A 144,179-nucleotide genomic window follows, 5' to 3' on the forward strand; every position below is an offset into this window, starting at 1 on the left:
TTACATTTTGTACTGATTGAATGAGATATAACTAGCTTAATGAGTGATCTTGCAAGTGCTGGCAGGCAGATTTTGTTACCTTTGAACAGAGCCTGGCAAGCTGTTTCACCCTGTTTCCTGTCTTTATGCTAAGCTAAGCTAACAGTCTGGCTGTAGCTACATATTTAGCATACAGTCCTTTTTATATACTTTCTATGATACAGACAAGAGAGTGGTATCAATCTTCTCATCTAACTCTCAGAAAGAAAGCAAATTGTTGAATTTCAGATTATAGATTGATTATCGTAATTGTTGTTAATTACTTTTCTGGCAACCAAGTAACTAATTAACCGACTATCCAACACTCGATTAAACAACACTGAAACTTTATCATCAGGTTAGTATGTATTAAAAGCGCTGTCCTCCCACTCGCTCCACATCTTAATTGTCGTCCTTCTCGGTCTGCCACAGTTTTCCCCCCTCCTTCCTGTTTTTTGGGGTACCATTGTGCACCAAACTCTCCTGGAGCCCTGTAAGAGCACAAAAGCACAACAAAGACTCAGGAAGTGATTAGTAGCTTAACGAGGAGGAGGCTTTGCTGGGAGTTAGGGGGGCTGGACGGCCTCTTCCATGAGACAGGGTGAGGGGGTTAAAGTTTCAAGGCTTAAGAGGTCAGTGTTAAGTTGTGGAGGTCAGTGGAGAGGTTAATTAGGAGCCGGGCTTTTGTTTACAGGGGATAAGGAGACGCAGAGGCGATTCACTTCGTATCCTCGAGCCTCCTCCTCCCTTCGAATTGTCCTGTCGCTGAAAGGAGATGTAGCTAAATTAACTTAATTGTCACCATCACAACATACTCGTCACACCCTCATCACCACAACACGAGTATGTTTCCCTCGAGTATGTTTAGTGTGTCCTTCCTGCTTCAATTGGTACAATGTCTTTTCAACTTGGAGGAGCCCTAGCCATGACTGTGGCTCAGAGACTGTTGTGGGTGTTTGTCCAATGTTTCTGAGAGAAATATGCTGCGATTGTCTGTAGACTAAAACATCTCAAGAAGAGCCCGTTGATCTACTCGGTGTGAATGTGTGTTTGTGGGAAGAAGAACTTAACTGAGAGTGACACAGCTTTCTTGGCTGTTGCGAAATGCGTCTGCAAAAACCTTGTTGTAGATCACCTTTATTCAACTTTGTTTGTGAGTATGTCAGTAGGGTTGTGAGCTACTGTTGGTCTGGGGTGTTTGTTTTCTTCTGATTGTTCTTGAAAGAGTAGGCCATTCCACCAATTTGGCATTGCACTCCTGCAACATTATCGGACTCACAATGGACAGTAAAGATAAGGATCAAAATCGATGCAGCAGAACTAGAGACCACCAAAAACCTGGTGCCTGCATTACCCACACTGCAACTCGACCGTTTGGCTCCTTTAGTGTCCTTACACTGTGGCTGCCCGTGTTATAGCCTAGAAGTGATTTTAAGATCCTACTTATTAACTTTTCAAACACTTCATGGCCTGGCCTCAGATTGTATTTTTGAATTACCCTCTCTTTATCAATCTGCCCACAAACCTGTTAGCTGTTACTATTATAGTCTTAATAAACAGAAAGAGCGTTTTGTTATTTGGGCACCTCAACCTGCCTTACAAACTTACAAAATCAGTATTAAAATCTACTTAAAATGCTTTCTTACTATTTAATATTAAGAAATGTGTACATGTACAGTATATTTATATATGTATTGATGTGTATATACATCAATACGTGTGTATGTATAGTGTATATGCATAAATTGGTTTATTTGTCTTTTTTCCTGATTTTGTTGTAATTATTTTTGTTCTTAGCTTATTTGATTTGATCAAATAAAGGAAGGAGAGATTACCATGACAAGCTTGAACCCTGTGCATCATCTGGGGTGAAAAACTGGCACACAACTCATCACACCACCATGCAGGGACATCTGTCTATTGAGGTAATTGGCATTAACTTTTTCAGCGGGGTGACCCCCTTTTTCACGCCCAACACATCTCACACATCACATCTGCACAGGAGCTCACATTGGTAAGAGTGTTTGTGACAAAATAGAATGAGATGGTGCACAATAAAGTGCGTGTTTTGGAGGATGCTTTTTTGTTTGCTGAGCCCCAAAATCTCCACTTTATATTCATATTTCACACACACACACACACACACACACACACACACACACACACACACACACACACACACACCCTAAGTCTGCATGAAGGGTGCCACGCGTTGAAGCATATGGCTCAGGGCAACCAAAATGTGTTAATACTGATTGAAAATGCTGCTCTATTAGACTAATGTTAGCAGGCTGTATAGGACCAATGCTAATCCAAGGTAACAGAATGGAGCTGGAGCGCAGTTTATCTCTGAACTTATGGATATTAGAGAATAGAAAAGTGATTAGAAAGTGATTAGAGTGGCGGGAGACCACTTAGAGAAACATACGCTTTCAGGTCTGGGTGAGATTTCCAATCACACCGTCCACATTACTGCAATTAATGCGAACAGCTTACCGGCAGGAGGACCAGAGAGGTTGTGAGATTTAGTTAATAGCAGACAGTGATGTCAGTTCAGTTTTGTTTCAGTGGTTTTCCTCTTGTATCTCTTTTTTTTTCAATGAAACATCTTTAGAATCAATCTGTTTCCTCTGCTTAAGGGGTCTTCTGGTCTTCTTGTCACTTTGGTTATTATTATTTTTTATTAGCAGTTATTCTGTTAGCTTTTATATGTCAAAAGTCATAATTACCTTGGGAAAACAGGAGATGAAACTGACACCAGTGTAGGCCTACATAATAATGATAATAACAATAATGATGATAAATTATCATAAACTTTATTTATACAGCTCAAAGTTACAAAGCGCTTTATATGCTTGAACAAGGATTACAACATTTCAAGACTGCAATGAGGCAAATAAAATCAGACAATTAAAAATAATTCTGAAATAAAACGGAATAAAATAACCAACAATAAAAAAGCTTTTGTCTGCATCAAACATCTTACAAAAAGTAATTTACATCACATTGATGTAAAAGAAATAAGGTTTTTATTTAAAATGATGATGATGAAATGATTTTTTTTAAAGTTTGGACCCACTTTTTCCTTTATGATTCAGCAGAGGCTCCGTTTAATGTTTCTCTATCTATCTGGAGTCGTCTTGATCACACAAAACTATACAGATCTAAAATAAAACTGTAATGCAATTTGTTTGTTTCTTTATGATTCCATCTCTGGTCAGCTTGTACTGATTTGAATTTACTGCCTGTTTTGTCTTCATCAGTTCCACTCATGTGAATCTGCTTCAGAGCTGAGTAAGTTTATTTCTTTTTCGAACTGTATTTCCTGTTTTATGAAATTGTTCACAGAAGAAAGGCAGTTCAGAAGGGACTTTATGTGTCCTGCTTGTGCTTAAAAGGAGAGTCCTCTAAATCCTCTGTGTTTGATTGACAGCGCTGCTATGACAACCACCATCAGCTCCCGGGTGTCCAATGAGGAGTCATATTTAGGGTCCCTCCCTGACTCCCAGGTGAGCTAAAGAGTCAGACTTCAACAGATTTCTGTCAGACTGTTTCCGAGAGACGCTGTCTATTCTTTGGCTTCACTCTGTCATCCAGATGGTGTTCAGATCGCCGCTCGAGTTTTTCTCAGCCTCCCGTATCCTCCTGCCCAACTTCGCAGATGGGCCCCCTGTTCTGGCCCGCTCCCGGTCCCCGGAGGAACCTCCCTCCGCCTGTCCTCCTCTGGCTCTCCCGGGATTGTGTTTCTCTGCGGCGCAGATCGCCAGCGTCTGCGAAACTCTGGAGGAGACCGGAGACATCGAGCGGCTGGCCCGTTTCCTCTGGTCCCTCCCGGTGACCGCAGACGGCCGCGACTCCATCTCTGAGCATGAGTCTGTGCAGCGGGCTCGCGCCGTTGTGGCATACCACACAGGGAGTTTCCGCGAGCTTTATCAAATCCTGGAGACTCACCGCTTTACGCGGACCTCGCACGGTAAACTGCAAGCGATGTGGCTGGAAGCTCACTACCGGGAGGCAGAGAAGCTCCGGGGTCGACCGCTCGGACCGGTTGACAAGTACCGCGTGAGGAAGAAGTTCCCGTTACCAAGGACTATCTGGGATGGAGAGCAGAAGACGCACTGCTTCAAAGAGCGCACAAGGGGACTCCTAAGAGAATGGTACCTGCAGGACCCATACCCGAATCCCGGGAAGAAGCGGGAGCTGGCGCACGCAACCGGACTCACACCGACTCAAGTTGGGAACTGGTTCAAAAACCGGAGACAGAGAGACCGGGCGGCAGCAGCCAAAAACAGGTCAGTGACTTTGACTTTAAATAAATGGGAACTTATAGCAGCAGAAAGAAACATGCACATAAATACTATTAAAGTCTCCTTATTGTCACCCACTTAAACTTTCAGTGACTCGTTGAGGTAATTTCGTCTCCACAGGCGGCCAAGGTTGTGCGTAAAACGGCCATTCATGCGTAGAAGCGCGCGGCCATTCAGCGTGTAGGTTTTTTTGTTTTCCTTCTGTCAGTCTTAGGTGCTCGATTTTCCTTCCCCTCTATCTCACACTATAATTTGCTTCAGGGTCAGTGTGCAGGTCAGCCATTCTGTTTACTGAGGCAAAACGTGCATGAATTGGTGCAAATTGCTTGCCGCTCACGCACTGGAAATGATTGGTTGTTATGCTTTGACAATGGTTTTACTTCGAAGATTTAGACCAATTTGAAGCATTTATGTTCATTTTTTTTTTTTTACAGGAACAAAACAAATATAACAAGGTTTTGTTTTTAAACTTGTATTTTATATCCAAATTTGGATTCAAACTGTCGGACGTTTAACGTCTCTTCGTTTTCTCTCTTCATTTTCAGGTTGCAGCACCACCGGATGTGTCCAGGCGGTGTGCGTTCACTTAGTGGAGGAGAGTGCAGTCCAGACGAAAGCGGAGAGCGCGCAGATGGAGAAACTCTTCTCTCAGTAACGGACAGTGACTCTGACCTGGATGTCTGAGACTTTTTAAATTAATGAAATGAACCTTCGGGGGCCTGTGATGCTCCGTCGTGGATTTACCGCAGAGAGGAGGATGATAAAGGATGGCAAAAGGCTGGTCAGCGTTTGGGTTGCAATGAAGTTCACGGCATAAAACAACTTAATCCTAAATATAACCCCAGCCTCCAAACAGATGATTTGGTCTTTTTCTTTTGTTTCCTGAGAATATGAATGATTTTTTGTCTTTGCTGCTGGTTCACTGATCAGATCAGATATTTTTATTTTTAACAACATCACTGGATGGTGACGGTGCACATCTGATCACCCAGCTTGCACCATCAGCCTCATTAAACGTGTAGGCCTACTCCTTGTTGTACTCCTTTTGTACCCAGGGACCCCCACATGGGAGAACCTTTACAGACTGAAACCTGTCAGTGAGATAATCTTTCTTATTTTCTCTAATTATGTGTCATTATTTTTTTTTTTTAAATGAAACTAGTTGTTTCTTTAGACCCCTGGATGTCCAATGCTGTAGACAATCAACACGCACTGAAGCCTACCTCCCTGTCTGTTTGTATGTTTATGAACCTTTTTTTGTTTCTTTACCTTCACTTCTACTTTATTTAAAGTTGCAGTCTATGTGTGATGAGACGTTGTCATTTATGTTCAGTTTGATGCTGAATAAATGTTTTGATATTTTATATAAATAAAATTATTTAATATAAGACTGTTGTTCCAACTCTTCACTCATGACACCACATTAAGGACAGGTCTGTGTGTGTTTGTGTGTGTGTTTGGTGTCAGTATTGAGCTTATAATGACATTATTGTTCATAGTGTTTATTCATCACTTGTTGTATTGGCAGTAGTGAAAAGAACATTTACACTTAAGTACAATTCTGAGGTATTTTACTTTGCTTAAGTGTTTCCATTTTCTGCAATTTTGTACTTTCTCCACCACAATTCAGATGCAAATATGAATACTTTTTACTTCACCACATAAATTTTATAATTGAAGTTACTCATTACTTTCCAGATTCAGATGAATTAGCCTAGGCTTATATAAAATATAATATACAAATTATTAGCTGCAAATTTAAAGTGATAAACACATTAATGAATCGCTAATTATTAATATAATAATTTATAATACATTATTCTGAAATGGGCCATTCTGCACGATGAGTACTTTTGGTACTTTAAGTACATTTAGTCTCTCCATTTCTGTCAGCTGCTGACCTGCAGCGGGTGACAGAGGTTTCTGCAGGGCTACAGCACAACTCAACCGTGTGGCGTCATCCAGTGGTCAAAGGAGACAGCGCGCCCTTGTTATTCGAATAACTCAACAAATTCATTGCGCATTTCGGTTTATAGTATGTCAGTTGTGTAATTTCACTTAAGTAACATTTTAAGCAAAGCTGGTAATGGAGTGTACATTATAGTATTTATACTTTTACTTAGGCCTAAGTGAAGGAGTGCTTTTTCCCACCACTGATATTTAAAAGACATTTTATTTGTTGATTTATATTTTGTATTATTTATCTGAATCTATTAGTAAGTAAAGCTTTAAAATCAATGTGGTGGAGTAAAAAGTACAATATTTGTCTCCAAAATGTAGTGCAGTGGAAGTAGCCTAAAAGTTAGAAATACTCAAATAAAATACAAGCACTTCAAAGTTGTATTTAAATAGCCTACTGTTCTTTTACTAAATTTACTAATAATCCAATAATATAATGCCACACTAACAGCGATAATTCTGCTACAAAATGAGTAGGCTTAGTACTTTTACTTTTGATACTTAATACTTAACACTTTACTTGCAGCGGAGGTAGCCTGTTTCTACATTTACTTATTTCAAAAAATCTAAAGACTTCTTCCACTAGTGCAGAAATGCGTTGATCACCTTCGAAACATTAATAAACGAGGAGCACTTGAACACAGTCTCTTACAACGTCACGTCCTGGAAGCGTCACCATCCCAGTGATACGTCCCTCAAGCCAGCAGGTGGCGCAGCTGACCAGGATTGACTCTCAGGTTGGCGCTGTGATTTACAATTATGATGCACAAATGGATTATATCTCTTCTTCTGTTTGTCAATTCAAGTAAGTGTCCTTAAAAACAAATTAATTAAGTGAGAACAAAACAAATCTGAGTTGTAATCAATCTTCAAGTCAATTTTTGAGAGGGCACATGGACATATTTTTGTGTGTAATCATGTGTGTCATAGATGTTTTAAACCTGCATGAAGAGTTGTTCTTATCACTAGATTTACTGTAAGTTAGAGCTGGGCGATATGGCCAAAAATGTTATCACAATCAAAAAATTCTCATCATTTGATATTGATAATTAGCACGATAAATGTCCAATAAATCCCGGACATCCTCAGCACCAAACTCACCCATCTCACTGTGCCAGCCTCCACCTGCCAGTGGATCACAAACTTCCTGGCTGACAGGAGTCAGCAGGTGAGACTGGGGAACATCACATCCAGCACTCGGACTATTAGCACTGGCGCCCCCCAGGGGTGTGTGCTCTCCCCACTGCTCTTCTCCCTCTACACCAACGACTGCACCTCAGGGGACCCATCTGTCAAACTCCTGAAGTTCGCTGATGACACAACGGTCATCGGCCTCATCCGGGGCGGTGATGAGTTGGCCTACAGACGGGAGGTTGATCAGCTGGCTCTCTGGTGCGGTCAGAACAACCTGGAGCTTAACACGCTCAAAACTGTGGAGATGACCGTGGACTTCAGGAGGAGCCCCCCCACTCTGCCCCCATCACCGTACTCAACAGCCCTGTGTCTGCTGTGGAATCCTTCAGGTTTCTGGGATCCACTATTTCCCAGGACCTGAAGTGGGAGCCCAACACTGACACGATCATCAAGAAGGCCCAGCAGAGGACAGACTTCCTGCGCCAGCTCAGGAAGCTCAACCTTTACACAGCCATCATCCTGTCTGTTCTCTGCACCTCCATCACTTTCTGGTTTGGATCTGCCACCAAAAAGGACAGACTAAAACGGACAGTCAGGAGTGCAGAAAAGATCATCGGTGCAAACCTGCCCTCCATTCAGGACTTATACATTTCCAGAGTCATGAAACGGGCAGGAAACATCACTGCAGATCCATCTCAACCCGGACACAATCTGTTCCAGCTTCTCCCCTCTGGTAGGCGCTGCAGAGCACTGTACGCCAAAACCAACAGACTTAGGAACAGTTTCTTCCCACAAGCCATCACTCTGATGAACAGCTGATTTCTGACTCAGGTGTCAGGAACAATTCTTGTGCAATAACCCAGTAACTCTGGCTCTAATCAGCCACCTGTTTACTGGTTACCACTTATTCACCATTCTCTATTACTGATCTATTCTACTATATCAGTGCTGTTCTGTTATATTGTCATATAGTAGATACTGTATACCAAATCCTCAAGTCATTACTCCTGCACAAAATACTTATACTTATTTATTCCAGCATCCTTTGCACTATGCTTCATTGCACTGTGTACATGTGTACCTGCATGCATGTATGTGTACCTGTATATCACATCCACCTCTGACATGTACATACTCCTGCATCCTTTGCACTCTGCTCACTGTCAATATGTCTATATTGTTTTTGTTCATAGTGTGTATATTTGTGTTATCTACACTGAAGTCTGTGTCTGATTTTATTTTATTTTTAGTGTTGTGATTTTGTATTTTTGCATGAGCACATCGTGAGCAATGTACAATCCAGAGTCAAATTCCTCGTATGTGTAAACATACCTGGCAATAAAGCTGATTCTGATTCTAAATATTTCTTTTAAGTTTAAAGGCAGATTTTTGCTCTTGAGTGAAAGTTGAAGAAACCAGTTTAACTGTAGTTTTAAACTGTCCTTTATGGTAAGAACATGACAAAATACTTGATGCCAAACAGTGGATCACTTAACAAATCTGAGGTAGAACATTCAAAACAACTATTATAAAATCGTTATTCAACAAATATGCATGAGTAAAATAAAGTAATATCTTGTTTCAGTCCCCTTTCCTCCACAAAATAAAATTCTTGAAAGAAAAATTAGATGCTATAACATTTATTATATTGTTAATGAGGAAAGTAATATTGTGCTATTGATCATTTTTGTTTTATGGCCTAGCCCTACTGTAAGTGAGCAGGAAGTTTTCCCCCCCTTAAAGCTGAATGCTTCTAGTTTTGGCTGTGTGTATCCATCGCATGCATTATTCCTTACTAAGAACTTGCAGTTGAACTAACAGTGACATGACCCTAACAGCCAGGTGTGGGCATATCCTATTCAAAATCTGCAGGCCAAAATGTGTTAATGGGAACACACAGTAAATGTAATTTAACAGTAATTTTAGGTTAACACAGTTAACAGTGTAAGGCTTGAGTATAATGCTCTGTTAATACCTGTTGTTGTCATGCCTTCTCTTTGTAAAAAATTTTCTTCTTCTTTTTATATTGAACATTTTGTTTTTGTTGTTTCTTTGAATACTTGAAATAAACTACTCCTGCTATCAAACTTGAATGTATTAAGATAAAAGAAGGTAAAAGAAAATCTAGTAAATTAACAAAAGATATGAAAAGAAAGAACAAATCACAAGCACAATCAGGGTAAATACATAATAAATGTATGTTTTAAGAGGAGTTTTTCAAGATGCTGTGTATTAGTAATTGGAGATACTGTATATTGAATATTAGTCATGCAGGTTTATTTATTTCAATTTGCATTAGATGTCAAAAGCGCAACAGCTACTCCTCCTGGAGTTGGCAAAAAATAACAACAACAAAACAGCAGTTACATGCAAATATATGCAAACACATGGACTACAGCAATACACATACAGTACACAGATGAAATAAAACAGAGTACAGTACTAGTTGGAACATTTTAGTTACATAATCAAGATTACTGCAGCATACACATTACAATAAATTGGCAAGATGCTGCTTAGATTAGTATAGAAATGTACTTGACAATAAATATCGAAATCAGAATCAGCTTTATTGCCAGGTATGTGTACACATTCGAGGAATTTGACTTAGGATTGTACATTGCTCATGATGTGTTTACTCATACAAAAATACCATAACACAATAATAAAATAATAATAAAATAAAATCAGACACAAACTACAGTATAGACAACACTAATATACACACTATGAACAAAACAATATAGACATATTGACAAATAGTGCAGTGATCAGAGTGCAAAGGATGCAAGAGTAAGAGTAAACTATATATATATACAGTACAAACAGGTTTTTCTAGAGATGTAATAATATAGGGATGCAAGGTATCTTATTACTACAAAGATTAACACAGAGATAAAGAACCTTGTAAATATAGGCTATAGACAGATGACGTACACAGGTGAAATATTTTCCCCTCAAACTCACACAGTATGGGCTTCTTAATGTTACAGTAAAACTCACTGATGAGCAAAACAACCATAACACCTCTGTTTTATTCTTATAGGAGCTGGTGATGTAAATGTAGCCTACTCAGGAGAAATATATAGAGACCCTAATATTTTAAGATAAGATACCAGCAACTGGTAATGTCTTTATAACATTTGTTCTGTACCTGCAGATTCTCTTCTTCTGTATTTGTGTAGGCCTATGTGTGTGTGTGTAGACAGTCTGTGACCATGCATAAGGATTGACTGGCTGTATTGGCTTTCTGAGCCATGGCGCACACACACAAACAGGCATGCACACCCACGAACGCACTCTCTGTGCCTGCGGGTGAATTCCACCCCCTCTTCGTCTCTTGCGACCAAAAAACACCTCTTACACACACACACACACACACACACACACACACTCTCTCTCTCTCTCTCTCTCTCTCTCTCTCTCAGTTTTCTCTCATCCGGCGCAAGAGCCCGGCAGCCCGGGTGACGCGTTTTGCGCATTTCCTGCAGCTCGCGCTCACTCGCGGATTCAGGAGAGAGGGGACGGGAAACGGGGGTCGCGCGCAAGCACCGAAAGAGAAAAAACACCAACGGAGCGGAGCACCGTGATGTATTTGGGGAGCTCGTGAGAAAAAAGACTGCACTGAGGGGTGCAAAACAGGCATTTGCTTTCCGAGAATACGCGCAAATATCGCGGTACCGTGAGGTCGAAGCAAGGAGATTATCCCAGAGAAGAGCGAGCGAGCGGCTGGAAACGGAGCACCAATCCCGGATGGCTAGGCGCGGCTGCTCGCGCTCTCTCCCACCCTGAGCCGGGAGAGACACACAAGGACCGTGGGGAAGCTCTGGGGCTTAACGTGAACCTAACCGGAGCCTGTTAACCCGTCATCCTCCTCACGGCCGTTATATCGCCTGTTTCCGCCGAAACGGGAATCTTGTCTGGCGCACGGGACCGATCATAAACAAACAAGGCAGCCGCTCGGGAAGGGAGAGTGTTCAGTCAGCGACCTCTGAAGGGTGTGAGTCTGCGTTGTTACTGCGTTTTTCAGCCCATTAGGGATTCATCAGCAGTACTATTAGCGTGTGTGTCTGTGTGTGCGTGGATAATACAGTGTTGAGATATGGCTGTATTAGACTGAGAGTCCTAAGGAGCCAGCGGCATTATGGGATGTAGCAGGACTGTGCAGTGACCCCGCTCATTGAAAGGAAACAGTCTGTGTACAGGAGCAGGAACAGGCAGACTAGCCTAAACACACACTCATCCTTGTATCCACACAAAACACATCCCAGGAGCCATGCCTGTGTTCAGTGGCCTGTTGAAGGTGCGAGTGTGTGAGGCAGTGGACCTGAAGCCCACCCCATGGGCCCTGCGTCACGCTGTGGGGAAGAGTGGCTCCTTCCTGCTGGACCCTTATCTGGCCCTAAATCTGGACCAGACCCGGCTTGGCCAGACGGCCACCAGGACCAAGACGAACAGCCCCGCCTGGCACCAGGAGTTCTGCACGGAGGTCCGTGAGGGACGGAGCCTGGAGCTGTCCGTTTTCCACGATGCGCCCATCGGATATGATGACTTTGTGGCCAACTGCACCATCCAGCTGGAGGACCTACTGCAGAACGGAACCAGGCACTATGAAGACTGGGTATGTGTTTGATGTGTGACTGTTTCAGTCAATTACCCACAGAGCATTGGGGCAGAAGTCCTCAGTCCTGAAAGCCACAGGTTTCTTACATGTGCTCGTGCAGGTGAGCTTAATTTTGAAAACTAACCCCAGGCACTAAGACAAATAACCCCCCCCCCCCCATAGTTTCAGAAACACAGCCTCTGCAACAACTCTACTGTGGAATTGTATGCACATTATATTTAAATTTAACTGTACTTGTGCTTTCTTAAAGGCGTTGGGCTGAAAATGCCCAGTGTACATGGGTGGAATGGGTCAATTGTGTGTTTCTAGCCACAATATACATCATCAAAATGTATGCATAGCTCAGTCCGTAGGGACTTGGCTTGGGAACCGGAGGGTGGTAGCTGTAGAGGGGCCTGTTCACTTCCTAGGCACTGCTGATGTTGCCCCTACAGCAATGTGTGTAAAATAACAACAGAGTGAAAAAATTAAATTTTTCCAGGAGGGATTAATAAAGTATGCATCAATCAAAAAGACAAATTTGTTAATTTGCTTCCTCAGGAAAGTCATACATTTACACACATTCCTTCCTGAGTGCTTCCCAGCACATCTACCTGCATGGCACCTTTGGGGAGCTCAGGGCCTTACTCAAGAGAGGGAGTGCTCTGATCTGACTTCTTCTCTTCTGGTACAGATTCTCATCCCTCAACTCAGGGCACTTACTGATACTTAGTCTGATATTATTGCTCACCTTTCCCCTAATTTAAAATCTGTGCAACAGCACCTTCTTCACTACAATGAGTGCAACTTGAAACAGAAAATGAACAGAAAGCGAATTGTATAATGGCATTAATGAATGAAGAAACTGTAAACTTCTGGCTGATACCCAGTCCACTTAATAAGGTCAGTATCGGGGCAGATAACAATCTGGTGTATCCCTCCTCATTGGCACCTGTGTAGTTGTTTATAGCGTTCAGCCGTCCATTCACAAACATGCTCACCTTATCTTTAATCTAAAAGATATTCTCTTCAGACGTCAAACCTTTGCACAAACCCATGCATCTTGTATGCGTCAGATGTCTCTTCACTACTGATGAATCTAGGAGTAACAAAAGTGTAGGCTGCTTTAAGTCCCTACTGTCATCATCATCATCATCATCACCACCACCACCACTTTCTTTCACTTTCTTTGGCAGTGCAGCAGCATGTTAGTGAACTTTGAATTTAATTGCACACATCTGTTGTCAAGCTGTATGTGTATCTCCGCGCTGAGACGTCATGTAGTGCTTTTTTTTGCAGATTTCTCTCCTTTATCTCTGACAAGGGAGCTGTTTAGACTTGCATTAAATCTGGTTTGGGCATCTTAGGTCCAGCCTGTATTCATCCTTTCTCAATTCCTTGCATTCCTGCTGTCTCTTTGGACCGGAAGAAATTTGAGGTGCCCTTGTCTTTTCCCCTGTTGACTTATGTTTATAAAGCAAACACAACAATGCAGTGTTTCAGTGTCTTACAACACGTTTCTTCTCAGTGTATGTTGAGAGATACACATACTGTAACATGCTGTAAGACTCAAGTTCCTTTCATTTGTTACGGTTTCTTGTCATGTAATCTCTTTTGAGTTGGGCATGTGATGTTGGATGACCACATGTGGATCTGTACGTAAGGGCATAAAGACACATTTGTTCTAGGTCTGCAAGTTTTGTCTCCAGTTTTAACACGTGATCTCGTTCCACATTTACGCTTTGTTTTATGTCGTCTCACTTTATGTTTCATGAAAGGCTGATGAAGGTGATGTCAGGATAGGCATTCTAGGACCTGAGGACACACAGTTTAAATAACAGCATGTGCCATTTTGCTTTTAGCCAATTACTTACAAATTACACATACTTTACATTACTGCAGACCATTTTCCAAAGCATATTGTGAGTTATTACAATAATTGTGTGCCTTTCTACCTCCGGCAGCCATTGATTCCAGTTTATGCAACAAAATTAACATCAGTTGTCAACATCACTGTCAGAGACTTGAAACATTGTTTGAATTGTGACTTTAAACCATTACAGTGGATGTTTAGTTGTGACTATTATAGTAATATTACTGTTTATTAAATGGCATTTTTTTGGAGACTCTTTAATGCCATGAGTTTGTAATACAGACCCTGCTCTCAGCTGGATTAACATATGACCATGACGTAATGTAAAAAAGAGAGGCAACAAAATGTTCATTGTGGTGAATTACCAATCTCAAATTTGAAGAGGATGCTTGTTTTCATTCTGCAATACTAATAACAAAAATGTTATTGAAGCCATGTTAATGTAGAAAAGTATAGATGATTTGTAGTTGATTGACTAAAACCACTTCAAACCAAACAATACTGTTCATTAGGAGGGGTTAATTGATGTATAGTTCTAGTTCTTGTATATACTGTATATACTATATATAAATGTATACTATATCAGGACACACTGGCATATAAATAGGCACACACACACACCTCGTCCCTCAGCCATCCAGAGTAAGGTCAGAGTATATGGATCAGTCTGTTGATTGACCACATCCCATTGATCAGCCAGCTGGCTTGTCAATACATCTGCCTCACAGCGACACAGTGGCTCCCACCTCCGCTCTGTCCTCCTCCCTTCATCACTCCATTACTCACGACTTCTGCCTCCCGTGTCTCCCACATCCACCCCTCTCCAATAGCGTTTCCCCTCTCATCTTCCTCACATCCACCCCCCCCTCCTCCATTCATTTACCCATCATCTCCCTCTTCCTGCCTTGCTTGTGTACAGTTCACTCCACTTTCATCTACTGATACATTTACTTTCGCTCACTATTCAGTCTCCAGTAGGGAGGGAAGGATGTGAAGGTCAGACTCAACAGGGAGACTGTGTGAAGTATAATGTAGTAGTTAATTGGTTGTTCTCTTAAACGTTTTACTCATTTGTGTCATATACTAGTTTCCCACAGCACACTGTTTGTTTCAAAATAAAATCATTTGAGGATAAAAAGTGACCATTGCCCCTAAGAAATTATTGCTGGCATCAAACACTTTCAACTTTTTACCAACCAGTGTCCCCTTTGCAGGATGGTAGCACTATGTGGAACATTCACATACTGCTAATACTGTAACAGGTTGCATTAATATTAACATGTTACATATGTATTGACCAATCAGACCCTTGTATTTTCAACCATTGTGCTATGTTGTAGAAATGATCATCAATATAATAACTGTATAATAGTCATTTAACCGTTTAGTAGGGCTGGGCGGTATGGCCAAAAATGTTATCACAATAAAAACATTTCATACCATTCGATGTCGATAATTATCACGATAAATGTCATATCGTTATTTCTTTCAAACTTCAAGGCTGATTTTTGCTCCTGAGTGAACTTTGCAAAAACCAGATGATTAATTGTGGTTTTAAACTTTTCTTCATGGTCAAAACGTGACAAACAGTGGATCACTTCACAAATCTGAGGTAGAACATTCAAAACAATTATTAAAAAAATCTTTTCTAGTTTTTTCAGTCCCTTTGCCTCAACAAAATAAATATCGTAACAGAAAAATTAAGTGCTAATTGATTTGTGATTCAAATGAATTAAATCATAAACATTTATTGATATATATTGAACATTTGTTATATTGTTATTGAGGAAAATATATTGCGATAATTATCTTTTCTTTTATTGCCCATCCCTACTGTTAAGTCCACAAAATGTTACAAAGTAGAGGAAAATTCATCACTATCACGTTTTGGTTGCTTGTGTCCAATCAACTGTCCAAAACCCAAAGATATTGAATAAAAAGTGATATAAAACAGAGCAAAGCAGCAAATTCTCACATTTGAGAAGCTGGAAAAAGAGAATGTTTTGGTATTTTTGCCTGATAAATGAGGTTTATTGGACAAAACTTTTTTTGTCAATGAATTCTCTGTGGGTTGAATAACTGATGAATTATCTACTTGTTTCAGCTCTGATAATACACTTTATATATGTTTTAGCCATGCTAGCTCTGCCTATTGGTTGATCCATCACCGGCACGGATTATAATAATATTGATGATCCCCTAACTTTTCCTCTAGTGCCATTATCAGGACAAATTTTCTATTTGTCCAATTCGTTGGTTTATGTCGAAACAGCATTCCCATCAGTCTCAGCAGTACTCTGTGTTTAGTGCTAATGAAAAATGTTAGCATGATAAACTAAGATGGTGAAAAAGGTAAAAAAAAAAAAAAAAATACTAAACACCAGCATGTTAGCATTGTCATTGTGAGCAGGCTAGCATTTAGCTCAGTACAGCCTCACAGAGTCACTACTGGCATGGCTTTAGGCTCTTAGTCACACAGAGTTTACAAAGTGCTTTCCAAAAACCACAAGAATAAAAATAAAACCCTGCTGAACAGCATGACTGAAAGCAGATCAACAATAATAACAGAATCAAAACAACATTCCTCAATATGCCATAGCCTCGTACCTAATGGTAAACGTCCTGTCGTTCTGATGAACACTGAAGATTGTGTACCTCAACTCTGTCTTTCACACTTCCTCCGCCCTTCTGCTGCATCTCATCATCCCTTTCGTCTCAGCTCTGTTATCCCCATCCTCTCTGCTTCCTGTTCTCTTTTGTCTTCCACCACCTCTCCATGATACATCTCCTGTGGATCCGAGCGCTGTGGGCCAGGTTTCTGCTCTGTGCCGCCGGTGAAATATTAACCAAGCTTTGATGCTTATTAATTGTCCCACTCAGTAATTGAGATGCTCTGTGGAGCCCATCCCCATGGTGACAGCCTCTCACCCACAGAAACACCAGAGAGAGTGAGATGGGTAGGTGATAGTTGGGGGAGATGGGGAGGAGGGAGGAAGGGTGGAACGGGGGAAGAAGAAAGAAAAACAAAGTAGAACAGTGCCATGGTGCATTTTGAGAAGTCGAAATAATTTAAATTCAAGGCCTTTGAAGGTAGACAGACTTAAAAGGGTTCTTTGTGCTGCATGTACATTCTTTAAGGAAAATTCCAGTTTACTCACCAGCATAATTGTAGAGATTGCGTACACAGATACTCAGTGAGACACAGTACAATAGTGTTTCCTGGGCCCACTATACTCAAGCGTCAGACACGTTTAAACAAATTTTACTTATTAACACAACTTATTTGGAGATAAAAAGTAAAAATGTCAAGGTCAACGATACACCATGTCAGCTTTAACCCCAAATGTCCATATACAAGGAGACAAAAGGTCAGTTTATTTGTCACAATACAAAAGGTTATAAAGTGAAATTTAGTTCTGCTACGTAGAAGACAATATACAGTAATATAAAAGCAATCATAAATCATAAAAATGTTAGACAGAAATAAACTATATTCAATGGCACAGTGCTGAGGATGAATGTGAGTTTTAAAAGTCTGATAGCTTGGGGGAAAAGCTGCTCCATTGCAGTGTACTGCTACTTCTTAGGTCAACGTTGACACAACATACCTTTTTTTGGTGAACACAGCAATATTTCCCTTTAGCTGCCATATGCTGTAGTTTATGTACACCTTTTCTGTGCAGGTTACCTATGCATTGTAACGTAAAGCACATTGAGTTTACTTGGAGTGAAATTTGTTACATAAGTGAAATTGCCTTGCGCCAACCTTAATATAGAGGCTCATACCACTGTAAATAAAACCGTGTCTGTGAATTCCTGTGGTAACTATGATATGTGAGTAGCTGAGCAATGCAAAGGATTATTGCAATATCTTTTACTATTCACTTTTAAATAAGCTGTTTAAATAAATATATATTTGGCTGCTGTCATGTTATGGTAAAGCTATATGTATTCCATGTGGTCACAATGCAGCCAATGAGCTAAATGTGGTATTATGACCAAACCTATTAAAAAAGCAAGAAGCAAGAAGGAAATACAATATTGTAATCTTTCTTCAATCATAATTACCAAACATTACAACATTTACAACATTAAAATATAACATGGCATCATTGGGACAGATCTGTTGTGTTACTGTCTTTGGCTGCACAAAACCAGTTTGTTAGCTTGTTATCAATGGTATCTGATTTTGTGGTAGCTAACAAGATAAAATCAGTTTGTTAGATTGTTAGCAATGGAATCAGATCATTAACATATTTGTCCGATAACAAATCTGACATGCATTAGCTACTAAGTAAATCAGAACACTAGTGATAGTTCTGACCAGTAGCCACATTTTAACACACATTAGTTGTTTTACTGCATAAGTTTCAGTGTTTTGGAAGAAAGGGCTTAAGATGAGGCACTCTGTCACATTAATCAGTCTGGAAATACATGACTTTTAGGCTAACTTAAAATGTTACCAAACAGACAATACACATCTTTTATTATATGCATCTTTTTTCCTTGCTGTATTGTTTTAGATTTTGTAAGAGCTAAAAAACAGGATTGTGGCAGACTCTGCTAGATTTTAAGACACAACTGCAACGTGCATGCTGAATGCTTTAACAAAATATAGTGTTATACAAAATATGTTTGTTAAATTAATGCAGTTATTATCTGTATTTGTAACTTCCATTAGTAACTTTAGAAATAGGCTGGTTTCGTCCACTATGTTTCTGGTTCTAAAATTAGTTAAAAGGGTGTAAAAAGTCTTCAATTAAGGGTTTTGAAAGTGGCATGCCTTGGAGACAGAGAGACAGGGAGAGAAAGCAGAGGAGGTAGAAATTAAGAAAAGGGAGGGAGGTAAAAGAGAAATGAAAATACATAGACAGGAAAGATGAGAATGGTGGAGAGGAGAGAAAGAGAGTGATGTAGGAGAGAGAGCAGGAGATGAGGTGTAGAAATAAGCTGTGCGTACATGTAAACATATCAGGCTGGAGGTTGAGAGCAGTGAGTCTCAGTCTGAGACACGATGACCACAGAGTGTAACGTTTCCTCACAAGGACAGGGGCCACGTCAGATGTCAGCCAGCCACTGTTTTACACTTCACATAAACACACTCACAGTCACGCACACTCACATTCTCATACTTAGAGCAGCCAGGATTAATGACTGAAGGACTGAAGTCAGAGGCCAATCATCGTCCCTTAACAAAATGATTAAAACAGTATAATTAATTTTTATTTCACACTTTTATAAACAAAACATTTAGCCTTTGTGAGGCAAACATTTGAGCCAAGGGTAAAACATTATTTTTTTTAGATGGTTAACCAACTTTCTAGCCTTTTGATGGTCACTTTTTTATTGTGTTGCATATTTTTAGTGATTTGTTAACAAGTGACCGGTACTAACAGTGTAATGTTTCTATATATTTAGCACAATCTGGTGTATGATATTGGATTTTGTAACCATCACGCTTGCATAGTTCTTTTTACCAAGTATTGGATATTGTAAAGCGGTGAGAAATTCCCAGCTCTGAATTACAGCTAGGAAGTTGATGTTGACAGTCCGAAAGTTTTTTCCAAATTTGCCTGCTCATAATTATGGGGTGTAGGAGATGCCCATTTCTGCAATTAAATACCGTGACCGGTATTATGGTCACTAACAGTTACGTTAAGGCCTGGTCACACCAGCATTTAAGATGGCTAAATATTTTTGTTAAATCAAGTAATTGTGATGTTATCACCATGATCAGTGGATTTAGGCGAAGTGAAAAGGTCGACTTGGTGAACTTTGACATGCATATTTGTGCATGACCTATATCAGACTCTCTTAACTGTGCAGACCTCTGAGGGAACAGAAAGCCGGACAGTCCGAATGGAGGCAACTAGCATATATTATTAGCTGTTTTGCAACATCCACTTTTATTGAACCCTCCTCTGTCAGAGTATAAATTTCTCCACAAAAGAAGCACGGTTTGCAGACAGTAGACTGTTCCGCTAAAGAGCTTGCTAACTGACAGTCTTTCCCTCTGTAATAACTCTTTATTGAATGAAATGATGCGCCATCTTGAGAACAAAAAGCTTGGGGGTGGGGGAAACGGTACAGTACAGTTAATGCTTGGAGAGTTAATGTAACTGACTTGTATGTACCTGGCTAACTAGTGTGTTAGCTGTTAGCTCACCAGCTACAGTAGTTTACGAACTAGCTCTGTGAGTAGTCCCTACGTCACCAAGCTTTTAGCACTGACTATTTTGCAAGGACGAGCGGGTGAACTTTTCTGTGTCACTTTCGTACGTGACTGGGCCTTAACAGTGTTTTTAGCCTTGAAAAGTACCAAGGTAAAGTTTAAGATATCATCCATTACCACAATAACACCATTGAACGTTTGTGTAAGGGGCAGCCCTGTATCGCCATCCTCGGCCAAGACATGACTCTGATCATCATTGAGGTCACAGCCATATTGTCAATGGCACTTTCTTTTTCCTAATCTCAAGACTCCATCCCACACCATGGCAATTTGCATGAGGCTCCATCCCTTGGTGACCTGCTGGTTAAGTAGGACAGAGTGGATTTAAGATGCGCTATTGCCACCATGACAATACACACACACAAAGATAAGCATGGTTCTCTGCCCACTGATGCCAAATCAGGTCAACCTTTGGTTTGTGAGTGTATGCTGGAGGGTGTTTAATGCATGTTCTCAGTGAAAGGGAAGAAATGGGAGGATATTAAAGCGCTCTGGGACTGCAGGTGAAATGTACACTGTTTGTCCCCTTTGTCTTTGTGTGACCCCAGGAGTGTGTCTAGTTTTGCATATCCACAAAGAACAAATTAAGATGTTCTCTGTCTTTTATTTTTGCCCTGGACAAAGTAGGGTTAGTTGCATTATTGCATTTACATTTATCTGACGCTTTTATCCAAAGCGAATTACAACTGGATACACTGGACACAATTTCAAACTTTTGTCATACTCTTGTAAACCTCTTTAAAGATTAAAAAAATGTTTTTTATTTTTAATTATTTTCTTTAATTTAATTAATTTTATTCTATTTTGTAGCTGTACAGCTTTCAAGTCTGCAAAGAACTTTGTAAACTAGTTTTTGAAAAACAATTACATTACATTTATCTGATGCTTTTATCCAAAGCAACTTACAACTGCTATACATGTCAGAGGTTGCATGCCTCTGGAACAATGAGGGGTTAAGTGTCTTGCTCAGGGACACAATGGTGGGTGGGTCACAGTGGAGAATTGAACCCTGGGTCTCTCACACCAAAGGCAGGCGTCTTATCCATTGCGCCATCACCACCCCACCCCATAGTTGTAGACCCACAATTTAAATTTTAAAGACTAATAACATTTTCTTAACAAAGCTGTGAGAGGTAAAATAATTATTGGCGGCCATTGATTTTACTGGCTATAAGGGCACTTATTTTGGTACCAAACAACATGTATTTGTAGCACAAAGCAACGTAAACTCTCTTGTATCAAAAGCTGCCATCACTTTTTGGTGGAGAGTTAGATGAGAGGATTGATAACACTCTCATATCTGTTCATAAAGTGTTAGAACATCTGCCATGGTACCACCAGACTTAAGAGCATCTTTTTTCTTCAGACTGTGAGATTCCTAAATTAATTCTCAGCACTAAACAATGTAAAATGTTTTTTTTTCTCTTTTTATCCACCCATGTAGTGTATATCAGTTGTGTATGTAACATTTGATTTTTGTGAGTTGCATAAAGGGAACTACAACTTCATCTCGTTATACAACCCTGTGTTGAAAAATGATAAATAAATCTACCTTGTAATTAAATAAATAAATGTACAGCCAGCAGCCAGTTAGCTTGGTTTAGCACACATTTGTTTAATCCGTACAAAAACGCAGAAAGTGCAAAAAAGACAATTCACTGTTATACACTGGGTAATGTGCTAGAATATTTTTGTCTAGGACAAGTAACTTTATGGAGACTCAGCTGGTTGTCTGGCAATGGCTCAGAGCCACGAAAAAATCCAGGCGATAACCTTAACTGTCAGTTTTATTCTTTGTTTATTATATGAAGTAAACAAACAAGAAAAAGTGTGTTGATTAAAGAGCATTAGAGATGGTGGATTTTGTTACCTGTGGACAGAGCCAGGCTAGCGGTTGCCCTGGTTTCCAGTGTTTGTGCTAAGCTAAACTAACCAGCTGTTGGTGGTACCATCTTATTTATCGGACAGATATGAAAGCGATATTGATTTTGTCACCTAACTCTATGCAATGAATAAGCAAGACATTTGGGGGTAGTGAAGCAGCTCATCCTGTCAGTGTGTGAAGCTAACGTTAGCTGAAGCAGTTAGACCTCTTTACAGTTTATAAAGGGTTTGTAAGTCAGATATCAAAACTGTTAGCTGACTAACCAACAGTTTGTCATTATTACAATAATTGAATACCCATATGTAGTTGTTATCAGTAAATATAAACACCTAAATGTCTTTGTTATATTTGAAAATTGACTAATGTTGAGTAACATTTTAATAATGTATCATAATATTGTAAATTGTCTTTTTATGGAAAGCTAGCTATGTTTACCGAATCTTTCTCTTTTCACAAAACAAGCTAAGTTTGTGCTTATATTTTATACAAATGTGTTGAATACTATGTATATTGAAATCACAGTATGTGTTCACAATTTCACAAATACATAATTTTCAAGCCCTAGGAAAGGGCTTCCTTCTGCAGCTCGAGTCTTTATGAAGTGTGGTTTCATTTAGACAGGTCCAACAGCGACGACTATGGAGACTGCTCATCAGGCCGTCTGCCAGTCCATCTGGATATCACACACTCCTCTTGAATGTTTGCGAGCTCTAAGATGACTGAACAGACGGGATGATTTGATCGGGAATGTCCATTTTTCTTAATCTAATTTTCTTCCTGTTTAGTTGATGCTACAGGACCGTTGGACCGCCAATTAGGGCCACGAGTGACAATCTTTGTTGAATCTCCCCCATTCTCCCCCGTCACCACCACCACCACCACACAGCTCAGCTCCTCTTACATTATTAGCCGTCTGTGATGTTACATTAAAGATGCATGACTCTCATGCTGTCTCACTCAGCATGGGCCTCTTGTGTGTGTGTGTGTGTGTGTGTGCAAGCGGACACGCTTGAGTTGCTGTGTGATAGAAAGACACACACACACACATACACACATGCAAACACACACGCATGTTATTGTGTGAATGTGGTCGAGCTCTCTCAAAGCCAAAATTTGTTATTTGACAGATGGATGTGGGAAGCTGTCACTGAGACTAAATGCTCCTGAGAGAGACAGAGAGAGCTGTCTGGTTGGACAGAGATAGCGAGCTAGATGGACGGAGAGTGGGAGGGGGTTAGCTCCACAGTATTGATATAATGCAAGCTTTGAGTGCCCTGTCTGCTTGGTTGAGTGCTTCTCTGTGCTGCTGCATATGGTGTGTGTTTTTGTTCTCTCAGAAGTGTGTGTGTGTTTGTGTGTGTCATGATGGAACGAACGCTAGAGAGTTAAGCTTGTATGTGTGTTTAATGCTAACCTCCATCTGAAGTCCATTTTAAAATCCCTAGACATTTACCGAACTCAGACACACACACACTTAGTTTCCTGTATGTGTGTGTGTACGAGAGAGAGGGTTTGTGAAGTTATCCGCCTCCCTGGCTGTATCAGTGTCCTAATTGGACTAACAGGATTAATGAGGCGAACTAGATTCTCCTGCTCTCTCTCCTCCCTTGTTGTTGTCGGGGCGGGGAACCTTCATGCATGTGTGTGTCTGCACACAGCAGGTTAAATCTAAGTCACGTTACAATCCATTTAACAGAGGGTGGTGTTGCGGATAAAATCTTCTATCGTGGTATATATAGTTTTATTAGCGCTTAAACAATTAGGGCCTAGTCGATAAATCCATTTCTAAGTTGATAGAACATAAATTTACAACAATTCTGAGGACCAATTAATGGTTTAAGCCACTTGGTAGGCAAACACTTTCTGGTCTAGTTTGGTCATTGTAAATTGAATAGCTTTTGGTTCATGAAGTGTGTCCATCTGGATATCACACACTCCTCTTGAATGTTTGCGAGCTCTGAGATAACTGAACAGACAGGATGATTTGATTGGGAATGTCCATTCTTCTAAATCTAATTTTCCTCCTGTTTAGTTGATGCTACAGGACCGTTGGACTGTCAGAAAAAAAGAAACATTTGAAGACATTACCTTTTATCAACAAAATAGTGAAAATAATCATTTGTTGTACCGCTATTATATTTCATGGTTTCGTAAATCCATTCATCCATCGTCAACTGCTTATCCTGCGTACAGGGTCGCGGGGGTTGGAGCCAATCCCAGCTGACATCGGACGAAAGGCGGGGTACATCCTGGACAGGTTGCCAGTCCATCGCAGGGCCACACATAGAAAAACAACCACTCAAACCTAAGGACAATTTTAGAGACACCAATAAACCTAGCCTGCATGTATTTGGATGGTGGGAGGAAGCCGGAGCACCTGGAGAGAACCCACGGGGAGAACATGCAAACGCCACACAGAAAGGCCGGGGCAACCGGGGTTTGAACCCACAACCTTCTTGCTGAGGCGACAGTGCTAACCACTGCACCACCGCACCGTCCTGATTTTTAAAATGACCTAATAACATTTTTTTGAGCTCATCAGGGGCATGGGAAAAAAAAATACATATAGCGTAAGTTGGTATAGCGAAACGTGTTAGCCAACAGTTGCTTATTTACTCATCATGCAGTTACAGAGCAACATTATCAGTTATTTGGAGTCCCTGTCCACCTGATGGACATAACTAACTGTGCATTCAGACCAAACGCAAATTTAATCCTTGCAACGCTTTCCTTGCTGGGGTTTACAACTGCCAAGTATCCACACACACTGTGATTATGTGAATAAACACAACCCACGATTACTACAGCTGTATGAACCCAAAGCAAAAAATAACTACAACATGATGCTGAATTGTTAAACATATGAACTCATGCTCAGGTCTGTCAGCAAGACAGCAGAACAACAACAACTTGTTTGCGTGTCTCTCCTTGTCTTTGCATTGACTTTGTATGTAATTGCGCCGCCCCAAACCCTCGCTTCGCTTCTGGTCTTAATGCACAGTAATATTCACTCTCTGTTTAGCTCAGTTTTGGTCTCCACCAACTCCTGAGGGAGATATCAGGCTTTTTATCCACTAAATTCTCTATTAAGTTAAAATGCTTGAGGGATGTTCATATTTATGCCTAAATACCATTTGCACCAGGTTTGCCTCTAGCTGATCAGTTGTGAGCTGCTACTGTGTCCATTAATCACTTGAATTGAATTAGTTTTGCCTAAACTATAGTGTGAATGTAGACACATTTTCCTTGGTGGAGAAAAGTATTTAGTGCTTTCAAATGGTAAGTAGAGCCTGACCGATATGGAATTTTTAAGTCCAATACCAATTTCGATATTTGAGGAGTTTAAAATCCAATAGCCGATATATCGGCTGATATTCTTTTCCCCCCCTTTTTAAGTAACGCATAACATAAAAAAAGATTATCCCTAATATTTGTTGTGTTGAAACCATAGCAAGATACCATGACATAATGCAGAATAAAAAGAAACTTTGTTATTGTTAGAAAATAGTACTTTATTTACTTTATAGAGTACTACTAAAAATAATAATACAATACACCATGTCTCATGTCATTGCTATCATAATAATAATAAACAGGGCTCTCCTAAATAGGCAAATTTTTTGGTATGCAGTAGTTACCTTACATATAATCTGCCATGATGATTACTTTCTACATCTAGTTTATCACCTGACTCTCTTAAAAAGCAGCTCGCAGATATATTTAGAATACGTCAAACACTATAGTTTAATCGCTCATTAACGTTAGCCTCCTCCACTGATAAACATGGCATTAGCTTTGTGGCTAATTTAGCAACGGGCAGCATTAGCTGCTGTTGGCGATGTTAGAAAATATTTAGAAGTAATAAATTAGAAAGAAATGAGAGGACCTGTCGCTAGAACTGCCACACATAGAAATGAATAAATCTACAATCACATCTGTGTCAGCAATGTAGCTTCCACCACTACTGTAACATTAAACACATTGCTGAGCCTGGAGAGGGCAGTGAAAAACAGGAGAGTTAGCAAGTCTGATCTCCGAAGAGGAAAAGTGATGAGGGCTATCTTTATTATTATCTAAGTCATGTAATTGACGTGACAAAGACCAACTCACGGGTAACGCTGAGTGTGAGAGCTACCAGGAGCTACCTATGGGAGCTCTTCACTGTTGCTCTGGTAGACTCTGATAAGCTGATGTTTTGTTCTGTGGTGCTGCAGTGTTTTGAACAGAGGAGCTGCAGAGCGCACTCTGGTGGGCAAACTATGCAACACTCATGACATGAGGGAAGGATCCGACTCTGTTTTTTTTAAATAGTCATATCTCGGGTGTTAAAAACGCAGATGCAGATATATCTGCAAGTGGCTTATATCGGCTGGTAATATCTGCAAAACGATAAATTTATCGGGCTCTACTGCTAGGTAATGTAATCCACCTTCTTGTGGACAAAGACTTACAGTATCTCAACAGAAATCTCTGGGTGAAAGTTAAAGTGCCACTTTACCCAAATTACAAAAAACTTCAATCATCTTTTTGTTTAGATGAAATAAGGATTTCTCTCTGACAGCATTTCTGAATGGGCTTGCACATTTGAATTCTCAAGTAACTTAACACCCAGCTGTTCAATAAATTTCTGTGATTACACCAAAGTTTATGAATATTTTACTGTACTATAGTCCATCAGCTCAGCCTATTCTCAATGCTATACTGGCTATGGGAAGCCTTTTAGATGACTTTAATCTAATGTGGCACTTTGGTACTAAGGGTGCTCCGATCAGATGACGCAATACTCCAATTTGTCTGCCGTATATAAAGCATATACGGCAGACAAATTTTCAAGGGCAGCTAAAATGGTTTCACGCGGTCTGAGCAGTTTTCAAAGCTAGCTAGCACCAAAGTCAGACAGGAAATGATTGGTGCGCCCAGTCAATCATTTACAATGAAAGTTGAGCAGCAATCAGACAAGTGGAGCAACAAGCAGGAGCCATCATGTGAAACTGTCACGGTCGTGCTTATCTCACACACACTCCGCCCGCAACCGGAATTTAATAGACACTCATTGGCTTTGGCTTTTGATTCGGTCTTATCAGTCATGCAAAGCAAAACACGATGCTACTGACAGAGTTTTAGTTTCGGTATTTTTATTAAAATATATGTACTGTGTAAATAACAGTTTACAGTTAGCCTACTGTGCATGTCGATGTATTTACTTTGCAACGACTCACAGTCTGTTCACAGTCTCTGTACTCCCGTGTTGCTCTCAGTAACAGTTCCACTTTGTTGTCGGTCAATGCAAAACAAATACCTGGTGTGGTTCTTCGTCTGTATTACTTTCTTCTTTCTACAAATGTTCTGCAACTGCTGAGTAGACCATCTGCTTCATGTTTACACCGGCTCTCGCATGCCCAGTGTACCTGAACGGCCACTAGATGTGTGTTTTCAGTTAAAACGCTGCTGTGGATGGAGAAGATAGTATTCGTTATAAAACTGTTTGAAAACCGTAGTGTGGATGTAGCCTGACATTACCCCACTCCTCTCTCTACTCCTCTCATGTCAACCCTCCCGTTTTCCATTTTTCCGTTCTCACTCGGTATCCTCCTGTTTAAATGTTTCCCTGTAAATCTCCCATATCTTTAACATTTATAAAATCAAATAAAAACCTGCTGATCGTATTTAAAGTGTTTACTACTCTCTCCTCTGGTAAAGCTGGTGGCAATAGACCTATGTAAAAGATGTAGACTGTGCTTCTTGCACAAGGATGAAATAAAAAACATCCCGCTGAAATGATATAAGGCCTATAGCCTGTAAACCATATGAAATTATAATGAATATAGTAAGTATAAGTAATAATAACAATATAATAACAGTATAATATGGAATTAACATTGTACTTTTATTTATTTACATGTCCCGTATTTTTAAATCTCTTTGATGACAGTTATGACTCCTCTCTGTAGCCCACTCTCCCTCTCTGCTCCTCTCTCTACCCCCTAAAGCCCACAGAACCTGCCTGAGCTTTCCAGAACAAAAAGCCGCTATTTCAGAGTTTATCATCGACTCAGGATGCCTGTGCTCCTTTATCTCCTAAATATTTTGGCTACAGCCTTTTTTGTTGCAGTTTTTATAGTTGAGAAGTAAATTTATAAAGATGCTGTTTGCTTGTGTTTGTAGTTTATTCCATAGGAAAGCTATATTTGTTAAGCTATAAGATGTTCACAGTAACCAGGCAAAGGCTGCTATACAAATAAAATAAACATTTGTCATTTCATGATACTTTATCATCTGTTAATTTTAATACGTCATACATTGTTTTTAGGACTAATTAAATAAATATACAGTATACTGTATAATACTACATGATGAATAACAGGCTTCAAATAGACCCAGTATTTGGTGATCGGTATCGGCTGATACTGCTTTCAGCAATCGTGAGATCAGTGATTGGCCCCAAAAATACTCTATTTAGTACGACTCTGAACAAATTTTCTGAAGTAAGCAAATCATATCAGTATGAATCAAACTGATTATTCTAGGTTTCGTTACGTATGTAATCTATGGAAAATAATGTACTAAGTCATGTTTTTCATGGTTTGTTTTAATATTAAATTTTAGTGTAAATGCAGTAAAATGATTTTAGTCCTGCTAAAAATAAAATTCGGAAGAAACATTGAAAGCCGGTGTTTATTTTAGGCATTGTCTAATTCATCTCCAAAAACCCATACATGTGTAGTAGTAGTTCTTATTGATTTACATAGGAATAACAAGCTTGAAGCCCCTCACAGCCCAAGTGGCCAGTAACTGCTAATGTGAGAACAGTGCTGTTTTTTGGCTGGCATGCCACCTCAGGACTCGAGCTTTAAATCAATGATGGTGCTGTCCATTTGTATCCACTCTGTTCCAAATCACTCTCCATCTTTCAGCTGAAATCCCCGCCGAGATGCGCTGTTATGCAAGAGGTTACATTTGGGGATTAGCACGTCATTTTCAAGGGTAGACATCAAGAATCCAATGGCGTTTATAGGTCACAATGCAGTTGTTATGTTTTAAATGCAACAAAAGGATGCACACTCATATGTATCACACTTTCTGTATATTTTATTGTATTTAGCTTCAGATAGATTCCAGGACCCTAGGGCTGCAACTAATGATTATTTTCATTATCAATTAATCTGCCGATTATTTTTTCAATTAATAATTTAGTATAAAAACCCCTAATAATGGCCATCACAACTTCCCAGAGTCCATTTGTTCATCCCAACCAAAAGATTTTCAGTTTACAATATGACAAAGGCAGGTAGCAAATCCTCTTGTTTGAGAGGTGGGACCAGAGAACGTTTGGCATTTTCTCACTGTTATTGCTTGAAAACTTTATTTATTATTATACAAATAGTTGCATAGTAGTTGATTATTTTTCTTTCAGTCAATTAATTGACTGATCATTTCACATCCACTTAAACAAATTTATTTTCAGGATAAAACCCCTTGAGATATACCATCTCGTTTACGAGGGGGTCCTGACAAAAGACATACAATAACATAAGACACAAAACAATATGCATGAAATAACAGACATAGTTACACTTATAATTGTATATAAATATAAAAATACAAAAACTTGACATTAATTAACATTAAAAAAATTCAAAGCTGATGCAATAATAATGGTAAAAATTACTATATTTGTAAGGCATCTTTTCAACAACACATAAATGCATATATATGTATATACGCATAAATACATACATATATATGTATATACACATAAATACATACATGTGTATATATATGTATATTCTCTTATATATAACAAATAAGAGATTATTTGGAATTGCATGCTGGTTTTTCTTTTGACAGTTTTTCGATCAGTCATTGATATTTTTAAGGGACCTTCAGCATAACAAATGCCTAAACACCAACAAAACATCTTTTTCTGTAAATTCGTGTAATTTCTTAATGCAATGTAGTTTTTCTTCACCTGCAGGTTTTTACCAATGGTGTACTCATCTGATTAACATCGGTAATTTTAGAGGTTCCATATGATCCGACTGAGATCTTTGCTGCTGTTTCTACATGAGATATATGCAGTGTGTGTTTCTTTGTGCCTCATGTGCAGCGATGGACATGTATGTGTGTGTTGCTGCCTGCATGTGTGTCTGATTGTTGCATAAGAGGATCTGCTGCTGTCCCAGAGCTTAACTAAGGATTTAAACCTCTCTTTCTCACTCTCTCTTGCACTGTCTCTTCCTGTGTTGTCTGTCTCTCTAGCGCTCTCTGTGCACGTTCTCTAATCTCTGTAACTGCGTGTATAGTGTAGGGGGATGATGTCATTATTGAATAAGTCAGTGCGTATGCAGATCGTATGTTTGCTTATCTAGACTCATTTGAGCAGGAACATTTCTTTCTGTTCTATGTGAATATGAAGTTCCCATAAATAACTAGCTCAATTTTAATGACACCTGCTCACACACACAGAGCCCATTATAACTTGTAATTGAAGCTGTAATTACAGTATAGTGATTAAGAAAACTAAATAACCTCTATGGGAAATTATAGTAGTAAGATGCAGTGCAGTAATGCACTTGCCTCACAAAAGTCAGAACTAACTTAGGCCTTGTAGATCTGGATAGGTTCGGATGAGACTCCACGAGCAGAACAAGAATATTTTGTCAAAGAAGCTGATATTACTGTTGATGAAGGATTTGAATGAACATGCCAATAGAATATTTTATATATTTAGTATATGTAGTGTGCAGCCTTAAACGTTTATTACTACTGTGGTTAATAATAAAAAAAATAGGATAATAATATAATATACAGCAAGTTAATGTTACACCATATTAATCTCTGTATGAAAATGATCTTCTCCTGCCCACACTGGGTGGTCAATGTTCTCTACCCGGGAGCAGCACTTAACTTACCTGTTACCTAATTGCAACATACACTAGATACGTGGATGAATACATTATTGCTCACCTGTGGCTTCATCAGTTATATTGACTTAATCCTATTCCACTTTTAAAATTGGACATCTGGAAGCCGTAAAGGTCAGTGCTTTTACTTAAGTTAATGCCTTCAACCTCAGTTTGTCCTTTTTGGTGTCACAGGGCCAATGTGTTTTTTTATTTTCCAAAGGATTGAAATGGTATGGCTGCAACTACGATCATTTTATTTATTGATTCATCTGCCAGTTATTTTCTCTATTAGTCGATTAATTGTTTGGTCTATAAAACATCAGAAAACAGTTAAAAATGCACATGTACAGGTCAGTGAAAAATTGTCTATAGGTCAGGGTCATCAAATGTCTTGATTTCTCAAACCCAAAGTCCAAAATTTGTTATTTTACTACTAATGGAAGACGATGACAAACAACCAATTTTCAAATTTGGAAAGTCACTTAACCTTTTTGGCAGTCCAAACCCTTTTTGAGGGTGAAAATATTTTGCGACCCCCCCTTCCACCTCCATCCTACTCAGTGGAATCAACGTTAGGTAGCTAGCTTAACGTTGCCTTTTTTTGTTATCTCTTCTTTGGCGTTTTATAGCGGTTGGCATTAGTGCCACATACTGGATTAAACAGTGCAAAATATTTACAGTGTCCACCCAAAGTGATTTAATTCACAATTATAGTCCATTTAGTTATTTTTAAAAACTTTTTGTGTCTATAGTAGCATTCTTGCGACCCCCATGGGAGCAGGTCCCGACCCCCTGACTTAAATGATTAAAGTATTATCAAAATAGTTACTGATTAATTTCTGTCGAGCTGTTTTTTCAGTACTGCCACTCACTGGTGGTGCTGGTGCCCACATGTTGGAAAAAAATGCAGCAAAAGTGCCCTCTTTGATGCCTACGTGGTAGATAAAATATGATAAAGTTCCATCGAAGGTGCTTTTTCCAGCAGAGAAACAGGATGCAGTGTCCTCCAGTGGAGAAAACATGGTGTGGTACTATATACACTGCCCGACATGCTAGAAAAGGGTTTGGAAGTGTTTGACCATAATTGCATCACGAATGTGTGCTGGTGGCCCACTGCATGCAACTGGTGCCCTTTGTAGTTTGATTGCTCCTGCTTCTCAGACAGCCTAGAGTCTAATGAATATAGGTGTACATGACGTAGTTATTATGGGTATCAACTGGCCTTTTTTTCTGCTAAAAAAAATATATCACTGCTGGATGACAGCTTTTTTTCTGGTTGCACCTCCAACATACTCTATCCCTAAATGGTGTTTACAGAGCCTGGCACATATCAGGAGTACATTTTCATGAACTCATATTTTGTGTTCCATACTGTTATCTTGTACCCTTATAACTTATAATAAGTGTGACTTCCAAACCATGAATGTGAATGCTATACTGGTTTTGAGTACTTTTACTTACTTTTTTGGTCCAATTCAAACATTGCTATGCAGTCTTTGTATCCAATTTAATATGGTTTTGCCACATAGAAGTGAACAAAAACAGGTAACAGGTGAAATTGAACAAGTGGTGATTCTGTGCAGCAATGATGCAGTCAAGTTAAAACTAACAATAAAGCAAATATCAGTTATAATCAAGCCATGATATAACAGCATAATGATGATGATGATGATGATGGATTTGATTACACTGATGTCTGTGATGATGATGTTGAGGACAATGATGATGATAATGACAATACACTGATGCTGATGAAAGTGATGACTGGCAAAAAAGGCAACAAAGAATGGCATAAATGGTTTTAAAAATGATCATTATCAATTAATAGATTAATCCTTTGGTCAGTAAAGTGTGAGAAAATAGCAAAACATTTCTTAAAGGTGACGACCATCAGTCCAAGACCCGAAGACATTCAGTTTACTAACATATAACATAAATAAACACACACTATTGACAAGCTGAAATTAAACTGAAAAGTAACTTAACAATTCTTCGGTAACTAAAGTCTGTCGATTGAATAATTGATTAACTGACTAATCATTTCAGCTCTAAGGATGGCGATGATAGTGATATTAGCAGTGGCGGTAGTGGTGGTTATTATACTGGTGTCTGTGACCCCATTTATATCGGCTATTAACATTCAATGTGTATCTCTGTACTTTACCCTGATAAGAGAAAACATGTTCATTCAGATGTAAATGCACGCAAAAAGAATTACAATCAAAATGTGATCTGATCAGCCAGACCATATTCTAGGGTTGGGTGATATGACCAAAATCTTCTATAATATGTAATTTTATATCACGGTAATGGTGTGTGTATATATATATATATATATATATATATATATATATATATATATATATATAACAATACAGTAATTGTTCTGTAAATTCAATTAAGAAATGGTTTAAAATAATCATACTGTACCATGCTTCATTGCATTTGATTATTTTCTTCTTTGATTAGGAACTTCCATACAAACAAAAACAACTTCTCCTGCTCTGTATTTACAATTTAACTCTCCTCCTCCATGTTTTCTTGTCACTCTCTTGATCTGCGGCGGTTGGTAAACCAGCTTCCAGGTGCATTACTGCCACCAACTGTAGCCTTACGTCACATGAGAATGTGGTAAGCAGCAGCCTGCTGCCCCAGTCATGTTACCTTGCCTTAATCCAGCCCTGATTTGCTACCTGGCCTGCCCAGAATATATAGCAGAGACACTAAGGGATAGCTCCTGGGGTGGAAATGGTATTGCCAAATCTCTACCAGTGGACACATTTCTACCTTCGCACGGTATATACTGTCATTCTTACAAAAAAGATGCGCCCTGCAAGTTGAATCTTTGTCCAGATAACTTATCAGATACAGATAGTATGTTAATTTCAGTAGTAAACGGGGTCTACGGTGATGATGTGGAGGATAGAATGAAAATATTGTTAAAGATAGTGATATTAATGCTGATAATGATGTGAGTAATGGGGAGGAGTGTAATGGTTATAAAGATAATGACCTCTTCCATGTGCACTGGTGTGTTTGTTTGTGCTGGAGGAAAGCCCCCCTGCTGTGCTCACTGTTCAGCTGTGTTATTTCTCACTGATTTACTCTCTGTTTCTCTCTTCTTTGTCTGTGCAGATTGACTTGGAGCCAGAGGGCAAGGTATACGTGGTCATTGATCTGTCCGGATCTTCCACTGAGGGTAAAACCACCACAACACACTGTTTTACTAGTGAAAGGAAATAATTCACACATCAAAACACACATGCATACACACAGGCCTCTAGCTTCAGGACGGTGGTATGTTCTGGTGGAAAGTTCAGCAACGGCATGTGCAAAGCCTGCAGTAATGAGTCTGGAAAGGTGCAACTATTTAAAGCTAATAAGCCGTGTGGGTTGTCCTTCTTCTAGCATATCAGCTACTGATATCATGAACTTCATTACAATTTCATATAACTTTATTTCAGGTTTGGAAAATGCTCAGTTCACCATTAAGATCCATCAGATTCCAGACAAACTAATCATATTTACCGGGAGCTTCTGTCAGAAATTTGAGGAGAAACGGTTTAAAAAAAGGAAATAGCGGTATATCTCACAAAACTGGTGATGATTAATCAGTTATTTATTATACACATTATTTTTCTCTGTCATGAAAGTAGCAGGAGATGCGTTATATTATTTGACAGGACTGCATGACAAATGGAAGCATTATGCAGGTGGGAAAGGCTATCAACAAGTACTGAATAATATCAAAAAAAAAAATCTGATACATTTTGTTTTTTACAGCAGAAAGACGCAGTCAGCAACTAGCTGGTGAACATAGTGGAGCATTTAGCAGCTTAATAGGTAGACATTTCCTTCAGGAGTTGGTGGAGACCAAAAACAGAGCAAAAAGAGACTGGCTATTTGACTTTATGTATATATGGATATTTGCCAGGTGGACTGAAATACCATCATGATATTATTCTGTAACTGTTGGTATGTAAATTATAGAAGATTAATATTGTCTTCACATCTTGTTCTACGGCCCCGAAGTGGTCAAAACATCAGTTATTGCAGGTTTAATATTATACACTGTAGATTCGTCTTCACTGCCAGGTTACTGCATTGAAGAGAGTGCAATAGAAAGATTACTGTAAAAAGAAAAAAGGCCAAGCATGAAGCTTACCCCTTTTCTCTCTTGGGGCCTTTCCAAAACTAGACTCTCGCCACTTCCACTCCGTCACGGAGTGAACTCTGGTCTGAGTCACACTCACAGCCAAATTGAGCCCTCTAACCCGCGTAGGGTATACATACAGCGGCCAACCATTTTTTTATGAAAAGATTGATATTCATTGTAAAAGAAAAGCCTATATATTTGAACCTCTTTAGACCTTATCTTATATGAAAAATATTACATTCACAAATACAACATTTCAAAATAAATCAAACATATTGAAGCATTATATAGTCTGAAGAATTAAAATCTGTTAAAATGTATAAAAACTTAACTATTTTTCTTATCTATTTTTCTTTAATGCCTTTGTTGCTTGTTACGTGATCCTCCTGTGTATCTAGTTGTGTCATGGTCTATTATTCTCGTTTAATGTAGGCTATTTTGTTTTGGCTGAAGATTTTCGCATGAGATGAATATGATTCACTGAAAACAACAGTGTTATTGTCTATCAGACAAGAACTTTTTTTTTTATTAAACACAGTATAACCTTTGGGCTACGTTGTTAACCTGTGAATGGTGATATGAAATGTTAATGTCGTTTCTGAATTTAAAAATCCTACATGTTAACCAGCGAAGTCACATGGAACTCACATTTGAAAGAAAGGTCCCCCATCGTCCAGCAAAGGGTGTTACACACCTTCAACAAGCCTCGGCGTTGGAGGATTTAACAAACCCACTACCACGCCGCCCTTGTTGGTTTCGGATGGCACTCAATGTAGCGGACCCTCCACATTAACGCGGAAACGGAGTGGAAGTAGAAGTAGATAGGGAGAGCGAGGAGCAAGCAGTTTTGGAAAGGCCCCAGTTCTCTATTTCCTTCCTCCTGTATTTGTTAGTATTGATTAAAAATGAATACATCCAGGATATTGCTCTCAATTAGCCTCTCCACACACATAAACTCACTGACATTGCTGCCTGATAAGAGCAATTTTCACCTGCACCTGTGTATCTTCACACCTGGTTATAAATAGAAACAGTTATCTGCCTTCCAGTGAAAGTGTGCACACACACACACACACACATACATATATATATATATACCATAGACTGTAGATATATACATATATTTATATATATATGTATAATTATTTATATATTTATTTATGTGTGTGTGTGAGTATAGTTTCTCTATGTTAAGACTGATAAAGAGAGCAGGAGAGAGTGAAGAGAGAGGGAGTAGATTCTTAAAATAGCAGGTAAGATTGAGCCACAGATTACTATACATACACACATATGCAGACTCAGGCGTTTGTGTCTTGCCTTCTTCATCGATGATTGGACACTCTGTTGTGACCCCACGACCCACTCTCTGCCCACTCCTGAACTTATTCCCTGAGTTCAGCTGGCTTGAGTGCTTGTCATGTTAATGTATGATGATAAAAACAAATGGTGTGTGTGTGTGCCGATAGGAAGGCTGGAGAGCAGTAAGGGATGGAGAGATGGAGGGTGAGAACTAGAGGAAGAGGTGGTATTTTTAGCAGATTTATTTTTTTTCCCCTAGTGCAATCTGTTCTCTGCAGCTTCAGAGGAAGGACTGGCTTCTCTTTCCTCTTTCTCCTCTCCTCTCCTTATGCATCTGTTGGTCTCAGGAAGCAAATAACAATAATCTGACCTAATCCATCTGCAGTCTCTCCCTCTCTGTGTCTGGATTCCCTGCTCTCTCTTTCTTTATCCTTTTCTGTTTCTTTTAAATACATATATTTCTACATTCCTAAAGCTAAAAATCTAACCTTTCACGATTGCGTGCTTAAAATGACCAGAGCAACATTTTTGGAAAAGCTTTTTTTTATATAATAATAATAATAACAACAGCAATTCTAGTATGTTTAATTTATTTAATTATTTAATGTCAGGGGGTGGTGATGGCACAATGGATAACCCAGGTTCAATCCCCCACTGTGACCCATCCACCATTGTTTCTCTGAGCAAGACACTAAACCCTTAGTTGCTCCAGAGGCGTGTGACCTCTGACATGTATAGCAGTTGCTTTGGATAAAAGCGTCAGATAAATGTGATGTAATTGATTTTCAAAAACTAGTTTACAAATTTCTTTGCAGACTTGAAAGCAGTACAGCTACAAAATAGAATAAAATAAATTAAATTAAAGAAAATAATTAAAAATAAGAAACATTTTTTTAATCTTTAAAGAAGTTTACAAGTGTATGACAAAAGTTTGAAATTGTGTCCAGTTTCTCTATAGTATTGAGTTTGGCATGCTATTTCATAAGCTTACAAGAAAGCCACCTTTATACCACAGGCCCCTTCTGCTTCAGATTTATAAATACCATCTAATGTCATTTTGCATTTCTGTCAGTTTAATTCTGTTGTCTTCAAGAAGACTGCCTGGGTGGGACTGATAGATGGATGTCATTTCTAAAACCACTCTTTCTTCCACATGCTTTTAGATTTAGCAAGCATTGCTGCTAGATTCTATCATGTATTTAGCTACGTGAGGCTTGTACAATCCCTGCTAATTACCACATGAATACTCCTTTATAGCTTTATTCACATAATGTGACACGAGTCTGTCTTGTCTAACACATTTATGTAAGAGAAATGAGCTGCCAGTATTCAGTATTCATCCTCCCGTGATGGAGGATGAATAACTCAATGATTGTGTCTTAATGAGTGACAGCAAAAGCAAAAGCACAGTTTGTCAAAGTGACTTTGTGATAAGTAAGTAGCAAGGATGTTGGAGAAAATATCATCCGTGTTAATGCAGTCACAAACAAACCAAAAATCAACAGAACAATCTTCAATAATTGATGTATCTGCGTGCTAGAAATGAACTTGCCAAACATCAGTTATGAAAAGTTTAACCATGAAACGTTTTATTTTTAGTTGTTTTTTCTTGTGGGTTAGATGGTGGTGCAGTGGTTAGCACTGTCACCTCACAGTAAGTAAGTTCACCCCATGTCAGCATGGGTTCTCTCGGGGTGCTCCGACTTCCTTCCACTGTCCAAAGACATGCAGGCTAGGTTAATTGGTTACTCTAGATTGTCCTTAGGTGTCAGTGTGACTGGTTGTTCGTATATATGTGGCCCTACGTTGGACTGGCGACCTGTCCAGCATGTACCCCGCCTTTCGCCTGATGTCAGCTGGGATTGCCCCTTCTCGACCCTGCACACAGGATAAATGGTTGACGATGGATGGATGTTTTAGTTGTGTTTTTAGTGTAATTTGTTGATTTCATTCATTAATGTTGTACTTCTACAACAACATTTAAATCTAGACACCAATAGTGCACAAGGTTCAATGTTGTTACTGTAACTCAAAACAAGACACAAGTATTTAAATCTTAGTGGAACCTTCTCACAGCAATTTTTCAGTGAAAGCATACACCTGACAAATTTACTTGAGAGAGTTTTTGTCTTTTCTAGCTTCTACTTTTTTTAATTCCGTCCTAATATATAATTGTGAAAATGTATCTACTGTATTTAACATTTTCAGCATTCTTTCAGTGGTTTACCTTCAGCTATAAGCTATAAGTGTTTCTAGTTTTTTAGTTTTATTTTATTCAATCTTAATAAATTGTTGCACACATGTTTCTACAGCTTATTTAACATTGGAGGATCCACTTCAACTTCTTTCAGTGGTTTGACTAGCTACAACTTCAATTCCCCTAAGTGCTTCAATATCAGTGATTGTTGCCATTTCAAAAGCTCCAAAGAATGTGCACACTTTCACACTTTCATACGTAAATGCAGCCATTGTATTCAATCTTGAAAGTTTAATTCACAAATGTATCTACAGTCTTACTCAACATTTAAGGAGATACTTCAACTGTCACGTCAGCTTCAACTTCATTTCCTCTAAGTGTTGTAATTGAGTATTGCACAAACAGATCAACTGCCACATTATCTTCCTTCAGCAATGTCTTTCTTTCTTTTTACTGATTGTGTTTCATCAGAAAAATGTAGTAATCATTATATGAGAAGCAGATGGATTGTTGCCATGGTTGTATTGTTAGTAATTTTTTATGTCATGTTTGTTTATATCACCATCTGTAGTACAGCTTTTCACTGCTGGTCTCCTACATGTTTGTGTCAAAACTGAATCTTCCATCTGTCTAGTATGTGTGTGTTTATTGGACGTCCATCTCCTAGTTGGTCATTCGGCACAACGCACGTCTGTCTCCACGACTATCACTCTTAACTGTTATCATGCCTCATCACTCCTCCTTGTCAGCATGCCTGTGTGTATGTGTGTCCTGGACAGATGGATGATGTATTATGTAAAACAAAGTGATCCCAATAATGGCCTGTTAAGCTGACACCCCCCTCCCCCCCCACCTCTCACACACACACCAACACCACCATCACACACAAATAGACAGAAACACAAAACACACACTTTCGCTCACATACACTCCTACTTTCACACACACACACACACACGCACAGAGTCCCTAGACAACCTGTCTGTAATCGAACTCTGAAGAGGCTCAGCAGTAACCACATCTATAACGCACCCAGGAGAGGGATGGAGGGAGAGAGAAAGAAAGGCAAACTAGGACAGGAGCACAGAGAGAAGGAGTGTGTGTGGGAGTGAGAGTGGAGGTGGTTCTCTTGTCTTAAGGTTACCCTCGGAAAGCATTTATGTTTCCGGGGAGATGCAGAGAGGAAGGGAACGGCTGGTTGGATGGTGTTCGCTGAGGAGGAGTACTTTAATATGCTGTCCTTCGTTTTAGTGCCCACACATGAAAGTATAAATAGCATGCACACGTACGTATGCATAGGCCTCTGGTAGGTGTGGGGTGTTTGTGAGAAAAAGGCAGGGGGGGATGAGAGGCCGTTGAATGATTAAACATCTCAAGCAACATGATGCAAATGATCCTTATTTGTTCAAACCGTCTCAGGAAGTAAAATCGATGGGTGTAAGAAAACATCCGGAGCACTGTGATTGTTAATACTCTTCTAAACTGGCTCAGAAACACACAAAAGTTCTGTAATTTCCTCTTTGCAGATTTATTTTTGTTGATGAAGTTGTGTCTGTTCACTCAACAGCCTCGGGAACCAATGAGAATGAAGAGCGAGTGTTTCGAGAGAGGATTGGTCCTCGCCGGCGACAGGGCGCCGTCCGAAGACGCGTCCATCAAGTCAATGGACACAAATTCATGGCCACCTACTTGAGACAACCAACCTACTGCTCACATTGCAGAGATTTTATCTGGTAGGCAACACACACAGATCTGTCTGACCTAACTTACCTGTTGTTAACATTTCGTTAAACCAAGCTGGCTGAAATGCTGACTCCTCTGTGTGTGATCTGATAGGGGCGTGCTGGGGAAGCAGGGATACCAGTGTCAGGGTGAGTACTTTTTTCTGGCGGATTCCAATTTCTCAAATAACATTGCACATCATGTATTATTTAAGCATGAGAACACAGGAGGGATTACATGGTGCTGAATGACAGCAGTGATTTGGTCTCAAGCCACCTTCACCCAGAGCCATAGATGAAGTGCATTACATCAACACGAGAATACAAAGTAGTATTAAAAAAATCTTTGTTGCTATTTCTTCTGTGGAAGTAAACATCCTAAAAATCCATCTGGACTGACCTGTTGAGGTACTTTATTGTTGCCCAGACTCGCAGGGAGTTACAGTCATATTGGTTGACTGTTTACCTTGTGATTGTTTTGATGGAAGATAAAATAGGTGCCAACTCAAGAACTTTAGATTGTATTTCACCAAACCCTGCCCCTCCTTTGTAGACATTGAGTTATCTTAATCCCATTTTAACCACATGGTAGTTGTCCCTGCTAGATATGTTAGAAATAATTAATTTGAAAACAGTGGCATTGAAAGTAATCCAGGTTTTACTAAAGCTTCCAATATTAATGTGGGCTGTGCTTCCTTAGTTATGGCTATTATTAATGCAATGATATAAAAATATTAATAATTCAGTTCACTTTAACCTCTATATACCTCACTGTGTAGTACTAATTCTTTCTATATGTATGTGAGGATGTGAATACACAACACTTAAGTGGAAATGTCAACACTCTTTGTAGGCTTTTGTAGATTTTAATTATACTGTTTCAGAAGTTTTAGAAAATTGCTTTCTTACATTTTTATATTGACTTTTTAATGTGGATCACATTCAGCCGATACCCCCTTTAATAAGACAAGTCCTGGCATAGATATTTAATCAGTGTATCGAATTGATGCATTACTTTCAGAATCACTGGAGAACTGGGATAACGTTGGTAATTAACATCACATATTTGATGTCCCTCTGCTAATCAAATTGAAACTAATTGTCATGTAAACTTTGTTTGATGTTGCTGTGCTTCCAGTGTGTACGTGTGTCGTCCACAAGCGCTGCCATGAGCTCATCATCACCAAGTGTGCCGGGATGAAGAAGCAGGAGGACACGCCTGATGAGGTACACTCAGTGACATGCAAACACCCAAGAACACATAGAGTATGGTGGTAGAACATTTATTATTTATTAATAAACTGTTACATATCTTACTCACATAAAGACGTGAAAACACACTGAATCGTGCAGAAAACACTGAATATAACTCACCATTCAGGATTTTAGTGAAAAAAATCTGTGTTAACATGTGTACACTGTGTACTAGCACTTGAGCCACATGCATTATTCCTCCAATAATGCGACGGTGACCTCTTTGTAAAACTGTGTGTGTGTTTGTTTCTGTGTGTGTCTCCCTCTGTAGGTGGGTTCACAGCGGTTCAGTGTTAACATGCCCCATAAGTTCAGCATCCACAACTACAAGGTCCCCACCTTCTGTGACCACTGTGGCTCCCTGCTGTGGGGCCTCATGAGGCAGGGCCTGCAGTGCAAAGGTGAGTTCATGTGCACTGGGGATTTTTACACTGGGAGTGCACATCGATGCATTTGAAGGTGCTCACGTTTTGCAACTTTGTTGAAGCCTAAACAATACATGCATATATTTATTTAAGTCAAAGGCTGTAAATATAAAAATTAAAGATGACATTTTCAATACTGCTGTTAGACGTAAATCTCAAAAAACAAGGTAATTTGAAAAAAATCTGCCACGTGTGTACATGAATATCTGTAGGTATATTAACATTTTATATAATTTTGATAATTATTTGAATATAATAGTTTATGAATCAAGCAAAATGTGAAATATTTGCTGATTCCAGGAACCTGCAACTTCTTAAATTTGATGCTTTTCTCAGTAAAAAAAAAAAAAAAAAAGAGATATTTTTGAATAGTTGTGGACTGAGATACGACAGAAAATATTCATTAATAACGGTAGTTCTATAAAATGTTGTTGTCGCATCCCAAGATGATGTCTGCCGTATTAGCCCAGTTATTTCTTATCTTTAGTAAGTGGCACCATGGTGCCTAAAATACTACCTGTGTATTGATGGACACCTGTTTGCTATTGATCACACCTGTGACCTTCCAGCGTAACATTAAATAAAATTCCCATGTTTGAGTCAGAACGCCTTTCTGTGTTTAACCTTCCGTGTGTTTCTTTGTTTGTTATGTAGTGTGCAAGATGAATGTGCACAGACGCTGTGAGACCAATGTAGCTCCTAACTGTGGTGTGGACGCCCGAGGGATTGCTAAGGTCCTGTCTGACCTGGGAGTCACACCCGACAAGATCTCCAACACCGCGCAGCGCAGGAGGAAGGTAATGAGTCACTCTGACTGTGGCACCGCACATTTATTCCCTCATAAAGACTGGAAACAGGGGGAAAACAGCTAACCTGGCTCTGTTTAAAGGTAACAAAATCACCTACCAGAACCTCTAAAACTCACTAATTAACATGTTATATAGTGTTTGTTTAATCTGGACAAAAGCCAAAGTGTTCCTTCCTAGAGTCTTGTCAACACTGTGAGGTTGCCAGGCGGTTGATGGTCAGCGGATTTTGTTACCTTAGAAGAGAGCCAGGCTAGCTGCTACGCTAAGCTAACTGGCTGCTGGTGGTAGATTACATACATTAGATTGATACATTTACTGTATAGACAAGTGATTTTATCATCTTCTCTTCTAACTTTTTAGGATGCTCAAAGTACTTTAAACCTTTTTTGAGAAATTATTCAGACAACGCAAGATATTTGTCTTGCCCGGGATTTCATTCTGTGTATTTCTGCAGACATTAATGGACAGGAAATAATAAAGTCACATGCTTCAGCTGAGAAACTGAGATTCAACTCCCTGACTTATGATTCCACAATTTTCAGAGGGCAGCCCAAAGGAACGGTCATGTTGTCTCTCTCTGTCTCCAGTTGACTCCAGGGCAGGACCCTCCCCAGTCTCCTCCTGAGCTCTCTCAGGCTGAAGACAACAGCTTCAGCCAGCCAGCTGTCCCCACCTCCCCCTCACAGCAGGGTAACACTGAACACATCACACACACAAACACACCATCAGAAAAATCAGATTTGACACAAACAGGCGGATATTTCAAAGCCCTTTGAGATGTGTTCTTAGCGGCATGTGGTTTTAACGTGTTAATTTTACCAGTAAGAGGTAGCATTTCCATTTCAGTAATAATATTATTGCTCCTTTTAAAAAATAAGTTGTTAAATGTGTTATTGTTGCTGTATATATAAGATTAATCTTGAGTTATCTAAGAATTATCCCTCACCGCCCACCTCCATTTGGTTGTCACAGTTAGTCATCATCCTCTCACACTTTGCAAGCTGAGAAATAAAAGTTAACTTTCTCATTGTGGAAAGATTCCCATTTTTGTTTTATTGAGCCAAACGATAACAACAACACCGGTCACTGCTGTTATTTTATCACCCCTGGTCAGTGAGACTGTAACTGAGTCATCCCAGGTTTTAACAGAGGATGTGATCATCATTTTTAAAGGTTTATTGAAAAGTAATCAGCAGCAAATGATGAGCAATATTTCTAAAAACTAGCATAACAAGCTGAACGCTGACAGGAAAAAGGACATTCAGCCTGTTTTCACTGATGTCTGATCTGCTTTTCCGTTGACACCCACAGACTTGGCAGGGTTAGAACGCCTGCAGGACGCACTGTCACTCGACCAACAGGGACCCCAACACACCTCCTCCTCCTCGTCAGCCTCCTCCACCACCTCCTCTTCCTCCTCGTCTTCCTCAGCAGGCAGGGAGAACGGACAGATCCAAAGGAGGACCCTCAAGGACTTCAACTTCATCAAGGTTCTCGGCAAAGGGAGCTTCGGCAAGGTGCGACGACACAGAGGAGGCGTTTGTGGGGGATGTTTATTTATTTACCGCTCATTATTTTCCTAAGAACAGTTATTTTATTTTAACACGCCGTTAGCCAGAGTTCACATTATTCATAACTGCTGAATTATCAGGAGATGTTGGGGAATTTCAGGGACCAGAACAGGTGGCAGCAGCTGTGTGCAGTTTCCCTCTCAGCCCTACAGTGTTTTAGCGTCTTTCAGCTCATTGTTTTGATTTTATGGTCGCAACTTTATTTTTTTAGTTCACTCTCACCACTCTTATTAGTATTCTTTTCAGCCAAAACGCTTTAAAAAACTGACACTATCTGAACAGCATCAGACAGCTGACAGAGTTAGCCAGGAGCTGGTGAACATCCATCTGTCCGTCCATCATCCACCGCTTATCCTCCGTACAGGGTCGTGGGGGCTGGTGAACATTTAGCTGCTAAATAGGAGAATAAAGTGGAGACTGAAACAGAGCATAAAATATTGAATATTGAATTTACTTCGGCCAAATAGCTAAAAAAGGAATTAAATGTTTTGTTGTGTCTGCTGGATGTGTATATAGGGAACAATTGGCCCAATAAACTCTATGTTTGTTGTAATTACAGCTCATAAAAAAATAAGTAATTGATGCTTTAAAGAGCGTCTATTTTAAACTAAAAGTTTTTCAAACATTTGCACAATTGACACGATTTGTCGACTGTTTATCAACCTGTAGTTCAAGAATCATGTTCGACAAACAATCCGTGCTGATTGAACGTAGATATCCTCTTCACAACATACATTATTTTCAGTGTATGAATATATTCGACACCTGAAGTTGAAGTCTATTAACCAACATTATCTAACCGTTAGAAAGTTTGCTTACTGATCTTCTGCTTTTGTTCTTTCTGCTCGCTTCCTTTCTTCTGTTTTTTTCACCCATCTTTCACGGCATCATCTAAACCCCTTTACTCTCCCTCCTATCTCCCCTGTCTTTTATCTCCTATGCAGGTGATGCTAGCGGAGCTGAAGGGGACAGAGGAGGTTTACGCAGTCAAAGTTTTGAAAAAGGATGTGATTCTGCAGGACGACGACGTGGACTGCACCATGACCGAGAAGCGCATCCTCGCCCTTGCCCGCCGACATCCCTACCTCACCCAGCTCTACTGCTGCTTCCAGACACGGGTAGGACCAAGGGACAGCACGTGCACATGCAGATTTGATAGTTCATCTTTGTTTTCTCTGTCTCATACCTCTCTCTCTTTGCAGGACCGTTTGTTTTTTGTAATGGAATATGTGAATGGAGGAGACCTAATGTTCCAGATTCAGCGGTCCAGAAAGTTTGATGAACCTCGCTCTCGTTTCTACGCCGCAGAAGTCACCTCAGCCCTCATGTTTCTGCACCGTAACGGGGTCATCTACAGGTAAAAGTCCCAAATTGTTTTATGAAATCTCTCAAATCACTTTGAGCAAGAAATATCTAATAGATTCTTTATGCTATTTCATTTTCTGTCTTATTTTAGAGGTGAATCCTGATAGGAAAGTTATTATTATTTGAAGAACTACTGTAAGGTTTATTAGAGAATTTTGCAAATCGTTATCTTACCAGGAACATACCAGAAGGTGTATGACATGTTTTACACTTTTATTGCTTTACGGGGTGATTCTCAAGTTTTGTTTTTTGTGTTTTTTTACTTTGCCTGCTCACTTCTCCCAACAAGACCAACTGTTATGGAAACCAGATGGTGCTAATTCTCTAGCTCTCTCTTTTTCTTTCTCAGGGATCTGAAGCTGGATAACATCCTGTTGGATGCAGAGGGACACTGTAAGCTGGCAGACTTTGGCATGTGCAAAGAGGGCATCATGAACGGAGTCACCACCACCACCTTCTGTGGCACGCCCGACTACATCGCCCCTGAGGTGAGCTGAGCTGTTGTATTGTCTCCCTTTGTTTTTCTGTTGATTAGATATGCAATGTAACTAAGTATATTTACTCAAGTGCTATACTAAAATGCAGTTTTATGTTACTGGTAGGGCTGCAACAGTTTAAAACCAAAAGATATTCAGTTTAATATCATAGAACACTAGGAAAACAAGTATGACAAGTATGGTACTTACTTAAATCTGGTTGTTGTCAGGTAAAAATCTTGTCTTCTCCAAAATGCGAACCATTGATTAAGTCTGAAAACTAGCCTGGTTTCAGCACGACTTTTATCATTTAATCTAAAATGTTTTAGAGAATATTTTCAGCATGTCTCCGTCCTATTTTCTTTTTTACTTTGTTCCCTTCTTTCCTTTCCTTCATTTCATCTTTTTTCTTTTTTCTTTTCTCTTTTTTTCAACGGATCCCAAAAGATAAAATATCCCTCAGACGGCTGTAAATTATCTCTAATTTTGCCCTTAAAGGAAACTATGAATTACCTTTTGTGTTAAGCTCTCTTGACCTACTACCAGAACATGGCAAACATCAGAGTGCTTGATTGTAGTTAACAGGTGTGAGTGAGACATGATATATTTTATATTACTTTATACTCGAGTACTTTGCACTCGTGGACCTGTGTTGCAGTACAGGTGGAGGTTGATGTCACAGCAGCATCTGTTCGTGTGTCATGTTGTTGAATCCAGATCCTGCAGGAGCTGGAGTATGGTGCCTCTGTGGACTGGTGGGCCCTGGGTGTGCTGATGTATGAGATGATGGCCGGACAGCCTCCGTTCGAAGCCGATAATGAAGACGACTTGTTTGAGTCGATTCTCCATGACGACGTCCTCTACCCTGTGTGGCTCAGCAAAGAAGCTGTTTCAATCCTCAGAGCGGTACGGGTCGTCTCGTCACCTTCACATACTTCTTTCAACATTTTCTTTATTTGATTATAAGAGTTTGAAAAGCTCGCATCTCATCTTCTTCAGCAGTGATTTAAATTGTCCAATAGTTTAAATTTAGATTTTGTCACAATCAGATACTGTAATGGACACAAATGCCCTGTTTTGCTTTTTGTGTCATCATTGCACATTTGAGACTTTTTATTACGAAATCAACAGAATAAAATAGAGAAATATTATGTTATGTTGATTCCACAAAGAGATTTTTACACAAAATCTTTCCAGTAATTATTTATGTGATAATTTTGGGGCCATAACAAGTTAACTCTGGTCTGAATTTGGTTGAGAAGGGAAGTTTTTTGGATGTCTTGGTTACACAGAGCCCCACTTTGTGACATGTATTACCATTAGATTTGAGCCAAAGAGCTAAGCATCCAATTTTCTGATGATTGTTTAACAACATTTGCTGTGCTGAAGGTATTTCCAGAATCATCAGACTTTTCTGAAGATCTGGATGGAAGATTATTCCGCCTGTCGTGTGATGAAAAAGGATTTTCAACCTCTTTGTCAAATTGTGAAAAGTTTTTGCTCTTTTTTTATGACATAAGAAGTATATGAATATCATTATTTTATTTAAAAATATGACATAACAGAAAGCAACATCAATATGAACAAATATAAAAGACAGTAAAATGACTTCATGTTGTACAAGTTGAGCAAGGAGGTGTATGTCATTCCCAGCTATTGTCTTTATTCAGGTTAAAAATCTTTTTTATGATGCAGTACATTCAACACACAAATTCATCCAGATGGTTACAAGAGTTTTGTAATTTTGATTCTGGAAGCGCCTTCAGATCAGCAGTACATTTTGTTCATCACAAATCACCACAAATGTTTTTTTGGGAAAATCAGATGCTCAGCCCTGCTGTGACTTTAATTTGTAGTGGTAATACATGAGAAGAAAAAGTGGGGCTAGGTTACAAATAACAGTTGTTACAACTTATTTAACTGGCTACATTTTAATGTTGAAATGCAGGCACTCTGAAATGACAGTTGTATGAAATCTAGATGTCTGAAAAGCTTCCTTTTTTGCCAGATGTAGCCAGGTTTTAACCTAGATGTCCAGGTCTCTTTTCACCTTTAAATCACCATGCTGCATTATGAAATGGATGTCTGTGACCTCCAGAAATTTACTTTGAAAGGATTTCATGCAAAAAGGTTTCACTTGAGATCTTTTAGCTGTTTGTCATTGTCCAATGTTTTTGTGGGCGTTGTTGTCATGCTATCATTCATGTTTCTATCCTCAGAGCTAACCACACGAACAAATGAAACACATTCAAAATGCACTTAACACAGAGGTGTTACAATTCAATTTGCTGTCATTCTAAGAAGAATAAAAAAGTCAGTCACAGAGGTCAAAGTAATAACGATGCGATCATAAAACCACAGTAGATCACGAAGTGCTCTTAAAATACTGAACAAACAACAGAAGAGATGAGGCGCAGCTTTCAGTGACAGTAAATAACACCAGCACTCTGCTGACCTGTTTCATCACTCTGCCACTACGCCTCTTTGTTTGTACCATCCGCAGAGCCATTAATACCTCAGCTCTATTATTAGCACTCAAATGCTTTCTGCTTGTCCTCGTCATTTTATGGATGAAACCACAGCAAAGTGTCTTAAACAGGGGGTGGGTTTTCAGACAATATAATTTCAAATTAAAAGTGCTTATTGTGTGTGTTTTTATGTGTAGTTCATGACCAAGAACCCGGCCAAACGCCTGGGCTGCGTGGTGAGCCAGGGCTGTGAGGAGGCCATCAAGACTCATGCCTTCTTCAGGGAGATTGACTGGGTCCTGCTGGAGCAGAGAAAAGTCAAACCACCCTTTAAACCCCGGATTGTAAGAAACACACAAAGACAAACACAAGCACACACAATGTTTTTTTTTTTTACATCTTTACACAACTGTAAGTCCAACAAAAATGTGAACTATGATGTTCCAATGTGACATTTTAACGTACTTGGTTTAAATGCACTTATATATATATGTATTGTATTATGTATCCTACATTTAAAAAAGTAAAACTGTAGGACACTGGTTAATCTTTTTGGCTTGTTACTCCTTAAAATTAGGCAGTGTGTATTTGTGACCCCATGTTACAGGTTGCACATCTCTATGAGTTGTGAGCAGTTGAGTCTTTTTGCTTCTCAGATTGATTTATTTGAAGAATGTGTAGTGGCCTGAGTAGGACTGGGTTGTGAATATCAACCACTGTTGTGTACCGACCAAAAAGTGTCCATAGCACTGAGCATCAAATAGTCGAGTACTAAAAATTTGGTTTCAAATGCTTGATCAGATTCTACTGTGAGTCTTGTTTATCTATTATTCTTGTTTATCTATTCCTGATTTAAAGCAAGGAAACTTTTGCTGAACAGCAGCCACTGCAGTTTCTAGAGACATATGTGGGATTATACTAAATGTTAGCATAATAGTAGTTTACTGGAACAGAAGTATTTAAATTTGAAAGTGTCATAAAGTCAATGAACTGCATGTCCATTATGCAGATATATTTACCCAAAGTTTGCTAAAATTAGCTAGCATTAGCTAAGCTACTTATTTAGCAAGACCAAATGAGGCGACAGCAGCAAAACCTGAGTGTGCTTGTTATTGCTTGTTAATTTATCTTTTCATTTTTAAGAGGAACACTGTTATTTCTCTGAAATGTTATATGGCATTTAGGCTGTATTTGATTTTAAGAAAGGTTCTTCCATGGGTGCTTTGTGTAAGTTAAACACAAATGCATTCAAGAAGTTTACATGCATGTTTACATTTCTCAAAATAAGGTATAATTGAAAGCATTTTTGTTTTGGCATGCTATTTGCACTGGCACATTTTCAAACAATACAAAGCTTTATATCTGAGGAAGTAAAAATTTCCAGAATTAGAATCAGAATCAGATTTATTGCCAGGTACATTTTCACACACAAAAAAATTGCCTTGGTATATTGGTGCTTAAAAGTACACATAAACATAAATATAGAAATATAGATAAAGAAAAGTAAAGAGATCAAAAATGTTCAAGTACAAAATATATAGTATACAAAATATTCAAAAACATGCAATCCATGTTTCACAATAAAATGCAAAAGCAAAGATTAGAAGAAATTCTCAAAAAGAAATGTTCTTGACATTAATAAAGACTTATTATGAAATACATGTATGCAATAATTAAATATTTTTGTCAGTCATATACAGAAAAGGCAGTAAGTCCTAGCAGTCAGAAGGTGTCGCTCTAATATCACTTTTACAGCACTTGATTGTCGTGAAGTTTCTTCCTCTGACGTCCTTCCCCTCTGTATGTGTGTGTGTGTGTGTGTGTGCGTGCCTCTGCAGAAGACCAAGCGAGATGTGAATAACTTTGATCAGGACTTCACCAAGGAGGACCCTGTGTTGACGCCTACAGACGAGGCCATCATCCGACAGATCAACCAGGAGGAGTTCAAAGACTTCTCCTACTGCGCCCCCGAGGAGACGCAGACCTAACACACACACACACACACACACACACACACACACACACACACACACATTGATCCAACAACACTAAACCTGGCACGTACGCACACATTGCTGACACTCATACATGTGTAGAACCATAAATCCCTTTACAAAACACACACACATACACACACACTTTGAAGCTATTGGTTGTTGTTACTTTTGGAATATTCTTTACTTGCATTGTGTTGTTCTTGTTGCCTGGGTTTATTATGAATATAAATATGAATATGACTATGAATATGAATATACACACCTGCACATGCTCTCTCACACACATTCCCATGTGCACACTTTCAGTGCAGATTTACACACACACTACAATCCCAAGTTTTACTCACACAGACACACTTTCATACACCTACACAAGCTCACTGCACATGCTCAGACAACCGACACACACACACACACACACACACACACACACACACACACACACACACACACACTCTCACACAATCACACTCTCACACTGCTTCTCTCCCCAGCACCATTATACATGTGGACTGTACAGTAGGTGCTGGGTGCAGAGGCCTGTATATAGCCTGTGTTGAGTGGCTGTATTGTGTTGGTATCGTCTGCTAGTAAAGGAGAGTCGTGGCGCATGGACAAGCACCCTACCTGTGTTATTACTGTCCTTATTGTGGACCAGTTAGGGCCAAAATACCCTTTGTGCAATACCCTGTACTATCTATATATTTTATGGTTTTGTTTGTTAATGTGTTATATTTGTCTTTTTTTTTCTCCTCAAGTGTGTGTTTTTTTGTTGTTGTTGTTAGATTGTGGTTTGATTGAAATCTTTGCTGTCGTTTGACACACTCACTCCATATCTTCCTGTTTTGTGTGCATAAAGTGAATGTCGAGCTTACAAGTTACAGGCTATTGAACTAATTATGTGGAGCGGAGTGTTACAGGCGGCCTGTGTAGCAGTTAAAAGCCCGATTTCCAGCTATTTCATCCCATCTGCTAGTTTCAGAGTCCGTGTCTGTTCTACTGGCGTGAATGTGCTGGCCTGTGGGCGTTTTTTTTTTTTTTTTGTTGTGAATGTACGTTTTCATATGTGTGAATGCATGACTTTTTTTCTCTCCCGTCAGTGTGGGACTTTTTGTCTTCAGCATTTCTGTTTCTATAGTTACCATCAGTGTTTTCAGCCCCCCCCTCCTTCCTTCCCCTCTACTCCAAAGCACCAATTCCCCTTTCCTGCCTCCAGCAGCCGTCTCACTCAGCCAAAACCACTTGCTCTTCTGACTTTTGCTTTTTTTTCATGGCTTTTCTTTCTTATTGCTCTGTTTCTTTTTTATTATTATAATTATTATTATTATTATTATTATTGTAAAGTGTATCTGGAGGAAACCTTTATGTAAAATACTATAACTATGCTATCATAGGTCTGTTAAAGCCAGGGGCGAAAAGAAATGTGGAAAACCAGCAGCTGAATACCTCTTATTTCAAACACACACACACACACACACGCACAAAACACCACATACAGACTCTCTCCTTTGCCTCCTCCCTCTTCTTCTCTCTCTCTTTCTTACAGACCCACACACACATGCACACACAGAGAAGGACTGTTGTCGCGTGTACTGTACAGTGATCTGAAGGCGAGCTGGTTGCTCTGTGTGCAGTAGAGTCGGTGTGTAGTGAAGCTTTGTGCACCCAGGGGTAGGGCTGTTCCTGGTCACACTATCTTACTCTGTGCCAAAATGTAGTGCAACAGCCAGGCTAGTCCTGTCTGGTCTGATTCCAATAAAACACTGAGCTGTCTACATCACTCCCAGACTCCTCTGTGTCATCTTTCCTTCCTGTTTTTTATCGATTCTCGCCCGCTGCTGTTCAGAGGCAGTTCTGTTCTGTGGATGCTTTAAAGTTTGTGTGAGAGAAGAAGAGAGAAGAGGGTGGAGTGGAGAGAGGTAACAAGGGGAGGGGAGGGTGATGCTTTTCCAGCTGACCTATCAGTGTGCTACAATTTTGGAGGCCTGTAGGTGATGCACATGCAAATAGGGGAGAGAAGACACGTTGGAGTCAAGTCATCTGTGCTGCAGGGGGACAACTTGCCTTGTGACAGTTGGCACCACTAATTGCCTCCCGTATTAATTAGACTACCTGTGATGGTGCAAATTGTAGCGGGGAGATTCCCTGCTGTGCTATGAACTCCTGCTTCCGCCATCTCTTAACGTTCACCATGACACAAGATAGAGACGCCTGCGGGACACGATGACAGCCGACAAGGAGAAGAGAAGGTAAAGCTCTATGTTGCTTTGTGCACAGAGACCCTTTGATAACCGTCTTCACAGTATATATGATGTTTTTGAACATACTGAATATTCAAACTGTTCTAATTTAATTTAAGTGTTTCTGTGTGAGTTTGGTCAGTAACTGAGGTGATGTGGTAAGCCCAGCGATGGTATGGTGGTTCTTATGCTCATGCATGAATAATGAGTTGAGATGTTGAGAAATTCTCTACAAGCTATCAGATAAAGAGTGTCGTCAAGCTGAAACATGACTGTTTGGATAGATTTTTTTTTTAATCAGTTTTATTACTTGCTGAAGGTAGAGTCTGAACCTGCAAAGATTCAGCTGTAGTGAGCAAAATGTACAGTAAAAAGTACAGCATTACTTAACAGTATAAGTATAGTAAGACTTATAGAGTCCTTGAGTAAAATACACTTGCTGTCTTTCATCTCTGCAAGTGACTTTAACTCGCTTGAATTTCTGGATAAATATAATTGAATATTAATAACTAACAAAAAACAAATACAATAATGTGTAAGTATGTTTAGTACTTATTACTCAGTAACTACAACAAAAAGTAAAATTTCTATGCTATCATAATATTTCTCTTATTCTCATCCAGTATGGAGTTACAGTGTGTGTGTATCCCTTCTATATTCACAAAGCGATGTGTAGTGTCTGTGTTAATGCTTTGTGAGTTTATAGTGACTCTATTGTACTTAAAGTCATTAAAATCCATGTACATTTTATTAAGATGACATGAATATTACGTGTTTCTTCCCTGACCTCTGTCCTCTGTAGGGCGATCAGCCGTGAGGCAGCCAGAAGGAGACGACGGGTTGAGTCTGACGTGTTTGGAGATTTGTCTCGTCTCCTGCCTCTCCAACCCTCTGTCCGAACTCACCTGGACAAGCCCTCAGTCATTCGCCTCGCCCTCAGCTACATACGCATCCACAAAGTGCTCAAAGGTCAGTCATCACACACACATTAAGGGGGGCTTGCATCTACATAGGCAAACATCTAACACAATCCCTGGTCAAAAGATGTCTTTCAAAAACAGGCAAAAATGATATCAATATATTTATTTAGATGACATTCATTGATATTGGTATGTATTTTTTTATATATTGCTGTATATTTTTGCAACATTTAGATAAAAGGTTATGTTGAACAGTTAAGTGCATGTCTCTGTAAAATCTAAATGTCAATAATCTTTGCTGCGCCATTGGCCACATTTATTGTAAATTATAAACAAAAATATTTAAAATAATAATAATAATGATGATAATAATAAAAAATAAAATAAACAAAAATATTAATTAATATTAATATGCAACAAATAATAATAAAAAATTGCAATCATAAAATAAGTTAATGTCCTGAAACTAAATAACATCTTCACTTAAGAGGGATTCAACCATGAAACCATGAATGAACCATGAATGAATAATTGAAATGTACTTTTTTGCAAAACGTGTGGTCTTTCTTGAGTGAATTTGATCGGTTTGTTGTGGTAAATTGTTGTCACAAGACTGGTGGGTTTTGAGACAGATGTTAGACAGAGGAAGTCTCTTAACACCTGGAACACACAACAGACACACGTAGCAATACGGCAAGTAATTACAAGAACACCACATCCTTTTTTCAAAGTTCCCATATATACTGAACCCAAAGAAAAGAAGAGTAGATAAAATAGAGTAGTTTCCCATGAAACTATTTTTCATATCAATTTTATAAAAAACCAAACAGCAACACAATCAATAAAATCACTTCCTTTTTTGCAATGGATCAGGGAACGCTGGGACAAAAGCAGAGGCCAGTCACACAGTAAAACATGGACAAGGAATGGAAAGTGGAGAGGAGCGGCGAGAGTATGGCGGAGGACGTGGTGAGAAGGAGAAAGAAACAGAGGATCTCGAAGCCTCAGAGGAGACAGACATGTACCTAAGGACCCTGGAGGGATTTCTGATGGTCCTGTCCACCGAGGGAGACATGATCTTCCTGTCTGACAATGTCTGCAAGTACATGGGATTGACACAGGTACATACACACACACACACACACACACACACACACACACACACACATTTCTAAATGAATGAATGATGTAATGGTATACATCTAGGATTCAAGATTTGAAGATAAACACGTGCTTTATGTCCTCTGACAGACTGAGCTGATGGGACACAATATTTTTGAGTTTACTCACCCTTGTGACCACGAAGAAATCAGAAATAATCTACGTCTGTCAGCAGGTGTGTTTGTGATTGTGTGTGAGGGGTGTGTATTATTGTGGGGACATGGTGGGGACTTGCCTTCTCTTTGGGGACAAAATGCCAGTCCCCATAATGTAAATAATTAAATTTCAGGATGAAGACTCAGTTTAACGTTAGGCTAAGGATTAGGGTTAGGCAAGTAGTGTTTGTATTTAGAATTAGGGTAAGTCTCCAGGAATGTAAGACAGTATACTGTTGGCAGCAAGAGTCTATGTTCAGCCTGGATTGTATATCTTGTGGTTGTGTTTTGTTTTTGAGAGATCATACAAGTTTGAACAGGTTTATCTATATATTAAATTACCTGTTTTTTAGGGGAAGTTTGGTGCGGTGGAAAGAGGGACTTTGTCATGAGGATAAAAAGTGCTCTGACGCACAGAGGAAGGAGCGCCAACCTCAAGTCAGCTACGTGGAAGGTTGGTGAAAAACAATACCTCTTGAAACAAAACTTGACAATTTTTTGCTATTTCTGAAATCTCACAACATTGTGAATCAGCAAAAAGTTTTTGATCATATTTATTTGTTAAACTTTAATCCCAATCTCTCTGGGGTTTTAGGTCCTCCACTGTCAGGGCCGAGCGAAGGTGTGTGTCGCCTCGTCTTCAGTGTCCTGCCTGCTGTTAACATGCCAGACTCTGCCCCTCTCACACACACTCCTCAGCACACATACCTTCACCAGCCAGCACAGCATGGACATGAGGTTCACATACTGTGAGCAGAGGTGATTTACACACACTTGAAAGCAGATACCCATGTATAAGTGAGTTAGTATTTATTTAAATGGGCCATTGTGCTGTTACCAACCAACTTGTATGCTCTATCACAACTTGTGAATCAGCTAAAATTTGATAATAAAATGAAACTGAAAATAAAAACCCACATAGAAGTAGTGTTGCCCTGTTCATGTTTTAATTCAGCACAGTGGTGTAAGAATGTGTATGTCCATGTTATGTAATACATGAGTCATAATTTAATTTTGCAATGTTGTAAAAAAAAAAAAAGGACGGAAATTGATCAAACTTAACGCGTGTCCACTTTTGTTCAGCAACTGCACTGATATTTATTCTACTGGTTCATTGAATGAGTTTATCCAGTGTGCTAACTACGCTATTAAGATTAACACAGTCAGTTTAATTACTTCCACGTGTTTAAAATAGATACTCAAAATTCCTCTGTTTTTGGTGTGGTGCTTATCAAAAAACTCTAATGCATCATAGATTTGATTTGTATCTGTTACAGTTATGTTGTAATGAGGTTGAGACATTTCCTGACTAAAAGAACAAAGAAGCATCTTCTGTCTTAAATAGGGATATTTTTTATTTTTTAAACCTCACTGACACATTATAAATTCAAACCCACAGAATTTTATTTTAAATTCTAGTGAAAATCTCAAAGTTCCCAAAGACAGCAAATATGAGTCTTGATGGTGAATATTTCTCTCAGTGCAAACATCATATTGCTTCCTTGAACAGCTGAAGCAAGCTGAATCAGAATATTTGATCCTGTGAGAATGTGAAATTGGATGATTTAACTTCCTTCAAGCTACATAATGGGAAACCAAAAGAGAAAACTGGATTTTAAGGGGTTAATTTAGCGTGACAAACGTAATCAGAACTTTAACTGCTGCTTTGTTCCTGTTTTACCTTCCCTTTTTTATTTTAGACCCTAAGTGAACCTTGAACTTGTGTGTGGCTTATGCTGAATAAGTAAAATTAAGTAAATTGGTAGTTCATTGTGCTCATTTTATGTCATTGTAAAGAGCTTACACTGTAATCAGGCAGTATTTTGTGAAATAACTTCATATTAATTCTGTTTGTGTGTTTGCAGAGTGACTCTACTTTTAGGTTACAGCCCTGAGGAGCTGCTTGGCCGTTCCATCTATGGCCTCTGCCACACACTGGACACAAGCTGTTTGACTAAAAATCATCTGAACTGTAAGTAGTGATGCACACACACACGCACATTACACACCTGTAAATATCTAAGTTCACCTCTCTCTCTCTCTCTCTCTCTCTCTCTCTCTCTCTCTCTGCAGTGTGCTTTAAGAGCCAGTCTGTCAGTGGTCAGTACAGGATGCTGGTGAAAGGTGGAGGTTACGTCTGGGTGGAGAGTCACAGTGCTGTCATCCCCAGCGGCCGACCCTCCAAGTCCATGCCCGGCGCCCACCAGCCACTCTGCATCCTCTGTGTTACCTATGTCCTCAGGTGTGTGTGTGTGTGTGTGTGTGTTATTTGATTTAAATCTTCTTGCAGAGAACTGAAACTACACTGATGAAGCCTAATCTTCCACAATGACCTTTATGTTATGTAACACTAGCTGAAACTTTGTGCAGACATTCATGTTCCCAGTAGGATGAATCCTACAGACCCTACTGATTTTGATGATCCCCTGACTTTTCCTCTTTCTGACATTTGTAGTTTTTAGTGAATTTTCTCATCAACTACAGGATTAATGTTCCCCTTAAAATTAATTATAATCAGTTTGACAATCTCCTGACCATTTACTTTGGTTTATGACCAAAATAATCCCATTCCCATCAGCCTCAGCTGTGCTTTGTTTTTAGTGCTAAGTAGCAAAGGTTATCTTATTAGCTAACATGCTAAACTAAGATGGTGAACATGGTAAACATTATACCTGCTGGATACGTTAGCATTTTGCATTGTAAGCGTGTTAACATGCAGATGTTAGTATTTAGCTCAAATCACTGCTGAGCAGCCTGAGTACAGTGTCACGGACCACTAGCATGGCTATAGAGTTTTGTTACAAGCATGGACTGTTTGAAAAGCTCTCTTTGTTGGTGTGTTTAACGTTACGCTGACGACCAAGATTTTAAATTTTAGTTGCAAACAACAATCTGCTCAACATAAGAAAAGTGCCACTTTTATCCGGTCCTTTTGAAAGACTTGTTTTGTCTGACCAACAGTTCCAAACCCAAAGACATTCAAATTACAATGTTATAAAGCAGAGAAAAGCAATTCTGCTTGATAAATTGACATAAATGTTTAAATGATTGACTTAAATGATTTTCAAAATTAGTTGTGGTGGTGTTGAATGACTCATTGATTATTATAAACATTGTATCCTTTGTTAAATGGTTTAAAGTAAAAACAGAAGTGTTACAGTCAAAGGGCTAAAACATGTAAAACTAATTAAATTAAGTCCTATTAACTAATAGCTTATTATTATTATTATTATTATTTATAAATGGTTTAATACTGTATGCATGTGTGTCTCACAGTGGAGTGGAGGAGCCGTTCCTGCAGCTCTCCTTGGACCAGACTGCCCACAGATATTGGAGCTGAAACTGTTTGAAAAACAATCTGCAAAACCAACACTCTTCTCTACCTCTGTCTATGAATTCTTATCAGTTATTTTCATTGATATAACTTTTATTAAATAAAAAAACTTTCTAAATCAAAAAGACTTTCTGTGTGTTTTCGTCAACCTGCTTCTACTTAGACTATTTGAAGTATAGTACTTAATAGCATATATATTATGTAACTTCAAATATTTGGTGAGAATGGTTGATTAACAACCAAAGTTCAGGCAGATAACTTTAGGTGTAGACTGTGGTTGACAGACAGTTGACGGGGCGTAGTGAGAGTTGAAATTTGTTGACGAAAGCTGGCAGTTTGACTTTTTCCTGACCTCTCAGAGCCTGACCTTACTTCCTTTGGGGTTTCCTTCTGAGCCACCTGACACATGGGGTGACATCTGACTGTGAAGCATAGACATAATGTACAGTACACACACACAGACACACACACATGCACGCACGCACACACACACACACACACAGAGTATATATAGAGAGATACGTATAGTGCTGATGAGGAGATGTGAGCAGACGCAAGTCAAAGCCACAGCTTCCTGAATAGAAACACTCGATAGGAAAGTTCTCGTGGGAACTTTTTCAACTTTTTACCTCTTGGCCTCTAAATTCACACTCTGTCACACACACACACACACACACACACACACACACATACACAAACAATGTACTATTTCAAGTTTCGGTTCAACTGGCTTTTGTAGTGAATAAAATGCATGACGACAATAAATAAGTTAGGAAATAACAGCATACAATAATAAGTTACTCTATAGTCATCACACTAAAACTAAAATATTTTTGTGTGTTTGTGTTGTGTGTGTTGAAACAAGCAGTCTTCTCAGTTTTTGTTTTTTAGTTATTAGGAAGTGTTTGTATTTCAAAGAGTAACTAAGTATATTTACTCCGTTTAATGCTAGTTTAAATTTCCACTCCACTACGTTTCAGAGAGAAATATTGCACTTTTTGCTGAACTACATTTATTGGTAGCTACAGTTACAAGTTAAGATATGATGATGTTAAAAATCATAGCATTGTTACAGCTAGCAAACAGTATATAAAATTGAATTATACAAGAAATCTGAGGTACTCAAGGGGTAGTGATTTAAAAAAGCCCTTCATTTCTCATGGCTGTTTAGTCATAATAAGAGTTTAAAAAATGCCCACGCGTTTCAGCCGTTAAGGCCTACGTCAGGTCTAATACAAAATGGTCACCTTTGGGCTGTTTCTTCTAGGCAAGTACACCATGATCAGATTAGACAAGTAAGTAGTCACATAATTAGTGTAGACTGTAGATTAGAGTAGTGCACTTGTCCATACTGATCAAATAACTTTATACGTGAAACTTGGCAAATAAATCCAATTAGATCTGTCACCCTTTAATTATACCCTTTAATTTTCAGTGTCTTTGTTTAATAAAGATGCCAACTAGAATAAATAGAAACACAATGTTTAAATGATGTTGTGATTTAAATGTGAATATTATTTGAAAGCTAATGTGTGATTACGTCCAGTACAACATACTTCAATGTGACTTCTGTATCTCACACTTAAACACATACATGTGTTTTAATGATATTTTGTATATAAGGATGTTTTGCTTCAACCAGGAAGCTCAGTTTGGCATGAAATCTGTGGACCTCAGTGGGTTTGTATTTTCACCCTCACTCTACAGCATGAAACAAATGACTCTAGCTCCATCTAGTGTTTAATTTTAGTCAGTGAAACAAAACAGACTGCATCTTCAGCCAGGTGGCCATATTGCTTATTTGGGCCATGCTAAAAGAGTGTCAGAATTTAACAATTCCTTCATGATTATGTAAATGTATGTAATGTAATGTATATATGTAAAAGTAAGTGAAAGTAATATTCCATACATGCACGTAATACATGTGTTTACATATAAAACAGGTAATAAATCAAATAAAATGCAGCACTAGTTTGTAGTGAAACAATCATCTTGCATATAAACCTAACAACCTGAAATGAAACTTTTGAAAGATGAAGAAATGCATCTGTGAAATCAACATAATGTAAATAAATTTTAAAAAAGCCATTTTTTTCTGAGTTACTGGAGGTATTTCCCCAATTTTCTTGGCCAGATTTGAGACAAAAATGATTATCAAGATTCAGTTTGAAAAGTTAGATGTGTCTTACTAGATGATGAAGATCATACAGAAACTCGCACAAAATATGTACATTTGTGTATGAAAATCAAAAGTTACCTCTTTCGAGATATAAATTGGCCAAATACATAGCATGAATTAGTTTATTGAGGAGTTATCTGTTAAAGAAGTTTGTATTCTTTTTCCTGGAATAAGTCAGTTTTTTGATCCTCATGTTCTTTTGATCGTTTACAATAAAAAATGAGTCCATGCTTGATGTTAACTCCCTGTTCTGTCTCTCTTTGCTTGAAAAGAATAAAAGATGTTTAGTATGAATAATCTTTTATCCAACCGCATGATCATCTAAATGGTGATTCATTTATTAAGTCACAGTTGAATATGAGCTTTTGCGTCACTGAGGAAAATGACACGAGGTCTGTGATCAAAGAGCTTATTCATTAACTTGGCTCTAGGAAATATTTTTTAACATGTTGGGGTAGTTTGCTGAACCCTCATGTCGTGGTTGGTTGTGAACCTGCTGGTTTTCAAGGTGACCCTGGCAGTTGTTGGGGGAATCTGTGTTCCTGCATGTTGTCTCAGAAGCCTGACCAGTCCAGTATTACCGTGTCTGAGGCCCAGAAGGGTGAGATAAGAGGTGGAAGAGGTCATGGTGGTGGGTGGATGGTTTCATTTCACACTACCATGAGTTTTATGTTTAAAGGAGGCGTGAACATTGGCAGTCTCAGACATAAAACTTTCACATCCTTCCCACCCAAACTCTCATGCATTTCCACTGAAAGTGCAATGTGACCTGACCAAACAGGCCCTTGTTTAAGTCCACCCCCCACCCTTATTCTCTCTTTTTACTCACTCTCCTCTCCTCCCCCAGCCACACCCCTATGGTTTGGTGGGTGTTGTCAGGCTGTCAGCCAATGACATGACAGTGGTCACCCTTTGAAACACAACCATGATAAATCAGTGTGTGTCAGTGCAGGCAAGAAACCACAGAGAGAGGCAGAAACAGGGGGAATGATATCATTAAAGATAAACTAGCAGGGAAATACTGGTGCGTGATGTAGGAGAGCTTGTGCACTAATAATAAAGGCATTAAAGACCTAGTTTTTCATGCAGTTATTTTTATTTAATCATTACTTGTCTTTTATTGATTGTTGTTTTTATTGTGGATGTAATACATGAGTACAGATAAAGAGTATCTAGATAAATAAAAATTAGATGAATGGAACTGTTGCCTTGTGCAAAGCTCAAAGCTCAAAGATCTTCAATTGAATCTAGTGTGTGCCTGCTTGAGATCCAGTTTAGGAACTTACATAAAGGATTTTTAAACGGGTCTAGGAGGTGAACAAACATAAGAATATTATTGCATATACATGTTCACATATTGGGCAAATTCCTCCTCTCGCTCTCTGTCTGTTCTAAGGAAGTAAAGTTGTGCAGTTTCATCTCAGAAAACAATCAGGACATCAGCTTTTATAAGACAATAAATCTATATGGCCCTCCAGTACAAAGACAGAACAGTGAGGAGATAAGCACTGCCATTATTGCAGCAGTGAAATAGTGACTTAGTGCCAGTTGCAACGGGCAACATTGATTACTTCCAAATTACATCAAAGTGACAATATAGATTTACAGCACAAACAACCAAATCAATCAATGTATCTGTATTTATGAAACATAATTCAGTTTGCTTTTCATATTGCGTAATCATGTGTTTGTCCCACTGTTGAAGCATATGTGTGTTTTTGTACCTGCACCCTGGGAGCATGATCTAATCTTATCTTCTGTGCAGAGTCCACAGGTGTAAGCTCAGGTCAGGGCCTTCATTCAGACGAGCTCAGCACTAAGATTCTCTCTTCGGGCCACGTACAGCCGTAGACAGTGTTCGCACAGATACACATTTGTGTGTATGTGTGAAAAAATATAAACATGCATTGAAGGCAGTATTGCATAAGAGCCATGTTGTCTTACCTGCTCTCAGACAATAAAAGCAGATGCACTGCCTTGAACACACTGTACATCAGGAACAAAAATGGTCACATGAGTGTTGTGCATGCTCATCCCAAAGACTGGAAGCTCACAATGACAATGCTAACATGCTGATGTTTAGCAGGTATACTGTTTACCATCTTAGTTTAGCGTGTTAGTGAGGTAACAATTGCTAATTAGTACTAAACACAACGAGCAGCTGCGGTTGATGGGAATTTCATTAGTTTTGCAGGTGTTTCATCATAAACCCAAGTAGCCTTATGGACAAATTAATATTGTAACCTAATGGTTGAGCTAGACAAAACGTCAGGTGATCACCAAAGTCATGAGGACACATTCTGTCAGATTTTTTTTAAATTCAGCTAAGAGATGTTGAGACATTTCACAAGAACCTTGAACCGCTTGTAGCACTAGAGGAAATGTCAGAGGATCACCAGAGTCATTAGGTTTCATCCTCTGGACACCATAAATGCCCATACATAGTTTCATGACAATCCAACAGTTGTTGAGATATTTCAGTCTTGACCACAGTGGTAGACCACTGTGCCTGCCTTGCCATCTGTAGAGCCACGCAACTATGGTGGCTGAAAAGCTATGCTGATTGGCTGATCCATAGGTTGCACCCATGATACCTTTCCCTTACACTGAGTCAAGAGGCCTCTGATTAAAATTATCTTGAGGAACCTGGTGGTGACATTGCAGGTTGGTAGATTCTATGATTAAGCTCAGCAAGATAAGTCAATAATTAGTTATTAATTTGTTTTGCAAACACAATGGACCTTTTCATTATCTCTCACTCTTTCTCTCTCACTTTCCTCATCGCTGCGCCTCTCACTCATCAGTCATCAGATCAGGGAACTGCTGATGACAGCAAGCATTGCAGAAATCCTTTGAACAAACCACAAAGTACAAAACTGTAACACTGTAGTCACTGTACCAAAGCTAATGAATGACAAAGCTGATGCACTTCATATCTGACAGCTTATGTTCCTACATACTAAATATTGATGTAATATAGCATTTATTTTTTTGATAATTCACATTCACCTCAACATAGTTTTAATATAATCAGTTTCAAATATTTAATATAATTTTTATGTCCTTCAGGTGGTTGTTTGGTCTGAAAGTGTTTCCTTTATTTCCTCCTGGGAAGTTACTAAAATGTCTTGTTTATTCATATGGTGTTAGTGAGAAAGATAGTTTTTTCATAACTACTTTAAGAATGCAGTCCAGAAAGTATGCCATGGTTGTGTTAAAGGAATAGTCTTTTTGCTGATAAATACCACTCCCATGTCTGTAGGGTAAACATCAAGCTACAGCAGAAAGATTTGAACTCCAGCTCTTGCGGTTCCCAACGGAGCTTTATTTAGTACAACTTCTGCTTCTACCTAAGTTAGACTTGAAAGAAGAGATGCAGTTAAACACAATTTATTGTGACACAGTGTTGAAATGAATTCACTTGATGAGCAGAGTTGAATAGTGGAGAGCAAGGCAGGCAGTGTGAGTTGATCCAGGTGCTGGTAGTTGGTAAGAAAAGCCTGACGTGGCAGTAAGCAAAGCCGGTATCAGACACAGCAGTAGTGTAACACACTGATGAACAGAATGATCTGGCGAAGACTGGTGTGAAGCGCTGGAGTTAGAATATACTGCAGAGTCTTGATTAGAGGGATGAGTCTCAGGTGTGCAGGAAGTGGGTAACCACAGAGCAGCTGAGGAGCGCCATGCCCAGACAGATATTTACACAGGCACAGACAGAGAGAGAGACAAACAGGGAAAACAAAACAAGATAACACAGGGAAGGGAGAAATGGAAGGAAGTTACTGGCTCAGAATGCTCGACTGTGGTGCAAACGAGTCGGCATTGTCATTGCTACCGACACAACACTAGTGCAGTAACTTCCTGCCTTTGGACAGAGTCAGGCTAGCTTCCACCCTCTTTTCCAGTCTTAATGCTAAACTAAGCAAATTACGTGCTGTCTATAACTTCATATTTACTATACCGATGCGACATTGGTATTGATGAAAATCCACACCTGATAAGCCTGGCACAATTCTGACTGGGCATGTAAGCATGGCAAAGTCTGAAAATTGAACTACAGCTGACACATCTGTCATGGAGCTAACAGGGCTGTTGCTAGTTATCCTCTCTATTATGTAGTGTGAGCATTATTATCCACTCTGGGTCTTTTTACATTTTGCGAAGGAAGACTGGTTCCAAGATCCTGAAAAAAGATTTTTGCCTGCTAAAAGAGAAAGTGAGCAACTGTCAGTCAAAACATGTATTCATATCAGAGCCCATTCCAACTTTGAGGAAAGGAATCAAATCTTTTAGCAGACTTGGCCTCCTGACTTTGGCAAGCCTCAACCATGATATAAAGTTTATTGACAATTTCAATATATTTTTAACTGTAAAGACCGCTTTAAACCTGATGGTGATCATCCAAACTTTACTGGATCCAGACTACTTGGTACCAACCTATATCATGCTCTTGGGATGCCATACCAAAATAAGACTGTATGGATAAGCGCAAAAGACAAGGACAGCGGACTGACAGCCTGTGTTTCTCATCTAACCATAGGCTCCACATCACACAAGGCATTTAGAGGATGTCTCTGTCCCAATCAGGGATCCCCTCCATCACACTTACCACTCAAGGAGTAGTTGAAGCCACAACCAGTTTCCTTTACTGTCACAGAATCCCTACAGCTGAAATGAGCTCTTTTTATGTCAGATTATTGGCTAACAAACCTTTTTTGGTTAATTAAAAAGAAATTGCATTTTATGTTTGAGAACTTTTAAACCGCACTGCTGGTGCAGCACCACTGATAGAGGTTTCCTCCAAATTTTAATTTTTATCAGTCAGTCAGACATAACAGGAAAGGTGGAGGGATTCCAGCAGTTTTCTCTACACAGTTGTGTGTAATGACATTGACCTGAGTGAATTTCCAGCATTTGAATAACTTGCTCTGGAGCTCAGAGCAGCAGAACTAGTGATCATCACATAATTTTTTTGGTTTGAAAGAGATTCCTAGATGGCAAGGCTGAAGCACATGACATACAGTCAAACAGATGTGACTGATATTTAAATGTCATGGTTAAATATATCAGCAATACTGAAGAAACATAACTAAAATATGACCATGCTGAAAGCTGAAAAACTGATTCATGCCTTTATTTCAAGCCGACCCTGATATTGTAATGCAAAGAGACTTATTCAAAACTCTGCAGCTCTGCTATTAACCCAAACCAAGAAGAGAGAGCACATTAGTCCTGTTATAGCTGCTCTGTTCCTGTAACATTTAGAATAGTTAATGGTGTTAAGGGACTTCCTAAAGGCCTTTTCACAAATAATAGCCGTGAAAGTTGTGGGAGGATGTCCAAGACCCATGAAAGGTGATTTGATGTCAGTATATTCATAAATGAGCAAGCTATTGAAATTACAACCTTGAAAAGTACATTTTCTATTCCAGGAAATAGGTCACTGATAATGGTGGCATTTTCTAAAGGACTTTTCAAGTTCAAGTTCAAATTGATTTATATACCCTATTTAAAAACAAACCTTGTTGAACAAAGTGCTTTCCAAATTCAGGATATACAACAAATATACACGACAAAGGACAGTCATCCAGTCCTTTTCGCTCACAACTGCATCGTTATTTTAAATTAGCTCCCCAACATACCCCAAAACTGGGAGAAATCGGGGCTTGACCCAGTGCTATTACAGCTTGAAAACTGACCGACGTCAAATATTAAACTAACTTCACCCCGGTGTTGGTTTATTGGAGGTTTCCAGAAACAGACAAAAGAAAGCTGGGGATGAAGCATTTCTCAGTTAACACTCCATGGAACACATAAAATAAAGGCCAAGATAATAAAAAAATATTTTTAAAGCCCAAAACTTAGTTTTCACTTTAGCCTTTAAATCTATAACTTTCCTGATAGAGCCCAGAAACGCTTTCTGCACGCTGTTTCGCACTTATGCACTGCTGCACTTTTATTTTGATCATATTTCACTATTATTATCAAATGGGGTTTATTTTCCATATTATTATCCATAATTATGGCATTCTATCCCTGTTTTTATGTTCATTATGTCTTTTCTCATGTTTTGTCATAAAGCACTTCTTGTATGAAAGCTATAAATAAAGTTTATTATTATTTTTACTATTATTATTACTTGCCTAATTGTTCATCAAATCAATTTAAATCAGTGGTTCTCAAACTTTTTCACATCAAGGACCCATAAACTCTGTCCCAGAGTTCCCTATCTGAGAGGACTTTTCCTTTTAGATGTTTTATTACAGAAAGTATCTAACCAGTGAGCAAAATAGTCATACAGTTTGTCATTGTATTACTTATGAATAGAATTATAGTGAAAATAATTTTTGCGAGGGACCCCTTAGAACCACCTCAACGACCCCTGATATCCCCGGACCCCACTTTGAGAACCACTGCCTTAAATCATAGCCATTGTGTGGTATATAATGATGATTTGACCAAGAGTTGATGTTTTCTCTAAAGCACATATCTATATTTTTGTTTTGTATATTGTCTATTAGGCTAATAATATACCTTAAACCGTTTCGATTGAACTATGACCATCAGATCATCACATCAAATGATCCACAATTATCCTTTCAACATGAAAATAAATTAATCTATATAATGTGACTTTCCCTTAGTGTCATTTTTTTGTCATTATCTTTCAAAATAAAAAGCGCAAAATCGGGAGCGCGCGCTGTCAAGTGCTTGGCACGGGCGCTCGGATCCGTTGGTCCTCCTCTTCCTTGGCTCGTGCTGCCTTTTAAAGCAAACGAACACAGCATGCCATTCTCCACTCGGCCAGAGGACAGGACACGGTGAGGAGTCGCTGTGTCGCTCATTCTTCCTCCCTTCTCCTGTCGTCACCCCCATCGTCCGTGTTGTTTAGTTGCCTATTTGTTATTTAGCCATTTTAAGTCATGTATCGGTATTTCGGGGAGCTGCTAAGCCGCTCTGCGGGTAGCGCCCTGGCCTCGGGGTGCGTGGACTCCGCTCTCCCGGTGTCCTCGTCCCTGATGCGGGTCCGTCGCTACGCCGATGCGGCGGAAAAGCCCGACGACCCCAACTTCTTCAGGATGGTCGAGGGCTTCTTCGACCGCGGCGCGTCCATCGTCGAGGACAAGCTGGTGGAGGATCTGAAGACCAGGGAGAGCCCCGAGCAGAAGAGGAACCGTGTGAGGGGCATCCTGCGCATCATCAAGCCCTGTAATCACGTCCTGAGCGTGTCTTTCCCCATCAAGAGGGATAACGGAGAGTGGGAGGTGGTGGAGGGGTACCGCGCCCAGCACAGCCAGCACAGGACACCCTGCAAAGGGGGTAAGATGAGCCAAACATCCCCGACTGGCCCCAGTGACAGCTAGCTTTAGCCAGCAGTTTAGCATTAGTTAGCAGTAAAATTAGCCACTTTAACACACGGCAGCTGCTGTGAAAAACTGCTAACATCGCTGTTGTTTACCGTCACGCTCCACCCTTTGTAATAGCTGCTTAACTTACTTGTTCTTGTTTGTTTATTGCATCTCACCACTGCGCATTGCTCACACGAGACTTTCTGTGCAGGTTAAGTTACAGAGGCCTTCCTGTTCACGTGTGGCTGTAACGTTACTGTACTCTGTTACCGTGCAGCAAGCTAGCCGTCAAACTGCTGCAACCCCATACTTTGCGAACAGTGTTGATCTCTAGCCACCTTAAATCTTGTCTTTCATGTAAAGCAGCCCATAATGCCGTTTATAACAATCCATTGCAGTTTACTTCTTGTTATCACATATCTGGTCAACTGTCAATTCTAATTTGTGTGTCAGATGTATGGTGTGATGGAGAGGGCAGACCCTGAAGACTTCAGGTGTTATGTTATTAAGCATTTCAGGCCTTGGCTGCATAAACACACTTTCACTGGTGAAGATCTGTTCTGTCAGGTGATTCATACACAAACATAGAAGTGTCAACAGCAGATCTATACAATGTGAGCTTATCTCATTCTGCAGACAAATACAAAAAAATCACTATTTAAAAAAGCTTGATGGGCAACGTGTAGGTATGATATATGACAGTGCAACATATGTTCTTTGGTTCAAGGTTCAAAGCAGTGGCTTTATGGGCTGCTACAACAGTGCACCCTGGGTAATTATGAACAGAGGGATGTGATGTATAGGAAGACAGGAGGTGTGTAAGAGCTGGCGAGGGGGTGGCTGTTTTTCCTGGCACTCCTATTTGTCAGTAGCGTGACAGGTTGGGGGAGGGTGCTGTGGTGTGGAAGGATTCTCAGTAGAAACAGACATGCCATTCAGTCAGCCGTCAGTCAAAGGGCATGTGTAAATGGTGTGGAGCAGAAATTGGCCTGGTATGACCTTTCCATGGTATCTGCTTGACTTAGCGAATGTGGACCTATTCTAGGGAGGCATATTTTATGTACACTGTGCATGGGCACTGTGCTGTACAGTTTTTTTTTTTTAAGCAGAGTGTATCATTTTTGGTACCTAGATAAAATATCCACTGATTTCTCCCCCAAGCCGTAATGCATCATTGCACCAATTTATGAATGTCCGGCGCCACAGGCTGTCCAGGCAGTTATCAGTGGGAAATCACTCAGAGAAGCCATGTAGGTAAAATCATTAACATTAAAAGAGCATCATTGCCTCAATCCATCTCATAAAAACTGGAGGAGAGCCAAGCATTAGCCTACATCGATCCAAAGCTAAATCAAAACCCAGTTTGGCATCAACAGTCCTCCACAGTGATAGCATTTCTAAATATCTTCCTCTCGTGTTGCCTTATCCAGATCCAAGGTGCAGCTAACCAATGGTCACAATGGTATGTTAACGTTTCATTCAGATTTAGTGGCAAAGAAAGAGCAGACATATGAAAGTACAATGAAACTCATAATTTGGACTTGTTGCTTAGCCTGCCAAATTACAAGATCTTGTCCATAATAATAATTATCATAGGAATCACTGTTACAGCAACTACTAGAACTAATCCTACAATTAACTCAGGAGTCTCTTGTTTCAGATCTTAAGTCGGTCTACACATAAAAATAAAAATGCACTTTACACAATTTAATTTAATTAATAGATTATTAATTGTAGTGGCTCATTAAACAAGTCTGATAGGTCCCTTATGCCAAAGTCATGGATACTAGAGTTGGGACAAGTGTAAGAGTAGGTATTTTTTTCAGTGGGTTTAATCATTAATACAGTGCATAGACCCTCGGCTGTGTTCAAAATGCAAAGTGCAAAGGCTTTTTTTGTGTGTGCATATGGTGCTACACAAAGCAACTGGACCACACTGCTCTCTACTGCCTACTAAGCGAGAGTTTTAATGTGTGTGTGTGTCTTGTTGTTTGCACACCCCAGAAAAGAATATGTGGGAAGTTGTCCCACTGTTAGATTACAACCCTATCAAGTTTTGTTTTGTCTGCTAAATTGTCAACATCCTTCTCCTTTCTGTGCAGAAGTGGAATAAATCTGCGGGATATTTCACGTGACAACCATAAGTGCAGCAGTATGTCAGTGTTGCTTAGATACGGAGGGACACACCATATTGTATAAACGTTAATAGCTGTTCAGTAGAGTCTTTGCCACTGAGACAAAATCTCTCCTAGACAAGTTTACACCACACACACCATTTATAAATCAATTGTGGATTATTACACCCAGATAACAATATCGTGCTTATAATTATGTCATTTACATCAGCTTTAATGGATATATTCAGAGTCCTGTTATTTGAGAGGCCTTACCACCACCAGAAGTGAATCCGTCTTTCTCTTTTTATACTTCTGGGGGGAAAATGTTAATAGTACAGCTTCTAATAGCATGAATAATTATGTGTCTAATTAAAGTATCACAATTTTACAAGACTTGGGTGCATAATCTGTGCATTTAAGGAAAAAAGGCACTTAATAAGATGAAACAGTTATTAAGGAAAATATCAGGATAGGGCAAATACACTGAATAGTTGAACCAGTAATTTTAGATCAAATGCACCATTATGTGTTGCTTTAGACCAGAGAAGCACTGAAGCAGACAGTCCAATCATGTCGGGTCTTCAGGCCTGACTGTATAAACTAAACTGCTCTGACTCAGGAACTCTGTATTTAAGCGTGGGCTCAGTTTATTCCCAAAAAAAAAAAAAAATCTGTTTTTCTTTTCAAAGGAATGTGTTTACGGATATGTTTTGGATCTGGTTGCTGTGGTGAGCTGTTGGTTGGGTGGATACATGGATGGGGGATGGGTAGGCAGCCAGGCTTTTTTCCCTCCCTTTTTAATTTGATCAGTGAGCTAAAGATTGTCCTCCGTCAGCTCGGGGTAACTCAGCTGATCTTTGGCTAAAAGGAAATAAAGACGGAGGGAGAACCACAGCAGCGCTTTTAAAGATGGAGCTTTGTTTGGGAGGTTTGAGCTTTTCCTCTGACTGCAGTAACATAAAAAAGTAGGTGGCCAAAAAATTTGTAATTTAGGCACTTAAAGATGACATCAGAGTGGGTGGGCTTTTACTTGCGCATCCTGTGTTTTATGTGCTTCCAGTCGAATACATGAAAATAAACACACTTTTGCTTTTGCCCCCATAAAGCGTGCAGTTTGCCCTTTCCCTGCATAAGCTAACTCTGGATGAGCTATATTTGGTTCTGCCGGATGGTATGACTTGGGCAGCCTGGCTGTATGATCTCATGTAACGCCGCACACTGGCTGGCCCACACATGTTACTGTGGCAACGGTAGTAAACCCCAGACAACAGGAAGGAATGACTGCAGCTCGATGGGCTGGGTTCAGAATGGAGGGCTGGGATTGGTTAATTTGGTACACCCCCCCCCCCCCCCTTTTTTTTTTTTTTGCTGCTAACGTGACTGCTAGCCACAATTGGTGATCTCTGACCTGTTGGTATGGACTTGTGTGGTTGTGGAGAACATACTTTGATCACTAGTCCAGTCTTCTGTCAGTCTTGCTCTATCTCTGCTTTTCATTTCCCTTTTCTGTTGTTGAGCTGCACGTGTATACTGTAGTGGAGACTATTTCGGTGTAGGGTAATGATTTCCCCATGTTGCAGTCTGAACACTTAATACTACTGCAAATATACAAGGCAGTTGAACTCATTGCCTAACATATAAAAATGTCAAAATGCAGTGCACATGAATTATGGTTAGAAATTATTTGTTTTATCATACAAAAAAAACAAAACATTTCTGTACATTTTGCTTGCTTGCATTTTCTTTTTTGTGTGGTGGCTGTGTTGTAACAGTTCTCTGTATGTGTGTCTTCTCTCAGGAATCCGTTACAGTACAGATGTGTCTGTGGATGAGGTCAAAGCCCTAGCCTCTCTGATGACCTACAAGTGCGCCGTTGTTGGTAAGTATTAAAGTCTTAGCCTTCCACAAAGCCTCCTGCTTGTTATCCCCTGATCTCCACACACATATTAATACCATTTGATTGGACAAATTCACAATACAAAAAGCGAATATATGTTTGTATCTTAAAGTCATGTGTGTTTGACACAAGAATGCAATTGTTACTGTCGTTTTTTTAACTGTATTATTCTCCCCCAGATGTGCCATTTGGAGGAGCCAAAGCTGGAGTCAAGATCAACCCCAGGAATTACTCTGTAAGCCTTCTAATGTTAATCATCCCCCTCCCACACACACTTGCATGCACACGTAGAGATGCATGTCATGTTTAACTATGTGCTATAATACTTGAAGGAAAGCAACAAAGCGTAAGATGAGAATTAACATGCACATGGCTGGCTGTCCAGGGAGGGATATCAGTTTTCCTGTTTTTTTTGTTTTTTTTCTGTCTTTTTCTCACATCCAAAGAGAGGATGATGTTTTGTATGGTTGTGACACTGTGGATTGCTTTTAATAGTGCACTGTGTCTTTGTCCTTTTATGTAGCCCATTTTTGTTTTAATAAATTCCTTTCCTTAAGTGTTTTATTATACTGTAACCAAGCAACATGTTTTTAAACTATACTGTGTCTGTCTGTCGTAGGATAATGAGCTGGAGAAGATTACCAGGAGATTCACCATTGAGCTGGCCAAGAAGGGTTTTATTGGTGAGTTTTTGCACGGCTTGGTATTTGTTGCGTGACAGTATTCATATTGTTATTTGACTCAGATACCATGGCTGTGGTAGCAAGGGTGAATGTTTCCACCCTGAGAAGTAAACATTTCCTGTCATCTAGCGCTGTTTATTCAGGTTGGAGTAGCTCTGGGTGTGCCAAAAACTCAATTGAAAAGAGAGACAATTAATTATGGTGAAAAAGAAGTGTGGGGCTGATATAGAAGTTCAACTTAAACCAGAGTTTAAGTGGAGAAAGCAGAAATAACAACCAATCTCCTAATGTATATATTTGTTTGTCGGTCATAAAGTCGTTCAGCCATAGCTGATGGATGTCTCCCACCACTTGGTTTTATTTACTAGTGAATTTATGTCCACCCAGGAGGCAAAGTAGTACCCACTGTACACATCACATCACTTCCCTGTTGAGTGTAACATGGTCAAATTGCCCCTGTTGAGAAAGTCGTCCTTTTCTTTCTCTCACTGTAGCCCCATCCCCCACCTCTCTGCGTGACTTCTGTTTTTGGACGTTGTGCGAGCATTCAAGGCCCTCAAGGGCACATGTGTATATAAATGACACAAGGACACAAAGCCTGACACTCATATTCCCTATCATTCAGATTCATATTTCCAGTGACTTGGTGGAAGTACCAAGACTGAAACCTGGTTTGTGATGTTGAAGTCTATGAGCACAGACAATGGCGTGCTTTATTAACTCTCTCTCTCGTACTCGGCTTTCTTCACCAGGACCTGGCATCGATGTCCCGGCTCCAGACATGAGCACAGGAGAGAGGGAAATGTCCTGGATTGCTGACACATACGCCAACACCATTGCACACACTGTGAGTTCTCAGACATACACGACCAAGCTGGATGTCTTTGCTGTTTTTTTTGTACAAATGGTCAAAATGGCCAAATTATAAGGAAGGAATTAGTCATTCAGTTGTTTCCTGGCGCTCCCTTCCCAGCCGACCACTGAAACATTCCTGTGTGTGTGTGTGTTGTGTGTGTTGTGTGTGTGTGTGTGTGTGTGATATCATTCTCATATCAAAACCTCAAACAGGGATTATTTGAATAAAGATGTGTGAAAATATTTACTAATTTGTGTGTTTAAACATGTTCACACAGCTATTCCAGCAGATGGGTACTTAAATTTTATACAACCATATTGATTTTCTGTGTTATTTCCTATGTGAAATCAGATATTTTATTGACAGATTCTTACTATACTTAGTCATGTTTGGCCCTTGGTTTTTTTTTTCAGTACACTAGTGTAATCAGTGTCTGTTTTTAAACAGGTGTGATTGTGAGCGGATAAAATTACAGCAAAACAAAGGATATTTTGATACATGTAGAATCAATATCACAGTCTGTATAAAACATGGATTTAGTGTCTGAGATGTCATCTATAGGCTTCTGAAGAGCAGGGGCGGCCCTAGCAGTTACCATCTTGGTATGGCCTCTTGCATAACGTCAAGCCTTAATATAAATAATGCATAACTTTAAGCCTTAATATTATTTAAACGGGTGAGTGAGACCAAACCTGTTTTTTTTTGTTTTGTTTTTTTTTGTACTAGCCTGTTTAGTACTGCTGTAAAGTTTGGCATTTTAACCTCAGGGGTCTATGGGGATTGACTTGTTTTAGGCCAACATCAAGTAGCCATTTGAGGAACTGCAGTTCCGCTTTGGCTTTCTTTTTTCAGCCCCAGAGGTTGCCGATTAATCAATATACATCAAGCTGTCTAAATACCTGCGTAAAATCTTAATGACAACAATCATTGCAATGCATTGTGGTGGATTAATCTTAATTTTTCTACTTCAAAGAAATATAAATTGCATTTAGTGTTAATTAATTTAGATTTTCATATGTTATTACACATCTCAACCCCTCCTTTCCCCATGATTCTTAGTTTCCCTTTCCTCTGTAACCTCGTCTCACCTTACCTAGTCATGTGTCTGTTCCAGATACTCCAGGCAGGGCTTTGGAGTGGGTGATACATTCCTCCTCTGGGTATCTGAGGGCTGAGGATTATGGGTAGTGAGTATGTGTAGTCAGCTGTCTCACTGCCTCGTAGGGTGGCACTACACAACCTCTTGGTGTGTATGTTAAGCAGTTAAAACCAGATATCGCATGGCCGAAAGCTGAAGCAGAAAAGAAAGGGGCAGTAACACTAAATAGTCACTAGATGCAGGTTCCCAAAAATCTCCAACTGTATTGAATTAAATTCATAAAGTAGCAGATTTCTTAATGAAATATCATTTATTTTTCCTGCAAGAAGTTTTGGTCATTGGAGACAAAATCCTCCAATCATTACCAATGCTGTGTACATCATTTTCTTAAGTCTATATGGACTATGTGGTCTGACCTTCTCAGTATGTGTGTGCAGGACATCAACGCCCATGCATGTGTGACAGGAAAGCCCATCAGCCAGGGAGGAATCCACGGACGTATCTCAGCCACCGGTCGTGGAGTTTTCCACGGCATCGAGAACTTCATTAATGAAGCGTCCTACATGAGCATGCTGGGCCTGACACCAGGCTTCCATGACAAGACCTTCGTCATCCAGGTACAAACACACTCTGGCATGGTTTGATCACAGTAGAAACATTGTACTCAAGAGGAAAGATGAGACCCCAAATGTACTGCAGATACTCACAGGATTTAAAGTTTTCATTTGAACTCATGATGAGGGGTTTTAGAGCTACGTCTCAATCAGAGCAGTGCCATCTGTTTTAGCTTGGCCCTGATCTCGTCGTCTCTTCGAGCAGACTGTGGGGAACTGAAGGAGAACCTCTTTGTTCATGAGAAATGATGATTCTGTGAGAGAGTGGGCGCAATTAACAGTCTTTTAGTTGTAGAAACTGCTCAACTGCAATAAACAGAAAAACAATAGAAAGAAACAGAGCAAAGCAACAGGATACTCATGGAAAGACTGTTCTTTCTATAAGGATACCTCTGATTTAAACTGTATCTGGAAGAAGTGTGTCTGTGGGGATGAAAGATCTCAGAGTAGTTAGCAGTTTCACTTCCATTTGTCACATGACAGCTCCTCACGTGTCATGGACACAAGCACACACTGACACATTCACAGGGAACCCCTTGGCAATGGCCTCCGCTGTTTTCCTGGAGTGTTTTCTATAATCACCAGACACATAAAAGAGGATCTGATCATGCTTGTTTCCTTCCTTTTATAGAGATTTGTAAAGAAGCTGATGTTTTTCAGCAACAATAAACAAACAATAAGAGATGTTGAAAAGGGATGATGTTTGTGGAGAGGGTATTGGGGTGAGGGATGAGAAGGGCGTCACTGAGGAAGAGAAGAAGCGGTAACAACCGCTGAATCATGACGTGGATGTTCAAAAAGCTGATCCCTATGTGTCTGTGTTTGAGGATTATTTTGTGCTGAGATTAGATTTTCTTAGAGATGTATTAGTGATTGAGGAGAGAGCAGATCTCTAGAATGGCCACGTTAGAGATTTTACTCTACTATTAACACAGACATTCCTATCCTTTAATCTCTGGTAGTCTTCTGCTTGTGCCACACTGCCTAACTTACCTATGTATGACGGGTACCTTGCTGATATGCTGCGGCTCACACACGTGTGGTGTCCACACAGACAACAGTTTCTATGTCTATATCTGTAGAATATGTGAGACATATAATTTCATTTTATTTTTTAATATTATTCAACCTCTTCTGTCTATTTCAGATTAAAATCCCTCTAGCTTTTCTGTTGCAGTAGCAGCAACATAGGTAAAGGTGTACTTTTTGCTGATATGATGTTGATATGACTATAAACCGTCTTTTTATGGTACTATTGTTGCTGAGCACTGCAGCCATGTCGCGAAAAATGGATTCAGACTGTCTTGATGAAACGTCGCTGCAGCCACGCGTGAAAAATGCTGCTCTAACCTGTTAACATGGGCGCCGAAATGAATGCCGAAATGAATCCATGACGCACATGCGCTGCTTTGATGGACAGTGTGGCCGTTAGATCATTGTGGGCGAGGTTGCAATCAGTGATTGGACTTAATGGGAATATTGTATTTACAGGAGTTTGGCATCAGTAATGAAGTATCTTTTTTTATGTATTTTTTTCATGTATTTATATACACTTTAGATTGCAGCAGAAGATTTGCCACAGATAGCATCACTTCTGTCCACCTTTACCTGTTTTGATAATTTGTCCTGTTTCCAGTTTTCACACACATTTACACAGAATAGTTTTCAGGTCCTTACAGTGGATGATAATGATGTTAGAACTTAAAGTGGCCACACGGTGGCACCAGAGTATGTAGTCGCATGGAGCTTATCCTAGTTTATGGTTGAGTAAAACGGGGTGTAACAATTAAATTTATACTATTGATATTATGTAATGATTTAAAATTGAATATCATGGTGATGTTGGACCATGGTGATGATGACCTTGCTGTGATTTTTCACAGGGCTTTGGTAATGTGGGTCTCCACTCCATGAGGTACCTGCACAGGTTTGGGGCTAAGTGTGTTGGCATCGGTGAGATTGATGGAGCCATCTACAACCCAGAGGGCATCGACCCCAAGCAGCTGGAGGACTACAAACTGGTACCAGCACAACTGCCTTCTTCTCAATTATGTCTCACCTCTTTATCCCTTTTATCCTTTCTTTCTTTTATTATGTAGTCAAAGTTGTTCTCTATTTTACTCTGTTTTCCCTTCCCAAAATCATCAGTTCTTCCTTTCTGTCCACTGATTCATTCTCACTTAACAGTATCGCTGTCAGAAGATCTTTTTGGGAACAAGTTAATATTTTTCTCTTGTGTGTCTGTGCGTTCTGCAGCAACATGGCACCATTGTGGGCTTCCCAGGAGCCAAACCCTACGAAGGGAACATTTTGGAAGCCGACTGCCACATCCTGATCCCTGCAGCCGGAGAAAAGCAGCTCACACGTAACAATGCCCCCAGGATCAAGGCCAAGGTAAACACTCACTTTGATTTACCTTCATGATTAAGGACAGGGCAACTTGGTCACACTCATATTAAGTGTGTGTTGTCTGTTCCAGATCATTGCTGAGGGTGCCAATGGTCCCACCACCCCAGATGCTGATAAGATCTTTCTGGAGAACAACGTCATGGTTATTCCTGTAAGCGCACACTTTACACAAGATTTGAGTATTTGTGTTTTTATCTGAGCTCTTCTTACTGGTTTGAAGTGGGTGAAAATGTGATGTCACATACTTCTGAGCACCAATCAGGATTTAGCAACATTTCAGTCAAAACCTGATGATACTTTTGGGGATGTTTGCTTTGTTTTCCAGCACTGTCAATCAAATCTGATCAAACCACACACATCCAGTCCTGATGAAGCAGATTAACTGTGTGTTGTTGAGTGCTAAAAATAAAACATGAGGATGTTTTTTCCTATTTTATTTATTTTTATTTTTACTTATTTAATCATGAATATTTAATGTTACAGAAAAATTGTTTAAATATAATATATTTGAACCATGAAGGTGAAACCCAAACAGTAAGCAGAATAAAAGATTCTGAACAACAGATTTATTTATTTTTTGTCAAAATAAGTATTTCAGCATTTTATAGTTTATTCCAATGGTTTTATTTAACAGGAAAATCAAAACATACAGTGTGAACAGAGTGAAGAAAAAGGCCTATGTCTGATGAGTATGTGATGTTTCATCCTGCAGGACATGTACCTGAATGCTGGCGGTGTGACAGTGTCTTATTTCGAGTGGCTGAAAAATCTCAACCATGTCAGCTATGGAAGACTGACCTTCAAATATGAGAGAGACTCAAACTACCACCTGCTCAGTGAGTACAAGAATGCTCTTTACTTCCTCCATAACATGCAGACACACTAGAATGTGCTAGGGTCATGAGACACAATCAGAAGATACTTTATTCATTAGATGTTCCTTTTACACATGGTAGTAGATTTTTAACTCTTGAAACACAAATCTAAAACAACATATAAACACCCGAACTAGAGATTGTACAGATGTGTAGTACATGACAAATGTACTTAAAATCTGAAGTAAAAATAGAATGTAATAGATTTTAAAACCCAGTTACCTTTTTAATACAATAAAATGGTAGGGAAAAAATTAATATCACTTATAATGATCAGTTATTAATGAATTTATTGTTGTTTCCGTCCGTTCTTACATCAGACAATCTATTTCTCATCAGTTGGGGTTGGATTGGCTGGTGCGTGGGTTAGATGGTGTGTCCTCACCCTCTGGCTGATCAGGGGATCCTTCCTCATTATTTATTTCCAAGTTCTCCATTATTGCTGTCATGCATGACTCAACCATTTCTTCAAAATCTTGCTCAAACTGTTCTCTCAGTTTCTGTCCATGCACTACAATCTTTCCACCCCGGCTATATATAGATATGGTACCGTCGACCGACTTGAGTCTGACCACAGTCTCTTGACTTTCCTCAAGATTTGGATATTTTATCTTAATGACATTCTGCCAGTCGCTTAGAGGATACTGGCTTTTGAAAATCAGGTTATATTTTTCACATTTTCTTTTATCATAATAGAGAGTGTCTGGATTTGCACTCAGTGTTTGCTCTCTAATGTCAACTTCGTTACATTCTTCAGGGTATTCAAAAGGACGAGCTGCCATCTATATTAAAACAAAAAACAATTAAGTTTTGTAAATTAACATGCTACTGATTAATGGTACAACACATTCAGTACTTAGAATTGCTGTGGTGTTATACCTTGTATTTCTCTTTGCGTTGTGATGCTCTGGATTGCTCAGCGGGTTGGCAGATACTCTGGTTCTACAGCTGCTTCCTGAAGGCACAAGACAAACCTCAGATCAGGATTCACATCAGATGTGGATGTTCTAAAGTCGAACCTGCCCATAATCTATCTCCTCTACCTCCCCCGCCTTCATTCTGCACTGTGAAACTGTACTGTAACTCTTCTTTTACTGCAAGTGTTTCATGTTGTTTAGTAGTAGTCTAAAGCAATAATTCACAACTTCTCCTTCAAACCTCGCCTAGCTGTACAGGTTACCTGGCTGCTGTACGTCACGGCTGCTGATGTATTAAATGCAAGATTACTTTTAATTTAACTACAAGGAAAAAAGATTCTAAATTAAAAACAAATCTGTTAACAAGATTTTTTAGATTCTTACTTACTTATTTTTGCTGAATTTTTGACAAGTCAGCCAGAAGCGGTGATGTTGCTGTGTCAGCAGGTATCAGCTGATGTGGTGTCTCTGTCTAAGAGAAATGATTTCTCTCAACTTATTTTCCTTCTGTATTTATACTCTGTCTTGTTCACATACAGCCAATCAAAATAGCTGGATTATTTTTCACAAATGAAGAATGTAGAGTTGTAAAACCAGAAAAATTTGCAGGGTGTGTCATAACTGGTGTTTATTGTTGATACAGAAACAAAAGAAGCCTCTGATGTGTCTTGAATTGTAATTTTCCTCTGTTTTCCCTTTTAGTGTCTGTGCAGGAAAGTTTAGAGAGGAAGTTTGGCAAGCAGGGAGGACCCATCCCTGTAGTACCTACTGCTGACTTCCAGGCCAGAGTTGCTGTGAGTAATATCTGCTGACACACACTTCCATGAACGGACAAGTGATTATCAAAAATGAGCGAACGATTATTTTCTACTGACACTTTTGCAAGTTCGATAAGTATCAGGTCTGCACTGACACATACTGCCTCCAGGAAATAGCCACATGCTATCACTCCAAGTCTGACACTGACAAAGGCATTACAACTAGTATTGTGGTCAAGACCAGTGGCCTGTACTACGAAGGGAGTTCAGCCTACTCAGGTTTATCAGGTTAACTCAGGGTTATCAACTCTGACCGCCTGCACAGGAGTTAAACGGTACTACGATGGTGAATAAGATGTTGGTTAGTTTGAGATGGTGTGCATTTGCATGAAAGGGGTGTATTTCGCAACGGCGCATGTTCTGAAATTTTCCCAGAAGAATGCATTTGGATTTAGCAGTGAGGAAATACTTGTGAGTTTAGCCCACAATCACTGTTGAGACCAAGTCAAGACCAAGACCCGTGCTCCGCACTACATAACACATAAGATGTGGAACATAAAATGGGCACTCAGATCTGAAATATCAATTTCCCATAAAAACACCTACATCCAAACAGTAAGAGCAGAAATCAACTTCAGCATCTTTATTCAACTCTCCTTTTCCATGGTTAGATGCAATCTGCATTTCCTTGTTTTGTACCTAGTGACATGAGCAAGTTGAATGTAATCTGATCAAATTAGGTAGCGGTACCGTGCCGCATATCTTTAATGTCGGGAGCTGTATGCAGCTGACATTAACTAAGGTTAATGTAACTTAACATTAGCAACTTCATGTGGCCTGTCTCATCATTGGTTATCACAAGCAAAAAGGTACCTTAGGGACAAGTTCTCACCACATTCGCTATCAACTCAATATTTCACAAGGTTAACACTGTTTTAGCTACTTCCCTCAATTTGGTAACACAATTAGGTAGCTTGTGGACCTAGATATGTGGCAAATAGCTGGCAATCAACTGAAACTAGTGCCCTGAAACATACATTATGTAGATTGGTAGCTAACGTCACTAACATATAGTTTACCTTTCTTTACGCTTTCTAAGTGCCAATAAAAGTTCCATAAGCGTTGCACTGCAAAATTTACAGATTGCTTTGTGGTTTCTTCTAGATACAGATTCTTTATGGTTTAGGTAGCTAAATTATATTACAAAGATTTGGCGGATAAATCCTCCTGCTCCCAGACGACGACAGGACATGTGAAGGAGGCAGGGAGGGGTGACAGCCGTTAACAGCAACAACATTTTGAGATCAGCAATAAGTCACGTTATTGGCTACATTTGAAGCAGTAAGATTTACATTCAATCAAAGTTAAGATGTTAGCAAATAAATCACACAATCCACAGGTGATTTTGCGATATTCCCACAGTTGTGGTCTTGAAATAAAATCTGGAGTCCTTTTTATGTTTATCACAGATTTAATTTTAAGAGGATATTGAAGCATATTGCTTTACTTCCACTTTATACTCACATGTCATGTCAGTGTGCTTTGCAAAATACTTGATACACAGGTCCATATCCGGGGCAACATAACACTCACACCTCCTGACACTCGCAAAGAAAAGCATCTTAATTCTCCTTGATTGACAGTTGCCCTTATGTAGTGAACCCTGCCCTTTGGAATAACAAAGACTACGTTTAAGAAAGACATGCAACAAAGGTCTTCTTCATATTTGTACATATCTTTTGTTACTTTCTGAGCAAAACTGCCAAACCACGGGCCGTATGCCAAAGAATACCAAAGAGTCCACTTGGGAGCTTCTTATTGCCTGTTAGTATTAATAATTGTTTTACATTTTGATTCAGATATTTTTCTCGTCTCCCAGTAATTTCTTACTTCTGCTACTATCATGATAAAACATACATAGAAGTTAGTAGATTTGTTTGCTGTGAAACAACACATACAATCGAAATACATATATAGGATCAACACAGGTATCACAGGTTTAATTTTAAGAGGATAATGAAGCATATTGTTTTACTTCCACTTTGTATTGGCATGTCATGTCAGTGTACTCTGCACTCTATGACCTGAAAGGTGCGTAACACCTTATACTTGAAAAATTAAAATACTTGATACACAGGTCCACAACCAAGGCAACGTAACACTCAAACCTCCTGGCACTCGCGAATAAAAGCATCTTCATCCCCGTGATTGACAGTCGGCCAGAAGGAGTGAACCCTGCCCACTTTGAATAACAAAGACTACGTTTAAGAAATACATGCTTACAATGGCCTTATACATATTTGTACATATTATCATTTGTTACCTTCTGAGTAGAAATATCAACTAATATTTCCATTAAAGATGCCTGTGCACTGTAAAATAAAATTACAAATGCCCATCACAAGTTACCAAAGTAGTGTCTAAAATAAATACCGAACGGTGAATATATGCAACCAAGCTAATGTTTGTTGTTAATGACACATTTTCTGTTGATGCGCTAACTGATCATGTCAGGACGTCTTTGCATGCACACTTTTCTCAAGAAGTCTCCTTCTTGAGATTGAATGTGTGGTTAACATTCATCTTCCTTTGCAGGGTGCCTCTGAGAAGGACATTGTTCACTCTGGGTTGGCCTACACGATGGAGAGATCTGCCCGGGTAAGTGATCCTACATAACACACACAGTACGAATGTGTTTTAGTGAACAGGCACTGTATTGTGTTGTACAGTAAACTAAGATGAAACATATGATTTACACTTCAGAAATGGAACTGGAAATGTTAGATTAGTGCTGTCTCTCTCAGAAATCTTCTGTCACACCCTCCATCTTACTGTAAACCAATTCAATGATCTAGTACCAGTTCTGTCTTTCTCCCAACTTTAAAATCAGTATACATCACTGCATATAGCTCCATTAGGATTATTTTTATGTAAGGTAACATTAGTCCAGAGATTGCTGTGGCTGTAAAAACAGTTAAATGGACAAAGAATTTTTATTAAGTGTGTATGATCACATCTGGCCACTACCAAATCCGCTTAGATCAAAATTACGTCCACAAAAAGTGCTTCTTTTTGTACCTACTAGTCATTTCGACATCAAAATATGTGAATAAACTGAAACGATCTTTAATAATGTCAGTATTTTCTGCCGATCTGACGGGATACAGTGCATCTCCAATAAAGTCAAAGTTCCTTTGTTGTCCTTTATGTAAAGATAGCTCAGATACAGGAGTCTAGGAAGACAACATCATGCTACCAACAACCCGACACAATAAATACCGTATCATCACTAAAATTAAAGATCAAGGTCAAATGTTGCAAAAATAAATTGTAAAAAACATAAAAGGATGATCAGCTGTCACTTCCAACAGGTTATCTACAGATCTGAAAAGTTTTAAAAAAGCATTGAATTCACCTGCCTCAAAAGTCTAAAAAAGTCTTAATTTCATTTACAAAGGTCTTAAATAGTTATTGTTGCCTGCTGCAGGCAGTAACATAACTGGTGTAACAGGTCCTGCTAATTCCTTTTTGGTGGAGTTTGAGTCAATTTTGCTACTGTTAGCTGCAGTAACTAGGATGCTCATCTTGTTATAATGGGTAAATGTTAATTTTGGCAAATCCTGAAATTAACTTAAGTTTTTTCAACTTGTTAGTTTACCTATTTTTTTCCCCCAATTAATCTGTGTCCAGTGCATGTAATTCAGTGATTATATTAATTGGAATTATTGTTATATGATGAGACGTTATGAAAAAAATGTGATATACATGTTGATAAATTCATGTACTTGATAAATAAGTGTAACTTTATGTTTTCTACTGATTTCTTGTAATTCTTTGACCAGTATGACAATGAAAGAAATATTAAATGAATGTACATTCTATGTTGTATTAAAATGGTTACTTATTAATTATTAAGTCTTAACCGCACAGAACCTAAAGGAACAGTTACCCGTGCTGGTACTAAACCTTAGCGAGCACAAGTCTTCCTTCTTTTGTCTGCTTGGGATGAGCTCAGTCCTTCAAAGGTGGTCTGGGCTCTGTTGTTAAATGTAGTTAAACTGCTCAGTCCTATAACATGTGTACTCTTCTGCCTTTATAGCAAATCATGCGCACAGCAAGCAAGTACAACCTGGGTCTGGACCTTCGGACGGCCGCCTACGTCAATGCCATCGAGAAGGTCTTCAAAGTCTACAATGAGGCGGGGCTTACCTTCACATAAATGGCCAATCATGACCCACACTTCCTCTCCCTCCCTTCCTCTCCTTCCTTTTTCCACCTTCTAAACAGCCTTCAGAACATATCACTGTTTACCGCTGCTCTTTGGCTCTTCTACACACAAACACGCACACGTACAGCGAGACACTGGCTATCCTGGTATTTATCCTGTGATCTTTGTGCTGTCATTATACCATATATGCATCTCTGTTTAAACATTGCCCTGTTCTTGTTTTTGAGGTTATAGTGAGAAAAAGCAGATAGAAAGTAACATCCTGGCAGAAGAAAAGATGTAGCCCGCATTGAAAGGTTGATGATATTGTTGTGCGCCAGCAATGTTAAAAGCGCCCTTTTTGTGATCGCTGAATGCACGTGTGACCCTCCTGTTGATATTACAGTTGACAGCACTACAGGTGCCTTATTTCAGAAAGTTGTCCGCTCTAAAAGGGAGATGGCCACTTCAGTTTAACTTTAATTGAAAGGGATTTGTATTTAGATATAGAATTAACTTCACGTGAATAAAAGAGAATAGTAACTTTATTACACTTGAGTTTGTCCTCACGCTTCAGATGTGAAGGTTAGTAGTGAAGTTGCCATGGTTAAGGATTCCCAAAGAAGGTTTTTTTTTCATAGTTCGTATTTTTATTGTAAGAGATTCGATTGAAGCTCTCTGATTCCTTGTCCCCTCCTTTTTTCCTCTATTCCCGTCGCTCTGTCTCGTATTTTAAAAGCAGCTCCTCCGCTGGCCATGAAAGGGGAGCAGGGAGGGGGCTAGGTGTCACTGTGACCGCCCGTCCCCCTGAATTTTCCCTCAGTTTTAATCGTCCAGTTCTTTGACATTAAAATTGTTATGGGGGAAATTACTTTTTGTTTTTATTTTATTCATTTTTTTGGAAACCAATAAAATGTTCAGAAAAATATCCAACAGTATCGCATCAGTTTATTTTCATACTATTCTGTCACGAACTGGGTGGACTATTATTCCTGTATTATGAATAAAAGTGTGTGTATGTGTGTGATAGACACAGTCATATCAAAAAGTATCCTGCAACATATCTTGTTAACCAGGAATTCTGTGACGTCTTCCACAACCTTACCAATCTTGTCCATGATGCCTGGAAGAGGGAATTACAGAAACGCACAATAGCATGGGGGTAATGGGAAAACAGGCTGCACTCACAGTGACCAACACAAGATTAAAGGCAAATTTTGACATTTTGGGAAATAAGCGTTTGTAAAAGAAGATCGATAGTATTCTCATGTAAGTTCAATATGAAGCTAAGGCCAGCAGGCGTTAGCTTAGCTTAGCGTGATAGCTGGAATCTGGAAAACAGCCTGACTTTGTCTAAAGCTAGCAAAATCTGCTTCCAGATTTTATTTTGTTTGTTTAAGCCACTGTACTGACTGATCTTACTGTGTAATGTTAAAAAACTTTGCATTTTCAGTCAGGCTGTGTTCCCCCAACACCCAGTGTTCCTCTTCAAATAAATTCTTGACACAGTAGCTGGATTTCAACAAAACCTTTTTAATTTCACTGCTACTGTTTATAAAATCAGCGAGTCTGCTTTGATGCCAACTTAAACATGGTGTGCGATATTTGTGTTTGTGTATTTGAGGTGGGATTTGTGATTTGTCTTGTTTAGTGTGCTGTATGTGTGTGTGTTGATACAAGTGTGGTGTAGTGTGTAGTCTTATGTGTATGGGTGTGTGTGAATGTCAGATTGCTTGATAAGGCAACATGCAGTCATCAGTTTCCATTGGCCTCAAAGTAAAAACACACAAACCTGATCCAGACACAAACACACACTCACACACTTTGCTGGCTGAACCGGTTCTATGTTAACACACACGTGTAGATACACACACACACACACATACAGTGCATTCAGACACACACACTATTGCCGGGCAGACGAGCAGTGAAAGGTGGTCGCACTGAGAGGGTTCAGACCAGTTAGTGTGAAATAAAAACTACCCTAAAAAACAACTACATATCCCAGAATTCAAGCTGTTCACAGAGCTACACATAAAGCTGATTAAACTCAAACTTTCATTCTCCTCTCTTAGCGGACTGATTCCCTCACTGAATGATGTTTTTCATCACTGTAACTGTAATAAGACTGCTTGTTTCGTCCGATGGCATGCAGACCACTTTAACAAAGACTTAAAAGCAACTACACAATAACAAGAAGCAATCAATATCAGCTGCTTATATTTCCTCCTTGAATTTTTTTTTTGTAAACCCAGCTTTTGCCAGAAGTAGCTTTTAATGTGAAAAGTCTTATTGCCTTGTGTCTGACATATATTCTGTATCAGCTTGTTTGAGCTCTTCATGAAAAGCTATTTGATGTTTCCTGTGAGGGGAATATTCAAACCCAGGACTGAAGTTCTGCATGACATATTCTACTAGGATTTAACAGACAATCCCGTGAGGGTTTTAACATTAAGTTTGTAATGACTGGGTTGAAGAAGTTAATCAGCTTCTTAAGTACTATAAGTGATGGGGTCCTGCATACATGATCACATTATATTTATACAATTAGAGCGAAACTGGTGCTCTTAGTGCTAGTTTGAAGTGGGCTGGGATGTGTTGGAAAGAAGGATAATTCCATGAACCAATTACAATTTAAATATCAGACTCTGGTTGTTTGCAGGGAGATGACCCTGACAAATCTAATTAAACCAACACTTATTAACTGTTAAACTCTTCGACTCTTAAAAGCTGATAAGAAAGGACTTTGTGTATTGCTTACTGGTTAATGACACTGTGATAACCCTGTTTCTAAATGTTGAGGCGCGACACACACTAATCCATACAAAGCTACACATAACAGCCGCTACTCTATAGTTACAGCACAAGACAAGTCATTCTACACATCTGTTCATGCAGCCTATTGTAGCTAGCTAACTACTGCACACATAACAGAATGATATCTGTCCTCAATGCACGAATTCCTTGCTCAAGCCTCTGGAGATTTATTTTATATGCCAGCAGCTACATATGTGCGCGCACAGACACACACACACACACACACATATATATATAAGCTATTGTGGACACACAGGCGCACAAACAGCAGATCACACACCCTCTCACACCCTGCCTCGGTCTCGCAGTGAGTTATTGTTATTGTGGTGGACTGCAGAGGCTTAGCTGTATTTACACACCTAAAATCCTACAGTTAATTAACACATGTTTGCCCAGTGTGTGCGTCTGTGCTGGCTCTGACTGTATGTACTGTATGTGTGTGTTTCATGCATGTGTCAAATGAAGGTGTATCTCTTTTTGTTTGTGTGTACCTGTGTGTTTGTGTGTGAGATTTCCCTATGGGTGGGTAGGCGTGGGGGCGGTAACAACACCGGGGTTCATATCAGGATGACACTAACACACGGGTGAGGTGAGGGTAAGACGGGCAGTGGAGGTTACGCTACAGGCTGCAGAAAGTCAGAGGGGAGGAGAAGGGATGAGGACAGGTGGGAGCATCACTGAGTGACGAGGCAAACGGGGAGTTGGGGGTTGAGGGGCGGCATCCGGAAGAGTCTGTTTTAGTTGATTTTGGTTCTGTAAAGTCACAAAAAAATATGTTGGACATCTGGAGTCTGGTACAGCGAGGCGAGGGGAGCGAGGGGCCGCCAGAGAACACGGGAGGCGAGGTCCTGAAGAAGACTAATACCCCTGGAATTAGGGAAAGAAGGAAACAAAGATAGAAACATGTCAGTGGTGGAAGAAGTATTTCCTTGAGTAAAAGTGGCAATATCACAATGTAATAAAAATAGTCCATTACAAGTTAAAGAGGCACTCCACAGAAATTATAACATCAGTTTAGATATGACATCAGTTTAGTAGCCTAGTTATGAGTAGGGGTGGAAAGCAATTTAGTACATTTACTCAAGGACTGTGCTTAAGTACAATTTTGGGGTGCTTGTGCTTTAATTGAGTATTTCCATTTAATGCTACTTAAGACTTCTACTCCAGTACAATTCAGAGGGAAATACTGTAGTTTCTTACTCCACTACATTTATCTGACAGCTGTACTGACTTGTTAGTTTTCCAATTAAGATTTTACATAAAAAGAATATATGATACGCTTGTATAGTGTACAGATACCGGCTGTTACAGGTGCTGGTCATATAATTAGAATATCATCAAAAAGTAGATTTATTTCAGTAATTCCATTCAAAAAGTGAAACTTGTATAATGTATACATTCATTCCACACAGACTGATATATTTCAAGTGTTCATTCCTTTTAATTTTTATGATTATAACTGACAACCAATGAATACCCCAAAATCACTATCTCAGAAAATTTGAATATTGTGAAAAGGTTCAATATTGAAGACACCTGGTGCCACACTCTAATCAGCTAATTAACTCAAAACACCTGCAAAGGCCTTTAAATGGTCTCTCAGTCTAGTTCTGTAGGCTACACAATCATGGGGAAGACTGCTGACTTGACAGCTGTCCAAAAGACAACCATTGACACCTTGCACAAGGAGGGCAAGACACAAAAGGTCATTGCTAAAGAGGCTGTCTGTTCACAGAGCTCTGTGTCCAAGCACATTAATAGAGAGGCAAAGGGAAGGAAAAGATGTGATAGAAAAAAGTGTACAAGCCATAGGGATAACTGCACCCTGGAGAGGATTGTGAAACAAAACCCATTCAAAAATGTGGGGGAGATTCACAAAGAGTGGACTGCAGCTGGAGTCAGTGCACCACGCACAGACGTATGCAAGACATGGGTTTCAGCTGTCGCATTCCTTGTGTCAAGACACAGCGTCAGAAGCGTCTTCCCCGGGCTAAAGACAAAAAGTACTGGACTGCTGCTGAGTGGTCCAAAGTTATGTTCTCTGATGAAAGTAAATTTTGCATTTCCTTTGGAAATCAAGGTCCCAGAGTCTGGAGGAAGAGAGGAGAGGCACAGAATCCACGTTGCTTGAAGTCCAGTGTAAAGTTTCCACAGTGAGTGATGGTTTGGGGTGCCATGTCATCTGCTGGTGTTGGTCCACTGTGTTTTCAGAGGTCCAAGGTCAACGCAGCCGTCTACCAGGACATTTTAGAGCACTTCATGCTTCCTGCTGCTGACCAACTTTATGGAGATGCAGATTTAATTTTCAAACAGGACTTGGCACCTGCACACAGTGCCAAAGCTACCAGTACCTGGTTTAAGGACCATGGTATCCCTGTTCTTAATTGGCCAGCAAACTCGCCTGACCTTAACTCTATAGAAAATCTATGGGGTATTGTGAAGAGGAAGATGCGATACGCCAGACCCAACAATGCAGAATAGCTGAAGGCCACTATCAGAGCAACCTGGGCTCTCATAACACCTGAGCAGTGCCACAGACTGATCGACTCCATGCCACGCCGCATTGCTGCATTAATTCAGGCAAAAGGAGACCCGACTAAGTATTGAGTGCTGTACATGCTCATACTTTTCATGTTCATACTTTTCAGTTGGCCAACATTTCTAAAAATCCTTTTTTTTGTATTGGTCTTAAGTAATATTCTAATTTTTGGAGATACTGAATTTGGGATTTTCATTAGTTGTCAGTTTTAATCATCACAATTAAATGAAATAAACATTTGAAATGTATCAGTCTGTGTGGAATGAATGAATATAATATCCAAGTTTCACTTTTTGAATGGAATTACTGAAATAAATCAACTTTTTGATGATATTCTAATTATATGACCAGCACCTGTATGTGTGACCAAAAGTGTCACACATAATTTAATTTGACTAAGCAGCTGCTTTTAAATTCTCTACTCTGCAGCTCTCTAACCTGTTTTCTTACCTCTCCTCCTTCCCCACCCTGCTCCATTCCTCCATATTCTCCCTGCAGGTGGAGATACAAAGAGTTAGAATAAATAAGATTAAAAATAGAGGTGGGGGGGGCTAGGATGATAGGTTGAGGTAATGGCAGGGACGAGGGCCTCAAGCACCAATGACCACCTAGCTTTGGTTTTCCTCCAGCTGTGAAATTACAAAGCACTACAAAGACCATGCTGTAGGGTCTACTCCACTCTTATGATCATGCTTAAGACTTCCCAGGGAGGTCAGTTAGTTGATTAGAGCTTTACAGCATGTAAGACCTTCGTCTGAAAGCCTCCAGGTACACAGGCCTTGTTCAGCCTGAGCAGTGCATGAAGCTATTTTGATGCATGCTATGAATATATTCGCTGGCTTATCTGACGTGCTGGAGATGTTGCTGAGAGCCTGTATGTCACTTAATGCTACACAGAGGAGCTACATGGTTAGAGATGGGGATTTTAGTATCATTGTTGCTTAAACCACACAAACTAGTGAGCGTCTGAGAGGTCAGAGGAAAGTGTTACTATCATATTCAGAGTAGGAAATTGTGAATTACTCACAGACACTGCTGTTATACAGTCCATTTAATATAATGGAAGCTTTTATCCGTACTGCGGGAATTTGTCCATTTTAATTTGGGAAGCATCACAGCAGCTTCAGTTTCTTCTTTTACCTCTTGACGCTCACTTAGCCTGCTGTAAGCTATTAGCTAATATACACTTACCATTTTATTTAGTGCACTTTAGTGCCTTTTTATATAATCTAACAGTCCTGCAATAATTCCTACCATAAAACATTCACTGCAGGTTTATTGGATTAGATTGTACAGGTGTCCCTAATAAACTTGGTGCATGTAGCATGCAGAGTATCCCCTCACTGTCTCTCCTTCACCCTACCCCCCCACCCTCCACCCAGGATGACCTATAATCCCACACTGCTCTGTCCAATAGGCACCTCGTATACCGGCTCCTCCTATCAGGGAAACACAGATGAGACACAAACACACAAACAACATAAACAACAAAAGGTGAGAACAACAGCAACACAGAACACACAAGGCAGAAGCATCGCCACAGTATACTAAAAGAGGTAACACACAAGACACAGAAAAATTATTGCCTACATGCAAGATGCAAAAGTTAGATGTAAGGCCATCTAACATCTGAAGGTTTGACCACAGAGTTCAAAACATAAGAGCAGAACAACGGCCATCACTGTTACCTGTCACAAATTAAATGAATGTTTCAGGAAAAATGTTTTAAAAACAGCACAATGTAACTGGATTTGAAATTTAATGGATATAACATATTTTGAGATCTGGTTAAAAACAGTAATGCTGAGCAAATACATACTGGTTTACATCTTCACATTGGTCATTTTAGTGTGGAAATGATTAACCGATAAATCAATGTAAGCAATAATAATACATTTAGTAAAAGCTAGACTGATAAAATTAAAATCTACATTATGTAACTATTTTCTAGATAAAATTATCTATTCATTTAACTGATAATAAATATTGTCATTGCTTTCAGCTCTAATTCATTTATAAATAAATGGATGAAGTGCATCATAATGAATGAGAGCACAGCCATCGAGGGATTGTTTGTTTGTTTCAGTTTTAGCATTGCTTTGATTTATCATTTTGTTAAAAATGGGGAAAGAGCTCTGTCTAGTGGCAGACCTTAAAGCTGTCTCCAAAACATCATTCAGTATCAGTTTCAGGCTGAATTTAAGTCTGGACTTGTCAGTCTGAGCTTGTTGAAGCAAGACATCAGTCCTAGTTGAGATCTTTGTGCTGTTGTCCCTATTCTGAGCTGCGTGTTCTGATCCAGAGGTTCTACTGGTGTCAAATGACTCAAACCTCTGAAGGCTGTTGGTGTAACCCAATGTTAACATAGTAGCTGACCTGGTTGATCACCCCGGTCGATGCGGCAACATTCTCGAGACCCTCCACGGTTGCCTGTGACACTTCGTTGGCCCCAGCAACCGCTGTGTCCCCAACGATGTTGGCCTGATCCACGGTCCTGTTGGTCACTGAGACGCAGAGTGTTGGACAGTTAGACATAACAGGAGAGGGGAAAACATATAACTAATAGATATTACCATGAAACTTCCCCAGTTGGTTACTTATATTAAGACACTGACTTTTTGTATTAAGTTTTCTGAAATGTTATGCAAATTAGGCACAATATAATTAAAATTGTGCTAATTTGCATCCATCTGAACAGTGGATGAAGCCAGGTTAAAAATTCTTTGACACATTACAGTCAAAGTATTTACAGAGGTATATATTTTTTTATCACTCCATAAATCAGAAAATACTGTCAAAAATCGTAAAAGAAATTGCCATATTTTTAGGAATAAAATGTATAAATCAGTCTATGGATAATATGGACAAACCCCTCTGTAAAAAGCTTCAGAATAAAAGGTAGGAATACACACTAGTAAGTTTGGTGTATGTGTACGTAAGTGCAACTGAAGTGGATATTTCTGGCTCCGGAAAAAACTCAATTTGAGAAAATGGCCTTTAAATATATTTATTGTAACATTCTCTATATTTTGCAGGTCAATAGGGTAAAACATGTAACTAATAGATATTACAATGAAACCTCCCCAGTTGATTGCTTACATCAAGACAATTTTTTTTTACTTCATGTTTTACGAGACGTTATGTTTAAATAATGCAAATGTTGCATTCTAATGCTAATGCTAACGTATTTTGGGAGTTTTCCTTCCACTTAGTCTGAAAGAATACATGTTATGGAAGTCTCAAAACTGACCAGTGCATAAACAATTATCTCCCCTTAAACTGAAACACACTCACATTCTGTACACTGACAAAACACACGTATATTATCCTATTTGAAACCTCAGTGCTACATTATGTTATGTTTCTCTGCGCGGTTTGCATTTTCAGATATCAGTCTGACCATTGTGGGAGACATTCCCTGATGATACGATAGAAAAGCTCAGGGAAGCGGTTGTGCATTGCAATTCAATAGAGGTGGGGCTGTAAGCAAGACAGACATTTGCCAAACCAACCAGTTAACCTTCACCCTTCAGTCTTTTCTATAGTATAATCAAAAATACAGTTTGAAACCCCCCGCACCCGAGGCCAGAAAACACCCACTGGTACTTGATGGTTGGTGAGAACCGCAGCTATAGTGGCCACACGGGGCAGCAATGAAACAATTCTACTCTCGGAAGAAAACGAAAAACGAAAAGAAAGGTGAGATTGTTGCTTTAAAATGTGTTTTTTAGTTTTACAAGAGAAAAGGACTAACTGTTTGCTTTGGCAAAAGTACAGCTAGTTAACTGCCCCAGGTCAAATAGCAGCCTTCTAATCCATGGTTATAGAACTTAACCAAATATCATCCTGGGCTAACAGACAACACCTGTGAGATCATGAAAATACATCTGAAGATCCAAACCACTACCAGATAAAACTTTATGTGACTGAAGCACCAAAGTCACAAATGGGGCTTGGATATTTTACCTGTAAGTTTTTCTTACCTGTGTTTACTGATGACACAACTCCCTCCTTTGTCTTACTGCCTGAGGATCAAAGAGAGATTAAAATCAAGATCATATGTAACTCATGTTTCTTACTTTAGTAGAAAAATATCACATTTTCAAATTACAAATAGACACATTTGGGGGTTTGATTTACATTTTTCTTGATTTATTTTATATTTTGAGAGTATTTATTTTTTGTCTTTTAATCAGTGCGGGGTGATTAGGATGTGAGCTTGAATTTCATCAATAAGTCAAACCATGGCCCTTACACCCAACTGATGATGAAATAAATGTATTATTTCCTGATGTAGTAATGCGAAGAGAATAAACTTGTTATAATAGTAATGCTGAACATCATTAGATCATTAGATCAGTTATTGCATCAGTCTAATAATGTAATGTTGCTTATGGTTTTGGTTTTGTTTAAGTTTTTTTTACGTACTTTGATAAACACATTTTCAGATTTACATGTTTCACATTTTAATTGCCACAAAATCAGAGAAACATCATAGAGGTTTGAATAATAGAACATATTCATCCGTCCTTTTGGAAACATTTCTTAGCTTCTGTATCCCACCATGACTCTAACATATCCTTCATGAGAGTGTCAGGTCAGCAGTATCGATTCCCCTTTCTAAAAATACAGACCTTCTTCTACCTTGTCCTTACGGTGTGACTGATGTGTTTACCTTCTTTTTTAAAGGTGACTATGTCCTTTTTTTGTCTGCTTGGATTGTTTAATTTTTCTGCTTTTTTTTCTTTTCAACCTTGAGAACTCTGTGTTCAAGAGCTCTATAAAGCTCAGTTGTGTTTTATGGAAGCGCATTTATTGAAAACATCGTGTGAACAGCAGCACCTCTCTGTATTTCCCTCCCTGCTTACCAGCACTGTGCTCATTACTGAGTGATCCCAAGCAGATTAAATTGTGGTTATATAATCTGCCAGATTGAGGGATACAAGAAGAGAAATATCTGCTCTAAGAGATGGAAGGGAATAATGGGAGGAAGGTAACTAAAGAAGGAAAGGGAGGAAACATTTGCAGAATAACACCAGTTTGTGCAAAATGACTGTTCCCTCTTTGTACATTTACATAGATGCTACTATCTTGCATCCAACAGTCCTCTCTCCGGCTCCTGCTTTTCTCTATCTTCCTGCACGCTGCCTGTGCTACATGAGCCACGTGCCTGAGTACTGAGCAGTACTGCAGTACAGTTCAACACTCACACAAACACACACACACACACACTGCAATGACACAGCTTCTTTCTCCCAGTCAACAGAGGGAGCCCTCCGAGTGTCATTGTAAATATCTTTGGTAATCTATCATACAGAACAAACTGTTCCTGTAACTGTATGTGTTAACTTCTGAAGGAACATTTGATTTCCTTTTAGATGTAAATTATTGAGCATATGACACCCCTGAGCATACAACTAGAACAAGAAAGCCATTTTTTAGATAATCCTGATAATAAATGATAATCCCGATCAAAAGCTTGCCTCAATAAATGAAGATTGCACGGATTAGAGTGTGTGAATGCTTTTTGCTATTGCGAATTAATATCTTAAATGTGCACAAATGTGGCTTCAGTCGGTTTTTCCAAAGGAAGGTTTGTGCTATAGCAGTACTGAGATAAAAACTCAGATATGTCCTGTATTTAATGAAAAATCCTATCAATGGTGGTATTATTTATGTGCTTGCTGCATCATTAAAGATATAACATATGCAGTGAGACATTCACAAGCTTATACACTTATACAAAGCTACATAAATTAGTAAGATCTTTTGAAGCAGCAGGACTGCTAAAGCACAAATACTAGTTCTGGAAAAACTACCTAAAGCCATATTTTTTATATCAATGCAGAAAATCAGCACCTAGAACCATAGGTATTATTCATTCATAAAAACATGGAAATTAAACTGCTCCCATCTCAATCAACCAACACTGATTACAAGAATGTAGTAAATAAAAACCGTTAATATAAAAAGACATAAAAACAACATCAAACTAAATTCCTTAATAAAAGAGAACATAAAACAAGAGCATAAAAACTAACTGTTGTTGTAATTTTGTGGCAGCTTGTGTTCAGTGACTCGTGGGATTTTCTATTTTAATCACAGAGCATGTCACACTGTCTATCCAGGTTTGGCCTGTTTGTGAAAGCAGGCGTGTAGACCTCGATACTGTGTACCCACATTCACATGCAGACATATGCACTCTGCTGCAGGCAGATACAGTGGTTTATCTGAGCCATCGACCCTTTTTGCTTCAGCGATCACTCTTCTGTTCCACCTCCCGTGATTTGCATGTCCATTTTCTTTTTCCCCTCTTACCTTCCTCTCTGTCTCTCTGTCACTTTTACCTCCCCCCCTCACCTGAGTCTCATCCCTCTCTTTCTTTCTGTCCCTCCATCTGTTCATACAGGAGCAATGGGACTAGGAGCTCAAAGCTTTTTTTGACACACCCCTCCCCTCTCTCTCCCTCTTTTCTCTCTCTGTCTCTCCCTGTGCATCTCTCCATCTTTCCCTGGTATGGGTGATGTTTTTTTTAAGAGCTGTGGGGGAGGAAGGTGGTTAGTCATCAAAGCAGAACACACTGGCAGTCAAATCCTGCTGCTACGCCACAAACGCACACACATTGTTGCATCAACACAAGGTTGGGGTGAGGGTGGGTGGGGGTTGATGGGAGAGCCAATTGCTGCAGTGCTCAAGAGATCCTAGCCCCATCTGTCTCACCTCCCTCCCCACTCTTTCAGCTTGTGACATTGACTTTTGCACACATATCGTTACATTTGTCTTTTCATTTTTAACATCATGATTAAGATTTTGAAGCAGCTGTGTGACAGTCAGTCAGACTGAAGAGATGGACCGCAGACAACGACTAAGACTTCCACTCCGCTAACTCCTCACCCACCCTCCTTCTTTTACACTCCGCCCCTCTCAGGCGGCCTAAAAGCCTGGTACTCGGGGTAACCTTGAGATGTGACGCATTAGCTGCTTGAGCTAATATAAAACCGTAAAGCATCTGAAGCATTTTTTTTGCTATTTAAAATGGTCTGTCCCTGAATACTCACAGCTTCATTGTAAATGTATGCATTTATCTTAAAATGCCTGTGAATTTACCTCAAAAAATGTAAGGCAGCCTATTCAATGTAGGTCAGCTCTCTTCTGTAAATTAATAATGGCAGCTAAACAGAATCTCTGGGGACTTAATCTCTGCAAACACTTCCACACACCACTGAATGTGAATAAAATAGGACAGATGATGAAAAGGAAGATCCTCCAGAACCCTTCTTTCCGCCTCTCTTCTCCTCTTTGTCTTTTATTCTTTTTTTCCCAACCAGTCCTCTATCTGTTACTGCCCTGCTACCCAAATGCAACTTTTTTCATCTCTTTCTTCATCTAACCCGCCCTCCTCACTCTGTCTATCCTTCATTCATTCAGACCCCCACCCTCTGCCCTGCACCATTCCTGCAGCAGTATCTTGCCTCTTTAATTTCTTCTTCCTCTTCCTTCTCCTCCCACTCCCTCTCTTCCTGTCACTTCTCACAAGTGTCCCAGACATGGACACCCATGGGACCCCACCTCAATCGGTGCAAAAGTGCATGATGCAACCACATACACACACACACATACACACAAAAAAAAACAAGTGCATCTTTCACAAATTGACCAACTTTCCTTTTTGTCTGCAACTCAGTGCACCTCAGACATGATGTGTTACGTACCTACATACATCACCCCTTCCTTGGTCTTGGCTGCTGCCTCCTCCATTCCAGCTTTGGTTTTCTCTGCGGCGGCCACCACTCCCTCCTTGGCCATTGAGAACCCTTTCATCAATGCATCCATCTTGGGCGACGAGACGGCTGGGCTCCCCTGCTCCAAACGGGCCTGGCTGGCTGGCTGGCTGGTAGACTTGCTGTCTGGTGCTTACAGTGAGCGTGCAGAAGAGATGATGTGAGATGTCAGAGTGTGTGTGTCTATGTGAGTTTGCGTGTGTGTGTGTGTGTGTGTGTGTGTGTGTGCGCCGTTGGCTCCTCCTCCCTTTGGTGCTACAACAGAGTGCTCAGACGACCGCACAGCAAGGCTACAGCACGGAGACTGAGAGGAAGAAGGGGGAGGAAACAGCCGGTATGCACGAGATGGAGAGAAGAGGAGGAGGAGGAGGAGGAGAGACGACCGGATGCTGCAGCATTTTCAAGTCATGCTGCAACCACACCTCCACCCGTCATCCATCTTTCTCCTGATGATTGTCACTCGTGCTCTGCTCAGCCTCCAGCTTGCTGTTTGCATATTTTGATTGGCACGTTGCTCTAGACACACCTTCTACATGCTGAGCTTGTGAGCACTGTTACATAAACAGCAGAGGTTCAGCACTGGAAGCGAAGAGGATTTCTATTTTCACATCATATGCCTTGTGGGATTTTGTCATGTAATCACATCACACAGCTTGTCCCAAAGAAATGATTTTTGAACCACTTGTTTATGTACTGTATGTATATATTGTGTGTATCACTCTGTTTATGTATTATGCTTTTTGACCAATATGTCACACCAGCAATGCCTCACTGAAATCAATTAAATTGACTTTAGTGCTGAAAAGAGAGCACCTGCAGGCATTTTTATTGTTTTGAGAAGAGAGAAAATGCTTTGTCATCTCCACCTGAAGGAGTCACAACTGCCACCTTCCCCCCTCCCTCCTTCTTCCCATCGTCCCATTTTATCCAGACATGCCGACTCAGCAGCACAGCAATTCTGTGGATTGATATGATATGACAGCAGCTCAGTTTCCACAATTTTTATTAAATGTTTTAATCATTAAGGAGACAAGCAGAGAGAAATTATTGCAAACACAAATTAAAATAGGCTGCTGCAACTGTATATTTTTTTGCATATATATATTTATTTTATCAGGTCCACACACCTGATAAAATAAAGGTAAAGAAGTAAATATATTTGGAACAGTGCTGTTTTCCTGTTGCAGAGAGGAAGAGGTCTTTTCTTTTCAGTCTGGCTGTACAGAATCCCACCGCCCTCTTGTGGCTTTAACACATAAGACATCATGACACAGCATTAGGGCTGACTGATGGTTCTCTTTAGATATATAAATAATTGTTCAAGCATTTCATGGACATATTATAATCTGTAAAATCATCATTTGCAGAGCTGCAGTATTTTCCAAGTGAAGTCTTCACAAGCAAATTGCATGTAAAGTGTCCTTTAGGTTTTTGAATGCTGACCATTAAAATTACACAATGCTGAACACTTTAAAGCTATGTTAGTAGTTCTTTTAGTGCTTGAAATCTTAGGCCAAGTCTGTAGGGCATATCAAGGAAGTTTTTCATTCATTTTTGTGACTTAAAGCTGCCCTAATCAGTATTTTTATATTAACAGAAGGCCAAATAATTATGTGTAATGTGACAGAGGTTGCTCGTAGCGATGAACCCATAATGAATTATAACCAAACTGTGCAGTTTCCCTCAGCTCTACAGAGCTTTTTTGAGAGTTTCCACTCTGTTTTGGTTTTCTGCCCAGCACCAAACAAAAGACAGATAAAATTAGCAAATAGCTTAGGCCTACTTCAAAGTAACCGTTGAACAGAAATACCTGGCTAAAGAGATATTATTCTCAGGAATTGATGGAGACCAAAACAGAGCTGAAAGGAGCGTGAATACTGGTCATTTGTTTCATGGCCAGAAACACAACTCCAACTGAATGCTGTTGCTCTGTGTCTACTGGATGTGTAGATACTTTGCTAACATGCATATATTTTATAAGCTAATATGTCAATGTTGTGTTTAAATCTTTTCCCACTCGCCCCAGATGTCCACAAAAACCTCAAGTCCAAGCCTCAAGTCTGCAGCTCTGATCACTTTACCTCAAATTGATTAGTTCTTACTCATGACAGTTTAGACCTTGGGAGTATCCATTGGTATTTTTGAATGGCACCAAATCTTCCTTAGCATCTGCTTCATCATCAAAGGTCTTTCTTTTATGTCATGTTAAACAAAAACAAACTTTGCGAAAACAGTAGCAGTAATATACAGCTCTCAGGTTTGCCAGCACCGCTCCCATAGTTGTGTCATTGTCCATGTCGCCACCAGCTAATAAACAGTCAGATTTTTCTGTCAGAATGTATTAGATGCTCTTTCTGAATGATGCTTTTCTCTGCAAAGTCAAAACACCCCCCTCTGCCATACCAACGGCACTAGAAATGACAGGACAGGATGATTGAAGAATGTCCCTATCAATCGTGGCACTGCTCATGCCTCCAGTTTTTGATTCACAAAATAGAGAGTGACACGTTCATTTAATTTATGAGTTTACAACAGTTCACTCAGCCATATGGTTTTAATAAAACATTTATTCACATTGAAATCAGTACATTTTTGAGTGCATTTTTTTACATATTGCATTTGTGCATGTAGGTAAATCTCTATGTGTGTGTGTGTTTGTCTTTCTCGCAAGCATGTTTTTTTAGTGTTAAAATTCATACTTTTGTGAATGTGGTTAATGTACTACAAGAAACATCATCAGCTCTGCATTTTCACTTGAATACTTTTTTGTACAATTTCCCTTTCATTTAAAACCCAAATAAACAGGAAAAAAAGAAAGAAAGAAAAAACCCAAATGCGAGATCAGGTCTTAGCAGCGGACAGATACACTTGACAGGTAATATTGAGCTTATGAACACATTGCATTCTCACACTAACAGTTAGTATCTCACATTCTGCTTATCTAGCCTACAACACTATCTCGCATTCCTGAGGAGTTTCCGCCTCCTCCTGCTCTTTTTCCTTTTCCCCTCCATAATTTATCCCTCTTCCTTTTAACTCCTGTGCTTTTGTCCATGTCCTCCTTTACATGTCCTCTCTCTCGCTTTCTCTCCTGCTTCTCTTTATTCCTGGACATTGAGGATCTGTGCAGACAGTCCGTGGTGCCAGTTCTTCAGCTTGGCAAAGCGGGGCCCTTTCACCTCCGACTCAAACCTCTCTCTGATGGTGTGGAAGGCAGGACAAGGCTGTTACATCAGGTAATACTGACACTTTTGCTCACAATGTTAAAGTTCAACATTAAGTTACATGAGAGGATTGATTGAAGACTGGTAATGGGAAACCAGCTAGCCTGGATCTCTTCCAAGGTAGCAAAATCCATCTATCCTACCATCACCTCTTTAGCTCCCTAATAAAAACAGTAGCCTATATCTCTTACAAAAAACAATGAGCAAAAATGACATGTTGTGCTATTTCTTAGCAGTGATCACTTACTTTCTGGAGTCTCCACTGGCTGCGTGGCATATTGTTTTTAACTTTAAATTAAATAAACGAGATATAATGTTTTAATTTGTGCTTGTAGTTTTTAGTTGTATACATTTGGACAGAGCCAGGCTAGCTGTATCCCCCTGTTTCAAGGCTCGATGCTAAGCTAAGCTAACTGTCTCTTGGCTCTCCAGTTGTGAAAATAGTCTCAATCTTTTTATCTAACTCTTGGCAAGTAAGCAATTAAGGATAATTTCCAAATTGTGAACAATTCCCTGAAATAGTTTTGCTTTTTTGGCAAATTTTGTGTCAGTTGATGGAATGCCAGTTGAGCAGCCAGGTACATTTTGAAGTATTGAACTAATGTACAAATACCCTTTAAAGTCCGCTGACTTCTCCCCATCTTACCTCGACTTCTGCAGAGCTTCCTCATCTGGATCTTGCACTGCATGGAGGGAAATAAACGAGAGAATTTGGTGAGGATTCACTAATGAGAAGATAACTGAACTGAGAAGGTTGAAATGGACAAAACAAGTTAAGATAGAAGGAAAAGCAGGAGTCAGTGTACTGACGGTATTCAGTGCCAGTGATGTGGGCCAGGATCCTGAAGCTCTTGGACTGCAGGTTGGCAGCACGACGAGCCCATTCAGACATGTCCTGGTTTGTCTCTCCTGGTCTGATCACTGCCTGGTAAACCGGAGATGCACAGTCTACCACAGGGTCCTTAACAGGCAGAGCTCCACTGCAGATCAGAGAATACTGTTAGAGCTCTAAGTGTAAAGCCCCCAAATGTAGTAGATAATCATAATGTACTAAATGCCCATGATGTTGTATCATTTTCAACTGAATAGATTATATTACTATAATATTTTATACAATTTGTTCTACCCCTAATGGGGGAATCCGAAAATTTCTATTTACCTCATACTAATTCACAGGGAAATTATGATTTATTATGATTAAATTTCACTGCAGAATTGTAAAATATTGTTAAAATGTGTAAAAGTTTGAATTTATCATTTTCCTCCACACAGTCAAGTCAAAATGAAACTATCCCCTGGCCTGTAGGTACTGTAGAGGGCAGAGAGGACAGGGTTCATCACTAATATTCTGGTATACAAATGATCCAAACTTTGACTTTTTAATTGTGTTTAATTTAGCCAACTTTGTTCAAAGGCCTGGAAAAAATGGCAAGATGAACTGTTTCATTCGTCTTTACTTTACATGCTTGTAGTATTGTTTGACATTGCACTAAACTCTGATCTGGTTTATGTGGTGTCTTGTAAGCATTGTTAGTGGAATGTAACTAAATACATTTAATCAAGTACTGTACTAAAGTAGCCTACCATTTTGAGGTACTTTCCTTTGCATTTCTATTGTATGCTATTTTATAATTCTACAATACATGTCAGAGGGAAATATTGCAGTCTTCACTACACTACATGTATTTGACAGCAATTGTTACTTTTTACTTTTTACAGATTCATAATTATTATTATTTTTTTTATTTAACCCATATTTAACCAGGTAAGACCAGCTTACAAGTAGACATTTGCCTAAGACAGCACAATAAAAAAGGTTAGAGACGACAACAATAACCACTAGAAAACATTAATAACATTAAACAACAAAGAAATTATGATGTAGTAATAAAGATTTAGCTACCTCACACTAAAGGAGTTCAAATTCACTTCACCTCAACATTAGGGATGACACATTTTAATATGTCAATAATTATAATCCAATAATATAATATTTATTATTCTGCATAATTAGCACTTTTACTTTGGTATGCTACTAGTCTGACCCTGAATATTCCACCACTTTTACAATCCCATGTGGGCTGGGCATAGATTTATGAAACAGTAATAAAATTAATACATCTTGTATTTGCTAGTGGGGTCCATGTGTATTTTATGCTTCGTAAAATACAAAACAGATGCCCCCGGTACCCATCACTGTTCCATCTACAGGCCTGTAAAGCATGGGTGTGCTTTTGGTGACAAGAACGTTGATGAATATTCACTGTTTTTTTCAATATTTCAGTGTTTTATCATTTGGAACTTGGTTGTATGGACAGAAAAAGTGTTTTAAAGATATCACCAATATCAATAATATCAATATAATAATCAACATTTTAACGGTAAATATTGCCAAAATATGGACATTCGCCTGGTATATTTTGAAAATGTTGTATGATAACTGTTGTGTTTTAGTTTATTTTCATCAGATTTACAGTTACAGTTGCATTCTAGATGTATTAGAAGATATTCAGTTGCATTATAAGCTTCATTATGATGGTTTTGATGGTTTATTGCATTAAAATATAGCTTTTTTACCAGGCGAGGATGAAAATATCATGTTTTCTCTTTATTGGATCTCCATGTAGTAAATAAATATATTAATATACAATGGACTTATATTCCTTAGCTTCCGACTTTCAAAGGAGACCAGAATTATGCATCTAGGCCAAATGTTTGAGGAGATATTACTGATTTAAATTTTGGGTTTGTTATTTTAGGCATTTTTTCTGGAAAAAGTTGCCTGTGCCCAACTTAAAATTTAAAAATGTTTCTTTTTTTTGTCATTACAAGCTTTGTTGAATTTATTTCATTATGGGCAATGATTACATTAAAATCAGTTACTGCATTTTACACACAGTCTGCTTGTTCATTGTTCACATACAATGTCTTTGTGTAGTCCAAAAGTTCCACGTTGAAAGTGCCTGTACTGTACTGTACAGTAGATATTGGAATGAGTTTACACAGCAACATGACTGGATAGTGAACTGTTAGAAAAGTGAGTCAGTATTGATCGGGCAATATTTGTTTTAAACTTGTGATTGGATACTCAGAACATTCCCATGCCACAACATCCCATCAGGTTCCCGAGGCTCCAAAAAAACACTCTCACACTTTGGCCAAAGTACTTCGAAGTACTTCCACACGCCTAACCGAGTCCATGATGGCCTTGTGGTTAGTGAGTTTGTCCATCAAACACCTTGGTTTGACATACAACACCTCAGAAACACATAAAAAACCCCACAACAAAATAGACAAAAATAAATGCTGTAGGATTCCCAAATACTTTCAGTGGGATATTAGTTTATGAGACACGCGCAGCAATGCACAAGCTGTCATGAAATCAAGAGACAAAGGAGACACGTGTATGAGGAGAGGCGGGGATGGAAAAGGAGCGCTTCTGTACTTACGCCAAGGGGGAGCCCGCCTCCTCACTGAGGTCACAACCAGGAAGGAAGGATGGGGAAGGATGGGTGGAGGACAGCACAGGTGTGGTTGGTTGTTTGTTTGTGGATGGAATGAGGAGAGGAAGAGTGGGTGAAAGGCACAGAGGAGTTTGTGGCCACGGACACAGACAACATGGAAAAGCCCGGGTATCCACTAAAGTAGATATTCGCGTTGTAGCAACGTAGGCTTAGCGTTTGAATATATGTGTTCAAATGCTTCTTTTTGTGTTTGGGCTTTTCAGCAAAACGTATCTTTTTTTTTGTCAATCCAAATTACCCCCCCCCCCCAAAAAAATTTCTCACTTACCACTTACTGGTATCTAGCCATGCAGACAGTTAGCTAATGAGGTATCTGTTGCTTTTTTTTTCTGCCTCCACCCCAATACAATGGAGTTGCAATGTTCATCCATCCATCCATCCATCGTTAACCGCTTATCCTGCATACAGGGTCGTGGGGGGGCTGGAGCCAATCCCAGCTGACATCGGGTGCAAGGTGGGGTACACCCTGGACAGGTCGCCAGTCCATCGCAGTTGCAATGTTCAAAGATGTCATATTATGCTTTTTGCTTTCCTCCTTTCCTTTATTGTGTAACATATTGTTTTTGTGTATGTCATAGTTTAACAAAGTGAAAAAGCCTATAGTCCGCCCCAAAGGGAGTTTTCCCACAGAAAACACTGCTCCTGAACTGCCTGGAAACAGCTCGAATGTAGTCCAGTCTTAACTTTCGTAATCTATCTGCATCACTATGTAACATGCATCATAATGCCATCCTAGTGGCGGTGTTTCGGGATCTTGTACTGCTAAACAGAAGCCACAGTAACCAGCTGAAACGGCTTTGTTTTGGATCACACTACCTTGCTTTTCAGGACCCGCTCCACTTTGCTTCTGATTGGCTAGTAGGCCTTACATAGTTCCCAACAAAGATCAAAGAGAAGTGAGATGCGTACAACCCACAGGGTGAAAAGAGGTGCTTTTAGCAATGTATGACAAAAATATTGTGCTTTTTTTTAAATAAAACCATGTAAACCTATTTTGGTACAACTCCTAAATATAATTATGAACCTGAATTTGAGCATACTATGACCTCTTTAATACAGCGAGTAGCAGAAAGAAAAATCCTCCATTATACTGGCGGTAGAGGTAGAAATCTAAGATATCTCAAAACCTTGGGCAAATAAAACCACAACTGTCTGTAGTAGATACCATTAGCAGTAAGTGAGAAGGTATGTTTTGCTCTAATTTCAGTGAACCGACCTTTAATTTCTCAACACACGGGCTGGTTTGATCAGTGTGATGTGATGTCTGGTGCGTGAGTGGAGAGAGCGCATAAAAGACTGGAGAGGGGGTTAGTCTGGTTGTGTGACCTCACCTGTCATGTCCCTTGGCCTGCGACTGTCCTGCAATGGCATCCATGATGGCATCCTGTGAGTACATGCTGATTGGTGTGTTGTACTGGGCGTGAACAATGGTTGCCTTTCCCCCCGGACCCTTCACCTCAATGGGCTTGTGGGTAGACAGGGCTGAGTCTTTCAGAGCTATGGGGTTGAAGCTGGGAGTGTACTCCACACTGTCAGTATCAGTGGGTCGAAGAGGAGGTTGGTAGGTTTCAGGTGCAGGGGTGAAGTTGAGAGGTTAACAGGTGAGGTGGTGGAGAGGGCAATTCGAGAGGAAAGAAATCATAGAGAAAACACAAAGTGAAGGGAGGAAACATGTAGTAACACAACTGGCAGACAAGTAGGGCTGTTGTACCGCTCAGTATTAGTTTTTGGAGAGACCCCATGTACGTACACTCAACTACACAGACCAAATACACCACACACCATACTGTGTCCCAGTTCCATACTACATACTAATTATAAGCATTTTTAGAGGATGTAGGGTTTTCACACATGTCAGTACATAAACTAAATTAGCATATTCAGAATGAAGCAGATGAATATCAATTAATTTAAAAAAAACAGCAATAATGACAATTTTTAATAATAATTAATCTAATTTGTTATATCTAATTTTCAACAAAAATATTAGCTTTCTTCTTAATAAATACACTGTGAAATAAAACATTTAATTTCCAAGTTCTAATTCTGTGTCCCTGTGTAAATGGTTCAGTTGTCTCTTTTTATATGCAAAATAGCCTACGTCAAGAAAAACTTGCGACTTGCCAACTCCTGCCACATGAGCAAAACTATAAATATAGTATGAGGTGTGTATTTGGATCAAGCTGAAAGCTTCTGGTTTGAAACGCGAAGCCACGCGGAAGTTCCTTAAGCCTGCATTCTATTGAACGGCCAGTAGGGGGCGACTCTTCTGGTTGCAAAAAGTAGTCCAGTTCCATTTAAAATAATGTTAAAATGACCCTATTCTAAGCTGATTTATTTTTATGAGTCACTCCGTCAGGTTAAAGTGACTCATACTCTTAATTTAACCAGTGTTGTTGAAAAAGCTTAGGAGTTGACTGTTCACTTTCTCTGGTGAGTACATTTAGTTTTAAGATTGTTGTTTGCTAGACAGAATTGTCAGCCCTGTTAAAATGACAGTTAACGTGAATTAAAAATGCACCTAGCTAAGCAAGCTAGCTAGCTCCACACCCGGCCATTAGCGCCACCGTCTCGTCCAAATATAGTCACGTCTGGACACTTCCTGGTGGCAAAAAATCAACATGGCGGCACCATAGCAGCCAAACTCGAGGCTTCAAAACGACAGTCCAGAAATCAACGGGTGAAGTCAAGATGACCACGTCCCTATCTTTTATACAGTCTATGGTTTGGATATCAGTTGCCAAAAAACTTCCAAAGAATGTGGACGAGATCTAATTTGCCCACATTTTTAGTTTTAGTTTTAATTTCACTTGTAAATACGTCACTTTACGGATGATAAAGACACTATAACATCTGTTTCACTTTAAAGTCACTATGCATATATTTTTAGGCGCCCTCCAGTGGTAGTAAGACAAGACAGCAATGCTCTCCTATACCACTCTCCAACAAGCCATTGTTGATTTGATTGGAAAGGTAACTGGCCAAAGTTTGACTGACATCTTGTATCTTTTCTTGGAATGGTGAAATAATGTACATCAGTGTCTTGTACACCAACTGCTAAACCAGTATAATATGCATAGTACACAGTGTATACTTTATTAGATTAGTATTACATATGGTATTGGGACACAGCATGTCGACTGAAAATCTGAGGCTTTGTTCATCATGACTTAGAGCTGAATGTCAAGCTTAATGACAAAATACAAGCTTTTACTTAAGAGATTAAAGCTGACATACCAGTCCAAAGACCAACAAACATGCTAATGTTTAAAACAACCACCAGGCCATAGTGATAGATTTTAACCTGCAAATTTCAAATGACACACACTGAGGAGGACCAGCAGAGGTGGAAACATAGGTAGATGTGGTAGTACAGAATGAGTTCAGCGTACCAATTTTTACTTAAAAAGTAAAGAAGTATTAACATTAAAATAGACTCAAGAATGAAAAATACTGCATATACTGTAAACTTTATCTATAAAATAACCAGTATTACCAAATAAATGTAAATTAAATGAAGGAAAAAGTAGAGAGTCTCATAAAACTGTACTGAAGTACAGTACTTGAAGAGATGTACTTTCTTACTTTCCACTTCTGTGGACCAGATGCTGTTAATACCATGTCTTGAATTTTCAGCCTGTAAGGTCTTGTTGCAGTTACCTACAGAAACAGCACACTCAATATACGTTGAAGCTTTAGTTCAACTTCACACACATGAATCCATGTGGGGCATAACTTCACCTCACACCAAAGGCAACACTGTCAGAGCTCTAAAAACGAATACTCTATCTACTGACGTGGACTTCATGCACATTAAATACAGAGAAATGTGACGGTACTGACTTTGCAGCTGTGTTTGCGATAACCTGAAACACACCAGAGAGGGACAGAAAGAGAAGAGAAGGAAAGTATGTGATTAATCACTAGAGGCATTTTGGCGATAACAATGGCACTGTGTGTGTTTGTAGGAAACTATCCAACCCCAGCGCTGTAATCTCATGTACAGGTCAGAATAGCATCTGTTTGTCATCACTGGGATATTTCCCAGCTTCCCCTGCATCATCAGGAGTGACTGACAAGAGCAGAAGTGTCTCAATCACATGACACAAGGTGGGGTTGCAGAGACACATTTAGCACAGAACGGTGCCACAAATATACACAACCACACAAACACAACACACACCACCTGATCCACTAGAACTGTAGCTGTTACATTTAGAGTAGTAGACAAGCTGCCATTAACACTATAATGTACGTCAAGGATTTCACTTTTTAATCTGTCCAGTAGATCCTATAGAACCGTAGTTATATGGTAATCAAACGCCACCAAAAATAAGGGTTACAATCTGCAAATCTTAAACTTTTCAACTAAATTTAGTCCAGTTTAAACAGACAATGAGACATATTTTCTGGGCTGTTTTACTAAATTATGCATTTCCTCTGATTACTATGCAAGAAGTCATGGACTTTGGTGATCTAAAGGTAGCAAGTAATTCCTGCCTGGTTTAATTAGCTACTCGAGTACACACCACTTTCCCATTCAGACTGTGGAGGTCAGAAAGACATTAATATTTCATTTCCAAAAGCTGTATCAAACTAGGGCTTCAAGACTTAATAACTTCCACATGTACACAAACTACTGTCATGTGTCATGTGTCATGACGTCATGGACGAATGCAAATCGTGATTAACCCAAACTCTGCTTTCACTGTTGGTGTAAATGTGTTTAGTTCCACTCAGCCACTGCAGTAAAGGTGGTGGCACTCGAGCACAACACATAAATCAGCTTGCGGATTTGTCTATACAGTACATGGATGTGTTCAGGGTACAGTAGGTGAAGTGGAACGTGCTCTGCAGCAACTCACACGTGAGACATCTCCCTACAGAGAGAGAGGGGGGCTATCTCAGGTTTGGCAAGGAGGCATCCAGGGGATTCAGGATGATGGTGTGTAACCAGAGCGGAACATTCCATGACCATGTACAACAGCTGCTCTCTCCTGTGTGTGTGTGTGTGTGTGTGAGCCAGTGGAATCACAGTCTCCAAGTACTCGGTGAGGTGGGGCCGCTGGCATGATATTGCCGTCATCGTCCTGCGATGTGCCTGGAGCACGTTTCCTGACACCTGACTTACCGTTGGCCTTTCCTGTAAAGCAGCTTAGCTCCAGAGGGGAAACACATTAGGGAAGACTGACACCTGGATATGATATGTCAGGCCAAGCAGATTGCGTACTAAATTAACATCTACATCAGTACTCCATGACTGAGGCTTCACCCAAATTCATGCCATACAATTGGGAAGAGTTCACTCAAAGGTGGCCACAACTTAACTCCCACCAAACTCCTGTCATTATAACATGCAATTTAGTCAGGATGAAGGCATTACTGATTTAGCCCTACCAGAAAAGATGACACAAGCCTTTTCATGAGCCCCAATTTGTACATCAAAAATAAAACTTCAATAAAGCCTGTTGATGGAAAGTGAAAATGCAAAACATCAGATATTGAAATTTTGTCATGTAGTGATAGTGTGTAGTGTGGAGTAATGACAATGAATTGATCCAACTAACAAGTACCGTGTAACCAAAGCCTGGTAGCATTTACTCCTCCAGAGTGAATCGTTCCTTCGGCACAGTAATTTATTTTGAGTCCATCCCACATACACCTGCTTCCCTGCTGCTGTAAATACTCACCACAGCACCCAAACTGTATTAATCCGCGACAGAAAATAGTCCCCAACGAATAAGCTACTTTCCTCTCTTTGAGTAATGCTCACCAAAAATTACAGTGCCCCAGTTGTTTTAGATAATTACTAAACCTTTTTTAAAAATGTAAGATTTAGGTATTTGGTAGGAACATGGGCCTGGTGTCACAGACAGGGTAGGGAAGGTCTGTATGATGCTTCAGTGTGTTATTGGCATTAGATTATGCAGTTCTTTGCAAATCGGCACTTTTCTAGCACCCCCATATGTTACAACAAAAGTATTATTTTTTAAATGTGTGATAGCCTATAAATAGCCAAATGTCCAAAAATACCAAAAGAAAGTTTGGTATCTGAATACTTTTAATAAGACAACCTTATGCAGCTGAAGTGATAAGCGTTAAGTAATCTTTTAAGCAAATATTCACTGGTACCAGCTTTTTAACTGGAAATATTTTGTGCAATTCTTAGTATTCTATGATAGTAAATTTAATCTCAATGGACTTTGTACAGTTGGTCGGCTGTGGCTCAGGAGGTAAAGCTGGTTGGCTGTTAATTGCAAGATTGGTGGTTCAATCCCTGGCTCCCCCAGGCTGCATGTTGACGTGTCCTTGGGCAAGGTACTGAACCTTGAATTGTTCTGCCATTGTGTGAATGTTAGTTTCTGTTTGAGCACTTAGGCTCAGTGTGTGAATGGTGAATGTAGTGTAAAAGCGCTTTGAGTGGTTGAAAAGACTAGAAAGGTGCTATACAAATATCTGAAGGTGTCAGTTTGGGCTTTTGGAACTAGTAATGAGCATTTTTACTATTTGCAGGAAAAAAAGAAACTGTTGTTTGCAGAATATCCTTACAATATTTAAGTAAAAACAACAACAACAAAGAAACCTAGAGAAAAAAATCTGACTGAGGGCTTTTAAGTATCTACCAGTTTGCTTTTGCCTCATGGCGACTCTTCCGTAGAAACAAATCTTCACCTTCCTGTAACCTCACCAACAATTTAAAAACTACAAAAAAAGCTTTACAAGCAGGATTTAAAACTCTCTTCTGGGCTTTGCATTAGCAACAGCCTGAAGATAAAAAGCTTCAAAGAGTGATATCAGGGAGCCGAAACAGCAAAAAGATTTCCTTTCTGCAACATCATCTCCCTGGTTTCATTTTTATTTCACAGTAAATGAGTCTGTACCATTCACAAGGTCTGAAGAAACCAACAGCTCATTCATATCCTCCTCTAACCACGGTCCACTTGAATCTTGTTTTATTTTGAATTATCTTTTGGATGGCATCTTAGACATTTGAATGTGGCGTTGAGGCCACTCGACCTTTAGTAAAGCCTCTCAGATCTGCCTGTTATAAAGATCCTCAGATGAACTGTAGTCTGATCTCCCGCTATTCTGTTACCCGGAGTCCGGCCAGGTATGTTAGCGTGTACGCTAGTACCACTTGTCAGGGGAACGAATATTGGGAAAGTTCTGAGTATATTTCCTCACCATGGCCCTGTTAATGTGAGGTTACATGGGGAAGGTGTGATGTGCTTCATTAACCAGAGTGAAAAGCAGTTTTGTTTAGTCAGCTTGGTTGTGTCTTTGGGTTATCCCTGAAGGAGACAAATCTTCTTCTCTCAGTGATTGAAAGTTATGTATTGTTGTGGTAACCTACCCCAAAGATGGAACTCTCCGAGAAGCTGACCCCTCTCCAAACTTGCCCTGCATCAGCATAATTTCTCTGAGAGTTTCAGGAGAGTAAAGGCCTATTGGAGAATTGTACTGCCCCAGCTTTCCTGGTGAAGATGCGGCAGATGGTGTGGAGGAGGCAGGAGCTTTGCCTGGGGTCGAGAGGAGCTCTGGATCTTTTTTAGGGACTTGAAAGAGATTCCTTTTGGCTTTTGGGTTTTGATCCTGGAACATTTCATAGAACAGTGGCTGCTCCAATTGAACATCTTCACCAAAATGTTTAGGCCCAACTTCCTCTTTCGGTTTTTCTAACTCCTTAGAAAGACGAGAGGAGGTCAAGATAGCTAGATAGAAAAAGGTTTAAAGTTAAATGAGAGATAAGGTATCAGCTTGTTTTGTCTTCATTTTCCTTTCATTTGGTTGCTGTTTTTAGTTTGCTGACCTCTGACCTGTGCATAAGGCTGCAGTTGCACTGTGAATATTTGACACTAGAGGGCAGCAAGACACTGCCTGCTGGCAGAATAGTGAAGATGACATTCTCACAAACAGGAGGAGAATACAGAACAGGTATTACAGACATACAAACATGTTCAAGTATGCAGATATACATATTGTGTTTGTACATGAATAGCCGGTGTATTTTTGTCTTGATTTGTCTATATTTTCATTATTGTTGTGAGTGTGTTCATACCTTCTGGTGGGGGATGACTGGCATGGGTGAGTCCATTCTTGGAGTTGCTGTGGGAACTGGTGCGGGACGTCTTGATCTGAAGATTAAAGCAATGAAACATCCCTTTTAAATATACTGTTACATCGCATGTGTTACATTTTATTAACAATTTAAGAAAGATAAAAATAACCATTAATATATTATGAGAGCCAATTGGGTTATACATTTAAATTACTGTTTTTTCCCCAGCTGAAGCTTTGACTTCCTCCTAAACTCTCAAAATGTCCACACCGATTTCCCTTCTTCCTGTTATTTCTGCAAGTAATTTCCAGTACCTTAATATTAGCTTCTGCATCATCTACCTAAGTTTGTGGGGACGTATGTTTTAGTGTTTGTGTGCTGGTTGTTTACTTCAGCATGGTGAGTGACAGTTTGGTGGAGGCAGACTTGATCTTGTTTTGGGCCTCCAGGTGTGTCATCCCCTCGGTGCTGACCCCGTCAATGGCTGAGATGATGTCGCCCTGGGCCAAGCTGCCGCCCACTGCCTTGCTGCCCGGAGTTATCTATGCAGGGGTCAACAGAGCAGGTCAAACTGATACAGATTCCTCAGGAAACACACAAGCAATTGAAAAACATATGCAGTTACACAAACATATACACACATTACAGATTGGAGGGGTATTTAGGATTGCTGGATTAATCCTCATGGTGGGTATGAAATAAGAAACTAAAATTAAAATGCAAATTAAAGTAATTCATTTGACTGCTGATTTTTACTGGAAACCCCAGGTCAAAACAGCATTACAGCTCAGCTGCCATGTGATATGTGTTCCTCTGTGATGTAGCGCCTCACTCCACATAATTATTTATGCTGTGTGTACAGCTCAGTAAATAAGCCCTAAAGGTAGAGGAGAGAACAGCTGATGAAGCTAAATAAACTAATCCACCAGGTCTGCAGATGAAGGGCTGGATAAAATTTTGGCGTTAAGTTGATCAATAGAGTGGTACCACATTTTAACTAATCAGTCCCACAGCTACAAATAAGGCCACTAAATTAGCACAAAATTAAATTAGTAAAAAGCGGCAGGATTTCTAGTAAGAAAATAATAAACTGTGCTTATTTCTGATGGTAACAATAATAATGTTTTGTATATTTATGTTTGCTACTGGAATGGACTGTGTAGTAGTAGAGGCTTAAACAGGACATGGATATACAGTAAAGGGACTGTGGCTCAAATTAAATTCATATATAGTGGCTGAATGGTTAAATCCAAGGAACTATTTTTGAAATTCCTTTATTCAGTAGATAATGTGAACTTTTACCTTGCAGTTTTTTAATTTCAAAAGACACTTTTTTCTTTCTTTCTTTACTCTTTTTTTGTCAGCCACATACTGACCTTCAGCTGAATCCTGCTGTAGCTCTGCCACAAAGCCAGATTTTAGCGCTTAAACTACTCAGAGAGGAGGTTTAAGTGAGCCCAGAGGCTTGGAGCATACAGCATTGGGTCTAGGCTTACAGTCAACTCGTTAAAGAGTTAAAAATAAGCTATGCTGTTAAAGCGTGCCTGGCTTCACTGTGATTGACCCTACTGAGCCCCCCTCCATTCCCCAAACACACACACACACACACACACACACACTCACACACCTGTTACTGACATTCATACAAGACTTCCTTGATTCTATCTTTTCATATTTACATTAAGTATAGTCCTCCTCTCTACAGTCCACACTTATACCACCTATATTATGTCACCATGTTACACAACATAATTCTCTGTTCTGCTTCGTCTTAGATCGTCACTCACATCCTTCTTCCTCCCGTCAACCTTATTTGTCTCCTTTTTGCACATCTTTTTATCCTATTGTATTACAGTTATTATGCCAGTGTGTAGAAATGTGTGTGTGTGTGTGTGTGTGTGTGTGTGTGTGTGTGTGTGTGTGTGTAAAAAGCAGAGTGACAGTAAGTGGGAGGAGGCGGAAAAGCAAGGTGATATCAGGTGGAAACAAATTATTTCTGCACAGCTGCCTCAGTGTAATTATTCACATGGAGACACATGGAGACACATGGCACATGCTTGTTTCCATATGCACCAAACAGGATATGGATATGAACACTGATTCCTTTAAATAATTGTTTTCATTCATTTAGGTTCAAGACAGCATGTAAATAGACTTAAGTAATTTTTACTATGACAATCCCCACTAACAACCTCACTGAGAGTCATATAAAATCACTGGACAGCTGCAAAACTGTTTGTTGTGTGACATTTTAATGGCTTTCAGTTTGGCTAATGAGATGTAAAAAATCTTTCCTATCTTAGTTCTAAGACCGAAATCCAAACCACGGTGTTACGTCAAACTGTAATGGTACCGTGACTTGTCACGTAAAACTGCAGTGTTTCATGTTAACATGTCAGAGCCCAACGTGACCATAGGATGAGCACAAATCCAATGACACAATTTCATACTAGATGTGGATCAAAGCTCCCCCTGGTTGCCTAAGACTGGGATCAGAAGACAATAAACTAACAGGTGTCCAGAGTTGTGAATCAATAAAGCATAGGCTGATCACCAGCTGCGCATCAATCAGGACTGAAGAATGAGGAGCGGGAGGTGGGAGGGAGCAGAGTTAATGTCTATACTGTTCTACTCAGGTATGTGTCATCTCCTAAATCTATCAAATCCTCCAATCCATCTGTTACCTCAAAATGACGCTGTCCTCTCTGGAGCAGCTCCTAAAAGGTGAAACTGAAACTGACTATAAGCGAGGAATAAAGCTTACTAAAGGTAACATAAGCTGCCGTTACCTTCCCCTCTCTCTCTCTCTCTCTCTCTCTCTCTCTCTGCTTCTTCCCCGTCCCATTCCCAGCCCTCTCCAACCATCCATCCACCTCTCCTCTAGTGCTATTTAAAGGAAACGCTGTAAATACACCCGCAGTCCTGCCAGAGAGAGAGAGGTTGACACCCTGTCTATGTGCTGCAGAAGTTAAAACACATTCATCTGCTGTAATAATTTGACCTTTTCTCAAATTCTTCTAGTTTTGGGAAATAATTTTCATCTATCCTGATGGTTGAGAATGCTTTAATGTATATATAGGAAAACAGAGTGTTTATGTTCTTAGTATAATTTTATTTTATTTAGTAAATCATGTTGTTGTGTTTGTCTGTTGTCATTTGCAACAGTTGCAACAAGTCTGTTAACTTGTTACATTGCCATGTTGTTGATGTAATGCCATTTTTGGAATGACACATCATTTGCATGAGATTTGACAGTTAAAATAATTAAATTAATCTAAAAATAATCAAAATAATCAATTCACTGTACTGTGATAAAAAGTAATTTCCTCTTTAGATGATTAATCGAGCCAACCTGTCAAGCTAAAATTTGAGGGTGAAATACGCATTGACTTTGCATGTAAAATATATATTGTACCAATTTTGTTCAAGAGCAATGTTCAAGAAATCCAACAGCAGTAAAATTTGACTAATGCAGCTGCAACTCGACTCCAGTAAAACTATTCCAGTCTCTCCTCTGCTGCACTGTTTTAGAAGTCTCTCTGGAGATTACATCTGATCCTCCCTGTCATCATCCCGTACAGCAACATTACATAACCGCTGCTCAGCCACTGCTCACACCTATGTGCACACGTATCACATGCATATACAGTATGCACATGCGAAAACACAAGCTTGATGAAGTGAACATGCAACATGTTATCATAAAACCAATGAAAAAAGGGATTTTCAGGTGTGAATGATCAATTTGGTTAGGAAAATTAATGTTTTCAGACATCTAATTTATATTTAACTGTTTGAAAGACTGAATGTTACAGTGTAGGAGGTCCTATAATAAACCTACTCCACTTTTAAATTTTTTTTAAAAACTTTTAAACATTTAAATGTTGTTAATGTTAAATGTCTAAAAAGCCCTCACTTTTCAACCTATTTTGGGTTTTACTGAGACCCCTACCCATATTTTCACCTGCAAATCACCAAAAAAATTTTAAGCTGGACATGCTCAGTTCTGTGTTTACATTATTGTGCATCATGTATGTTGGTTTTCATTTCCTTTGCCATCAGTCAAAGTCATTCAGTCAGTCAGTTAGTGTACTATAGTCTGTGCTGAAGATTTTGTTACATTTCATTAAAATCTAATACAGCCAGTGCATTGTTTTGTCACAGCAAAGTCTGCTGTTGTTGGTGTGGCATGTTGTGAATGTCCCGTAGCTGTAACTTATTCTTTATTTGTAAGTTTCTCTGTGACAACAAATCTCAGCCTGTAAGGGTGACTGTCCTTACCCTGGAGATGGTGAGTGGCATATTGAAGTCCTTTCCTCCCTGTAGTCTGAAGCCCCATGGAGCAGGGCCATTCAGAGTCACTGTGTACGTACTCATCTTCGGTTAAACGTCAACACTCCTCCTGCTAACAACTCCTGCTGGCTGTGCGGTTTCTCCTCCTGCTCGGTGCCCTTGTCCTCCCGTGCTATCCTTTTATCCCAGCCGACGTCTCGTGGTCGCTTCTCCTCGGTCAGCCCTGGCTTCACTACCGTCTCTCCTTGTCTGGTCCCAGCTCTCAGGACAAACACCCTGGGGTTGTGGTGGTGCTGGTGGGTGGGTGAGGTGCTGTGGAACCTCTGTGACACAAACGGAGGGACACAGATAGGCATGCATTTGTGCACACAAATACACACAGATACATATGTGTAAATACACACACACACACACACACACACACACACACACACACACACACACACACACACAAAGAGAGTGTAGAGCCAAGCTGAGCCACTGCAGAAAAACCATAGACTATTTCTCCTGACTAGAGTCACAAAAAGGCCTCTTAAAACTCCCTCAACAAACCTCAAATTTGAGAAACTCTCAAAAGTCAACTGTAGACAAGTTTCTTACCTGCAGAGTTGCTGAGGGCAAGGGACAGACAGCCTATGAATAGCGGTGAGCAGAGACACAGGGGCCCTGGCCCTTATAAGGCCTGTAACACGAAGCCCCAGAATGCTTCACTGCCGATTCACATCGCCAATATAGACCCCTCTTACTGCAACACATTCTCTCTCTCTCTCCCTCCCTCTTTCTCCCTCTCTTAGTGCTATCACTTCATGCTGCTAGCACCTAATTATCCGTTATCAGTCTCTGTGCACAGATATCAGTCCTTTTGTTCTGCTCGAGAAAGGAAACAACAAATTACACCAGCACCAACTCCCTAGAAACACTCCCACCAAGCTGACCAAGCTGCCAGTCTTGTATTTGTGTGTGTGTGTGTGTGTGTGTGTGTGTGTGCGCGCTGTGAAGTTAAAGGAAGAGAAACATCAGATTCTGACATTGTATAAAAAGGTGGTGAAAGACTAGCTGCATATTTTTTAATCACGTCCTGATATTTTTTGTGAATATTAGTCACTCACACACACCTCGAAAATGGATCAGTTTGTGCTCTGGTGTGATACTAAACACAAGAGATCAGAAGAAAAGGTGTTTGATCCCCAAGTAAAAATGAGCCAGTAATCCACAACTTGGAGAAGTTGTGTTCTTAAACTACACCAATCACAAAAGTAATCTCAACGATACCTCCCTAATCATTACCCCAGAGTACAGAATTAGCTATTAGCTGTAGTGATCCGTCAGCGCCCTGGATTTTATATGGACCAAAGTACTAGAGGGTTGTAGATAGTTTTCCACAGAACCTGGTGAGGAAAAAACACTTGTTTTAAGATAAGACAACGCACACCTTTACTGCAAGGTTATGGCTGTTTAAAAATTTGTGTCAAGCTCTTTAATCAATGCTTGCGTCAATGCGTTTAGTTTCACTGTGGGAAAAAATCAAACAGTCTAGCTTCTCTTTTCAAGATCTTGTATGTATATATATTCTAGTTTATGTGTGTGTATTTTTCATAGACTGTTATTAGTATATTTTTGTATTTGTAATTAGCTTGATTATATATTTATATACGTATATCTATATATATTTATTCACATGTAATTTTACTGTATAAATAGGGCTGGTCTACAGCAACATGAATCCCAAGTTTCCCCACAGGGACCCCTTATATTCTTAGATTTTTGATGACTTGTTTTCAATTATTTGTTGTTGTTTCACTATAATAAACACATACCATGTTTTACTCTTTTCCAGTAGTACAATGTACGTACAGATTTACAGTACTTTACTCTAAGTATTTCCATTTCATGCTGCTTCACACTTATATTGTACTGTTAAGTCAAATAAATCTATCTGATAGCTATAGTTACTAGTTACTCTGCAGATTAAGATTTGACAAACAAAACATATGATGAGCTGATAAAACATGATGCGCTGATATAGATTAATCTACCCAAGAATATATCAAGTGAAGTTAAGGGGCCATTTTGGAAATATTCCTTTTTTTAATTTGACATTTTCAGTGCAGGACTTTTACTTGTAATTGAGTTTTTTATTGCACTTTTACTTAAGTAAAGCATTTTGCAACATTCTTGGGAAATACAAAATAATTAAGACAAACTTTTTTGCGAGTTTGCGAATGAGACAAAATACAGACATTAATAGATGTCAATGACAGAATAATCTCTGTCTCCTCCACCCACTTACACCCTCTACTCATGTAAATAGAGTACTAACTCTCACCTCTGTAGGGCGCCATAGTTCTACAGGGAGGCCTATACAGGTCAAACAGCACCATAACACCTGCTCTCTGACATGTTGGACAGATATGACCTTTGCTAATGCCGTTCTGTTATCTGACAGGATGTTCTAGCTGTTATCAGCTGAACTGTATGAGTCTCTTCCATTCAGGAAACTGACCTCATGATTTACGAATACACTGGTCAGTCGACATTGATAGACACGATGCATTAGGAGCTACAGTAATCACAGTCATTATGGTGAATGAATGTGTGTATGTGAATTTATATATGAGTATAGCAAAAGGATGTTTAATTTTTTGCCAAAGATAAATCCACTTGAGTGAGTGAGCGTTTCTTTAAAGAAGTGAACCCTATTAAAGAACACTGTAATGTATAAGTGGATGGTGTGATAATATTGAAGGACAGTTTAATTAATTGAGAAAATGGTTGACAGATTAATTAATTGCAAAAATGATCCTAAATTGCCCTAGCTTCATGCATGGCTAGTTCAAGCATCACAAAGGCAAAGACATGGAGACACAACCACCAAATGAGCCGAATTTAGCAACATTTTTATTTAGAAAAATAAATAATAACAACACAAAACATTTTGTACAAAGAAAACAAAATCATCATGAAACCATCACTTCATTAAACATCAATATCATATAATCAATAATTCATATAAACATATATACACATATATATATACATATGTATATATTATTATTTTTTTAAAACATGTACTTTTGTACATTCATTGATGGGGACAAATGAGCAACCGTGGAAATGCATTAACCTTTGTGGCCTCTTTAACTAAGATTTTAATCTATAATTTGCCTGCTTATCATTTAACATACATGAAAATTTGAGTATGTGACAGATTTAATTTGACATGTGAACAGAACAGTTATTACAATCATAGCCAAGGACGCAGCAATTTCAAAGGGAACGGCAATGTGCTGAAGTGGACTAAAAGAGCTTTTGGAAATATGTACAGTGAAAAGGATGTTAAAACACATTGGTGAAGTGGTTCTGTACATATGTCTATGATGAGCTCTATGATAACAACTCTGAAACCACACACTTAACAACAGTTGTCATTTAGCAAACTGTCACTTATATATCGAATATTAGATATTAGTATGGCATCAAGAGAAATGCAAGTACAGTACAGAGTAAAGTTCTTCAACTTCAGACACACACAGTCATACTCGCTCGCACATACTTGTTTGGTGATGTAATATGCTGTTGTGACACATTTGTGACCTGATTTGCCAGATCTGTGGTGCTTCATGTTACCAGGAATGGAAAAATCAATGATAAAGAGCTAAAGGGGAAACAAAAACTGACTGTCTCCTCTCCCATCCTGTCACTTGTGCCCATGTGCGCCTGATTACCCAGTTTAGAAATAAAACAACTCATATTAAAGCTGCATTAAAGCATTTTTGACCACTAGGGAGCAGAAAGACTGGAATGAACAGTGTAGGTACATTTGCCCTCATGTGTTGATTCGCAGCGCTGACTTAACGTGATGCATGCTGGACTTAACATAAGCTGGTTAGGAATTTTTACTGTCGCCAGCGCTGCAACTATGTCACATGAGAACCTTGTGGGAGCAAGGTGGCTACAGTTTACAGTTTTCTAATGGTGCTTTCAGGCCAAAAGTGAAACGAGCGTTGGGGGCGGTTTTCCTGTCGGGTGGTGCAAAGGAGGCGGTGCGGAGGGAGTACTGCCGGCGACACGAAGGCCTTACGTGACTGAAAATTTTCAACTCTGCGGGAGGAGCTCAGAGTAAACTGCTTTTATTAAATCAGCTTTTTACTTTAGTTTTTGGGATTAAAATGTTGATTTATCTTCACTCGAGCTTCTCAGCAGCTAGCTTCTGTGCATTTCTGGTTCCACTGTTGTTAGCATCGTTTGGCACCCAGACTTCTGTTGGACTACTACTTCATATTTATTTAAAAAATGACAAAACTGGACATTACTTGGAGAAAAGAAAGAGAAGAAGTTGAACCACCTGATGAGTTCAGAAAATATGTGTCTGTTACTTTATTCCGGCTATCGTTTTACTTTACTGTGAACAAGTTAGCATAGCATAGCCCCAATCGATCCGAACTCCATTCAGAAAACAAACATTTTAGAAGAAGATCTGACAAAGAATGAATTCATATGTTTAACAAAACTGCATCATATTATAGTTATTTTGGCAGCAGACTAATCCATTGCAATTAAATCACAGCAAAATGTTTACTTTGGGTTCATAGAGCTGTAGTAATCTCAGGTTGTGTTTATTTGCGTTCGCTTTGTGTGTAAAATACCTGGCAGTTGTCCAGCGATAAAAATTTGCGTGTGGTCTGAATACACTAAATTGGAATGCACTATTATTTATTTCTATCATATGTAATTATTATTACTATTACTCTATAGTGCTACCAGTACATAACCAGGAGTCATTTGATTCAATGTTAATGTAAAAAACATTAATGCATCTTTAATATAAATATTCTGTATAGTAGAAAAATGAAAAACAAACAAGAGAAAGTCTGATTTCATATTAAGAGAAAGAGATTGGTTAAAAGCTTGCTTTTAGAAAGCATAGACAAAGTATATCTGCCTACATCGTAAGTTAGGTATGCATTAACGCATATAGTGTTTAAAATATGGCTCATAAACTGTGCAAAAATAATTTCAGCATTTTTGATGTCCCCAGTTGTAGTCATAATAGCCCACAGTAAGCTAATTGTATCAAACTACACTCGAGGAAAAAAATTATTTGTTCAACTTCTGTAAGGCAAGATAAAGAAGAATTATATTTTATATTCAAATATAACCAACCCTAGAGACAGAACTTTTGACATTGTGTTTTAAGGCTAATTTGCTACTCCTGGCTCTGAGGTAAAATCTCCAACCACCATATGTCAGAATAAGTAACACACATAAATGTGCGCACACACACACACACACACACACACACACACACACACACACACACACACACACACACACACACACACACACACACACACACACACACACACACACTCGCACATACTGTTCATTGTAATGCTGTTGTCTCCAGTCTGGCTATGTCAAGGGGCTCCTTGGTAACTGGACTGTAAGTTTTGGTCAATTTGAGGCTGCCATGGAAACCTGGGGGACTATGCATTATAGATGGGCTGGATATGGAGGTGACAATGACAGATGACGTTGTCTTACAGGTAGTCCTTAGCCCCGACTCCTCCATCACGTTCTCCAGCTGTGTAGGCAGAGGGAGAGAGAGAGATGGTAAGGTATTGTCGACATGTGAGTAGGTGGCTGGATATTTGTGTAAGGAGAAAAAAACACACGGAGGTGGAGGTTAGGGGAGAGAATTAAGTTTTATCAACTGTTGCTGTCTCCTCTGTCGGCGCACAAGCCATGGTCACAGCTGATCAAAGACATTGATTGATTGGATTGATGAATGGCTCTCCAACAATGCCCTTGATGGAGTGGGACTATATCACTTGGTTGACAACATAAGATCAATAGCTCTGCACTAGACAAGCAAAGTACTTTAAATGAGCATATGGGTGTTATTTTTCTAGTTTTGCCCAAAACATAAACATTTTATTGTACTCCCCAAGTTAAAGCAATAGTTTGATAATTTGGAAAATAGGCTTATTTGCATATTTGCCAAGAGTTAGATTAAAGGATCGATACGTCATATGTCTGTATGAAGCTGCAGCAAGCAGCAAGTTAGCTTAGCTTAGCATAAAGACTGGAAACAGGGGGAAAAAGCAAGCATCTGTCTGAAGGTAACAAAATAAACCATCAGTGACAACCAGCAGAGACTAGGGAAGCCAAATAGGGAATAGGGAAGTCACACAAATAGTCACGCATCTAACCCCCAAAACGTGTTTTTCTTATGGTTCAAACAATCAAGATGAAGCGTTTTAATTAGTTAACTTTAGAGGTGCTGGTGAGCAAATTTTGCTACTATTGGAGGAAAGCAGGCTAACTACCTTTATGCTAAGCCAAGCTAACAAGATATTGGCATTAAACTGGTAATAAAAACATATTTGCATAAAAAGTAATGATTAAATTGTTAAACAAACAAACTTAATATGTACCTAAAATCCTAACTAATCTTAATGATTTTTCTGTGAACACAAGTCTGTCTTTGTACAGGAGGAGCCCATTCGAACTTTCTTCAATTCTTAGTACAATTTTCTTTTCATTACACTTCTGTCTGTGGGGAACAGACAGTCAATCAATCTTCATCCCTTCACTCTTTTGTCTTGAGAGCAGAGGCCATCCAAAACTGACAACATAATCACTTGGTTGCAGAAACATGGGGTTTGGGTGTCAAAGTATGAGTGCAGGATGACACACTGAAGCTCCTATGCTTTTGATTTTCCACATGGTTTGATTAATATTGACATTGGAGAAGCAGGAAATGAAACTGGACAGGCTGGAAAGCACGGTGGATTATATTGACTAGAATGGGCAAAGGGGAAAAGGAAGGACTAAAGAGATATGCCAACCATTTCACATTACTTTACACTTGATTTTTAAACATGTAGTTCATAGTCATAGTTCAGAGTTATTTTCAGTGAGCTATTTTAAATGTGGTGGAAACACTGAGCAATGTTGTAGAATGGCTGACATACCTTTTAAATAGCCCAAAAACACAAATGACAAAACATCTGGGCAGGACAGATGGGAAAGTTTAGGGCTGATTCAGGTTTTTATTATAAACATCGCTTGAAAAGACCAAACCAAACAAGGAATTTATCTTACTGCATAGACAAACCCTGATGTAGCTTTTGAATCTGCTCTATAAAACTCCACTGTTGTCCAAAACACTATTCGACAATATTGCATTCAGTGATATAATCCTTTATCACAATGAACATGTGTTATAAAACCACCTGCGTAAACTAATAACAATACCTTTCAATCTATCACACAGTAGTTGTGTGTTGCATATACTACTCTCTTTTAGTAGTATATTGCATCATTGGAAATGATGATTTCATCTAAAACACATCTCTTTTGTTTGATCAGTTGACCGTGGCGTCTGCATGATGTAATCACAACAAAAGTACCTTTCTGCTTCTTCATCTAAAACACATTTAATTTAAGATATACGATTCTTGTGATTAAAATAAATAATTTTCTCTCAAATTATTCACTTTTCCCAGAGAAACTTTTCTTGCTATAACAACATATTACTTCATCTTCTTATGTCATGAAACTTGTTATTACACAAAATCAACTCAAAAAATAACAGTTCAGACATATCTCATGAAAGCACTGTTACTTACTGGATCTGACACCAAATCCAGACAAAATGATTATATGAAAGGTGTCTTGTTAAATTGGAATAATATCATTCTATCATAAAACATATCTTGAAGTAACAAGACACTGAGCATTATTATGTCATGTCAAAATGTTATAATTAGATTACGTTAGACTAGACTCTTTATAGTGTAAGTACAACTTTAACAGGCATAAAGGTAGAAAAAAGCAAGGTCAAGGCCATCAGCAGTGGTGATTTTGAAAATCATGACATCCTGCACTACAGGTGCACTAAATGACTAGACTACACCACAATTAAGAGACAGAATATACACAAAAAAATAACAATACTGAAAAATTTTACTTTATGGTACTGATGCAATTACAATGAGCTGAGAGGAATAAACACATGGCCGTTCACTGTAATGAAAGAAGGAGATTTAGTGTCTGGACAACCACAGAGTTCTATGAGAAAATAAGCAAACTCAGGCCTTTTCCACACAGACAATAGCTGTTAGTAGGATAGTTGTGTTGTTGATTTCATTTTTTCATGGGATTTGTTGATTTTCTTGTTACAAAAAAACAGATGCGACATCTACTGCACAGAGCAATAGGTGGGGTGATCAGAGGTATCTTACAGTAGCAGGCAGATGACTGGTTGGCTGCAGATTGATGGCCGACATGGAGATGTCTTCAGGCTCTGTCTGAGTCTGAACAGTACGCACATAAACACAGCCATTTAGTTAAAAATATCTTTTGTACTGTCACAGTAGAGAAACTTCTAATTGGGATTTGAACACAGACCTTTCAGATAAAGGATCTCTCTCAAAAGCACATAATTTTCCTCCGATAGTCCCCAGCTTATGCCAGTAACAATTACGTGTGCCAAGAGCAACGGGATTAGCATTAACATTGAAAATCATTAATGGTTTTCATGATACCCATCGTGTTATGAAAAGTAATCAAAATTCATTCTTAAAGGTTAAAAAGGTTAAACATTTTGGGAAAGAGGTTTATTTACTCTCTTGCTGAGAATTAGATGAGAAGATCGACACCACTATCATATCTGTCTGTTGGATATGAAGCTACAGCCAGTAGCCAGTAAGCTTAGCTTAGCATAGACTTGAAAGAGGTCTGTCCAAAAGATAATTAAACCCTATGACAAGCACCTCTAAAGCTGGAGTCTTGTCATCCAGTCTTTCTTGTGATTATTATGACCCATATTTACATTTATTGTTAGGTCTCTAGTGGCCTATGAAGGTAGCAAAGGAGGAAGTCAGGTGATGCATTATAAAGAGCAAGAAATTCCGTGTAAGGAGGTTGTTGTTGGTGGATGGGTGAAACAAATGCAGGACTTTCACACAGGAGACCAATGTTTGAGTCAAGTGTTCAGTGACCTCTTTAAAGACCTCTGACATATAGCAATTATAAGTCGCTTTGGATAGAAATGTCTGCTAAATAAGTAAAAGTAAAGTCACTTATTTTAACCCAAACCACAAAGTTTTCCAAATAACCAAGTATTGTTTTTTTGCCTAACCTAAACATATGTGTTACCATGTGTTTAACATTGTGACTTCTGTAAACTGACTTACGGTCCGGTGACAAACTGAGACTTAAGTCATGGGCACGGCCAACACACTGTCCAGCACATAATCCCCACTAAATTCCAGAACTTTTGACAATCATACACTTTTAAACAAACAATGTGTTAATAAATTAGCTTTAGAGGTGCTGATAGACAGATTGTGTTACCTAAAGACAGAAAGAGTCTAGCTGTTTCCTGCCTGTAGCTTCATATTTAGTGTACAGACGTGCAAGTGGCAACTCTTCTCATCTAACTCGCCGCAAGAAAGACTATGAGCACATTTCCCAAAATGTCAAACTATTTCTTTAAGTCTAAAAGTATCAGGTATTGTAAGTACTTCAGAGTTACCCTACAGGTACAAACATTTGTTTCTGTAATATTGTAATTAATTTAAAAAAAAAAATTTAATAAAAAATGGACAAAAAAAGGAAATATGCCAAAGTCAAAATTATACTAATCACATACGGAAATTATGTAGGTAAAAGTACATTTTTATGTTATTTTGTCTTTTACACCACTGGTTGAAAATTGGTAAACACAGATTACAGAAAAAAGTAAAAAGTATACAATCTGCTCTGTGCAGTGATGAAAGCAGAAGGAGGTCAGATACTCCTAAACAATCAGTCATCTTCGTCTGCCAACAAGTGCAATATGTTGAAACATGGGGTCACATCATGCAAGCTGTGGATTAAGTATGAAAGACTCAGATTATTGGATTAGTCTTTGGACCCTCTGTAATGCAGTCCTCATTGAATCTGACCTGCATGGCAGTGCTTCTGTATGTGTGTGTTTGCATATGTGCGGACATGTGGGTTGATGGTGAATTTTTCTGTGAACTAAGATGATTACAGAGAAACGGAAATGCTCCATATACTGGATGCCCCACATAGAATGACCTGTCACTCTCCATTGGCCTTACAGCACAATGCTTAGGAATGTTGCAATCGCCAAGAAGCACCATTCAGATAAAAAGTGCCGGGTTTTGGCCAAGCCTCATTATGAAGATGTGTTAAAATGCTAACAATTACATTTCAAGCAAATAAAAAAGAAATGTTTTCTTTGTGTTTGTTGTGTCTTCTTTTAAAATGCCATAATCTAACATAATGCTCATCAATTTGATGCTGTTCACTATATAATATAAAAGGAAAATTTACTTTTTTTATAACCTCTGATCTTTCCTGTTGGCTGTCCACAATAAATGCACCAACTTCATTGCTGAGACTCTACAGTCCACAATTTAACATATTAAACCGTAATGTCAAAGTGAAAATGAGTTCATTCAAGCCACACCAGCTGGTGATTGAGCCAGTGATTGTGAAGCAAGACTGAAACAGCTGATACCTATTAGCTGATAAAAGCGAGAATTCAATGCCAGTCTAAACTAAATCTATACTCTAAATATCTCCAGAAGTGCTGAGTCAAAAGGTTTCTGGACCTGCTTTTGATCCTTCAAAATGTTTAATCTCTCATCCTAAATACCTATCTGACATTTAAAGTTAGAAATGTACAACATAAGCCAGGCTCCAATACTCACTGTAATTTGTGAGAGGAGATATATGGCCGGGTCAGTGGCGTTGTGGGTGGCAGTTCTCTCAAACTCTCTTGTGTTGTGGCCTCTCACCTTTGACCTCTGGCTGGCATGACGCACCTGTTTGACATCACTGGACAATTGACGACTGGCAGGAATCTGAGATGAGCAATCCTCCTCCGTGTCTGAGAAGCGAGCCTGAGAAGACACACAGACGAAATCACAAACACACAAGACTAAAATCAGCAACTCGTAATTCAAAGTATTTGTAATAGGAAGTGTAAGACATAGACATACCATATTAGATATGAGATACACTCACTGATTCGCTGTCAGAAAGGGAGGAGTTGTGCGGTCTGCTGGGGCATTTGCTCTCTGATTGGCTGGTGAGGGTTGATCGGCGGGTGGACTGGAGACTGCTGCTGCTGAAACGGTCTCTTCCAGTAACGCACAGCAATACCCCGAGGTAGGGAATGTACTTGGTGAGTGCTGACCTGAGAGAGAGATAGAAAGAAATATTAAAATCCAAATGAACAAATTTTATTATATGATAGTAAAGCGTAGGGACCTCTGACAACCCTGAATGCCAAGCTGAATTAGGCCAATTAGGGTTTAAAAAAAGAATAAACAAATTATATAAATACATTAAAGCCAGTGACCCCAGCAGCTACATTACATTTGCTCTGTGTTGCCAAGAGGAATAATTATTCATAGTAATTTATAGTTCAGTCAGGACAACTTTAATCAAAAATACTGATGTTTGCTCTGTAGTAAGTTATGTTTGACAGTATGGCTCTGTTCTGGGATATCCCTGCCCTTCCACGTGCCTACGTGGAAAGCCCCAAGGTACAGAACAGAGCAGGCATCTATAACAACAGAAATAATATTATTAATCAGACAGCCTGAAAGGAGGAGCTGGGGTAGCAGTGGGAAACAAGTTGCTTGCAGAGAAAGCAGCAAGGGTAGACAGGCTAAAGCAGCTTAAATAAGGCGCCTTTTATGGAATTTACCAATGAATGCCATGAGGGGAATCAGCTGAGCTGCTAGCTGATGTGGCTGGCTTTGAGATGGGCTGCAATCAGCTGATGTGCTGGGATTGTGAGCTGAGCTTGACTTTGTTGTCTGCCTGAAATTACGATATGCTTGATTTGTGCATTCAGTGGTTTGTGGTAGTGCTACACATAGACACCATATACACTGTTGACAGATGTTTCCACAGGGAGAGTATATTAAATTCTATGACAGCTACAGAAACCATGAGGCGACCACAAGAACTTTGAGTGTCAGCATGGGCTGCTTGTGATTTCTCCCACAAGATTCTGAGATTGTAAGAAGACTATATGAAGCCACTAGAGGGAAAGTGCTGTAATTGGCTGGCTTTCAGAAACACACATCTAACAAAGCCTTTTCACATGCAAACCCTCTGCACGCTGCAATCGTTGCTCTCCATCAAGTGAATCAATTAGTGTCAAAAATACACCCATTAGAACAGTACGTTGCCTCAGCACTGCCCTCACACAACCTAGGCCAAGGAAATTAAAGCCAAAGAAAAAGAAAAGTACACCACCCACCAGCGACTTTACATTAGGCCATACCAGATGGAATTGTGCAGACGATTTGGAGTATTTGGACTGACTTGTGAATGAAAAAAAGCACATCCAGAAATTCAGTTTTTGCTTGACATTGCTATTCATTCCTATTTTAAGATACATACTGTAATTTTATTATTGAGGCAAGGTAAAAGACTTCTATGCATTCATATTTATTGCGGTTAGCAAACTACTGTTTGTCTGTTCTGGTGGTGGCGAACAGTTCGGCTGTTGGGCTGGCAGGGACAAGCTGATAAGGCTGGCCCTTCAGTACCCCAGTAATAGAGTTTGGTAGAGAAGCCTCTCTGTGCATGCCATACTCATTTTCTATGATTGCCTGAGGGGCCCTTTGGTGTTGGCCCCATGACTGGTATCACCCATCTCACTGTACAAATCTGCCATTCACTGGTGAAGTCAATTAATACGTATTTGTCTTAATTTTTAATTGTTGTGCTGGTTAGTATTCCAGTGAGTGCATTGCTAATGTAACAGCAAACCTGTACCAATAATTGAAATTTAAAGCATGAATTGTGTGAATAATTTGTTAAAAGCTAAAAAAGTTTAGCACTTGCCATTGGAAATGAAGCTGGAGATTATCTTAAAGAGAAAAATGGACCACACAAACCTACTGATATCATCTTCACTTAAGCAGTAATGAACAAAAACTGTGTCTTTAGAAAACATGGCTAACTGTTAGCACTTTGCATATTTTATATTTTATATATTTGCATATATAGCATATTTCACACAAAGGAGATGGTAATGAAGACTGTATTAGCCCGGCAGTTGGAAATCTCAAGAGCCACATGAACCAGCTGTGGGGCGAGCAGATGTTATCAAGATGCACAAAACAGTGTAAAGCGGAGTAAAACAACACATTGGCGGTTATGAAGGAGGCGTGCAATAGGTTTTTGCAAAAATGACTATTTGATTTCAGTTGCTTTTCCTTGCACATAGCTTTAGTGAGCTGTAAACATATGGTCCATTGTGAACAAGGCAAAACACAACTGAGCCACTGCACCAATGCACTGTTTCTGTTGAGGTCAATACATGACAGCAACCTGTAGCCAGCTTTCTCAGAAATTTTTTCACACTGAAAAGGATTATGATATTTACACGCAACACAGTGGGACAGGGAAGGATGAACACCTTTGCCATGTAATCAATTGAAAATGAATTCATTAATGGACAACAGCAAAGTTATTGAGATGTTTTCACGCAGGAAAGAATATAGAGCAACCTTTGGTTTCAAGAAATAATGTGAATAATTTTCCTGTTGCATTTGTATTATATTTTTAATTGACCTCTCTTTTAGTTAGTCTGGTTTATCAACTTGGCATATGTTTAAGTTTTAGAATTGTAAAAAGGTCCAAATGGGATCCAGCTCTTGTAATACTGACTTCATCCCGCCCTTGGGCTACTACTTTTAATATTCTCTCTCTCTCTCTCTCTCTCTGAGTTTATTAGTTCATAACATTCCTGTCGTTTTTTTTAGTCATCTATTTTAGTCACTGTTGAATTAAAATTGGAACCACAAACTGGAATTGACATTAATTGGTTTTATATTAGAGTGTCAAACTACTATGTCAGATGATGCCTGGTAAAATCAAAGATGATGTGCCTTGATCCACCAACATTTCTGTGTCAAAAACGTCACTGACACTAACTACTGGTCTACTACAACAAATTCTGAAAATAATCTTCCGTTGTATTTAGTGCTGATCAGACAAGACAGATTATTTGCCATTGTGAGCAACCAGAACCATTAATTGAATATGTACAGAGTGACCATACCCTAGAGCCTTGAGGTGGGTAGACACAGACAAACCTGACAACACAGAGAAAACAGAGCCAGTTCTGCCATCAACAAGTAGAGAAAGAGCAAAACCAAAAATTTGAAACACTCTTAGACCAAATAACATTTTACTTGGGGAGAAAACAGATATTGCCATGGAAGCAGCAAAATATATGAAAGCATTTCACATCCCGAGGTAAAACTGGAGGAATAACAAATGAAGCTGAGCTACTTCAAAAATTTCCTCCTGTTTTGTTGACAATTGTATCTCTCATTGTATCATGTTTTTTAAATATTTTTGTTTATTTGTTTGCAAAGTCTTTTGTTTTTCCTTATCTTTATAATACACTGTATAGTATAGTAAAGAGTACAAATTATTAGTATTACTTACATTGCAAACCCAATGCAACCTGCAATACTGTACTTTATGCAAATATATGCAAAGAAGGTAAACTTGAATTTCAGAGAGAGCGAGGGAGAAAGAGTATAGCTGGGTCTCCAATAAAAGCCTGTGGAAATGATAAATTAAAGTATGTTATTTCCATCACATTAATCTGCTGTTAATGAAACTACTAACACTTGCATTATTGTGTGCATTGTACCTGTATTTGGGGTGTGTTATGGCATATACAATGGGGTTGTAGATAGCAGATGCTTTGGCGATCACAGCAGGAACAGAGTTCATATATGGAGTCAACATGTGAGCGTACCTGAGAGAGTCAGAAGAGAGGAGAGTGGGGACAGATGTTGGCAAGAGGGAGAAAAATGAGAGAAGGGAATTAGACACATTCATGTGACAAGAGCAGTGGTGGGTGTGTAGAGACACAGGGGTGAGGCTCACAGTCGCACTCACTTTCAATGTTGGATGTTGTTGTTTAAAGATCACATAAAATGTGCACTTGAAATGCAAACAGTGTATTTTTACTGATTTTATGCTACAGTATTAAGCGTAGCGTTGCTGATTTTTAGCTGTCACTTGGGGGCAGCAAAAACAAGCTGTAAACACAACATTGACATATATTGATCTTATAAAGTTGATACGGTGAACTCGTTCGTTGCCTATTTACACATCCAGCAGTTATGAAGCAACATTATCTTTCATTTGGAGGTATGTTTCTGTTCTCCAGTAATAAACAAAAACTGTGTCTTTAGAAAACGTGGCTAACAGTTAGCACTTTAATATTTCACACAAAGGAGACGTATTCACTCTTTTGGTGCTGAGTAGTGTACAGTGGAGTTTGCTGCTGAAAACAAAGCTATGAGAGAGAGGCCAGGGGGTAGAGCGGTCATGCACTTATCATAAGGTCAGTAGTTCGATCCCTGGCTCCCTCAGTCTGCATGTCAATGTGTCATTGGGCAATATACTAAACCCTTGCTCCATCGGTGTGTGGATGTGTATGAATTTGTTGCCATTCCTGATGGCAGTTGGCACCTTAGCCTCTGCCGTACAGTGTGTGAATGTGATGAATTGTAAAAGTGCTCTGAGTGGTCTGAAAGACTGAAAAGGTGCTATACAAGTACAGACCATTTACCATAAAGCTCCATATAGTTGAGGGGAGCTGTAGATTCATGTGAAAATTCTTTGTAAGTTCATCACTCCGAGCAACTCCTTTCACATCGTCACATTGTTTTCACATTGTCATTTGATACATTGTTATTATAAAAATGTTGATTATGTTTAACTAAAATCTGTTCTTTGATTTCAAGTTCATGCATATGTTTGTTATGATGGGGATTAGCTCTCCCAAAATCCTCATTGCTGCCCAGATAGTTTGAGAGCTCCCCTAAAGAGCAGAAACATTTATGCCAAATCTATCTGTATAACTATTTGCTGTAAATGTGTCTGAATCACAATTAATGTCCCATCTTTCAGGCAGCAAGTAGTTTCATTTTATGCCAATATAACTAGTATCAACTTGCAGAGCCTTAAAGTAATATTTATTGGTACATTATATATATAATATATTAGATCTTTGTCTTGCTTTATAATGAAAAAACCCTGGATGTTCTCTCATATATCCATTGCTAAACCTGCTGCCACCACAACCCCTGTCTGGTTAAAATGGTGATAGATGAATAGATGAGCTTAAACTACCTGTACTGCTTTACTATTATGAACTACATCCCCCCAAAATATAGCGCTTCATTATTATGGGGATGCTTTGAATCACTAGATTAAAGAAAATATCTCTTTAGCGGTCTTTAACAAAGTACACATACCTACCCAGCGAATGCAGTGAGGGCTGCACAGGAGTAAGGGGCCCAGGAGATGACATATAGTAGGATGACAATAAGTGCGATCTTGGCCATCTTCCACTCACTCTTCATCTTACGGAATCTCTTGGCAGAGTTTCTTGTTCCCTCACATTTGATCTTTGTTATCGCTCTGTCAAACACAGAGACACTCAACATGGTTATGAAAGCTTATATTTGTCAGGGGTTTTATTGTATTTTTCTTTTTAGTTAATTTATTTTGACGTCTAAGTTAATTGATGTAGTCGTGTATTGTACTCGTCGTGTACACACAAAATTCACCAATCACCAACACTGACAGTACTGCCAGGATAGGCAGTATTATCGTTCAGGTCGAGTGAGACATCAGTGGAATAGATAAACTCTGACAAAGTTGTTAATCAGCAAGACATCAATATCATCACACTTGTACCAACCGTGTTGTGTGTCGGATGGCTCTGAAGATGCAGCAGTAGCTAAAGATGATGATGGCGAGAGGGATGAAGAAGACAAAGGTAAAGAGCAGCATGGTGTAGGAGCGGACAGAAGGGGTAAATGTCATGTAGTCCCAGGAACAAGACGTCATCAGACCCTCTGGGACATAGGCACCTGTGAGAGAAATAAACACTTTAGTTGTTGCTTCCCACGAGTTCCTATTTTTCTGTTGGTTTCTGCATTGAATAACTTCCAGCTTCTTCCCTATCTGAAAGTTGAACTACATGCATTTGTAATATCTTGGCAACTGTACATGCAGTATGCGGTGTCCTTACGATAACCTGTAGTAAAATTGTTGAATTTCACATTGTACCTCATTTGACATTCCAGTTCTCAGGGGATGTTAGGGCTGCTGTACTGAGGCTCCATCTACTGATAAATTTTGAAAAAAAAACACCTTTCCAACGGTGGAGAGACCTCTGAGAGTTGAAAGGCATCAAGATGGATGCCGAGGTTTTTCTATTTCTACTTAAAAGGTGAGTAGCGTTAGTGTTGCTAATGTTTTGTCTGTTGTTGTGTTAGTAGCAGGAGAGCTGTGAGTATTGCTGTCAGGAGCTGGTGTGCTGGCAAGACAAGACAAACCGACAATGTCGTACTCAAGCATTGATAATACTTTAAGCACCTAAATCTGATTGTTTGATGAAAACTCTATTATGTAGTATTATCTGTCAAGCTGTAAAATCCATCAGAGAAAGCTGTTGGAGCGCTCTCTCCAGACCACACCACTTCTTCTATAAATTTCACACAAAGTCCACAAAATTACACACCCACATAAAGAGACACTACAATCTGTCTTTGTGTAAACATTTGAACAAAACTAAGCATACACTTACATACATAACAACAGCAGACTTTAAAACACTGTATCTCCCTTTCTCCAGACACGAAAGGAAGCCCTAAGTCACTTTTATTACATGATGTGTAAAGTTGTTGTGGGGGTGGGGGCTCCAAACCCCAAAAGAATGTTTAGTGGAAATTGCTACTGCAACATGGTCAATGCAGAGTGACAGAACTTTGACAGGGGCTCCCAGTATGTGTATCCAAAAGACATGTTGTTTCTATTTGAATACATATACAATATGTCTGACATTCTAAACTTCCGTCTGTTCAGCAAACCTTGTGTTTTTGTCCTGTGATAATTTAAGTCCTTTTTGGACAGACACCTAGTAGTAAGTGTCAGAGCTGTTTCCTGTTATGTTGTTTCAACAGTTCAATAAGCGTTCACAGCGTACTGAACTGATTGTATTTGTTGTTATGTCTAAGTAACTTAATTTAATTACCAACTCTGTGGCATCTGCCTTCTGACAAGGTCATAGTAGGTAAGGCCCGCCCGATTGAAAATCGATAGCTACTAAAATTGACTACCTGTGACCGTGACAGCAGTCAGAGTAAAGTGTGACGTGCAAGAAGTATAGAGAATTAACCTAATGGAGGCTGCTTGTTAACACCAACATATAGTCTGTTACAAAAAGTAAGACTTCACAACCTCATCATGACTTATTTTTGGGCTGTTGTAATGTCAGCTACAGGTAAGCATGAGGTGATCTGCCTTCTGATAACTGATTTAAATGTATTTGGCAGCTTGACAAAAGGCAAAGTCTGATCTATTTGAGATAGCAGTAACTTTCATCAGGAATTTGACATGCAGACACAAAACAAAAACAGTGAGATCGAAGTTATGAGACAGAGCTCAACAAATCCCTCAGAGGAATCACACTGATCAATAATGACTCTGTTTCTAGGTATCTGAGTGCAGTTGTACTCACTCCAGCCAAAGAAGGGGGGTAGGCTCCAGCCCATGGAGTAGAACCAGGCAGCACCCACGATGCTCAGGGCTTTCCTGCGAGACATCTCCCCCAAGGAGGCCAGAGGCCTGGTGATCACCATGTACCGGTCCACCGCAATCACCATTAGTGTAATCATGCTACAGATACCAAACAGTGCTCCGCAGAATGCATATACCTCACAACCTGCACCAGGAGAGGTAAAGGAGGGACAAAGAAGCAGTAGAGGGGAAGAAAAAATATGTTTGATATCCGGATAAATGCATTTCTGGCAGTAGATCCTGCAGCTGGGAAAGTCTACAGTTGAAAGTATTGTGTGATAGATGAAAAGAGCTGAAAGGCTGAAAACAGCCAGAACTAATGATAATACAGTTACATTAACCTAAGTTTGGAAACAAATGTTTGTACCCATAGTCTTTTTTTCCTTTTACATTTTAGCCATGCTAGCCACATAGCTTGAGGAATGGTTGATGACTTGATTCTGTCATGGTTTTGTGGTTATTTCCTGTTTTATTTTGTTAAACCCTTCCTCTTGTGTCTGTGCTTACTTAACTCCTCGTCTCTCTGTTTTTTGCTTACAGTCTATGGTTTTTCCTTGTTTATTGATTTGTTCTGTAAACTTCCACCTTTATTTTGTTACTTATGTCTCCTCTCGTTTCTGTTCACTTCACTTCCTGCTCTTGTGTTTTCCTGCTTGTTGCACCTGTGCCTTGTTAATCACCTCCCTCTTGTATATTTAAGTGTGTGTCTTCCCATTGTCTGTTGTAGGATATATAAGTTTTCTTAATAAACAGTAGGAGCTTTCACACTGCCTTATTTTCTGGGATTATAACAACAATATTCCAGCTCGCTGCGCTGTATGAAAGGTACGGGGGAGGGGGGTCAGATTTGAGCCGGGAATGTTGGTAGTAACAGAGACGGAACAATGTATGTGGAAAAAGCCATGGAAAAGGTGTGGCGTTTCAATGCTGTTGTCTTACAAGTCATGGTCTTTTTTTCACAGTCTAACCCTGAGAGCCGGATCACTGTGTGAAAGGACACATGGCTGTTGGATTATGGCGACAATATTTTGTTCAGTATGAATGAGTGAATGCAGCATATTGGCAGACATTCTTTCTGCGTTGATTGCAGGATCTCTGTGTGAAAGCGGCTACTATAAAGTGCATCTGCTCCGCCTGTGTGTCATGCTTTTGGGTCCGAATCCCTGCTTTTCCAGCTCCCTGCTTGACTCAACGTAACAGATTCCATCTTTTGAGGAAACACTTTAGTCATCAGATGATAAATCCTATGACGTTGTTTATCCTCTGAATATCCATCCTGTCCTGACCTGATTTGGGAAAAAAGGGGAGCTTAAAAAATTAAGACAGGATTCAGGAGAGTAGAGGCAGTACAGAAGTAGAGAGAATGGAAAGAGATGGAATATAGGATTGGTGTAACATTCAGCCATCAGACTAAACACGGAAACAGGGCTTTTAGGCCCAAACACAGATATAAGCATGGAGCAGGTAAATATAAGTGAAGTGAGGTTTAATTAACTGATACATCCAAACAATAGTAAAGTAGTCCACAGTGAAAAACAAGATGTATTTAGAAACAAACGGCGATAGTCCATTAAATTCACAGAGAAGAGTACAAGACCACAAGACAAGACACAGTGTAACTGGAGACACGAAGGACAATGATGAACAATGAACTAGCAACTACCACCAGGAAGACAACCACTGTACTGTAGACACACACAGGCGGGATGAGGAAAATAAGGCACAGGTGATGACAATCAGGAGAATGAGACAGGTGCAACAACCAAGGACAGAAAGTAAAACAAGACAAGAACACTAGGGACAGACAAACTTCAAACTAAAGTAGGAAACACTAAAACAACAACCTAGACCATGACAATAAAGGCAGAAAGATAGGGAAAATTAAGTAGAGAATTGGGGAAAGGAGTCCAAGATGAACGATGAAGACAAGTGTCAGGTAAAGACAAGTAGCGCCATAGTAAGATAGATTTACCAATGCCCCCTCCCATATTTGAAAAAGTGTGACATGTACAAACAGCATACAGTATTAGTGTAAATATTAGAGTTTTTCTCCATTGCTTAAACACATTTCTTGAAAGTCTGCCTCTATTTCTCAAAAATCTGAACACAAATCCACAACTTCTCACCAAATTCCCCAAACATCCTATTTTCAGGTCAGAATGAAGCTCTCCACTCAAAAACATTCAATCTTGCTGAAAAAACAACAACTTTGCCCTCAGACATAACACACAAGCCCTCAAAAACACACACACACTACTACAAAGTCTTACACTTTAGTGACATAAATTCAAAACAATACTACAAAAACTGGTTATAAGTAATGTTGCTTCTGGTTCTCCTAATCAAGAATATTTTCACATGATGAACACAACAAAAGTATACATTTGCACACTTTTTATTCCTTAGTGTATTATACAGTACAACACACTAAACAACAAATTTTTCTGCCCATGCGTCGTGTCTTTGGTCTGGGACAGGCCAGAGATTCTCGTCCTCCACCTCCTCCCTTCTCCTCCGCCATACAACTCCTCCTCCTCCTCATATTCCTCCTATTCCATCTCCTCCTCCAACTCCTACTGTTCCTCTTCCTTCACCTCTTACTCCTCTCCATACTGCTCGTCCTCCTCCTCCTCTTCCTGCTCCTCTCCTCTGATGTCCTGTACCTCTTCCTTCACATCTCTATGTATCCATTGTTCCAAAACTGACTCTGACCCTTTTATCTATCTATTGAAGCTTCTGATTGGTGTGTTATCAATAATGACTCTTTGTGTTTCCACCTGGGTAGCTGTGTGCTAATTTAACTCAAGCTGTGCTGACTTGAGTGAACAGTATTGAATGTTAGTGCTTTCTAAATGACCACATGATGTAGGCAATGAGAAAGGAAGGGATTTGTGTGTAGAGTTTAGAGATATGGCTGTGCTTTAAAAAAAAATCAAGTTATGGTTTTGAAATTTTTGTTCAAAAGCCTGGTTATACTCTTTAAGCAACTGAGAAAAACTGTAATACATGTTGAATAGGGTTGGGCAGTATGAGTTTTGTTATAATTTACGGTCAAATTAGTTTCTCTCCTCTACTGCTTGCTGTGTTTCACTGAGGGCGATGCTTTGCACACACTGAGGCGAGCAGAGAGACAGGTGAAGTGAACGTTAAGTTACTGGAGTTGACGACTCGTTACGTTACATACAGCTGTAATCCAGCCGTGGTGTTGTGTCGGGAGCTATGGTCCGGAGATGCAATGACTTCAACCAATGGCGAGTAAGAAAAAATATTAATAATATGTAATTTGTTAAGCTATGAGTACAGGAAACTCCACTGGCTGCTAGGCAAATTTATGCAATCTAAAATGCCATAGGCTTAAGCTGATGGTGAACAGCAACAGCAGTTTTGTCTATGACCCTTGACAGTTAACCTAGGGGAAACACTACTTGGTGCTATAGGCTATGCAAATCAGGGCTAGACTGTCATGTAATCTATTACTGTATTGAGATATATAGTGGTGTTGTGATATAAAATTACATACCTTGATACAAGGTCCATGTCACCCACCGCTAATGAATACCTAGTAATAAACATATTATATGATGACATACTGGTTTCATTCAGACACAGTGTTAGTGGCTTCAAACATGCCTCTTTTTGTTCCATAATGTAAGGTGCTGTTCGCGGTGCAGTTCATCCTCATGATTATGCTGAATGAATCCATAATTTATAAAGAACGATTTACACATTAATGCACACTTGCAGATCAATTTGCAAGCCTATACACACGTGCACGCAGACACAATACAAAGACTTAATCATGACTTTTTCAGCTTCTGTCCCTTCAGGTCCTGAGTGTGTATTTACCACCACATATCATAAAATCACAGCGCCAGTCATCGCGTGCAAGCACAAGACAGAATCTGAGTTGAGTTGACCGTGTGAAGAAACTCAAACAAAAATGCTATTGATTATATTACATAGCCTTTCTGTCTATTATATTACTGTGTGTGTTTGACAGCCCTTGTTAAATTACCAAAGCAAATCAAGTCCAGATTGGACGAGCAGATGATAGCCAGAGAGAAACAATATTTAAAAGTCCAGGGGCATTTTGTCTAACAGCAAAGCTCACTGCTTTGTGGTCAAGATGACAAGTAGTATATGTAAAACATCTCAGAAATAATGAGGTCCTTTAATGAGGTCCTGCAATGAGCTGTCAGGAGCTAATCTTTTTAGGAAGCATTCATTAATAATTGTGTTTCCATACGTTTTTTAAGTGCATCAAATAAAAACATTGAGCAGAACAGAAATTAGATTTTTTTTAAAGTTGCAATATTGTGAAAAAGTATTTTACACTTGAAAAGCTGGTGGATCGATAAACACAAAAAAAAAATGCAATGGAAATGTAACAATTAAACCGTGACGTACATGAAGCATATACCCTAAATGCCGTCACTGAAGAGATTAAATCGAATCTGTCTTTTGACTGTCATTTTATTGGGACTATACTTTGGAAAAGTGTAAATTGTAAGTGTAAAAAGATCCTGTTGGTGTGGTGGTGGCACAGGGGATCATCAAAGTCATTCGAATTAATTCTTTGGGGACAAGAAATGTCTTGTACCAAATTTCTTTCCAAAGCTGCCGAGGTAGAACAGTGTTTCGACTGAAAGATTATCTTATTAACCTACCAGCATTGCAATCCCTAGAGCCACACTGCTACTAAAAATACCCATCATTAAATGCTGCATTGGCTTCTACGGAATTCTAGTAAAACAGATGGATTTACACAAATAAAAGACAAGTTACAGTTGGCTTTTGCTTTGCTTTTCATCTGCCTCATTCATTCCACATATATATTTTCTCTTGCTCCGTTCTATCAGTGTTTAATCTGTGGAGTTTGGAGCCTCTTTTACCACCTCTCTGTCTCTATTCACGCTGATAAAATACACTACTGTACAACCCCTTTCCAAATGCACTCAGGTAGAACACATGCATTCCTACAAGCATTCTTACTTTGTTTTTTGTGATCAGTGGCATTTGGATACTGCAGAGTAAGGCTTTGATGCTGCTGTTTACATTGTAGCAGAAAAGGGTGATAGAGGACGGTAGGTTTGTGTGTGTGTGTGTGTGTGTGTACAGAATCTTAATGGAAGGCAAGGCTGTGCTCCGGTTTATTCTTGGTTTGTGCCTGGAGTTCTCGGCCCTTGACGGGTAGGTGGGTTGTTGGTGGCATGCAGCTGAGCTAGTTGATTTTGCCTCGTTGCTGGTTTGGCTGGTGTTGCACGGCGGGGTGGGGGCGTGCTGTGCATGGGGGATGTCGGCTGGCGCAGGCGGCCTTAGTTTTTCCGGCGTTTGTGGGGACGGCAGACTTTTATTGGCGGGTGCACGGTGACCTGCACAGTGCGTTTGCTGCCGGCTGGGACTTGCTTTCCGTCATCATTTCGTTGTCAACTGGCATTTGGCTGGTCGTTTTTATTTATTTTTTACTTTTTATTTTTGGGCGTCTGTTGGTTGGGTTGGGGTCTTCCGCGTTTGCATCGTGGTGCATCTGGGAGTCATATATTTAGTTTTTTGTTATTTTTATTTATTTCTTCCATCCCTATTGGCTACTGGGGTTGTTGCCTGCCTGTTGCTGGGGTCGGTGTGGCACAGTCGTAGCGTCTCACTCTCACTAACAACTACATTCTTTAACAGGCTTATGCGCACACACATGTACACACACACACACACACACACATATATACAGACACATTCACCCACACGCACTCACACACACACTCTCACACATAGACACAAACAAATTTAGGTTGTCCCTGGTAGAATTATTCCTGATGCTTTTCTTTCAGTTACTTATTTAAATTAATTGTTATTATTCCAGCTCTGGTGGCTGTGCTGTGTTGCTTATTTATTGTGCGTGACTGTTTGTTGTTTTCATTTTTCTCTTAGTTGTCTTACTATGTTTATATCTTACTGTTTATTGCTGCTGTTCGGCTGGTTGTCTTTTACTATTATTATTTTTATTGTTTGTTTGTTTTTGTTTTTGTTTGTTTTTGTTGTTTTTCTCCTCCCCAAGCCCCCCTCTCTGTTCCATTGCAGGTTTCGTTGCTTTCTGCAATTGGTGTTTCCCTCTGCTATTCCCTGTTGTCCCCACCTTCCATCCCCCTTCTCTTACAGGTGTTGTCCTTTCTCTGTGCTGTCTGTTTGTACCCCCCTATCCCCACGTCTGCCCCCCTGTCTGGCCGGTGACAAATCAATACATAATTAAATAAATAATAAAACAGACAAAGGAGTATATTAATACTCTCTTGTTAAAGTAAAATCTGTCTAGCACAATATGGTATCCAGGTCATTATACTCTACACCAGGCTGCTGGGCAGGACAGGTTTAAAAAAAAAGAATCTTAATGGAACTGTAGGTCACACTCAAGACGGTAAAGAAACAATAAACTCCCCTTGTAATTTAGAGTGTGTGTGTGTATGCATGCATGCACATGTAAAAGAGTGTTATAATATCATTAGTCTGTGTTTAGGTTGTTGGTTAGGTACTATATTTAAATATAAAGTGCAAAATGTTATGTAATAAAGTTGAAACACTAAACCATTTCACTGCACACACATGTCTTACCTTTCTTTCCAAAGATCCATCGCTTGTGCATGCTGTTGATGAAGAAGGTGGGTGTCTGAGTAAGACACATAAAGAAGTCTGTGACTGCCAGGTTAATGATGAAAATGTTGGAGGGTGTGCGCAAGCTCCGGCTCCTGCACGCACACATCACATATGTTATTATCACAGATACTATAAACCAAAAATGTGATGCTAAACAAGTGAAACAAGTGTAAAAAAAAAAGTACCTGCAGAAAGCATATATGACCAGGAAGTTTCCCAGCATGCCTGTGATGCCCACGGCCAGGATGACAACACCAATTGTATAGTGAGCGTGGTCTGGGACGTCTACTGTTGGAAATGGGTGGCTTGGAACCATGGGACTCTAGCAACAGGAAAACAGGATAGCAATGTCACTCAAAAACTGTTCTGATTTTACTGCAGGTCTCAGCAATGCTGTGAAGGAAAGCTTAAAGCCTGAATTGTAATGACTTCTTTTCCCAAGCATTTACATTTAAGCTTTTCCATTTTTGATTTTAAATTTCACTTTTCATAATCTTAAAACCCATTTTCAGTTTCCTTTTTCTTTCTAACATTTAATTATAGGCTGACTATCTGGATTACTATATTTTTTTATTAGTGATTTTTAAATTTTTCCCTTTTTAATTTTAATTTAAGATCAAATTAAAGAAAAGGAAATATAAAGACATATTTTATTATTGATTGTGTTGACATTCAAAGCAATAAAACTGCACCACACTAGAATAATTGGTTATAGGGGTCGGTGGGTACATATTCAGATTCAGCACTTAAGTGTGTCAGCAAATGTTAGATACATCCCTACAGTGAGAGAAAATCCACTTAGTCTGGAGCCCGCTCCATACACATTCTCTTCAAATAATAACTTAATAGGATTTAGTCAAATAATTAGGGTGATAATGACTGGTTTGGCATGTTAACTTGAGGTTTCAACATCAGTAGGTGACTTTAAGTGATCTATAGCACATAAGTACAGACACTGAAGAGTTCATTCTATTTCAAGAGCTGAGAGAAAATAAAAGCAATGATCCATTAATTATACTCCAGTAACTATTCTGTTTGGAGGTCATGACTTCTACCAACCTCTGTCAGCCACAAAGAAACTCTACAAGGCCTTACTGTTAAACTGTTACAGTACCTGTCAATCACAGTATCTGGTAATAAGAATTGACACAGTTTGAAAAGTCACATTTACACAATGAAATGCATAAAATGGCTAATCATGAGCAGAGTTAAACCATGAAGCAATGATGGAAGATATATTCAGATCCTTGCTTGAAAGAAGCAATACCACAATAGAAAAATACTGTACTATTATGAATAAAAGTGCTTTTGTTTTCACATTCACTGAGCATCAGCTGTAAAAGTTCTGATTAGATTATACATTAACATCCAAGCAGTATTTTAATATTGTAGCTTGTCCAGTAGTGCTGAAATCAAACAACTTATATGCTGTTGGATATAAAAACATCTGTAGTGAAAATTGCAAACTGATATATCCTGTTTTGTAAAATCTTTACCTGTAAAATAATGATTCCAGCAATCACAGAAATGAGTAGTAAAGATTACAATATTCCTTCTAAAATGTGGAATAGAGGTGCTAAGTAGCACAAAATGGAAATACTTGAAGGTAGCAGTATTCTATTGCTGCCTCAGAGTTGTATTTATAGGTACACTGTGGCGTTTTTGACCACTAGTAGCACTATGGCACAATGTTTATACAAGTGGGTCCCCATTTTGTTTGTTTCATGCTCCCACGCGAGCACTGGGACAGAACCATTCACATTCTGTTGTTGGTTTCACACTATTTTGCTGACACTTATGGAGTAAAAGTAAAAGTAGTAATTATGCAGAATGGCTCATTTCAGAATCATATTTCTGAATAATAATTGTGAGAATTAATTTCTGACACACTCCGTGCATTAACACTTTCCTATTTTCTCTCACTGTGATTCTTTAATGCAGATGCACTCTCTCTCACACACACACACACACACACACACACCCACTAACCAGGATTACATCAACTAAGCTTGATCTTATTACCACCCAGAGATCAATTGGAACACACATCTCCTCTCATTAATTCTGGCCACTGCAATTAAGTGTGCATGTGTGTCTGCGTTTGTGTTTCAGCAGTCTTACTTTTCTGCATTTACAAGTTCCTGTTACTAAAAGGAGGACATTTGAAAAGTAGCCTACATATAGCGAAAAGTGATGGTGGTTCTGTAAGCAA

At 39.3% G+C, this 144,179-nt stretch overlaps 7 protein-coding genes and 1 long non-coding RNA gene across 14 annotated transcripts in view; 4 read left to right on the forward strand and 4 right to left on the reverse strand.

The window, feature by feature from the left end:
• The first annotated feature begins 3,381 nt into the window (after positions 1-3,381).
• On the forward strand, positions 3,382-5,604 carry six3b (SIX homeobox 3b). Its single transcript, XM_038736366.1, has 2 exons — positions 3,382-4,310; positions 4,871-5,604. Exons 1-2 carry the CDS (start codon positions 3,616-3,618, stop codon positions 5,007-5,009), a joined length of 834 nt encoding a protein of 277 aa, XP_038592294.1. The 5' UTR covers positions 3,382-3,615; the 3' UTR covers positions 5,010-5,604.
• A 5,310-nt stretch (positions 5,605-10,914) lies between these two features.
• prkcea (protein kinase C, epsilon a) lies at positions 10,915-52,435 on the forward strand. 4 transcript variants are annotated; one of them, XM_038736363.1, is made up of 15 exons: positions 10,917-12,039; positions 34,053-34,116; positions 40,137-40,302; positions 40,406-40,440; positions 41,429-41,517; positions 41,816-41,945; positions 42,624-42,766; positions 43,321-43,468; positions 44,090-44,295; positions 45,294-45,467; positions 45,552-45,706; positions 46,064-46,202; positions 46,908-47,096; positions 48,856-49,002; positions 50,497-50,646. In XM_038736363.1, the coding sequence occupies exons 1-15, from the start codon at positions 11,695-11,697 to the stop codon at positions 50,644-50,646; spliced, it is 2,280 nt and encodes a 759-aa protein (XP_038592291.1). In that variant the 5' UTR covers positions 10,917-11,694. The 4 variants fall into 4 exon arrangements, with proteins under 4 accessions (XP_038592289.1, XP_038592290.1, XP_038592291.1 ...); XM_038736364.1 differs by having other exon boundaries at positions 11,695-12,039; positions 43,366-43,468; XM_038736361.1 differs by having other exon boundaries at positions 10,915-12,039; positions 45,294-45,706; positions 50,497-52,435.
• Positions 52,436-52,563: 128 nt separating this feature from the next.
• Positions 52,564-58,584, forward strand: epas1a (endothelial PAS domain protein 1a). Its single transcript, XM_038736365.1, has 9 exons — positions 52,564-52,904; positions 53,698-53,864; positions 54,689-54,936; positions 55,067-55,151; positions 55,485-55,585; positions 55,727-55,890; positions 56,997-57,103; positions 57,205-57,373; positions 58,408-58,584. Exons 1-9 carry the CDS (start codon positions 52,879-52,881, stop codon positions 58,469-58,471), a joined length of 1,131 nt encoding a protein of 376 aa, XP_038592293.1. The 5' UTR covers positions 52,564-52,878; the 3' UTR covers positions 58,472-58,584.
• An 8,845-nt stretch (positions 58,585-67,429) lies between these two features.
• glud1b (glutamate dehydrogenase 1b) lies at positions 67,430-85,353 on the forward strand. The gene is made up of 13 exons (XM_038735115.1): positions 67,430-67,964; positions 71,909-71,989; positions 72,187-72,242; positions 72,627-72,690; positions 73,443-73,537; positions 75,083-75,262; positions 77,143-77,280; positions 77,516-77,653; positions 77,739-77,819; positions 78,381-78,504; positions 80,163-80,254; positions 82,814-82,876; positions 84,318-85,353. Exons 1-13 carry the CDS (start codon positions 67,568-67,570, stop codon positions 84,435-84,437), a joined length of 1,629 nt encoding a protein of 542 aa, XP_038591043.1. The 5' UTR covers positions 67,430-67,567; the 3' UTR covers positions 84,438-85,353.
• Positions 79,090-80,156, reverse strand: LOC119915556. The gene is made up of 3 exons (XR_005446968.1): positions 79,849-80,156; positions 79,423-79,498; positions 79,090-79,325 (listed from the first exon to the last, which is right to left on the reverse strand). It is a non-coding gene; the product is annotated as an uncharacterized LOC119915556 (long non-coding RNA).
• On the reverse strand, positions 85,066-97,964 carry sncgb (synuclein, gamma b (breast cancer-specific protein 1)). Of its 2 annotated transcripts, XM_038735116.1 has the most exons (6): positions 97,494-97,964; positions 93,765-93,806; positions 92,158-92,285; positions 91,203-91,220; positions 90,232-90,273; positions 85,066-88,109 (listed from the first exon to the last, which is right to left on the reverse strand). In XM_038735116.1, the coding sequence occupies exons 1-6, from the start codon at positions 97,612-97,614 to the stop codon at positions 88,101-88,103; spliced, it is 360 nt and encodes a 119-aa protein (XP_038591044.1). In that variant the 5' UTR covers positions 97,615-97,964; the 3' UTR covers positions 85,066-88,100. The 2 variants fall into 2 exon arrangements, with proteins under 2 accessions (XP_038591044.1, XP_038591045.1); XM_038735117.1 differs by lacking the exon at positions 91,203-91,220 and having other exon boundaries at positions 97,494-97,926.
• A 2,145-nt stretch (positions 97,965-100,109) lies between these two features.
• ldb3b (LIM domain binding 3b) lies at positions 100,110-117,418 on the reverse strand. Of its 3 annotated transcripts, none has more exons than XM_038736260.1 (10): positions 117,263-117,418; positions 116,651-116,985; positions 112,760-112,911; positions 112,370-112,445; positions 108,154-108,176; positions 105,642-105,839; positions 104,236-104,259; positions 101,597-101,766; positions 101,433-101,469; positions 100,110-100,760 (listed from the first exon to the last, which is right to left on the reverse strand). In XM_038736260.1, exons 2-10 carry the CDS (start codon positions 116,744-116,746, stop codon positions 100,664-100,666), a joined length of 873 nt encoding a protein of 290 aa, XP_038592188.1. In that variant the 5' UTR covers positions 116,747-116,985; positions 117,263-117,418; the 3' UTR covers positions 100,110-100,663. The 3 variants fall into 3 exon arrangements, with proteins under 3 accessions (XP_038592188.1, XP_038592189.1, XP_038592190.1); XM_038736261.1 differs by lacking the exon at positions 117,263-117,418 and adding an exon at positions 117,215-117,232; XM_038736262.1 differs by lacking the exon at positions 104,236-104,259.
• A 4,525-nt stretch (positions 117,419-121,943) lies between these two features.
• Positions 121,944-144,179, reverse strand: part of LOC119916584 (melanopsin-A-like) — a 25,525-nt gene continuing 3,289 nt past the window's right edge. The window contains exons 2-10 of the mRNA XM_038736635.1: positions 142,153-142,289; positions 141,926-142,059; positions 135,264-135,467; positions 133,440-133,611; positions 132,995-133,156; positions 131,373-131,480; positions 127,709-127,880; positions 127,393-127,584; positions 121,944-122,246 (exon numbers count right to left, since the gene is read on the reverse strand). Coding sequence (XP_038592563.1) covers positions 122,046-122,246; positions 127,393-127,584; positions 127,709-127,880; positions 131,373-131,480; positions 132,995-133,156; positions 133,440-133,611; positions 135,264-135,467; positions 141,926-142,059; positions 142,153-142,289 — 1,482 coding nt within the window. The 3' untranslated portion in view covers positions 121,944-122,045. The remainder of the gene's footprint in view (positions 122,247-127,392; positions 127,585-127,708; positions 127,881-131,372; positions 131,481-132,994; positions 133,157-133,439; positions 133,612-135,263; positions 135,468-141,925; positions 142,060-142,152; positions 142,290-144,179) is intronic.

Source organism: Micropterus salmoides, unplaced genomic scaffold (genome assembly GCF_014851395.1).
Source record: "Micropterus salmoides isolate LMB-PRFRI ecotype aquatic unplaced genomic scaffold, ASM1485139v1 Ms_hic_scaffold_21, whole genome shotgun sequence".
NCBI classification, from domain to species: domain Eukaryota; kingdom Metazoa; phylum Chordata; class Actinopteri; order Centrarchiformes; family Centrarchidae; genus Micropterus; species Micropterus salmoides.

Excerpts from the sequence above, each read along its gene's own strand:
- glud1b (XM_038735115.1), top strand. The coding sequence starts at position 67,568 with ATGTATCGGTATTTCGGGGAGCTGCTAAGCCGCTCTGCGGGTAGCGCC. Across the intron at positions 67,965-71,908 it reads CAGGACACCCTGCAAAGGGG|GAATCCGTTACAGTACAGAT; the intron begins GTAAGATGAGCC and ends GTCTTCTCTCAG. Across the intron at positions 71,990-72,186 it reads CTACAAGTGCGCCGTTGTTG|ATGTGCCATTTGGAGGAGCC; the intron begins GTAAGTATTAAA and ends ATTCTCCCCCAG.
- prkcea (XM_038736361.1), top strand. The coding sequence starts at position 11,695 with ATGCCTGTGTTCAGTGGCCTGTTGAAGGTGCGAGTGTGTGAGGCAGTG. Across the intron at positions 12,040-34,052 it reads CCAGGCACTATGAAGACTGG|ATTGACTTGGAGCCAGAGGG; the intron begins GTATGTGTTTGA and ends TTGTCTGTGCAG. Across the intron at positions 44,296-45,293 it reads GCAAAGGGAGCTTCGGCAAG|GTGATGCTAGCGGAGCTGAA; the intron begins GTGCGACGACAC and ends TCTCCTATGCAG.
- ldb3b (XM_038736260.1), bottom strand. The coding sequence starts at position 116,746 with ATGAGTACGTACACAGTGACTCTGAATGGCCCTGCTCCATGGGGCTTC. Across the intron at positions 101,767-104,235 it reads GAGGCGGGCTCCCCCTTGGC|TGGAGCTCTGCCTGTTAAGG; the intron begins GTAAGTACAGAA and ends TCTGATCTGCAG. Across the intron at positions 101,470-101,596 it reads CATCACTGGCACTGAATACC|TGCAAGATCCAGATGAGGAA; the intron begins GTCAGTACACTG and ends CCCTCCATGCAG.
- six3b (XM_038736366.1), top strand. The coding sequence starts at position 3,616 with ATGGTGTTCAGATCGCCGCTCGAGTTTTTCTCAGCCTCCCGTATCCTC. Across the intron at positions 4,311-4,870 it reads GCGGCAGCAGCCAAAAACAG|GTTGCAGCACCACCGGATGT; the intron begins GTCAGTGACTTT and ends CTTCATTTTCAG.
- epas1a (XM_038736365.1), top strand. The coding sequence starts at position 52,879 with ATGACAGCCGACAAGGAGAAGAGAAG. Across the intron at positions 52,905-53,697 it reads GCCGACAAGGAGAAGAGAAG|GGCGATCAGCCGTGAGGCAG; the intron begins GTAAAGCTCTAT and ends TGTCCTCTGTAG. Across the intron at positions 55,586-55,726 it reads TCAAGTCAGCTACGTGGAAG|GTCCTCCACTGTCAGGGCCG; the intron begins GTTGGTGAAAAA and ends CTGGGGTTTTAG.
- sncgb (XM_038735116.1), bottom strand. The coding sequence starts at position 97,614 with ATGGATGCATTGATGAAAGGGTTCTCAATGGCCAAGGAGGGAGTGGTG. Across the intron at positions 93,807-97,493 it reads GGAAGGGGTGATGTATGTAG|GCAGTAAGACAAAGGAGGGA; the intron begins GTACGTAACACA and ends TTTGATCCTCAG. Across the intron at positions 92,286-93,764 it reads TGTGTCATCAGTAAACACAG|TGACCAACAGGACCGTGGAT; the intron begins GTAAGAAAAACT and ends TCTGCGTCTCAG.